Below are 121,896 nucleotides of genomic sequence, written 5' to 3'. Positions count from 1 at the left end.
TGATGACTTTTGGGCCAGTTCATTGGTCCTTGAAATCAGGGCTGAATCCACACACCTGTGGAGCGTCCTGGCATTGCGCTAAATGTTTGCTAAACACCCAGAAGTGTAGCATCTTTCTAGTGTGATTCAGAGCCAAAACACACGAGAAGAAATACCTAGGTTCAGCACGTGTTCTCTTACCTCAAGGTTTGCTGGGATCTGTAGGCGTCCTGGAAGCTTAAAGTTTAGCATTTACAGAGCAGCAGGGAGGGAAATACAGGCGCCTGTATTTCCCTTCCCCTTCCTGCTGCTCTGTAAATGTTAAACTTGTTCTCTTACCTCAAGGTTTGTTGGGAAGTGTAGGTGTCTTGGCAGCTTAAAGTTTAGCATTTACAGAGCAGCAGGAAGGGGAAGGGAAATACAGGCCCTTCCTGCTGCTCTGTAAATGCTAAACTTTAAGCTTCCAGGACGCCTACAGATCCCGGCAAACCTTGAGGTAAGAGAACACGTGCTGAACCTAGGTATTTCTTCTTGTGTGTTTTGGCTCTCAGAAATAGCGCTAGAAAGACACTATACTTCTGGGTGTTTAGCAAACATTTAGCGCAATGCCGGAATGCTCCGAGGGTGTATGGATTCAGCCCAGACATCCTCACACCAAGCAATCAATTCCCTAGGCAATGGAGGGGACATCTGCAGACCTTCTCTGGCTGTCAGAGAGCTCCAGTTCTTCTCTATGAGAACAGGAGTAAATTCCCCCCCCCCCCCACACCTCTCAGGCAATTGGTTTCAGTTTCCAGCAGGCAGTAAGACCAGGAGAAACTGCAGGGTAGATTTTTCAGTCACAGAGGGAGGTATTTGAAGGTTTTGCTTGAGATTCTGGCTGCTTCTGTTCCACAGCCCAGGGGCTAAGCCTGTGAGGACTCACAGAATACTTTTATATATTATATGTCACGGGCTGGGCCAGCCCAAGCAGGGTGGTTCAAGTCCAAACCCCAACACCAAATCCAGGGGGAGTTTCAGGAGCCAAAAGCCAAGTCAAAGCAGTGGTCAGAGCACGAGCTAATGCAAGCAGTGAGTCCAGAGTCCAAGAGCAAGGTCAAGCACAGTCCAAGGTCAGTTACCGATAGTGTCAGGTCCACAAGCAGGCACAGGCAAGGTCCACAGAACACAGAGTGGTTGCAGGCAGTAGACACATTGCTTCCATGCCTGGCTGTTGCTCCTGACTGGCTTTTATAGCCAGGCGTGGTTTTCAGCCAGCCTCTGGGGCTCCATCCTTATGCTACTCATTGTCGCTCTCCAGCTGCTGGCGTCGGCTCAGGAGATGAGCAGTGCACCATCTCTCCTGCAGTTCCAGCCTCAGCCTTTGTCTCCAGCGTTCTTTATGCGTGGGCGAACCTGGGGGGGGGGGAAGCCCCTGGCTGGGCTTCCCCTGTGGTGCTGGCAGTCCCTGACTAAGCTTCCCCTGTGGAAGTCCCTGGCTGAGGTTCCCCTGTGGTGCTGGCAATCCCTGACTGAGCTTCCCCTGTGGAAGTTCTTGGCTGAGCTTCTCCTGTGGTGCTGGGGCTGGAGAGTACTGATGGCTCTGTTTCAGCTGCTGGCTGCAGGCTCCGATTAGCCAGCAGCTGTGGCTCCTGATTACCAGCCTCTGCTGAGTCAGGGCTGGCAACATGGAGCTCCTCTTCTCCTGAGGAGTCCGGGCTGGCTACACAAAGCCCCTCTCCTCCTGAAGAGGAGTCCTCGCTCTCACTGAGCCAAGACTGGGCCATGACATTATACTTATTAACAGTATTATTATTATTTAGAGCACTTGTCCCTACTGGGAAGGGCCGTGGACACTGCTTTCAGTGAAGTTAACAGCCACTACTACTATATCGTGGCATTGCTGCTATTATTGCCGTGGACACTGCTTTCAGTGAAGTTAACAGCCACTACTACTATATCGTGGCATTGCCGCTATTATTGACCATTTATGGACGTTGGGTGTATATATATCCCGCATGAGCGGTGTACATCGAATTTGTACTAATGAAGGTTAACTTGAACCGGAAAAACATTTGATGTTGTATTTCACCAGTCTGTATATTGGGCGTTGTGTTGTAGTGAATTTGGGACTGTATGAGAATCACTATTACAATTACACCATATTTATTGTGTGTGCTTTGGAACTTCCTTGAGCCTGCGTGCTCTTTCGGTTTTGCCTACTGGGAAGGTGCCTGGGTGGGTCAGGGCTCTGGATCACCCCATCCTTGCGAAATGCAAATGAATTCCCCCCCACAAGGGGAATTTTAACTTCCTTCCACATGGCTCCTCCCATCTCCTAGTCCACCAGTGCCCGCCGTCCTCTGGCTGCATCCCAGCAGAGGGATTCGTTGTCCATAGCTGGGTTTGTTTCAGGAGGATTTGAACCCTCCCCCCTTTTGGGGAATTCCTTGCCACTGGACCATGAGGATCCGTGTTTTTGAAACATGCTTTTGTACTATGGTGGTACAACCAAGCGGTGAGTGCATGGTTTTTTGGGTGCAATCTGTGGCAATAGACATGATATGGGATTATGTGGTGGATTTTGGGTGGCCTCATGTAAAAATCAAGAGGATCCATGAAGATCTGTGCCTTTGAAGCATGTTTTTGTGTGATTGTTTCGGTGCTGACTGTAGACTAGGAGATGATCTATAATACAACCGCCTTTTTGTTTTGTTTCAATATAAGAATCATATGAATTCATGAGGATCTGTTTAAAATAATCTGGATCCAACTTTTACCCACTCCCTTTGATCTGTTACCAGAAACCGTCATTCCACTCTGGAGGGCCTTCATTCTAGGCCCATATTGGGTTGCCAGCTCCAGGTTGGGAAATTCCCTTCAGAGGAAGGGACTGAGATATGCAGGAAATGCTGTGGTAGAACTAAGGTTACACAAGAATATAAACTCTAGCCACACTGGACCATACCAGTGGCCCATCTAGTTCAAAATCCAGTTCCCAACACTGGCTGGTCAGATGACACAGGGAAGCCCGTAAGCAGATCCCACAGACCTACCTGCTGCCTCCTAGCATCTCACAATCAACAGGAATTCTGCCTCTGAATGCACAAAACTCCATTCAGCTACAATGAGCAATAGCCAACAATAGATCCTGCCCAACCTCCTTTTAAATACATATGAGTCAATTGCCATCCTATATTTTGGCAGTGACTTCTAGAAGCCGACTCCCCTTTGTGTGAAGCAACACTTTTGGCTGTCTTGAATCAGTTTCATAGAGTGACCCCCATTTCTAGAATCATGGAAGAGGGAGAAAAGTCTCTATACACTTTCTTTACCCCATGAATGATTTTTAAAATCTCTAGTAAGCCATCCCTCACTCTTCTTTTATGCCTAAAAGCCCCAGATATTTTAGTTTTGTCCCATAAGGTGAGTGTTCCACCCTTCTGATTGTTTTGCCTTTTTTTGCACTTCCAATTTTTCACATGCTTTTGGAGAGGTGGCAATAAAAAACCTAAGCATACAGCCTAAACCTTGCTTATTTAGAGTATTTACAAGGCCACCTTTCCACACATATGGTTCTTCATATTTCTTGCCATTGTCATCATCCATCCCCTGCTCCCCAAAAATGTTCAGCTGTAACTGCCACTTGTTTCTGCAGTAGTGGGAACTATGAGCAGCAGAATTGTGTCATGCTCTGCCTGCATGAATTGCTTCCACCTCATGTGTGTACATATAAGTTATTTGATTCATGGTGCTCTCCGTGCCCCACCTCAATCAAAAATAACAGAAAATGCTTGGAGAAAGTACTGGGCAACAAGACCATTATTTTGTGAAACATTTACAGCCTTCATTTAGACCCAGTCAGTTTCCTGCAATTGAAATTTGGTGTTTATGTATTCTTGACAAAAATTAAAGACTGCCAAGACTTATGGTATACCATAAAATATGCATTACATTGTGTGGGTTTTCTGAGGTCTACAAATTCCTTAGATCAGTTGAGAAAGATTTAAAAACCCCTCATTTTAAATCTTAAGAGAAACCATTTCTATTTGGTTCACAATAGGCTGATTGCTTAAATTATCTGAAGCTGAGAATGAAAAGGGTATAATGAAGGATGACTTAACCAAATTATAGCTCAACTTCATTACTGCAAAACAAAGCACTCTGAGGCAAATTCCACTGTTGTATTTGATTGCATGAATGTATGTGTGCAGCTTTCTCAGGTGGTAAATTAGGAAAAGGTCAACATGCCTATAATATTGCTTAGGAGAACAACCCCCATAGTGATAACCGTGAAGAGATTGTTCAGGTTGACATCTCCCAGACCTGCTCTCCATTTCTTGGAACAGTGCTATATCTTGAGGAAAGTAACTCAGTTCATGGAGGTGAAAATCAGCACAAGTGATGAAATTATTGGCAGCTAGCTATTGAAAAGCATTCACATACTCTACAATTCCATGGAATACTCCTTTTCTTAGTCACAGGGCCTGCAAACCTTATACAATGTTTGGAACAATTATGGTTTATAAAAGAATTCTACTATAATACATATTTGGGAAAGGTAATTCTAACTTTTTGAAATTAACTAGAGGCCATTAAGCCTGCTGGTTATAATAGGAAAACTATATGCAAGACATCTCCTGTTGAAGCTGGAGGTATGGGTAATTGAAAATAGCACTAGAGAAAATTGGATTTAGACAAGGGACATGTGACCTTGGACCACTACCTTATATTACAACTTCTTGTTAATAAATATTCAAAGGGACCATCTAGGCAACCATATATGGTATTTATAGATCTAAAACTGACATTTGATTCCATCTCAAGATATCATTTGTGGAAAAAAATAATTAATATAATGATTAACAGGTTGCTAGAGCATATATAAGGCCTTTTACATGGACACCAGCTTAAAGATCAGATTTGGTGTCCATGGCCAACTGTCTAGCTCAGTTAAAACCTCGAAGGGAGTACATCAAAATTGCATTTAGGCCCCACTACTTTTTAATTTATACATAATTGATATGGTGGAATATCTGATCCCAATTTTTTCCAGTAAAAGCGAAAAGGCTATTTCAATTTTGCTTTATGCAGAAGATAAACCACTGACATTCCATACTCAAATTGGTCTCAGAAGCTTGCTGAGACAGCTCAGCTTCTACTGTAAAACAAACCTACTTAATGTAAATTATGATAAAACCAAGATTATGGTTTTTAGTAAAAACTCATTATTATAAATGGATAATGGATGAGAAACCACTAGGTGTCTAGCTGGATGAGGTTTCATCAGTCGGATGCTTGGACAGCCCATTTTGACTATGCTAAGCATAATTCTGAAAAACCTAACCTTGGTATCTTTAGATTTTATAGTAAAAGAGGAGGTTGCCTAATTTCTCCAACTTTGGAAATTTATAAAATGAAATTACTGTGTTAGTGTCTATACAGAGCAGCAATTTGCAGCTCTGGAAATCTCCAGTCTTTAGATGTTGCTCAGAACAAATTTGCCTGCCTGCTGTTAGCTGTTCCTCCTTCAGTATCTTTAGCTATGGTTAGAGCAGAACTATCTCTATTCTTAATAATAACCTTAGTCTATAAAGCAGCCATTAACTATTGGCTTCTCAGAATACTTGAGGACCCTTGGTCTCTATGCTGGCAAACTTTTAGTAAAACAAAGATGGTTAGACCAGAGTACTCAAACTGATGCTGGACTTGTAGGCACCTTGAGAACAACTCTACTTTATAGACAGTTACTTTCTTCTCCTCTGACTTTTCCAGGGTACTTTACTGATATAATGAATTATACAGAAAGGCCTTTACTACAGCATGCCTTGATATTCCATTGCTCACAGTCTTGGAAGGCCACTTCAGTGGGATTCCATATAGCAAAGGAATATGCTCCTGTGATTGTAGGCCCATTGAGGATTTGTCCCACGTCACACTCCAGTGTCCAAGATTTAATGCTGAGCACAGCAGATTTTTGAGGACCATTGTATCTCGTCTCCCAGAAAGGAAGGTGAGACCAGGAGAAATTGGTTTTATTATTGGCAGATAGGAACATATCCATTACTCTCCAAATGAAAAGGTTTGCTGCTGCCATCATAAACAAATAAATGGGCGGTGTGGGGGGAGATGATGATGTGTGCTGACCCAGGAATGGTTGACCTGTACACTAACCACTTTACTCTGGGTCAATAACCTTTTAAACGAAGTAGCAGAATTTAATTTGGAGACCAATGTTCAGTACCTTTTATGAGAAAAAAAACCCGCTAGTTTATTTTTCTCCACTTTAGCTATTTAAAGCTTTTACCATTAAACTTTACATCTTCCTTTTTTCATTCCTCCATTACAAAGATTTCTCTTAAAAATTTTTTAAAATTTATATCTATGCTGCCTTTTGACCCAACTCAGGGTCCCCAAAGTGGCAAACATTAAAACGTTTTATATGCTAAAAACAGTATTTAAAATATAAATATATAAAAATATTTTCAAATGATTAAACAAAACACAAACCCCTATAAACACACATCCAGGGAGGATGGCTAATAATCTTTAGTGATGGAATGCCAAACAAAACATCTTCATCCGCTAACAGATTACAGTGATAAAGGAAAAAGGCTAATCTCTCTAGGGAGGGAGTCCCAAAATTTCAATGCCATGACTGAGAAGGCTGTTTCCTTGGTTGCCATCCACCTAGCCTCAGATGGCAGAAGGTGGCACCTGAAACAGAGGCTCCACAGATGACTGGAAAGGTCAGGTAGGTTCATATGGGAGTAACCAGTCCTTAAAGTATTCTGCTCCCAGCCAATACAGGGCTTTAAAGGTCAATACCAGCACCTTGAAATGTTCCCAGAAGCAAACTGGGAGTGAGTATAGATGGAACAAGACCGGAGTGTTATTGTCCTGACAACCCACTCCAGTCAAAATTCTGGCCACAGCATTCGGTACCAACTGAAGCTTCTAGGCTGTATGTATAGGCAGTTGTGCATGAAGTGCATTGTTGTAATCTAATCTAGATTTCACCAGGGCTTGCGCCACAGAAGCAAGATTTCCCCCTGGCTAGGAAGGGCTGCATCTGGCTCACTAGACAAAGCTTATGCACCACTGGCCACATCATTCCCAGTGCAACAAGGAAGTCCTCTGGAGTGTGCACGTGAGAGGTAAGTTACCCTTGCGCATGCCCCTCCACGACTCCCCACCCCGTTTCCCGGTTCAGGCCCTGGGGGACTTGGCAACCCTATGTCATACTACCATCTATCAATAAGCCTTCATATAATACCAATTAAATGGAAGAGAACTAAGGTGAAAGCCTTTGTTGGCAACAACAACCTTTTGAGAGGCAGCGATATATACTTTACATAAAGCGGGCAAAAAGTCACTAGTGGTGTTAGCAGAGGGATTCAAGCCCCAAAAGGAAAGTGTTCTTAAGGTAAAAGTCAGGGTAAAATAGAGAACACCTGAAGCTCTGTGTGAGTAAAAAGGAGTGTTGGTTGTGACCAGGGTCTTATTGAGATAAAAGTTTAAGGTTGCAAGACATTAAAGATCACAAAACTAGTTTAAACAAAGACAAAATCATTACAGAGCCTCTGTATTTTTTCCTTGAGGTTTCCCTTCATAGGCCAATGGTCTCTTAAAAAGGTAAATGTATTGCTGACCTGCAGTATGATCAAAGCACATGGAAAATGACTGCACTGTAAAAACACATCTAAAAAGAACCAATGTGAGAAGAGCAATTGTGTCAAATTTCACTTTATTTGTATTGAGAAAACTGGCAACAGAAATAACACAGTGCTCTGAAATACAAATGCACCATTATTTGCTAGGAACAAGGGCACTCTTGTCAATCCTGTCCAATCTTCATGTCTGTGATGATAAAATAAAATTGGTAACTTTCCCAACTGTTAAAAATGTTCATCAGATGCAAAAGCAGCATTTGATTAAAAGGAGAATTTTGCTTTCACACTCATGAATAGTAAACAAAATTCAATTTGATACATCATAAAAAGACAAATGTACAAATTATCTGAAGGATCATTAAATAATTGTTAGCAGCATAGGCAATAAAATACATCTTGTACAAAGAACATTGCACTTTGACATAGCACAAGCATCTTTTGTTACCATTATTTACACATTTTATATATAGAATAGCAAGACTGAAATATATATATATTTACAAAAAAACACAGTGGAAACGTAACAGCCCTAAGTGAAAGTTTGTTTATGTTGACTCCTTTTTTCCATACAGTTGCCTGGGATGCTTAATTAATAATCCTGAATATACACAGTTACATAAAAATAGAGTTTTAAAAAATCCAGTTTAAATTCTTAGCTGATTATGTTATACGACGATTAAAAACTCTTCACTCCACAAGGAACTATAATGGTGATACACATGCAAGCATCAATGCCACATTATTTTTCTGTGAAGAGAATACCAATCCCTGCTTAATTCAATACTGTGCTTTAATTCATAATCTTCCAACCAATATCTTAGCTCTGCAATATCTAAAATATATATTTTAAAATAAACTTTTAAATAAAACTACCCAGTGAGCTCCAATGGCAGCTCTCGGCCACATAAGATCTCCCACTGTCTAGCAAGAAGTGAGATTAGTTTCTCACGACTTTCTGCACTTGGGATAAAAACACACCACAGGATCTCTCGACTGCTGCTGATCTCCTGTGTAGTCTGCCCTTTCGGAAAACTGAGAACATTGCTAAAGTGATCAAGGGTCAGGTTCTGCATGAGATCTAGATTCTGAACATCATCAAAAACAAACGTGAGAGCCTGAGGGTATGTCTGATAGCCCATGAGTACTCGATCTAAATCACGAATCCTTCTTCCATCTGTAAGATGATACTTATCTTTCTTTGGTGGTTCCTTAGCAAATTTAGGTAGCGGGTAACTGATATAATCCTCATCAAAAAGAAACAAATCTGAACTGGTTAAGATCAGAGTTTTAGGTTGAAGTGAGCTGTTGGATTGAGCAGATCCTTCTGCAGCATTCACTTGAAATGCCAACACATAGAGAAGTATGTTCAGAGACTGAAGGTTAACCACGCTGTTCATTTTCTCTGCTACCAAAAAGGCAAGGTCTCCAATTTCTTCTTCATTGGGATATATAAACTTCACTCTGCTAGAGTGAATCAGTTCGTAATTTTCCATTTTTCCTGCAAGCAAAAATTATAGATGACTTGTATTTTGCATTAACCTTTGACTGGAATCTAATCTCTGCCATGAACTCACGAGATGACCTTTTATAAAATTAACCTTTTCCAGTCTCAACTCCTCTCCCACTCCACATTTGGGGAGACTACTAGCCTTGCCAGACTGTTTCAAGATCTATGGAGGCACTTGGAACACTAGAAAGGGCTATGTAAATGCTAAGTAGTGATGTGTTGCAAATTGGTTGATTTTCTGAAAGAAACTGTGCAGAGAACATCAAAACACATGCAACAGAAATAATCAATTCGTATCCAATGAAAACATCTCTTTACTTTCCCTGCTGATTTCTGCTTCACTGACTCGGTATTATTCTCCTCAGCTGACTGCAGAATCTTTTTAATAATGTAGCGAGAATATACTTGGCAACGCTTGTGGTAGTAAATCACACACAGATTCTTATAAACATTTTCAAGAAGTGAGTAACTTTTTTTAAATTTTAAAAAATTGCTCATATTTTGATTCTCAACATTAGATAATGGCAACATGCAAATCTAAATTTTTATAATCAGTTTATCAAATATCAAAATAAGGGCATATTAAAAGTATAAAAATTCTAGAGGGCTAACAGTGTTAATCTGTTGCAACAACAATAAGCAGGGGTTTAGCAGCACCTTAAAGGCTTTGTAAGATTTGATACAGTTTCCCCTGAAGGCTGAATAATGACTTGGGATTTCTTAGTCATTAAACTGCTTTAGCGAAACTAGAAAAATAGCCCTTTACCTGTTATTGTAAATGACCTCTGTACTTCCTTATTTTACACTTAATTTTACTGAGTTATATTTCACCTTATGTTTCCTACCTTCTATAGCCATTTTCCCTGCCATCAACGTTTTTTCATACTTCATAAATAAATTTCTGCCAATTAAGGATCCTCTACATTGCATTTACAGAAGTGGGCTCTAGTCCTTGAAAGCTTATCTTGAAATAGTCTTATTTACATTTTTAGATAATAACTTTTTTGTACTTAATAAACAGTGATATAACTGTCAAAAATACTGCCACATGGGTATGCTACCGCTATACCAGGAATGCCGCTACACAGCTAAGCAGTTCAGGCCAAGTAGAGACCCTCTTGTGCTTACCCAGAAGCAGCACGCTGCAGACTTAGAGAGCACAGATACTCTCAAGAAAAGCAGAAATAAAGCCACAAATGTTGGCCTGGCAAAGGATGAGATGCCAGATGATCCTAATTAATGAAAATAGGGGCTACTAACCGACATGAGATACTTGGCCATATCAGGATGAAGTCTACAGAATAAGAAAGAAAGAATTCTAGGTTCCTTACACTAATCCCAAACCATGATAAGAACAGTGAATCTCTCAGACCCTGTGATGGGGGAGGATTGCAAAAGAGGGACCTGACAAACTCCTGCTTCACAAGCTTTTCTCAGGATTCCCATACATTCTCTATTGCTTCTGCATGAAAAGGAAAAGGAAATCTTCCTAACGCTTGCTGAACCTCAGAGAAGACAGTAACATACAAAGTAGATTCTCTGTTTACCAACTTCTCTGCTTCTCAGCACAAGGTCCTATTGAAAACTTCTGAAAAATCTTGATCTTGGAAATGTGCTAAACAAGAAGGGACATTTTATTATATGTGATGGACCTGTAAGAAAACAAAGAGTTTCTGGTTGCAGATACAATCATCGATTCAGAAGATTTTGAAGATTAAAACCCAGTTGAAACCAAATACTTTTTTGTTGGGAATAATGGACAGCCAGTGGGAAAGAAGCTTTGGAACTTCATTTTTATATTTGATTATGGCAGCAAGAATACTCTATGCACAAAAGTGTAAAACTCCAACATTGCCTACAGAGGAAGAACGGTGGATAAAAGTACTGGAGTTTGCACCAATGGCAAAACTTACTTCACTGATTAGGGAAAAGACATTAGTTACATTTTTGACTGAGTGGAAACCGTTTACAGACTTTTACGTGAAATAATAAGGACTTGATGATATCTAGATTTATGGATTAAGAATCATGAACAATAGAAAAAATAGGGCTCTTATGTTTAACTTAGAATAAGTGAGACTCTAAGTATGATCCATATTTGTGGTGGAGAAAATTGGAACTCAAATCTGAAGTTTGGTTTTAGGGTTTTTTTTCTCTCTCTTCTTTTTTTCACTTGTGTATGTATTGTTAGTGTGTTTCCTTTTTAGAATGTTGTTTTTTATCTTCTATGTTTGTGGTCTATAGCTTTTGTGTTATTGTTTATAGTCTAAAAAAGAAAAATTCCGTGACAAAAAATCTTGATCCTTTTCACTCTTACTAAATCCCTGGACAGGAGCACTCCTAGTCGGCCAGGGATGGGATTACACTCAATATCACCATTTATTAAGACATAACCTTAACAGAAAAATATTGCATTTGTATCTGAAGATTCTCCTGAATGGTATAGTAAAAAAGTATCAATTGGTCCTATTATGACAATATTTGAAATAATTTTACCTGTATTTTTTTTCCCAAATTCAGAATAGAAGTCCTTATCTACTGGCTCTGGAGATGGTGTCCTTGCCAGTAATGAGAGCACTGCCATGAGGTGCTGGATAAAGGCATGAGTACTATAACTGTCTCTGGTTAGGCAAGTTAATATATGTTCTGCTGAATGTCCTAAAGAGGAGACAGAGATGAAAAATGTTGTAATTTTGTATTATACCTGAATAAAGCTATAATTTTCTATTAAACCGTTATTGTGAAATGCCCATTTCCTGCTATTACTTTGGAAATTTCTGTTTTACATAGTTTACTTGCTTCTGTCACCTGCACCTTCCTGTGCTTTTTCCTGCTGACAATCTCTATGAACATCACATTATTCATGAAGCTGAACCTTTTATTAGTGGCGTTTGCTCTTTTGTTCTCCTAAATACGCTGCTAAGCTATCTGCGCTGAAAATTAGAGAGTTATGAAACTGGACTTAATGGACCTCACAGTTCCTATTACATGACCTCTATCATACATCATGTTGTAGCTGGAAAAAGTTAAAGAAAGGAATTTGTAATTAAAAAGAGAATTTTTAAAAAAATATTCTTTTCCACTCTGGGATTCAAAGCTTGACATAAGCTGAAAGAAATCACAATAGGCATTCCCAATAACACCCCCAAAACATCAAAACAGGTTAAAAAACAATCATTTTAGCTGTTTAACTATAAATACCACTAAAATCAATAAAGCATAAATCAATAAAGCCTGTCATGATGACAGGCTGGGGAGTATCAGCATTGATGCTAAACTGTGACTAGCAAAAGTATTATTTATTGTTTATACAAAGCTATCAATGTACACAATAAAGTTTACATTTTACGTAAAAGAGAAAGAAGCTTGCAATCTAAATTTTGATGGCGGAGAGAACGAAGGAAAGGAAACGAAAAAGCAAGGATAATACATATTTACTTACCAGTAAGTCGAAAATACTGATCAAAAAGTCCAATGTTTACAGAGTGTAGATCATTTAATTTTAAAACTAAGCAACAGGAAAGATGGAAAGAGCTGAATTTATGGTCCAATGGACCCTTGTTCCATAAATCTATCAAACAGAGAACACAGTGATTTAAAATTAGTAATTTTATGTAAACCAATTACTCTAAGGACTCATGAGAATCACTATTACATTCCTTATCTTTACTTGAAACATGCATCTTCTAAGAACACAATTACTTTAGAAGATGTGTATTTTGAAAGCTATACTCGCTAAAGGCTAAGCTGTGTGGGTGGATCTCCAAATATTCTTTTAAAAACTGATGGGAAAGAAGAAATCTGGACTATGGTGTCAGGAAAACAGATTTAACTTCCTTTGCACTGCTTCCCTGAAATAAATTGCTATGCTTCATGCAAGAGTTAATTGGCCTCAGTAGGGTGAAAGATTGGTATAATAGGGTATCTGTGTTTTTCCTTATTTCTGATTATAACAACTCTCAACTTTGGAAGGCCACTTCTCTCAGGGAAGTGACATGTGCTATATATGTCTTAAACTCCCTCTGTGATCACAATTCTTGTCCCCAATGGCTGCTTTTAAATGGTAAAGAAAAAAGCCAATCAAACAGCCACTGGTAATTTGACTCTTAAACTACACATGTGCATACAAACATATGCGAGTGGGATGTGGGGAGAGACAAAAGCATTTGCAGGGGAGAATCAGTGGACATAAAGGGTGTTTTCCCCACCTACTGATTCACCCCTATGAGAACTATCCTTACAACCACCACCCTTTTCAGTCTTGGAGCCTGGCAGGCAAAAAAAGGTACAAAAAACAGCACTGGAGGGGTTACAATGGAGAACTGGTGAGGAAAGGGTTAAGAAAGTCATACCTGTCTGTTTTCTCCCCTACAAATGCCTCCTGCACCTTCACATTAATATTATGGAAAAAAAATCTGAGAACCCTCTGAATTCCTTGTATAGTTCTGCTTCAAGGTCTTAACTCCGAAAAGGGTAAACCCCCAATGTCTCTTCATCTTCTATCTTTTGCACTCAGTACTGTTTTCTAAGCTGTTTCTGCAGAATTACAGCTAACACAGATTCGTGAATATGAGTTCCCATCAAAAGATACCATTAAATCTACCCCATCATACAATGAAAGTAGGAATTGCAGATGCTAAAACTGGGAAAGTTGGCCACTCTGTTCTAATCCCAGATGTCTTCACCAATCCTCAGAGACACTGTCGGAAACCAGGAATTGTCCAGTTTTCTTACCTAAATGATGCTCATTGGAATGAATCACAGAATCATCCAACAGAAAGTAAATAGCTTTAGTCGAAAGTAGCATACAAGCTGTGACTTCCATGTCAGGAACTTTGTAAAGCAAAACAGATGACCACATGAGATGCCTCAGCTCTTCATTCCCCACCTGTAATATTGGAATTGCAATTAATCAACTGTTCAAGTACAACTTCACATGCAGATTTGTTAAAGTGTGTCTCTGGAAACACGCCTAAGCACCTGCTTTCCTTATGTCTATGGCCTGGATTGTGTTGATCACAATTACGAGGTAATTTCCTCAGCCTAATTTTGACTATTTTAAAAGTCTCATTATCAGGGCATTTTGGGCAATATGCATATTAATTATGATGCTTCTGTAATTTGGTTAGTCTTAAGTATGTTTATAACAGTTAATCAGTTGCTAGTAGCTCTTATAGGATGAAGCTGCTTCTGAATACAACTTGAAAATATGAAAAAGTGGTGATACTTATTATATAACAGTGATTCTTTTCCTGTTGCCTTAATTTGTATTTTTCCAATGCCAATAAAATCTATACAACCTATACAATCTGTCAACAAAATCTACAAATATCAGCACTCTCTCTCACAAACAGACTTCATGCCACAACAAATATTGCCAAAGGAGTTTTTATAGAGTTTGGTTGTTGTGGATTTTCCGGGCTGTATAGCCGTGGTCTTGGCATTGTAGTTCCTGATGTTTCGCCAGCAGCTGTGGCTGGCATCTTCAGAGGTGTAGCACCAAAAGACAGAGATCTCTCAGTGTCACAGTGTGGAAAAGATGTTGGTGGGTCATTTATATCTACTCAGGAGGGGTGGAGTTGAGCTGAGTCATCCTGTAAGAGTTTCCCAGGGTGTGGAATGCTAATGGAGGGAGGCTTCACTGTATCCTGAGGAGGTTTTATAGAGTTTGTTCAGCAGACTAACAGGGTTACTGTTCTGGAATCTCCACCATGAAGAATTTTTCTTTGTGTACAATACCTCAAGATGGGTAGCTGTGTGAATCTGTCTGTAGCAGTAGAAAAAAGCAAGAGTCTAGTAACACCTATGAAACTAACAATACCTCAGCAATGCTGCTGTGGAAAAATTCCATAATGACTTTTCCCTTTAGCCCAGCCACATACTGAAGAGATGAAGACACTGGAAGATGCACAGGAATCTGGTTTTCTTCAGTAATTTTATGCATCAGAAATTCAGATGGATAGAGAGATGAAAATGGCAAATGAGGCTTGGAAAAGCTAAAACAGAAGAGATGAACAAAATGTCAGAATGAAAACCAAATGTATGACACAAAAGAAGCATTTAATACTTACATATCATTCAGCCTTTGCAACACAGCCCAACTATATATGAATGATGCAGTTTTAATATCCTCTGAATCTTACTTTGCTTGTAAGAACTTCTGGTAGGAATTTTAACAATAAGTTATAACAAGTTGTAAGCAACAGCAATCAAAGCTTCTACATTGGCAGTTTACACCAACTAGATTACTTGTGAAAAGGCTTCACCATCGTTTTAACATGTTAATTTCAAGCACATATCTTCTTTCCCGGTTTATAATATGTACTTTAAAACTGGTTATCACCTTGCAGTTTGTCCAGGCCTCTTGGAGTCAGAGAGAGGTTTTCTTACTGATTCTATAGTGCTGGAAGCTTTGAATATAATTATAGTTTTGATGTCTTGCAGAAGTGTCCTCAGAAGACTATAGACTCTTAGAAAATGGAATTTCTCATGAGGTAGGACAAATACTGCTGTGATGAATTTGTAGCCAATAAGTAATTCCAGCACATGCCCATCTGAAAATGAACCCTCTTCCCGCATAGAATGACTGGTGGGATGCAAGAGAACAGAAGCCAGTGGAATCCTGCTCAGGTTGAATATGCTCCGTGCATCTTTCGTCTCTCTGTATTCATCTAGCAATACATTAAAATCAACTTGCACTATATGCAGGTGCTGAGGTGTCAGAAATATCCAACAGGGATGGAACATACAGTGTCTCTCTTCAGCAGATTTAGGAAGCACTGAATAAAGTGCAGAAGCACCAATATATTTAGGACAAGCTTTGTCATCACTGGCTAATTCCGGCTGATGCAACGCTTTCTGAGCACCAGCCTTTTCATGACAGAAAAGATACACAGGGAAACAGCCTTTTATTTCTGTGTTTTCAGATGAAATGTGATAAAATCCCATCAGCTGGTAGACAAATTCTTGCAGACTTGCTTTGCCACAGTACAGTACAGAACTTCCTGAAGTGGGCATGCAGCACTGAGCACACCACCTATATAAACAGGAATAGAAATCTTGCAGATTCTGAGAATCTGAAACAACAAACAAGCAGGTGTCACTGTTTTTTAACTTGAGCATCAGACATATTTCTGGTATTAAAAAGCCAAATTCTGTAAGTTCAGAATATGAAAAACACAGTGCTAGTTTCAAGGCAGAAAAAATATGCTGGCAGTTTCCTTTGGAGTCTTGAGGAATCTCAAATACAGCTACCACACTATGGGTCAGAACCAAGCAGGAAGCAAACTGCCTGAGTTCTTTATGAACCTGAATAGAAAAACTCCAGAGGACTTTGAGTATGTGATCCTGTTCTAGTTTTGTGCTATCAGAAGTTGTTGACACAATCTCGGAAGAAGTGGTGAACTCTAATACATTATCTCCTTCATGAAGTCCCATTTCAAAGTAGCCATCTTCAGAATCTGTAATTCTGGAATCACTCAGAAGGCTCCCTGTATCTTGAACTTCCACCAAGACAGGGTCTGTACTTTCCACAGCCTCTGCTATCAAGGCAGAGAGATGTTGCACAAAATCCTGATTTGTGGCAGTGTATGACATACAAGTAAAAGGTAGAGTAACAATATTAAAAGGGTCAGGCAAAGCATCAGGTTCTTCCTCAGATTGATCCAAGCTTCAAACAGAAAAAAATAGAAGAAACCACATTAGTCCAATTTAAAAATAATCATCCTTATTTCTAAGTCTCATACTGATGCCACATTGCTTATCTAATATTATGACTACACAGTATGTTTTAAAAAGTGACGGCCGATGCAACAGAAACAAACATATCCATAGATTCACACATTCAGCACATTTGGAGAGTCTGTGGCCATCATCCTATATCGCTGCTTTCCCAATCTCCTTTTTCAAGAACCAATTATAGTACATCCTGTTATGCTTTTATAGGTATTACTGTGGAAATGTGACACTTTTGTTTTTCCTCTTTTTTAAAAAAATGTTTATGGCTGTTACAAATACATGACAGTTCAATAAGTTAACTGGGTACAAAAATGAAACCTCTCTCTCACCGCATGTGATGGGCAATCTCATTTTCTTTAGAAATGTCCAATTCTGAAGCAGGTACCTTAGACAGAACAAATAACAGAACAAAAAGCAATCATAACACCACAGAAGAAAACATATTTTGGTCCTCAAATCAGGGATATCTTAATTATTCTATAGGTTTACTGTGATCATCATCAAGTATATATGAGCTTAATCACAAAACAATGTTAATGTGGGATTTTAAATTATATGTTAGCTTGTTGGAGAGCCTTTCTGCTATACTGTAGAACTTTAGATGTTAAATGTCTTTTATCTGCAAGCATAAGCATTCTTAGGAAGTATCACAAACCGAAACACAATTTATACTGCAATCCTAAACAGAGTTGTACCTTTCTCAGTCCATTTAAATCAACGGGCTTAAAAGATATAACTCTTTATGATCACACTGACAGAATATAAGTGAATTGATGATGTAAATGTTGAGAAATTCAGTTCACAAAAAAAAGGTTCACAACTGTATTTACTTGAAGAAAAACACCATTACCTGACTTCTGCTTCCTGATTCTGGTGTTTCAGAGCATCTTTGGGTAACTGTATGGCTTTTAGGAGTCAAAAAACTTGATGAGAAACTGCTGGCTAGGGTTGTTTTCCTGCAAGTTATTCCTACAACGACAGAAGCAGTTCTTCACTATCAGTGGTTTGAAACCAAACAAAATTGAGTACAAATATGCTACATATTCCTGTGATTAGATTAACATTTTATGTTTAAATTTATATCCTGCTTTACCCTATGCTGGAGACAGTTCACATGTAGTTTAGACATGAAGTGGGTGAATGGAGTGTGCCACATCAGACTGCAGATCAAGGAGTCATTTTTAATAATCTGTGCAAATAAAATATTGGCATATTTGGGAGAAGGGTTCTGGCCTATCCTTCCTTTGCATGCTGTACTGGTATTCCACTTACAAGGAATTATTAACGTATGGGCACTTTTGAAAAAAATACAATTCCTTACCTGCTGAATCTATTCTACTTCCTTAGCTCTCTGTCATCTCACCATCATCTCCCTCAGCTGCATGTCCCAAATCTCGAGAGTAGACATGGGCATGAACCAAAAAAAATTAACGAACCTGTGGTTCGTGGTTTGGTAACGCTGCTGAACCTGAACGAACCGTAATGAACATTTCCCGTTACCGAACCGGTTCATGGGTGTTGGAACGGCCCCCGTTGCACTTAGAGAGCCCATATTCACAGGGAGTGTTTAGCAGTCTCTCCTCCAGCCAGCAACCAAGTTTGGTCAAGATTGCAATAGGGATCTTGGAGTTATACCCCCTCCAATCTGAGGCCCCCAGGAAACTCCCACTCAATACAATTAGAACCACCAGTTGACATCGGCCCAGTCTACAAGGGGTTGGCCGTCAGAACAGCCAATCAGGGTTTGCAGGGATGAGATTGGAGTGCCCATAGCTACAGAACACCCCCCTTCCCCCTCCCTCCCCCCGGGTGTCTTCTCCCATGTAACCAATTGTAACCAATTTGTAGCTCCATGGTTGGAAGGAAGACCTGCCGATAAAGGTAAGCTGGGCTTCCATTCGGGTTTCCAGAGCGACAGAAGGAGTGCAGAAAGAGTTCAGGCATTCCCCCAGCTCCGTTTCCAAGGGAACTGATTGATGGTGCCTGACTGTCTGGCTTCACGAACCGTGGGCGAAAGCAAAGAACTGGGCTTCCAACGAACGCTGGTTCATTGGCCATGGACCGTCACGAACTGCTGGATCACGAACAGACGATCAGGTGGTTCGTGGGTTTTTTTTTGGTTCGTAATGCGGTTCGTGCCCATGTCTACTCAAGAGTAATTAATATGCAGCAAATCTTATAGGTTCAGTAATGAACATTATCTATTGGACATATTAACACCCTGATTACTTAGGGTCCCCAGAACTCTGATGTCCATTTTACTTAGGCTGCATGTTCAATGGAAGCAAATGATCTGAATGTAGAAGTAAATCTCCAGATTCCAGTGAAACAAATGAGACAGCTCATGGAAGTGCATTCTAAGTGCACTGGAGTGTGTGAAGGATCTGGATGGGGAGAGATGAAGACATTTCCAAATAGCATTCTTAACCAGCTGAGGAATTCTGTGGTATTCCAGTCCTCTTCTTTCTGGGCAGCCCTCCTGCAAGTGGAAAGCTGCATGTGCAGGAGTAAGCCATGTGTCCAATGACATGTATAAAGAACCAGTAGGAATGGCCTCCTTATCTTTAAAAATGCATGTCTTTTCATTTGCAGTTCTCTCATACTCTATAAACTGAAACCCCCTAAATTCTAACTCCTTAAAACACAAATAAAAATCAAACCTAAGCATTTTAAACTACCAAAGCATACAATTAAAGTAAAAGTTGCTATATGTATATATATGAAGTAGTCCTTGATAACAACATTGAATTAGTTAACTCAATCCTAATCATGTTTACTTAGAAGTCAGTCTAACCGATTTCAATAGCACTTGGTACTTGAGCGTCACAGCATAAAGGTATTATATATTTCTGCAAATACAGTTCTGTTTCACAACTTCTTTAATACTCCCAATTAATACGTGCCAAGTCAAGTCTAATTGTTTTGAAGCATGCATCAGCAGTGTTTGTAACACCATCGATGGATCATTTCTTCAACAGAAACGAAAAATAACCCACTTTAACTGTAGCAGAAAAAAGTTTCGAGGAAGCTGAGGCATTATTTGTACTTTTCCGTTCCCTATAAAAATATTTAAACCTGGCCTTTCACATCAAAACAATTTTACCAGTGACATGTGACATGGCTAATAATTAATGGAAACAGATGTTATCATTAAAAACACCTTCTGCTGTCATCTCTTGTGACAATAAAATGACATAATGCATATTCATTCTTGGAAGTTTCTGGCTCTAAAAAAACTGGTAAAAAGATGCAAGCACAACAAGGCTTTACATAATTAAGTAAGATTCTAAAGTAACGATGTATGATCAAATCCCTTCTAATAATTTTTAAAATTATCACTTTCTCATGTTCTTTCTTACTTGGTCTTCCTATATAAAAATCCTATAGAACTGTTCCTATAAATATCTTGCCTACTATCAAAACACATATTCACACAATCAGCTATAACCTGATATTATTATTATAATCTTATAATACAAAAATCCATATTGATGCTTGGCAAGAAATTTGCAAAAAAAATAATCATATTAAAACAACAACAATGGATAATTTGGAATAAATTCTCATCTTTATTGGTAGATTGCAATTTAGCAATCAGCCTCTTCTTTTCCTAAATTAGCCTTGCACAAATAATCAGTAATGTAATGTACTATCACAACAGCCCTTACTTTCTAAGACAAAGTATTGTTGAAACAGTCTTGAGATTTACAGCGCAATCTTATGCAGAGTTACTCCAGTCTAAGCCCACTGTTAGCAAAGTAAACTGCTAAATCTGGTACATTCCCAGATAAAGAGCACATATTCTAGAATGGTCTATCTTCCTACTACAATCTTTTCAGCATTAGATGAAAAACATGTGGGAGACCTGCAAGGACTTCCAGGGGGCATCTCAACCACCCCCAACATCTTCTTCCCCTTCCCTACACCCATTTCCCTGCTTCCTTCTCTCCTTTCCATCCATCTTTGTTTCCTGTCTTCACCTCTCCTCTAGTGGCAATTTGCATGGTGCCAGCTGAGCTGGACCCAGATGCATAGTGGAGAACTTGCAAGGTCTTGTGTAGACTACTTCACTTTTCCCTGTATCCCCTTTCCCCACAGTATTTCCTCTTCCCCTCTTCCTGGGAGCCTTCATACGCTCACCTTTCCTTACATCCTTCTCCCCAAATCCACTAAAAAACTTACCTTTTATCTGCCCCCATCTTCATCTATATTTATTTACTTCATTTATACAGGCTTTCTCCACTGTCCAATGGGGACCCAAAGCAGCTTACATCATTCTCCTTGCCTCTAATTATCCTCACAACAACCTTGAGAGGTAGGTTAGGCTGAGAATGTGTGACTGGATCAAAGTCACCCAGTAAGCTTCCACAGCAGAGTGGAGATTTGAACCTGGGTCTCCCACATCCTGCTCTGAAACTCTAATCACTACACTACACTAGCTTTAGTGGGGGGAGAGGGCTGCTGTGGAACAGTAGCAAGCAGCCAAGCCTGGGTGAGTGATGTACGTCATGTGGTATCAAGTCGCCCAGTGGTTGTTTCTGGACCTGGCCCCAATGAGTCCTCCATCTAAAGCCAAAACAGCCCTAGAAAGAGCCCTGCGCCTCTCCCTGCCTTTTACTGACAGAAACCAAGCCTGGAATCTTGCCTAGCAACAGCTACTGAGGGCAAAAGGTTAAAGCTACAGTTGATCCTTTTATCATTTTGGGGCGTTTTAAACACCCCAATGTATTTTTTCTTAGATTTCAGATTTTTCTGCAAACCTGGGATATTTTTCAGGTGTGTAGGAAGATATGTCTTGTCCATTCATGGCACCAGTCTCTGGATTTAAGTATCCATAAATCAGGGTCACTTGGCTATTAGTATATAAGATAGTTCATCAGCTAAATGTTTTTACCTCAAACTATTTTTATCTATTGTAGAAACTGTTCTACAATTACAGCAATCCACAGACCAATGCTCATTTTTTTGATGCCACACTGGCAGCTTGTCGATTTTTAAAACAAGTCATCACATCAACAAAGCAATGCTGTTAGTTAAGGCCTTGCAATACTGTGCTGCACTATTTTAACCCTATCAGCTCTTTAGCTCACTTAAGAAGTTTCCTTCAACTACTACTGCAATCTCTTTTGATGTATCAATTTCTAGTTTTAAGACTAAAAGCCAAGAATGTTCAGTTTAAGTAATATACTTTTTAGCAGGAATGAAGTGCTAAGCATTCCTACAGATGATGTTTTCATAATAAAAGACAGACCTTTACTCGAGCATCATTATTGTACAGGGACCATTTTAACCCTAAAAAGTATAAACTCACATGATATTCTCTGAGTATCAGGGGAGGGGCTATGGCTCAATGGTAAAACATCTGCTTGGCAAGCAGAAGGTTCTAGGTTCGATCCCAGGTATCTCCATTTAAAAGATTTGGGTGATGTGAAAGACCTCTGCCCAAGACCTTAGATGTGAAAGGCCTGAGACTCTAGAAAGCTACTGCCAGTCCGAGCAAGCAATACTGACCCTGATGGACCAATGGTCTGATTATCTAAGGCAGCTTCATGGAACTGTACAAAGAAGCTGAACCTTTCATTTACTGTTTGTACAGGTATTACCATCATCAGCAAAGAGCTGTGGGGTGAAGACAAAGTATTTGATCATTTGTCTTAATGCTTCCATTGATAGTACCAAACCCCTTTTCTATCTACAGAAATTCATGTATATCAATGCAGCCTACAAAGGCAGAACCAGGAGGCCCAGCCCAGCAGCATGATACATACATGATTACCTTGACTGGAGCTGACAGGATGAGGCAGAGAAGGAGAAGAAGAATGTACAGTAAGAGAAGAACAGTTTGATTTTGAACTGGCAGCAGAAAGCTTGGAATCTTCAGTGATCTAAGAAATAAAAAAAGGAAGGGCTAGGAACAAAAGTTACAAAGCATCCATTATGCAGAACAAAAAGGACAGGTTTACCAGCAAAAATAATTCTTTTGTGTACTCTTTTGTGTCAGGTTTTTCTGACACTATCTAGTACCTTATTCCATAGTTTTTGGAATTGGTACTAGATAATGTATGGAATATCCAAAATATTGGATCTCAGTAAAACTGAATTATCAACATTTTTAAGAAGTCAAACATATGAATACAAAGAGATCATTCATGGTGTTTTTCAGCAGATAACTCTACTCCGGTAGCAAATAGCACACAGAGACATTTCCAAAGAGTATCCAAAATATTATTTTCCAAGGATTAACCAATGCACAACCATTTCTTTACATATTTCTAAGTCTGATTTCTCTTCAGAAAGTGCCTGACAACAGACAGCATAAACATCAGGATTATGTAGCTGGAAGGATGTGCTGAGTGACCACCTTCAGGTAGGTTTTATGATAAATGTTTTATGATAAAATACTTCTAAATGTTTAGAAACAGTATCATTAGTAAGATAGCTGAACATGAAAAAAGAATGTTTGTATACACTCAAAGAAATTTACAGTTTTTGAACATTCTCAAGATAGAAGATTTAGTGCCCATCATTCAATAGAAGTTACAAATGTGATCAATCATTTCCTCCCTCCCCAAATTAATTCTTCTTTCCCTATCCCTGGCAGTCCCTGTAACCTCTCCCCTTTCCCTGCTTCCTTCTCTCCCATCCACCCATATCTGCTTCCTCCATTCTTCAGTTTTACCTCTTTCTCTCCCTCCAGCAGTCTCTGCCCTTTGCTTCTCTCCCACCTATGTTTTCCCATTCTCATTCCCCTTCAGCTTCTCCATATTCTCCACTCTTTTGTTTCATTTCCTCCCTTTCATTTTTTAAAACCTTTTTCAGCCCCTGCCCCCACCGATTACAGAAACCAAAGCTTGCAAGGGTTGGCAAAATGGTTGTGGTTGTCTAGCAACCCCTCGTAATGATGTACTGCAAGATATCAGTGGACATTTATCTCTTAAAGCTACAGACATTGCTTCTGTTATTCTGGGGATTTTAACACCTCCCCCAGAAGTGTGTATGTAAGATCTCAGATTTTTCTGCAAACCTGGAATTTTCCTCAGGCTTGCAGAAAAATCTCCCATTTGTCCCTGGCCCCGTTGCATGGATTTACATTCTATGGCCTAGTTCAAAATAAGTGGGGGGCTGATAAAGCAATGCGGGGAGCATCTAATTTCCCCCTTTTTTCTCTTCCATGAAAGCCCCCCCCCTGGTCTCTCCTTTCCTGCTTCCTTCTTTCCTTCCCACATTTACCTGCTCCCGTCTTCAATTTTCCCTTCCACCATCCCCTTGGCTGCCTCTACTCAGGAAAACTATGGCCAAGTTGTGTGGTGCTGCTGCCAGATTTGGCCCAGTAGCATGGTACAGGCCTCTGGGTTTGGCCCAGGTGCAGTGTCAAGACTTACAAGGGACACCTTACTTTCCCCTGTATCCCCCTCCCCACATTATGTCCTCTTTCCCTCCTCCTGGCAAACCCTATACTCTCACTGTTCCCTGCTTGCTTTCCTTCCCCCCCACCAACCAACCTACCTTTTATTTACCTGATTATTTCATTTATATCCTGCCTTTCTTCACAATGGGATCACAAGGCAGCTTACAGCATTCTCCTTTCCTCCATTTTATACTAACTACGCAGTGAGGTAGATTAAGCTGAGAGGAGTGACTGGTCCAAAGTTACCCAACAAGCTTCCATAGCAAAACAGGGATCTGAACCTGGGTTTCCGATATCCTAGTCTGAAACTCTAACCACTGCACAACAGTGGCTTTGTGGTGGGTCTGCTGTCAAACAGTAGCAAGCAGCTGCTTCTGGGTGAGCCAAGCAAGTTACATGACTGCACATTAGGAAGGGAATCCTCCTTCAAAGGCCAAAGCAGACCTGGAAAACATTCCCTCCTCCTCTAGTGACAGAAATCAAGGCTTGTAGGCTTGCAATTCTGTGTAGTTTTCTAGGAGCAGCCACATAAGGCAATCATAGGTGCTCATTCTATTACTATGGGGGATTTTACCCCTCCTTTCAGATTTTTCTGCTAATCTAGGTTATTTTTCAGGTTTGTAGAAAGATCTGCTCCCGGCTCCAGTCTCTGGATTAAAGTATCCATAGATCTGGCCATATTGATAATTATATATACTGATTATGTTTTTGAATGTATCTCATATTCCTCCAGCTATACACTGATTTTCACTAAACATCAATATATAGTTATAATCCAGAAAGAAATCACCTTCAGATGGGCCATATTCATCATGTATTAATTTGCCTACTGAACTGGTTCTTAATCATCAAGCTGTTTTTAAAAAATTAAGTCACTTTGAATCCTGTTGATCAGGAGAAAAATAGGTTATAAATGCTTTAAATCAACAAACAGATATAAATTCTCACCTTTTTATCAGAGTTATTCATTCTGTACTTAACATCTTTTGCTTTCTGGATTGCCTTCAACACTTCTACTGTGTCAAGTTCCTTTTCAGTGGTTATAATATTATCCAAACAGACCTAAAGAATGTAAAGGAATCAGTCATAACTGTTCCTTATCAGATAATGTGGATCTGAAGAACAAACTGACCCAAACACTAGCTATATTAGAGGTTTTTTTTATTTACTTATTTATTTATGTCATTTATAGTCCACCTTTCTCACTGAGACTCAAAGTGGATTTAAATCGAATGCAAGTCAGAAATATTTTAAATAAACAAACAGGACTAAATAAACCAAACCAAAATCAATGCAGAAGTTGAAGCAATGCAACATGAAAATAAAGATTAAACAAGTCTTCAGAAATACTCCATGTTTTCGTCCTTTCACCTATTTGCATACTGGAATTTTGTCCTTAACACTGTTTATTTGTAGGTATACAAACTTTCTCCCCCGTTCTTTTCCCCATCTATTAAAAAAAAAATCAACACTGGACTACATGCCACTTTTCTAACAACTTAGCATGACCAAGTTGCTTACTAAAAATAAGTTGCATTAATGGAGAAAAAGCAGGTGTTAATTTTTTTAATTTTGTTTTTAATTTATTGTTCCACATAGTCATCTGTCAAGGGGTTCTCTTAGACTCCCCACTCCATCAGACACGGTTGTATGAGTTAAAGGTCTTTATTAGAGATTTGCTCCCTTCAAGTACACTGTACATAGTAATTGCCTGGAATGCCAAAGCAAAGTCCTCCCAGAAAAGTTATACCCTCAGTATAAATAGTCTATTTCCTTAGACACCAGCCATGTTGTCAGAGGCACTGTCAAGCCTATCTGCTCTAATTACCAGATTTCCTTACCCTTTGTATTCCTAGACTGGAAGAATTATAATTTTTTTTTCTATAGGGGGAGTTGCAAGAACAAGATTTCCCAAGATTTCGCCAAACTACAGAAATGAAAAGACCACATCAATAGCATAGAGCATGCATTTTGTCTGTGGGCCTGGTGAGTAATCTCTATAATTTCATTGTGTTGAATCCTCCTGGCAACAACTTTAGTGCATAAGTTTTGAACATGTGACAGTGTCTGTTACAGAATCAGTTCATCAGTGTGTCTAGTCAGTTGTGTCAGTTCTGACTGGCAACAACTCTTTGTTTCCTGTTTCCTAGGTCTATAGCTGTAAATCTTTTAAGTGGAAATGCTAGGGTCTGAACCTGATACTCCTGGATGCACCTGATTTGAAGATGTTAATTATTTGTTGTTTCATTGCTGTTTAATTCTTTGGGTATTTTTAACAATTCTGATTGTCTTAAGTAACTGTTAGAGACATCTCCTTGGGGTCCAATTTGCCCAACAACAGGATATAAATACTCTTAATTAATAATTTATTAAAAATAAGGAAGCTAGCTATGTCCCCTTCCCAACTTTTTATGAATAACTGCCATCCTGTATTGCTGCTCAGTGAAGCTGACCATTTTAACCTTGTCATTACATGAAAGTGAAACACTCAGATAAACGATTAAATAAAAGTCTATGAAGAATTACCTCTGAGGCTCTGTCACCAAACTGAGCTAGTACTTTGGTCCTGTAATCAGGAATAATACTCAAAGGATTGTTGCATAAGACCACTTTTTCTAAGCATGGAAGACCTCCTAGATTCCTTATTTCATTGATCTGAAAAATACAGGTACACACAAAACTTTAAAACATCAGTTACCTTTTAAAATTACTGTTGAAAGTTATATGTGAATAATGTTACTTCAACTAAGAAATGTATTGCACTCTTTGTCAGCTATATTTGGTATACACAAATTATAGACTGGATCTTATGATTCTCTTCTGTTAAGCTGGATTCCTTCCACCACGTCTTCCTCTACCAGAGAAAGACTTCCCGCAACTGTTCTATATAAAAAGGAAGGCTTTCTCCATTGGAGAAACTTTTTCTCCCTTGATGGAAGACTGGTCAGAAGATTATCATATGATTTAATTTAGTGGAAGGATTAATAGGTGCTATTTCTATATATTTAATTACACACAGAGAAAAAAGCACAAAAGAAGGAGAACCGAGGGCTTACTTCAAAAGGGGTCTAGAATACACCCTATTCAAAAGCAGAGTCATATTATATCACACTACAAAACATACATAAAACCAGATCCAATCAAAAGATTAAAGAATCCCATCAAAGTGGGTGTAGATTATTTATAACTGCTGGAGCAAACCAACAATTATTTTAATATTTTATGTTATTTAACCACTACTTTCTTTAGGTCTTCCTCTTTTCCTACTGCCTGCCACAATGCTGGGAAAAGTAGAAGGCAGAAGTAAAAGAGGAAGACCTAAAATGAGATGGCTTTACTCAATAAAGGCATATCCTCCAGTTTGCAAGATCTGAGCAAGTCTGTTAACGATAGGACATTTGGGGGAGAGGTCTTTTGTTCATAGGGTTGCTATAGGTCAGAGGTGACTTGAGTGATTAGCTACAGATGATGGCAGTAAAGTACTATATTAAAAACTATTTTGCAGACAGACAAACTAAACATCGTGTCAAGAACAGAATAATCAGAAATTTGCTTATTTTCCATGTTGTATTCTACATTGCATTTAATCCTCCACTCCCAACGAGTATAGATTTATTGTTGTCAACAGTTAGATGAAATAGTGCTGTTGAAGGTTGGGGGTAGATGGGTTTAAGTTGTACTTATCCCTCCTCTGAGACCAGCTGACCACAGTTGTCTTTCTTTGCATTTTTTCCACTCTACAATGTGAGAACTTTGTTCATTTAAAAAGAGAAGCTAAAGTAGTTAGGATTCTGACGGAATTAGCAGGAACCAGATTATATTATTAGCATCATAAAATAATGCAGTTTTGGAGATTCCTGGTTTACACCTATTTACAAAAAGTTGGTTTCTACTTATCAACACAAAAATACCTGTTCTATTTTGTTGTTGCTAAGATCCAGGTTGACTAATGAGTACAATTTGTTAAGGCCACAAAGCCTTTCTAGAAGATTCCCTGCCAAATTCAAAGTTTTGATGTTCCCAAGTTTTGTATGAATGCCTTCTAATGTCACAACTTTATTGTATGATAGATCCAGATGAATGAGATTGTAGAGATGCTAGAAAAGAATATAAAAATAGATTACACACTCATTAAGGAGAATTCATACTGTGTGTCTTACTAACTGACCAAGGGCTAGTAATGTAACACTTGTTACCCACTAATTCTCTTAAACACTGGTAAAAAAAGTATCAAATGTAATTCTAAAAGGGGACTGAAGATTGGCTTCTTGTGTTTCTGTAACAATCTATCACAAAATGCTAGACATTCATGTAGTAACTTATTGACATAAGACATCTTAGAACTAGGTTATAACATTCCTGACAGAACAGGATTTAACAAATGAGTTGTACTCTTACCAAACATATATTTAAGAATGCTAATTTCAAATACTGTCTACTGCCGTCATGCTGTAAGAGAGATAAGATCCTATTGCACAATAGGCAGCATTTTTAAAAAGACAAGACATTTGATCTTCCTCTTTTGCTGGACGGATATAAATGAAAAACTTGCTTAATTTAACTGGCCAATATTGTTCAATGAACTCTTGGCAAGGGAAGTAAATTATAATGAATTAGATTCAGACTTCATTTTGCACGCACGCAGTGGAATTCCCACCAGCACAAAGGATGGTTTTCACCAGTTCTTCTCTCCATCATGCTCTAACACAATTCCCAAAGGTCCTATGTTCCCAAAGGGCACAAAAATTCCATTTGCTCTTGGTACTTTGAATCCAATCTGAAGTCTACATGTTTTATATATAAACCTACAATCTTAAATGAACTCACAGGGGAAGGAGAACCAAAAAGAATGCAACCAATGAAAAGATTCCATAATAAATTACATACAGCAAACATCTCTGCAATTAATCTTTATTATTACAGCTTTGGTAATCATGGCAGCAAAGAAGATACCCAAATTAGCATCAATCTCAAATAACGAGAATATTAAAAAATCTCCATAGAATTAAAACCAACCTGCAAGTTCTCCACTAGTGATACGTCATTGTGGCTCAAATCCAAGAACTCTAACTTGGGCATTAGTTTCTAGAAAGAAAAGATTGTCTTTATACCAAAATACTGGCTTCAATACAAATAACCATGGGAATGGTTCCATGTATACCCATACATTTATTATTCTGCTATTGGGTCTCTCAGGCAGCAAACCTCTTTTGAAATTCACAGGAAGTTTCCAAAGCAGTTTGTCATAGAGACAATTCATTAAGCATACCCTGGGCTGGGATCAAAAAGGCTCCTTGAAGTAAGACAATGTTCAAAACCCTCAATCTCTTCACAGAGAAAGGATCTGCAAGTGACAATCATACCCCCTTTGATTACCCAAACTCTTTGAAGATGTTTATCATAAGATTTTACTTACCACAGAATCATCAATTTGAGATATGCTATTGTGACTCATATCTAAGGTTGTTAATGTTTTCCATGTTGGAATAACTGCTGTCACAGGACAACTTGTAGATGCACCCTCTGGCTCCCATTGGTCAAATTCATAGGCCTCAGGCACCAGGATCTCCTATTCAGAACACATATACAAAAATGTTCAATGGACCTTTGTTCCCTACAATAGCTCATAATTTTCTTTTATTTCTTTCTACTTAGAAGTTTTAGCTCATGAAATAATTTCTAATTATTAGAAGCAGAAACAGGTATAAAAGATCAAGGGGGGGTATATAATAGACTTACTTGGTAATAAACCTCATTGACTTCAGCAGGATGTACATGTCAAGAAAAATGTTTACAATTGAACTGTAAAATTATTATTATGACATCTCTGTAAAACTGTTTATGGGGCACAATCACTTTTGGATGGTTGGCTGAACAATGTTAAAAACTACATGTAATCAAATTAGGATATGTAGTGAACTGTGACACAGTCTTCTCAGTAACTTGAACACTAGACCAAAATGTTTCTGATGCTGGTATATAAAATGACAACCCCTCTTAAGTACTATACGCCTATTATTAAGATATGTAAAATAATCATGTGGATTTTGAAGATCCATTTAAATAATTATTTATATTTTTCTTTCTATTGCTTGAAGAAAAAAATCTAACGAAAGAAAAATTGGAGAACAGAATGTGGAGTATTTTTAATATAATTTTATAAAGCATGAATATTTTTATAAAACTTTTCAGACTTGGCTTTTTAACATACACATTTTAACTAATTCCTCATAAGTTGTATTCCTAACTGTATGTTTCTAACCCCAACTTCCTTGCCCTAGACCAAAAATATAGCTCACATCACCCCTTTCCCGTACGTGCCACATCTCACATTCTGTCTGCCATTACTATATTGGTCAAGATCCAAGCATCTGTGAAACTATAACCATAAAGCAAAGAAAGAGATTTAGACTTGGATCATCTTCCTCCCCCCACCCCCAAACTGCATTCCAAACTGTTTTTTAAACGGAGGGGTTTTGAAAAGAATTGATGGCATTGTGAGTGTAGGTAATAGGTATTGCTATTTTCATTTTTAAGAGTGAAATCTCACTGGGCCAACAGAAGCACCATCCATGATCTTAAGTATCTCTTGGATTTTGGCCACTGCTTTTAAAAAGAGGAAATTTGGGGAGTTGCTTGCCTGCTTGCTTGCATGTGCACTCTCTCTCTCTCTCTCTCTCTCTCTCTCTCTCTCTCTCTCTCTCTCTCGGGATCCATGGCTGACAGGCGTAAAGACTGCATGATCTTCCACACCTCCATCTACCTAAAGCCTTTTCCAACCCAGGAAAGTTTATTCCTAGGGTCAAGAGGCCTGCATGTACACAAGCCACACAAGTCAGGCACCTACACTGGTGTGGGTGCGAAATTGTTCCATTCCTCCTTGCTCATGAGTGGAGCTCCACTCGTGCAAGAGACAAAAAAGGCTCCCTCATTCCTCTCTTCCTCCTCACTGCAACACGTTGCTATTAGTCCACATGGGTCCCTCAACCCTGGGAAGAAACAGAGGCCAGGGTGGGGGGGAGAGATGCAAGGAAGATGCTGGACCCTCAGTGCCTTCCACTAGCAGTTTTCAGAATACAATCTTAACATGCATAGGGTTAAAATTTCATCTTACCATCATAGAAGTTGCTGAAAATTGAACACTCAGTGTCGCCAAAGTATGCTTTGAAGTTGTCAGCCCTTTAATAAGTTTTGCTCCACAGTGAGTTACCTGTTGATTTTTGATTTTAAAAAACAACATGAAAGAAAAATAAAATAGCAGTATTGGGAAACAAAACTCCTATTTGATATAGTATGATGTGACAGTAACAGGTAGGATCCAGTTGCATGAACAATGAACAATGTCTTTCCAATATTGCCTAAAATCAACTTTCTGTACATATTAGAAATAGAATGACCAAGCAACAGACTTTATTAGTCACCAAGATTTGTTCATACGAAAGGAAGAAAGAAAAAAACCCCTGAACAATATGTAATTCCTGGGTAAGAAAAAAAAGCATAAACATGTACGTGGATTATTGAAAGATGGCACTTCCCCACTTGGAAATTAATTCACTGGTGTACACAGGCCTGATGCACACTGGGACTGCAATATACTGGAAGCACTGCTGCTGCTAGAGAAACAAGTTAATACAGTTGCAAAAAAATGCCTTCCACCAACTCAGTATAGCCCCAAAGATGGCCCCCTACCTTGGTACATAGCGAATCTGGCCACCTGGATCCAAGGCATGGCAACACTGAGGCTAGACTACTCTAATGCAATCTACACAGATCTCCCCTTGAAATCAACTCATAGACTCCAGATGACACAGAACACTGCAGCTTGTTTACTATCCAGACCTAGGTAGAGCATTCATATTACTCGCATTCTGCAGTCACTCTGCTGGCTGCCCATCAGTTACGGGGCTCAATTCAAGGTTTTGATTACACAAAGTCCCGTCATGGCCTTGGCCCCTCATATCTGTGGGATCATCTTTCTCCCTATGCTCTGCCATGGCAGCTTCATCAATCTGAACAGGGCCTTCTGCAGGTGGCAAAATCAACAGCTGCCTGTACATGCATATTATCTGTAGTGGCCCCCACCTTATGGAACAGCTTGCTGGAAGTAGTCAGGAAAGCTCCCACCCGACTGCCTTTCTGCAAACTGCAAAACCGAATGATTCAGGAGGGCTTTCTTACACAGGTAACAGAGCTGTGCTGTAAAGTAATGGTTCAAAGAGAGCTTTGATAAAAGGACAGGGACTGTAGACCTGTACTATTTTGCACAGTGTTATTGTTGCGTATTCTGTCATGTCAAATTGCTTATCTTTTGTTTCAATATTGTTTTGGCTCAGATTTCTACATGTTTCCAAATTTTCAGTCTGTGCCCTATTGTATTGCTTACTGAATTTCACAGCTGTTGATCATATTGAATTACACTGCATAATTGACCTTGAGTCTCAGTGAGAAAAGCAGACTATAAACAAACTACAAAACAAACAAGCAAGAAAAAGGAGCTTAATCTTTCTGACCCCAACCTAAACATTCTTCCAACCTGAAACAGCCCCAAGGAGCCACCATTTGTCTGTTGCAGAAACTTGCATGTACCAATGGCTACATGTTATTTTCCCCAATAGGACAAACAGCAGCTTCCTCAGGGCCATTTCAGGAGGAGAAAATTATGTGTTTGGTGGTGGGGTGTGTGTGTGTGGGGGGGGGCGGGATTTCAAGCCCCTTCTCCCTGCATGCAGCAGCAGTCTCAATCCAAACTGGGTGCCCATGTGTCTGGGAATTCAGTTCCCAGTACACATCTGATCAAATTCCTCATCACAGCTATGAGCACTTCGTAATACGTGAATCAACCTTGAGGTTTTGACAGGCGTTGACCATAAGAGTAGGCAATACTGGGATAGAGGGGCCAATTGCCTGATTCAGTAAACAACAAATGTAAATAATACAGATAAAAACAGTACAACACACTAATCACCAAGTAAGTCATCTAAAGAACCTGCATTTGAATAATTTCTAGAAAAATGTATACCAATCTCTTTCTCAACCATACCTGTATCTGATGAAGAGATTTAAATATTGATAGATCAAAAGGCAGAAGATGTTCCTGAATGTTACTAGTTCCAAAAGGTCCACCTGCACCAGTTATCTAGAAACAGAAATTAAGATATTAAATGCACAGAAATATGCATGCTTACCAAACTGAGTGTCTGTGAAATTCTAATCCACAAAAGTTTACAGTCACGTCAGATTAAAAAAACCCCAGAAACTGCTAGTTACCACATCAGTACACAATATAATACCAAGAGCTTATCAGCACATCTCTAAAAATGCAACACAAACACAAAGGATGCCACCTTGTGCTTGCATGTTGTATTATATGGGGCCAAAAGGACTTACATTAATTTCTGATCAAAATTGGGCACTTTCCATTTTACAAATAAAGTGGTTATTCTTAAAAGATTTTTTAAAATAAAATCCCAGATCTGAACCATGCTGTGACCTACAGTCAGTAGTGAACTGTTATTCTCTAAATATTGCTTTCCTGAATAAGAAATACTGTTCAGGTTTTAGTCTGAAAGGGTTATGAAAATCTAGGCACTCCATACAGAAGTTCTTATTAAAAGTACCCAAGTATCAGGATATCCTCCTCTCCTCAAATGAGAATGTAACACTCAACACAGGCCACTTCTCTGTGATGATGAGAGATCTCCTCTTATGAATGCCATAAACACCTCATATGGAAAATGTGAATTGGCTCTTACATGCATCCTTCACTGAAGGATACAGGTTTCTTTGAAATACTGAAAATCAATTGTATGTATTTTGTTCATAATAACAGCCCTATTCAAATTTCAGATGTACATATTGTCCCTCATCCCTACTGCTGGACAAACAAACTACAACCACTGTCACTCCAGTTAACACAATGGAACTTAAAAATTCTGGAAATTCCCCCAAAATCCAAATCTGAGTACTAAAATGGTATTGGGAGACCCAAATAATCTGGAATACTGGTATCTATGGCTTCTCCAAAATCTGAATACCGATTTTTTTTCCTTGAGCATGTCCTTAATCTGTATGTTATCTAGGGGTGTGCAGGGTCAGCCTGATTCGGTATTCCGAATCGGTAAACCGATTCGGAGAAAAGGAAAACCCAAATCAGTAAATCAATTTGGGATTCCCGAATCTGAATGATTCGGGTTTGATTCCGAAAGATTCGGCCGTTATTTTCAATGGGGAACTTGCTCCAAGCTTTCTGGGAGCCTGGGGGGGGGCATTTTCCTTCCGAATGGGAATGGGAAGATCCAGATTCCCACAACAGGAACCCACGGAATGTGGCATCTATGGACACAGGCACAATCCCCCTTTTAAATCCACCCCCCACAGCCCCACACAGACCCAAAGACACCCTCCCCAACATTCCCACACTGGCCACTACTCCAAGAGCAGGATGGCCAGCCGTCCCCCATTGTTCCCTATGATGGGAACTTTTAAACTCTCTTTCCCGGGGCAATTATGCACAGGCCAGGGGTGCCATAATAGAGGACACACTCCTGAGTGCGAGCTTGTCCTTGTGAAAGCACACCTGAACCACAGACACCATCCACAAAATCCCCCACACACACCTTCAGAGATGGCTGGCCAGCCAGCCCCATTGTTCCCTATGATGGGAACTTACTTCATACCAAAGAAGAAAACACAAACACACACTCAATAAAGTCTTTAAAAATTTTCTAACTTTCAAAGTACAACTAGGCAAAGTATTGTGACACATTACACCAGCAGTCTCCCACACAAAAAAAATTACACAACTCAGTTAACATCAGAGAATCACAAAAACACAATTGCTGTCAAAAACACTATTTCTTTAACTGCTTTAGGTTACACAGTGAAGTGAGTTGTGTTATTTTTGTGTAGTAGACTGCTTTCATGCCCTGTTGTGCCCTCCTACTGTGTAATGTAAAGCTGTGGGGGTAGATTTAAAAGGGGAACTGTGCCTGTGGCCACAGATGCCACATTCCGTGGGTTCCTGCTGTGGGAGTCTGGATTTTCCCATAACAGGAATCAATAGAGAGAGAGGGTGGCTGGCCACAGGGGAGGTTAGGTTTTGGGGAGGGGATGTACTGTCTTTGGAAATTTGGGTGCAAGTGGGCTGTGGCTGTGGCCATTGGCAGCCCCAATCCCATGTGTTTCTGCTGTGTGGAAGTCTTCCCCACAGTAGAAAGACATTGTGGTGTGGCAGGAGAACAACCATTGGGGGGGCATAAAATGCCCCCCAAAGTGGGATCTGCTTGAGCCTTGGTAGAGGGTGGGAGGACAGGTGGGAGCAGAGCCCATGAAAGTTGGGTGCATTTTGCTTACAAAATGCCACCCCAAGCCACCTAGAAAGATGACTTGTTTTCCCCATAGAGAATAATGGAGAGTGTAGGAGGATGGGGGCACCTTCTTTGGAGGGACATAACATGGCCCCCCAAAGTCCAATCTTTCTGAAACTTGGAGGGTAGTTAGAGGAGAGTTAGGAGAAGGTCCCTACCAAGTTTGGTTTGATTTGGAAAGAAAATGCCCCCCCAGGCTCCCAGAAAGCCAGGAGCAAATGCAAACGGCTAGCAAAATGGCGATTCTTTGATTGCTGAATCGACCTGAATAATCCCGAATCCATTCAGCAATCTCCGATTTGGTATTGCCGAAATTGATTCGGCATGCTGAAAAAGTTTCGGCAATGCTGAAACAAGCCGAATCGGGCCTGATTCGGGTATTTTACCCGAATCAGAATCCCAAATTGCACAATCCTAATGTTATCTTGGAAACACAAGGTATGAAAAATATGGCTTTTTCCAGCTTTAGTTGTTAAGACAACTTTTTAAATCATGTGAGTTGAGTCAGCTTGTTCTAAAAGCAAGCGAGATACTTATAACAAAAATATTTTTACCTTTAAATATTTGAGTCTACATGTGAAATCCAGAATGTGACCTAAATCTGTTTTGGCATCTCCATTTGCACATGTAGGTTTTCCCTGACGCAGCTGTTGAGTAACAGCATATAACTGCAAAGGGCTAATGGTAAAGACTTCTCCAGCCATAAGCAACTGCTCTCCTGAAAAGCAAAAGTACAGCTTTGGCAAGCATTTATCTACATTACTGAGAACTATAGCTTGGATCCAGCAATCCATCAGCAGAAGGCACTGTTGGTTGGATTTTCATAGCAGTCCCTTCCAATCTTGGAAGGGTGACTGTTGGACTTGTGAGACATGCACAGAAAAAGTCACATGGTTGGAGGAGGGGCTCCAGTAAAGAGGTGGCAAAATCATCCCTCTACCACATGGGCAGTTCTGTTAATAGAAGAGGGAGAATGGACAATTTCAACCTCTTTCCCATTTCCACATGGCTGCTCTTCCATGAGGGTTCTGCGCCACCAGGAATAATTTTTCTGGGGGTGAAAGGGACTGCTGGATCGAAGGAGCATGGCAAAAATGAACATGCCTTTTTTGATGGATTGCTGAATTCAAATCAACAAAACAGAAATTATATGACTGACTGAACAGCTGATAAAGCAAAAATACTATGGGCATTTCTCACCAGTATTTCCATATTTTTTGCTATTACTGAATTCTCCAAAAGCTGAGAGTGGCATACATGGATCCCTTGTCCTATTTTGTCCACACTCCTATTTTGTACGCACAACTCTGTGATGTATGTTAGGCTGAGTAAATGGCCCAACATCACTCACTGAGATTCATAAAATGTGGGGATTTAAACCTGGATCTTCCAGTTGCCGTCTGATACTCTAATCACACTGGCTCTCAGAATGTTAGTATGTGCATTTACTTGATAACACAATGCAAATTCACTGCAAAATGTGACCACAATGAAATCAAAAGGCAAAGGAGATGAGATTTTGGACAATGACTTCACAAACATCTCCCTAAAATGAATTTTGAATATTTACATCTCTTGATTCCATCTCATAGTAGAGGTACTTGCACTGAGCCATCTTACACCATCCCATATAATTTATAAAGGAGAAATTATAAACCACTGAAGTACAAGTATTATTAAATACATTAGAGAAAAAGTCTGCTTTGATTGTTCAGCAATATATCCAAAATGATTATAGACAGTGAAAAATAGCTACAGACCCTATGAAATTAGAGAAATTTAGAAGTTTAAAATACCTTTATGAAAAAGTTCTTCAGCCAGTGCAGCTGTGATCCCAATGACTTCCTGTAAAGAACAAATCATTGAACTAAAACTTGTGCACTGATTAAAAATCTGCCAGCAGTTAATATAACAATCCTTTCAATGACATAAAAGATTTAACATCTCATCTTAAACATGAATTCCACAGTAACCTATTACACACAGTTATGATGAAGAATCTAAAACAGGGACAGACAACATTTCTGGCCAAATGCAACCCTCTACCTGTGAAAATGCTGGTCTTCTAGAAAACCAAAGAGAGGAGGAAGGAGAAAAGCATTGTACTCGCCTAGATTTCAGAGAGCAAGCTGAGTTCTAGCAGTACTGCCAGCACCTCAGGAACTAGCCTCTAACTTGGCTGGTGGATCTGGAGGTCCATGAAATAACAATGAGCACTAAACTATGCTCATCACCACTTTCTACACTGCCAGCCCCAGCAGCACTGCCAGCTCCTCAGAATCTCACAGTTGCCTGGGTGGAGAACCAAGCAGTGCTGTGTGCCCACACAAGCTAAATGGACTGGCATGCTAAATGGACTAATCTAAAATATTACTGAACAGGAAGCTACAAGACAAAGTGAACAGAAATGGTAAAGAGGAAACCCATAGACTGGGAGCTTACTTCCATCCAAATGGAGGGTACAATTTAACATGTTTCAAAGGTTTCCATTAGCTCACCAGGCCAGATTTCTGAGCTCTAGAGTATATATATATGTACTGCTGCCTAGAAGCCTTTGTACAGTTTGTGACCTGCATGGTTCAGACTGGGCCCATTATGCCAACAGGCTCTAAATTGGGAACGGCACAATACTATGCAGATAGTACAAGGTTCAGAGGCCTTGGGATGCTTTTGTCTTGATTTAATGTGCTGCCATACCCACAAGGCATTTGCAGGTTGCCCAGGATGCAACTTTGTCAGAGTATGAACTTAAGTGGATTGACAGTACATCATGTAAACTACATAAAAGACTTGTAGGATCCAACTTACATATAAATGAAAGTGTAAGAACTGTGACAATACTTTGGGTGCAGCTAAGGGCAATCTGACAAGGAGGGTTTGCAGATAGACTTCCAATTCCTTCTGTCGTTTTTCCACCAAGCTTTTGGAATTTTTGCCAATAATCTTTTTAGGAGGCAGTAGATTCTTATCTATCTTCTTCTCTGAAACAAGCTGGAAAAAAACCCACACTTAATCCTTGAGTTTCAGTCAGAACTTTGAGAAAAATCATGTTTAAATGTTTATACTTAAGCACTAACAGGACCACCTTGAAATATAATTTTTTTTTTATTTTGGCAGTTTTGGCTAGTTTTAACTGCAGTCTTAGTATTATGGAAGATGAATTTGTAACGAACTAGATCAGATGCCCTTTCAATTGTCAAAAATAGCTGTTTATAGTATGCTTCACAGGCTGAATAAGCACCTCTATTTTATTAGGAGAGGTAGAATTTACTAAACCTTAAGGGGGAGTTTACCTCTTGAGCCTTATTTTTCCCTCTCCTACAAGAGCGTAAGAATTTTTAACCATTACCACCAACAGAAAAATATTGATGGTTTTTAGTCTTCCAAAGAACAAATAATCATTTCCTACCAACAAAAAAATCAGACAGCCAGTGTGGTGTTGTGGTAAGAGTGTTGGTCTAGGCTTTGGGAGATCCAGGTTCAAATACCCACTCGACCTTGGAAGCTTGCTGGGTGACCTTGAGCCAGTCACACACGTTCAGCCTAACCTACCTCACAGGGTTGTTGTGAGGATAAAATGGAGGACAGGAGAAGGATGTAATCTATTCTGGGCCCCCACCAGGGAGAAACACAGGGTATAAATGAATACATGAATAAAATTTCATTAATTTAGTTATCACAGGCAGCTCCCTACCACCTACTACAATACACCCTGATCATACTGTGAGTCTTAGGAATCTAGCTTGTTTTAGTGATTTCCCCATCTTCTCCTAGTATCCTGGTAATCACATACACAGCTTAGGCTTTTTCTGTAGGGAAGAATGGGGTACTAGTTTCATAAAAAGAAAAAAAATGTAATTTTAATTGTAACTAAAGACTAGAGATGGGCATGAACCTGAATACGAACCAAAAAAACCCCCATGAATCAGCCTAGTTCGCTGTTCGCAAACCAGTGGTTCATGGAAGTTCTTTTCCACGAACTGGTCTACTGGTTCGTTTGGTTCATATTAAAGGGCAGTTTAAATGGCCATTTCCCCAGGGAAATGGCCATTTAAACTTTTCCTGCCACTTGCAAGCAGCAGGTCCCTTTAAACTATCAGCTGGCAGGCAGCAGGGGGGGGATTCCCCCTTGCCGCCTGCCAGCTGATAGTTTAAAGGAACCTGCAGCTTGCAAGCAGCAGGGCCCTTTAAATGCCCAAATCCCAGCCCCAGCCCCCCACCCACCCCAGCACCTCACATCCCCACACTTACCTTGTCTTCTCCGCGGTCTCCTCCAGACCTGCAGAGTGGCAGGGGGGGGCGTTCTCACCCCTCAAATGGCTGCCACAACAGCCATTTGAGGGGCGAGAAGGCTGTTTTCGGCCTCCTTCGCCACCCTGTGGGCTTGCGCGATGGCAAAGGAGGCCAAAAATGGCCTTCCTGCCCCTCAAATGGCTGCTACAGCTGCCATTTGAGGGGCGAGAAGGCCATTTTCAGCCTCCTTCATTGCTCTGCAGGCCCACAGGGTGGCGAAGGAGGCCAAAAACGGCCTTCCTGGCTGTCAAATGGCTGCTGCAGCTGCCATTTGAGGGGCGGGAAGGCTGTTTTTGGCCTCCTCTGTCGCTCTGTGGGCCCATGCAGCGCCGAAGGCCGAAAACTGACTTCCCGTCCCTCGAAGGGGGAGGGAGAGGAGGCCACAGGCTTGCAGGGCAGCTGGAGCCATGAGACAAGGTAAGAGTGACGCTGGCACTGTGGGAGGGGCGGGGAGCTGGGGCTGGGGTTTGTGCAGTTTAAATGGCCCTGCTGCTTGCAAGCGGCAGGAAAGGGCCCTTTAAACGATCAAATGCCCCTTTCCCTGCTGCTAGGCAGCCGGAAAGGGGCATTTAAACCCCACAAACCGCAAACTGGTTTGGGAACTTGCACCAGTTCGTGGTTCCTGGTTCGTGGAAACCCATGAACCGCATGGTTCATTTTTTGTGTGGTTCGTACACATGTCTGCTAAAGACTGCTTTCCCCTCAAACCAGAAGCCACTTCTGATCCCGGGAAAATTTATTGCTGGAGTTGAGGGACACGTGTGGAATAATAGCCATGTGGATCAGATTGCTTCAATGGGGAGGCAGGAAGTGGCAAAATCATCCTTCCTGCCTCTTCCATCAGCAGACCCTATCAAGAATAGAAGTTGCTAGTCTTTTTATGGTCCTACTGGTTTTCTTACTAAGTTTGTACTAAAGTAATCATTTCTCTTCCTAAACTATTGATTTCCCTACAGGCAACTTGTGTACAATGTATCATTTCACTATATGGTTCCAACAATTTTTTGACCTCTAAGCTAACAAGCATAGAGCCCCGTGGCGCAGAGTGGTAAGCTGCAGTACTGCAGCCCAAGCTATGCTCATGACCCAAGTTCAATCCTGGCGGAAGCTGGATTCAGGTAGCCAAATCAAGGTTGACTCAGCCTTTCATCCTTCCAAGTTTGGTAAAATGAGTACCCAGTTTCCTGGGGGGTAAACTGTAGATGACTGAGGAAGGCAATAGCAAACCACCCTATAAAAAGTCTGCCAAGAAAACATTGTGATGCAACGTCCCTCCATGGGTCAGTAATGATTCAGTGCTTTTACCTAAGCTAAGCAAGCGATCCATCAAGATGGGTAGCAGTAGAAAACAGCAAGAGTCCAGTAGCACCTATAAGACTAACAACATTTGTGGTAGGGTATGAGTTTAGTGAACCACAGCTCACTTCTTCAGATATCACTGAAGTGAGCTGTGGCTCACGAAAGCTCATACACTACCACAAAGCAAGTGATCCTGTATCTGATAATTATAAATGAGTTCAAATTGAAACTTCCAGATCTTATTGGATAATGAAGTTTTATTGCTTTTGAGAGTTTGGAACATATGTTTAGGTACCAGAAATTATTAGGCCAGAAGTTCCCAAAATGGTACCCGTAGGCACATGGAGCCCAACAGCTTTCCTGGCATCACCCAAATGTTTTTAAAAAGAGGGCAGGGCTCGGTGGGCTTTTGCCCAGCAGAGCTTCTGTTTGGCTGTGCAGATCTTTGTAGTTGCTTCAGCAACAGCTGCCTCCATAGCAGAAGGATCTTCTCTGCATTTGTATATGTACATTTTAAATGGCATCCTGTTAATCAGAGCTTTGACCTGAAATGTTGAAGAGTTACTACCAGGGTTATACATAACCTCACATCTAGAAATATTGTGGTTGGCTCCACCTCCTGAGACAGCCATTTTGCAGTTGCACCCACCACACTGTGTCAGAATTCCAAAGATGCTTGCTGGCTCAAAAAGAATGGGAGACTCTTGTACTAGGCAATGCTTATTCCAACCACATAAATGATATATCTGGTTTTTTATAAGCAGAGCAGCTTTCTTCCATGGAGAATATATTAGTAAAAATAAAACAAAACAAAAAAATTGAGAGAACAGATTTCTCCTCCAGTAAAAGCAGTCATCTTAAACAGGACTGCATGTGCTTGCTACACTAACACCTTTACACTGTTCAGTCTCAGAGTATTCTTTACTTAATAGCAAAATAAAAAAGAGTCCAGTAGCACCTTTAAGACTAACCAACTTGGACTCTTTTTGATTTTGCTACTACAGACTAACATGGCTAACTCCGCTGCATCTTTACTTAATAGGTTCCCATTCCTTATCATGCAGTTATATGAAGCATACCAGCATATCAGGAAAGGTATTCACTGTAACATAACTATGATAAAACAGTTAACATGTTAAGATTACAATATCTACCTTTTCATGTAAATCATGGAAGTCACTGTATCGATGTTTGACTATCCACTGGTGGTTCCCAACACTCACTTGAATTATATATACCTAAATGAAACAGAGATCTTTAACTGACAAAGAAAATCAAGATATCTAATACATATATATCCATAAAATCCCTCCAATATGTGCATGTTACTTAACTGTATATAAGTTAAATCAAGACTACTATACTACAACAATGCACGGGTATACTTTTCAAACTCATACAGGCAGTGTAACCAAGTTTGACATTGTGTCAGATACCCAAAGCGGCCTGTTTCCAAATACTCAGCTATTTTTCCATGGGATCATTTGAAGATAAGCCAAAGACTGCCTTGACAAAGTTAGGAGGGGCTCCAAAGAACATTCCATGGAACAGAACACAGTGTGAAGTCCAAAGTCAATCCCACTTTAATGTGCCTGCCAATGTGAAAACTAGTGCACAAGCAGTTATGAAGTTGTATATTTACTTAACAGTCTTACAGTGCCATTCTAAGCTTGGGATAGTACTATAAGAATGCAATCCTAATGGCACTGTCCTGACAGTGATGATGAATAAAATGACCATTACTTTTTAAGATTGCTCCCTTAAAGATCTAAACTAAAGAGATAGCAGAAACAAACAAGAAAATGAGCTACACACAAAGAAAAACAAAATAGTTTGTCACATAATCTGTACACTTCAGTAGCTGCATTTACTGTACATTTTGGATAATCATTGTTTACTTGTAACATCAAGAATTGGAGACAGTGAGGCCACAAACATGTAAATAGTGTTTTCATGGGATATGATCCTGTATGCCAGAAATAACTTCTTGCACAGAAGAGTAGGCCTCTATCTCTACTAAATCACTGCCTTTAAGCCCTTTTTCCTACCTAGCCTGGTGAAAGTTTGGTATTGTGTCATAGCAGAGGAGGTGTATCAGTAGAAGGATCATAGTACGTCAACTTGGTCCTTGAGAAAGGAATGAGTCTGATGTTCAGTGCAGTACACCTTAACCCACTGGCTTCAACACACCAGTGATTTTTGCCCACAAAGTACAACTTCTTTGCTTCCTCCTACCCCTGCAGCCTAAAATGCACCCTTAAATGCTGCTTCTGGAGGAGGGAGGACACCAAGAACAGCATAAAGGAGGAATCAATGAGAATCACTTCTCCTCCTATTCACAGAAATCTTCTGCTGGGTTCAACTCACTGTATCTTAATGGAAAAACCTCTTTCATCCTATCTAGAATCTGATCTGAAACAAATTTAAGCATTTTACTTATTAGCCATCTTTGACAGACTGCACTTGAAAGCAGGTTTCTTAACTGCAGCAGTCAGAGAGCTGGAAGGGAAAGAGTTAACTCTCGCTTAGAATGGAGAGCTTGAGTGACAGGCTGCTTCCTCTTCTGACTGGTCCGTTAGAACCCAGCTGAAGGGCTGACACTTGGTTTCTGACAGGATTGTTCAGAGAGTTTGTGAGTGAATAAAAGGGAAGGTCAGACAAGTTCCCCTCTGGAGAGAGGGAAGAGGAATCTTTTGCCTTAATTGTAACATCACTGTCGTGAAGAATTCTAATTAAGAATTCTTAGTATAAGTGTCAGCATAAGCTGAAGCATGCTTGACACAGACACCATAGAACTGTGAGTGTGTTTTTAGCAAGAGCGATTAGGTAGTAGGTGGAGATTCCTTTTTAAGCCAAAAGAAGGGTTATATCTTCTTACAAGAAGATTAATTCCTGCCCAGTTTCTAAAGGGGGTTTGGCTCTGAGTAGGACCCTGGGTCTGTGGTTAAGGGAAAACAGTTTTAAACTAACTCTAGGAAACCTAAGGGTCATAGGAAACTCTGTGAAAAAACTTGGTTGCTATAACTAAAGTATTAAGTGAAACACCTCTCACTGCTAAGAACCAAGAATATAAGAAACTAAGCTCCAAGGCAACTATTTTGCCTGTTATTCAAACTGTATTCTGTACTACCAAGTACTTTCATTCCCTGACTACAAGATTTTACCTCAGCACTTTCATTCCCTGACAGCACTTTCAATCCCTGCCTGTTGAATAAAATTATTTTCTTTTTGAATGTTATACAGTCTCCTGTGCCATTTCCCACAAAAAGGAAGAGGGCTCCTGCTTCTCCCCATGAAGTTGCTGGGCTGGACTAAAAAGTCAAAAGTATAGCTATAACTGTTAGGGTAGGACAAACAGACTTTCAAACCACAAAGATTAATACACTACTTTGGGCTGCTCAGCCAAAGCAGGCAAATTGAATTTGGGTGGGAAAATCTGCCTCACAGTGGAGGAATGAATCCTTCCCATTCACAGAAATCTTCTGCTGGGTTCAACCCACTGTATCAAGGGAAAAACCTCTCATCTTATTTGGAATCAGATCTGAAACAAATTTGAGAGATTACTTATTAGCCATCTTTAAACATCAGAACAACAAAACAATGGCACTTCCCGTACTGTAACAGTAAAACTAAAGAGAACCCTCACGGGAAGGAACAAGAATTACAAATTAATAAACAACTCTATTATAAGTGCCCAAAGGGCCATATGTATTTCTTATATGAATCAATCAGTGAGATGACCAAATACAATTTATACAATGATTCTTCCTTAAACTTGAAAAATACAAAGGTCCAAACAAAATGTGTCCTGTGTCTTCTTTAAATAAAGTAGCATTCATGCACAGCTATGTCCACACATGGTAAGGGAATCCACGGCTGCACACCCAATCTGGGGCCGGCTGAAAAGCTCAGATTTCGTATAGAATCTTCCTCAGGGGCGTGGCCAAACACTGTGTGGTAGACCCTTAAACACTGTAACAATTATTCACTCCCGGACCTGAGCAGCTGTATCTTCTTTTAGCAGGGCGGCTGTATCTTCTAAAGCCCTAAGGGTCTACCACACAGTGTTTGGCCACGCCCCTGAGGAAGATTCTATACGAAATCTGAGCTTTTCAGCCGGCCCCAGATTGGGTGTGCAGCCGTGGATTCCCTTACCATGTGTGGACATAGCTGTGCATGAATGCTACTTTATTTAAAGAAGACACAGGACACATTTTGTTTGGACCTTTGTATTTTTCAAGTTTAAGGAAGAATCATTGTATAAATTGTATTTGGTCATCTCACTGATTGATTCATATAAGAAATACATATGGCCCTTTGGGCACTTATAATAGAGTTGTTTATTAATTTGTAATTCTTGTTCCTTCCCGTGAGGGTTCTCTTTAGTTTTATCTTTAAACATCATGCTAAATTCAGCAATTGGGAACAGTCAAAATCAGTTCTCTTACAGAATTTGGGAGAGGACATAATGACACTGGATAACAGTACTGACTATAAATGATAGTGAAAGAAATCCTTCAGCTAAGAAATTAAACTTTCACAAGTTATGCACTGAAAAATTACCAACACATCTGTCATATCTGAATATCATACAAGATCAAAAAGCTTCTTTAAAAAAATAGAAGTCATTCGGCATTGAAGAAACTGTAGAAATACTTTTGGACATATAGCCCTATATGGTAAAATAACGTGGGTTGGATCCAACCAGCTTTTCTACTGAGGGAGGGAGGGAATCCTCCGGCCATCAAAAAAGGCTATGTTGGGGATCTTTTGACCTCCATTGCCAAAAGCAGTGTGGGTTGGAGCAGTGCAGTAACAAGGTGAATTGGGTGAGACAGAGCAAAAAAGCTGGCTTGATCCAAGCCTGTATCCAATCATATTACTGTTACAGTAAAGTAAAAATATTTCTTAAGCATCCCACAGAACAGAAAACACTGAGCAATTGAGACAAGCTTTAATTTGTAATTGCTAAGGCTCAAAATGGTAGAGTCAATCTTTTGAATCATAAAAAGATTCTTCCTCACAATAACTCATAAACGTTCCATCAAAATATTTATTCCAGTATTTTAAACACTACTAGATTTTGTACCTTATTACAGTTAGGCAAGAGATTAGATTATAAAAGAAAAAGCAGTATCAGAATACTACTATAACTAAATCCAATATAGTTTTATAAAAGAATGCATGCACACTAGGACACATGCATGCTACTCATTTAGAGTGAATATCGGGCATATTCACTCATAGAAGCAGGATGGACATATACACACACATATATACACATACAATTACTCAGTTGTGAGTCATTAATCCTTAAAGAATGAGGAAATCTATGTCTACCAGTCCTTCCACATTATGTAGTTTTCACAATACCAAGACTGTGACTTTTTAAAAACCACAAAAACCAAGATACTCTTGTCATGGGTTCAGAAAGGCTGCCTTACTTTTAAACACTGTGCAAGATTTAGCACATCTGAGTTAATTACATTTATAAGAAAGGCCTATTTATTTTACACTCCCCCCCAAATATCATATTGGAATAGGTTAATATATCATAGTACTGCATTGTTAATTATTGTAGGATCAAAAACCTGTGTATGGAACACTCAAGATTTGCTTTAATATTTATGTACCAATTGTGAGATCACTACATTAGTGTTTTTCTCATAAGCCATCAACTTTGTAGATGTTTTAATTGTATGAGATTATTCCAACAGTTAACAGGTTTACTTGCACTCGTCAAAGCATTACAGATGTAGAAAGATGAGGATATTTCTTGAAAATCATATTAGTAATAAGAATCATCCTAATGTCCTTACAGTACTTACCTCATCAATCTCAAGATTGTTTGCTTGCCCTGCTTTTTTTTCCAATCTATATCTAAATGATTTGCTATTGCACCTTTCACCTCTAGTGTCATGCCCCTCAGACTGGCATTGAATGAAACACCATTGTTGCTCTAGGCTGATGAGTCGGTCCTTATATCCTGAACTAAGATAGGCCTGAAGAGACTATTGAGATGCTTCTCAAATTATTGCCTAGATGGGGACTTGGAAATAAATACAACAAATCTAAAATCTTGGTTTTCTCCAAAAACAGCAACTTAAGCATCTCCAAATGGCCTGTTGCAAATTGTGATATTGATCAAATTAAGAGGTTTTGTTATTTGGGAATTGTTTTCTTGTCAAATTGGTCTTGGCTCCTCCTTGTAAGTTTGCATTGAATAACATTAATCCTATGGTTGGGACTATATATTGTATATTTTTAAGAAGGCAGGGAAGATATGTTTCAGATGCAATTCAGGCGTTTAATTCTAAAATAATTCTACATCTACTCTATCATGTCATTTGGATTTCAGTGATTACAGAATCTTTTGATAATTATCTCTGCCAGTTTATATGTAGGAAAATAGGCATTCATCAATGTATCTCAAATTTCTTGGGTCTGAGTTAGGCCAATGGTCACTGGAAGCTAGAGCATGGTCCAGTGCTTTTAATTTAAGAACAAAGACCATTTTTGCCACAGAAATGGAAGTTTACTGTTTTTTCTTAAACAAATCATTTACTATTCTGCTTGGATGAAGACTACTGATGCTAGGTTGTAACAGTTGGGGCTTACAGCCAAAGACATTCTAGTGCTGGGTAAGGCAGTGACCCTATCAGAGACCCTATCATATTGTTCAGCACACCACCACCTTCTAGCAGTTCCAATTCCTGCGTTATTCCAGTCCCTTCAAGTATACAATGACTGTCCATTCACGGACTTTTGGGATATCTGTTTTTATGCTATAGAACAGTCTTCCAGAGGACATTTAGAAGACTTACATCTCCTTCTGCCGTTTTGGAGGGAATGAGAGACTGAACTCTTAGACAGACTTTTGGTCCATAGGTAGTTTTTTAACACTCTGGAATTGAAAGAGGACTGTCGAGATGTTTTAAAAAACGGCAGGCTCTTCTGCTTTTTTAATGTTTTCATGATGCACTGATTTTACTATTGTTAGCTGCCATGGGACCCAGTTTCCAAGGAGAAACACAGCTTTTCAAAAGTATTAAAGAAATAAATATCAGGAAATAGAATTTAAGAATTTCCTTACTCGGGAGAGCGTGCTTGCTGTACTGTTGCCCACTCTTCATCACAAGCCCTGTTCATAACCCACTGCAATAAAGACTGGCATCTAAAGTGTTTTCAAAATGGTTTCTGAGTAGCAAAAATATTTTTAAAACTTACATTGATTTCCAATTCATTTTCAAAACAATCTATATAAGATCCAAGTGAAAACAGGGAATTCCCTACACAGAGAAGCACTAAATGCAGCTTGGAGTCAGAGGAAATAATGCTTTTTCATATAAGACAAAGTAGAAATATGAATACTAAAACAATCATAAGAAGTCCATGGGCTTGGATACTCTACCTCCCCTCCCACCTTCTGGAGCAGCAGTGTTAAGTTAACTGCACTTAGGGCTTATCAAGAATCAAGCTTCAAAATACGGTTTCCAGTTCTAGGTGAAACAGGAATTTCAAAGACGGGTTGTTACACAGCAAATAGAGCTGCTTTTTATTATTATTATTTATGTCATTTATAGGCCGCCTTTCTCACTGAGACTCAAGGCGGATTATTTCAAGGACATTTTGTTGCCAAGTAGGCCCCCTCTCCTGCTTTAAGGCCTGCTATGAACTGTGTTAAAGTTTCCTGCATTACTGTTTCACTGCTGCTACACAAAGACTGCTTTGCACGTGTGTGTTCTGATACACGTGTCAGTTTCCTGTCTGCTATTTAATTACCCTGCTGCTGCAATAGGCTGTGTAGTTTACTGACTCCATGTTTGGATAACTGCACAAAGGACTCTTTTTCTGGGCAGCCCTGCCCTGACCTGTATCTCGATTTCCCAGTGTGTGTTTGGACTTTATTACAAGTGTGCCCTGTGCCTGCATTGCCATCTGCCACGGACCGTGCCTGTTCCCTGCCTTGGACTGTGTTTTAAAGTGCTGTTCCCCCTGCCTCCATGGAAGCCTGCCTCATATGGGCCCAAGCCGCTGCTAGCAGCCGGGCGCCTGCCGGGGAAACCTCCAGCGAGCCTGGCTAGGCGCTCCCTGGTCAGTTCCCGCCTGGAGCCTCCCGCGGGCTGGTTGCCGAGCTTGCCCTCGCTACCGGGCAGCCTGCTATCCAGCCCCAGCTATGCCCAGCCGGCATCCATGTTCTCAGGCAGCCAGAAGACCCAGAGGAAAAGACTGCTTTGGGAAGCCATTTCGGCGAAGCGGGCACACCACGTCCGCAGCGAGAGCACCTCGCCCCGCTCTGCATATCTAAGGAGCCGCCCAGGAGAAGGAACTAAGTGCCGACCATCCCAAGCACTTAGAGAATGCATCTCAAAGAAACCTCCGCATTCCAGAGCTGATGACATCAGGACAAGCCCTGTCCGCTGGAACATCCTTTCAGCCCACTTGGATTTCCCCCTCCCTCTTTTGTCCCCTCTTCCTGAGGTGTCACTTATCGCAATCAGATTACCAAAGTGGCCCATCCAAGCCATTCAGTAGCCCATTAGAACCTTTGTTTTAAACTGTGAGAACCACCAAGTACAGCACCAGCCCCAGGGTACGTTTTGGGGTATTTAAGCTGGTCTCTCAGACCACTCAGTGCTTAGGCCATTCCTATCCAGACCCCCCCCCCTTGCTGTCCGTGGCCTCGGCCATTCCCTATCCAGACCTCCTTGCTGTCCGTCTGTGGTTCCAGTGCTGGCATTGGGCCACCCTCGCTGCTGTGTCTCTGCTTCGCTCCAGGATAAGTGAGTATTCCCCCTATCATCGTTGGGAACCAGCTAATGCGAACGTCTCTACATTTCCTACTCTATATTTCTTAGCTCTTGTGCGTTCTTTGTATGTTTGTGCAAGTTTAGGCTTACGCCACACTAAATACACGTGTTTGGAACTTATTTGTAGTCTGCCTCTTTTTCACTAGAGTGTCTGGGATCGGGACCTCCGTAGACATAGGTTAAGATCCGCGCTAATTTTAAGTTACAGACTGCTACAGCTAATTCCCCATTATAATAAAGAGCAGTTCTGGTAACAGTTTACTGGTGGAGAATATGCGGGCATAACCCGGTTCGTGTGAATACACGTGAGTCGACACGCGTGTCTTGAGCGAACTGACTTAGAGGAAAATTTTCCAGACCTCTGTGTAAAGAGCGCAATTTAGCTCAGGGAATTAAAAGTGTGAGTGTGTGTGGCTCTAGCGAGCATTTCTATCTTGTGGGTTGGCTTCTCCCCATTTCCTCCTTCAGCCAGCTTTGGACTACTTGCCTTTTGTGGTGCACCGCGAGGCCCTCCAGTCGTTATAACCGGTGTACTGTGGGTGAGGACCTCTGAACTGGTGAAGTTCCTGGCCACCTTCCGGGCCGCCTAAACGCGTCTATGTGGGTGGGATCCCAGAAGTAGGCTCTAGATATATACGCATATATACATCCTGAAGCAGCACATATAAAATTCTTTTCTGCCCTCCCCCGTCTCTCCTAAGTCCGTCCAAACCCCGTTCCTGCCAGCACTTAGGCTTCAATCCCCGCTCCGGAGGAAACGTGAAGGGATCAATAGTCCGTTTGTTCAGTCAGTTAGCTTTGGGAATCTAAAGCCAGGTTCCTGAAGCCCCGCGGCAGCCGGCCGCACCGTGCTTAAGAGTTTTTAAGGTAGACTCTTGAGCGCTTTTCGCTTGAGAGTTTTAAGGAAGACTCTTGGGCGCACCTCGCTTGAGAGTTAGTAAGACTCTTGGGCACTTTTGCTTGGGAGTTAGTAGAACTCTTGAGCGCTTTCTGCTTGGGAGTACCGTAGTTTTACTCCTGGGCACTTTTGCTTGGGGATTTGCAGAGGCAGTCCTTGAGCGCTTTCAGTCTTTTGGTCTTGGCTTGGAGACAGTTTAACCGTTTGTCTCTGAGCACGAGGCCTGGGGACTTTTGAGTACAGTTCTTGGGCAGAGAGCTTGAGAGCATTTGTAGCTTCTAAGCAGAGGCTTGGGAGCATTTCTGGTTGCCTGAGCAGAGGCTTGGGAGACCCCTTAATTGCAGTTTCTGAGCAGAGGCTTGGGAACACTTTCTGGTTTTCTGAGCGCATAGGCTTGGGAGACCCCTGAGCTTTGGCTTCTGAGCAGAGGCTTGGAAGCACTGAGCATTTTTGGTTCTTGGGCTTAGAGAGCTTGGGAGCACCCTCTGAGCCAGTAAGCTTTCCTGGTCCCGTGGCTTGTAGGCAAGCTTGAAACGGGAATAGGAATTTCTCCTTCTCCCCCGGTGGAGAAGAACCGAGTATAGAACCCTTAAAAATACCCTTATAAACCTAAAAGTAGGACCTTAAAAACCCCTGGTAAAAACCTGTGCCGTACCCCGTTTAAAAATCCTTGAGAACCAGAGGGAAGGATAAACCTCCCAAAGGAACATAGAGAGGAAAAGTTGTTAAAACCCCTGAGTAACTTTAATCGCCTCATCCGTGGTATCGCTGATCCACTCTTTAACCTCCCCCGAGATCAGCCCTAAACTAAAAGGAAAAATGTACCGGGCAAACCCCACCGTGCCCCGCCTGGAGAAGTGGCTAGTTAAGAAGGGAGATTGCCCTTGGGAAGCCGGTTCCTTCAAGGGACCCGACCCGCTCCAGATAGTTAGAAGCGCCTTCCAGGATTTCTGTGACAAGGAGAAACCTAGATCGAGCAAAAAGGACAGATATGGAGCTTGGGCACTTTTCACTGCCCTCCAGGACAGCGTGTCCCTAATCAATAAATTGCAGATAGCGCAGGAAGATAGTGAGCAGGAAATAGAGAGGCTTAGAATAGCCCAGGACAAAGAAAGGAAGGAGCTAGAGGAAAAAGCAAAGCGAGAACAGGACGCCCTGCATCTAGAAATCCAGAGTCTCAGGGCCAAACTAGTCGAACAGGAAAGAGACCACGAGGAAAAGACCGTTGAGTGGCGCGCTGAACGCGTCAATTTCATATTAGAAAAACAAGGACTAACCACTGCCCTCCAGGACGCTCAGCACAAGGCTGAAGCGGCCACCGCTCGTGCCGACATGGCTGAGCACGCAGCAATTGAGGGACAGGAAAGAATCGTTAAGCTAACCCATGCCGCCCAGTTCATGGCGGAGCACAATCACTCCAAAATAGCTTCTGCGGACCACTCTGCTTGTAAGAGGGAGCTAGAGGCCCTAAAGCAGCACCTGGGGATGCAGCAGGCCGTAATCTCCGCCGTGCATCCCGCAGCCCTCTTGGCCCTCCCTGAAGGTAGTACCGACAGTTGGTCACCCCCTTCATCCCAGCCCGAGGAAGCTCCACAGCCCCTCCGCCCGATAGCTACCAAGGAGATCGTTTCCACAGACGAGGATGGCAGAAAGACAGACCGAATAGTTAAAGAAACACGCAATTGGAGGCCCGATGAGCTCCAGGCCATAGCGGACCGCATGGGACCCCTGAACCGAGACACGGCTATCCAATGGTTCGCCCACGTGACCATGTCCCAGCCCTCCGCCAGTGGCTCCGACGTAGCTCAGCTGGCACGCCACTGCGCCAGCCCTGAAATAGTCACCTCTCTTAACGCATATATTTCCAACCGGAGACTAGCCACTCGCAGTCAGTATGGTGCCATGAAGGAATTGTGCGCCTTCCTCTGGCCTACCAAGAGCTTGAAAGCCTTATACATAGCAGAATCTCAAAAACCCGGAGAGGACCCAGAGGCATATTTGGCCAGAAAGCAGCTCCTAGCCGAACTAGCAGACGAGGTAGATTTAGACTTGAGCGACATGCCTGACTTCGATGACTTAGAATTTAGGAGAGCAGTCATAGATGGTCTCAACAGTACTACCCGACTAGCCCTAGCAGGAATAGAACCCGGGAGCATCTCATGGGGAGACCTGGAAGCTCGCATCAGGAGCATTGCTGGCCTGTTGCGAGAGACCGGAGCGATCCGCCATGTGAAGTCCCCGGCCTCTCGTAGGAAGGAGAGCGAGCCGATAAGTGCAGTCACTTATGCCAACCATGGCCCCCACTCTCAGTACCGACCGCAGGGACGCAACTCGTACTCGGAGGCAAGGGGAGGAATCCTGAGGGGAAGGAGCAGCAGTTTTAACCGGGGAAGAGGGCCAAGGAACTACCGCCCGGGAGTTTCCTTCGCACCCACCCCGAGTTACGGTTCCTCCTCCCAGCAGGGACCCCACGAGCCCCGATCACAGGATGCGCCCCTAGCCCCTTCCCATTCTCGAGCATCGCACCCGTACAACCATCAGGTCTACCCACCTCCAGATCAGTCTAACGCTTGGGGAGCACAGCAAGGCGACCACGAGGGCTATAAGGACCGTGGCAACACGCCCCAGTCCAGGGACCCCCTCCGTTGGGAACTTTGGATGCGACTCAAAAACATTGGAGCGAACATGGAGCTTTTCGATGGGAAGCCCACGTCCGTTCTAATGAAGGCGATCATGGACTGGGAAGACCAGCAGCAGCCCCCAGTGCCACCGACAGCGCCCCCCTTACCGCCCAACCTTCCCTTTCCAGGTCCCCCGATAGCTGCGGTCCGGGAACGCCCGAGCCCCAACAACCCCTTTAGAGGAAGCGCCGCTTCCACCGACCAGGGTGCAGGATCAGAATAGGGTCGCCCCGAGTCCCAGTCTCCTTCCGTGGGCATAGTTGCCAAACTAAAGCCGGACACATGGGGGAGACCGACAGTGAAGGCAGGGATCGGGACTCCCGGGGAAAAGAAGAAGCCTGCCACCCTCCTCATAGATACCGGAGCTTTGCTTAATATACTCCGGCCCACCTTAGTTACAAAGGGAACTCAGACCTCTACTACCATGCAGCTCGCCGGTTTTGGAGGCGGCATGCAAGAATCCCCGGTCTGGCAGGATATCCCCCTCTCCGTTGGGAACCTGGCCACCCGGATTTCAGCATGCGCAAACCGGGGGGAAGATGATGGACTTTTAGGTATGCCGTTTTTCCGAGCCGAGGGACTGAACATTGACTTAGCGAACGGGCTCCTGTGGCGCATCCCGGGAGGCCCAGACTTTGTCAATGCAGTCCATCGATGTGCAGCCCTTAAAGCCCCTTTGCCTCTCGCCCCCATCACAGGAGACCCCTGGGTTCAGGACTTTCCTGAAGTTTGGGTGACAGACAAAGCTGAGTGTGGGATAGTGAAGGGCGCCTGCGTCCTGATTGAAGGAAAGGACCCCCCTCCCCAGAGACAGTACAAGTACCCAGCCGAAGCCGAGGCAGGGATAGCCAAGACCATTGAAGGACTCCTTGAGTGGGACGTCATACTCCCGATGCAGTCCATCTGCAACGCCCCATTGTGGCCAGTTCTGAAAGCAGATGGAGTAACCTGGAGAATGACGGTCGACTTCCGTGCCCTGAATGCCACCACCCCTCCAGTTGCCCCGGTTGTGGCTAAGTACAACGAGATCCTGATGGCCATTGCCGCTGGGTCCCGGTTCTACTTGGTCATAGACCTGGCCAACGCTTTCCACTCCATCTGGTTGCATGAGTCTTGCTGGTACAAGTTCGCGTTCACTTTCCGCGGCCAGCAATACGCATTCAAGCGGACACCCCAGGGATTCCACTCTAGCCCCAGCATTTGCCATACCCATGTAGTTCAGATGTGGGAACGCCTCCAACCCTCCTCGAGGCCCCATGTTCTGAGTTACGTGGATGATATTCTGGTCCACGCCCCCACAGAAGAATTAGCTCGCCAAGTCACGAGGGAAGTCCTAGAACTCCTCCGCGAGACTGGGTTCAAGGCAAGCAGGGAGAAGGCCCAATTGGTTCAGACCAGCGTCAAGTACCTGGGTCTGACCCTGGGACCCGAGGGTCGTACCCCGGACGCCCAGCGAATGGAGGTCATTTCCAAGCTGCCTGCACCCACCGACGTCCCCTCCCTTAGAGCACTTCTAGGAACCTTTAACTTCTCCCGAGACTTTATCGAGTCCTTTGCAGATAAGGCTCGCCCTCTCTATGCCCTACTTAAAAAGAACACTCCCTGGGAATGGGGACCAGATCAGCAGATAGCCTTGGCCGAACTGAAACGCAGTCTGGCCGCAGCCCCGGCCCTAGCCCATCCAGATGTTACACAGCCATTCTTTATTCAGTTAGCCGTGTCAGACAAAAGCATCGGAGCCACGCTCACCCAGCAGCAAGCGGGAGCCGCTAGAGTAGTAGCCTATGCCTCCCGTAACCTAACTTCAGTAGAGACCAAGTTCAGCCCATGCGAAAAGACTTGCCTTGCGCTAGTTTGGAGTCTGACCCATTGGGAATTTATCATAGGTGGCTCGCGCACGATAGTCCAGACCACCCATACGCCCCTCAAGTACATCCTATCTGGAAAAATACAGGACGGGCAGGTATCTAACGCCCGCATAGCACAATGGACCTTAGCCTTGGTCAATCGTGGAGTAGAATTTAAAAAGGAAGCCACTGAGCCACCGGCCCCCTATGGCCTGTTAGTAACCGGGACTGAGCATGAGTGCCCCCTGGACCCGCCACCGCAGGTTGTATGGCCAGTCACTTGGGGAGTCCCGCTAGAAGAAGCCCGACTGAACGGCTTCACATGCTGGTTCTGCGACGGCTCCTCCTTTCACGTTGGTGGCTCCCCTCGGACAGGCTATGGCGCTGTGCGAGTGAGCGACGCCCATACCCTCAAAGGTCCAGCCCGCCCCCATTCCAGCCAAGCGGCTGAGGTGCAAGCGCTTCTGGCAGTGCTTGAGTTTGAGCCCCCAGAAAGCCCACTTGCCATTTACACAGACTCGGATTGGACGGCCAAAGCTGCCACCGTCTGGCTCCCGGTATGGCAAAATCAAGGGTGGAGAGCTAGCGATGGGAAACCCGTAGCCCACCTACAGCTATGGCAGCAGGTAGCCGCGCTCCTTCAGTCCCGCACAGGCCCAACGCAGGTTACACACGTTAAAGGACACCAAAAGACGAATTCAGAGACCGCCTATTGGAATGACCAGGCAGACCTCGCAGCCAAGGCAGCCGCCACAGAAAATGCTCCCTTACCGGAACCAGCCCCAGACTGTCCCCTCCACCCGGTCACCACCCGGGCACAAGCTCGCAGCCAGGCTCAGGGAACCGCAGGTACACTAGACCTAGCCCAACTGCAGATATCTGACCCAGAAGTAACTGACCTCCTAGCCGCAGGAAGAGACCAGACAGGAAGATTAGTGATCCGAGAAGAGGAAGGCATAGTTTGGGCAGTAGATGCAGCCGGTGAACGCCACTGGGTAGTGCCATTGGAAGTCAGGGCCGACCTGATTCAGTTTGTCCACGAGCAGGGACACCGAGGCAAGGACCTGACTCTGGAGAGGGTAAAAGAGGTTGGTTGGTGGCCTAGCATGCGTACCGAAGTTGCACAATGGGTGGACAACTGTCTGTCTTGTGCGATGGTCAATGCAGACCCAACTGGACCTAGAGCTCCCCTCCAGCATCAGAGAATTGATGGACCCTGGGCTCGCATACAGATTGACTTTATCGGTCCCCTTCCTCCCACTCCCCGCGGCAATCGCTACTGTCTCACTGTCATAGATCCCTTTAGTAAATGGGTCGAGGCATTCCCGTGTAAGCATAACACTGCAGCCACCACGGCCAAACTACTGTTCAATAATGTGTTCTCGAGATGGGGCACTGTACGAGTCATGGATTCCGATTTAGGTTCACATTTTATTGGAGAGGTCACCCAGGAACTTTGCAAGGCATTAGGCATCCAACAACGCTTTCACATAGCCGGCCATCCCCAGGCTTCCGGCGCCACAGAAAGAACCAACCGGACCCTCAAGGAGGCTCTCCGCAAGATGGTTCGCTCCTCCGGGAGAGACTGGGATGAAAAACTCCCCATAATTCTAATGGCCATCAGAGGCACCACCGCAGTTCACGGACTCACGCCCCACATGGTCATGACGGGACGGAAAATGCAGCTCCCAGAAGCCTTCTGGCTAGACACGCAGCTCCCTTCTGATATGCAAGCCGTAGTAATTAATGACGCCTGGGTTCAGGACCTCATCTCATCCATACACGCCGTCCACATGCAAGTGGCCCAGAAGTTAGGCACAGCTCATAAGGATATGGACCGCAAACTAGGATGGGTCAGGAACCCGAGGCAGTGGGAAGAAGGACAGCTCGTTTTATATAGGAAGTTCTCACAGAAGGCACACTCGTTAGCCGCCAAATGGCAAGGCCCCGTCCCAATCACGAAAAGAGTCTCTCCAGCCGTCTATCAGGTAGCCATCCAGAGGAAGACAGGAGGCACTTGGTTAAAATACTTCCACGCCTCGCAATTAAAGGAATGGAAAGGGAAGCCGCTCCAAACCGCCCCGCCTGTGTATGACCCTGGGGGAACAGCCGCCAGCCCAGCCCCCCTCTGCCCAGTGATTCGCCAGATGTCCCTTCACCCTGGGCCAGAGATACCCTGTGTCCCCTTAGACCAGACCTTTGTAGCCTTAGTATAAAAGAAACAGCAGAATATGTAGATGTAGGTGTGAATGTCAAAAGTTTTTCCAGTTCTATTCTTTAACTTCATTAGGCGGGCCCCACAGTTGGGACCCTAGGGGGAAACACGGCAACCAAAGCCAAATAGGACCACCACCGAGAGTGATTCTTAATTGGATTTTAAGCCGCGTGTTCGGAAAAAAAATTGCACAGGCAAAAGAGATTTGCTGTGTGTGAAGGTGTTTGGAGAGGCTTTAGCCCAGAGGTGAATACATTCTTTCGAACATAGTGGAACCACCAAAAAAGGTGATCCCTGTATTCGAAAATATATCACCTGCCGTGCTGGTGAAGATCCCGCATCTACGTAGATTCGGGGTCTCACCTGCCAGACCCACGCTTTCGCATGATGGTCGGCTTTGGCTTTGAGGGCCGTGCCTCCCCTGGAAAAGGATCCCCAGGAGGCCCAACATCCCTCTTTTACTAATGCTCATACTCGTCATGGTGAGTTGCTATACGGAGCCACCAGCTAGTACGCTTTAGTGCAAACGTAAAAGACCCGCCAGTATTTTGTAAATATGTGCCCTCTGGAATATGTTATTGAGGTGCGTTCGCTACGCACAAGGGGCAACGTGCCTCATTTACATAGCCAGGATCCCCCGCGCCAAGATGACCCCCGAATAACCCAGACCCAGTGGTGCCGGCAGATCTCGGCCGCATCCGCCACTTTTCGATAAACGCTGCCGAACACCTTCGGCTCCACTTCGGCCCTTTCCGCCAGCAGCCGCCCGCCCCATCTAATGTAATCTTTTCCCTTGCCCGTACCGTATAAGGGAAAAGAAGGGGGGGAGACATGTTGAAGTTATAATGAAGCCCTGCCAGGCACCCCAAGTAAGGGCAACCTAAAAGTACCCCAGACCCGTATGCTTCTTGCTCCGTGTGTTTTTCTTTTTGCTCAGTGCATTTTTCTTTTGCTCAGTATATTTTTCTTTTTCCCGGTGTACCTTCTTTTTTTAAACCAGAAAATGGGGCCTCCCGAGGGAGCCCCTCCAAAAATTACTTGTCCTGCAAACATATGACGAAAGCCCATTTTTAGGAAGTTAAGCGAAGGTCCCCGTTTGCAGCAACCCTTATAGTTGCTGGATACCGCTCTCTAGTTTTTTCCCTTTTAAAGCGGCAAGGCCAGGCCGAGCCGGACCGATAGCTCTCAGCCTGCAAAATAAAAGCAGCCCGCCACCGAGCAAGGGGCACCTGAAGGCCACATAGTCTAGGCACCCAGGGACCCCCGGGGCGAGTTTGCATAATCCCGCCTAACGTACAGCCGACCCTCGCTCGACGTAAAGACGTTACCCTCTGAAATATACATGCTTTAGGAAGAAGCCCCCGCACAGGAGTTCCCCAGAGCAACAAGCTGGAAGGCTCGCTTAGTGCCCCTGGGACTTCTCGTTCGAACCCCGCTTAATATACAGTGCTGGCAGAAAAACACCCTCCTTTTTCCCCCCGCTTCACTTCATTCATTTTGCTGCAACAAATTCAGGGAACCTGTACTTATATCCGCAGGTCTCCCCAGGATATTTTCACTACAGAAAGGAAAAGAAGGCCAGGAGATGAGGCACCTGGCTACTCTGTGTTTGCTCGTGCTGGCAGGCACCCTAATAGAAGGACGCCCGTCCAAATTAATGCCCTACCCCCACTGGAGATGTATCAATACCCTAGCAGGAAATGAAATGATGGTCTGCAAAGTTGTGCAGCAGAGCAATATGACCACCCCTACGGATCGCACAAACTTCCGCAGTTGTGAAGAGCAGTGGATCCGACCCCCAGAGCTTGTTGTTTTATGTGTGGGAGTAAAAACCCTGTCCCAAGAATTAGTGTGCTATTCACCTACTGACACAGTGTCACCACTTGCTCCGATCCCTTGTATGTTCCTTCCCCGTATCAGGCCAGCCCCCACTGCAGTCCCGGTGGTAGACAAATATACCACCCCTGCCAATGTCGAAACCTCGCCTGTTGTCACTGAAGCTTTCGGACCATACTGTGAAGTTATTTTAGTGTCGGCCGCAGTATGGAAGGCAGGAGACCCCTTCAGAATGACCATCCTACTAGGCACTACTACCACTGAATCTGCAGCAATCACTATCACGCCCCCTTCAGGCACGGCTCTCTCCTTCGCTATAGAACGCTGGGAGAACCTGACCTGGATTGTAAAAGAGGAAGACCTAGCCAAACATGGCCCACCCGATTGGATACTGGTTCAGCAGACGCCCGAATGCCAAACCAAGCCCCTAGTAGAGAAATTTCACCGGCTTGGGCTGCTCTTTGTAAATTTGACTCACGAACCAGGCAGTTATTCCCTGCTGATCTGGACCCAGGAGACCCACACCATCCAAATTGACCCTTTGATTGCCAGCAATGAACAATTAAGCCAAGGCGGCACGCATATAGTGGGCTCCCATGTTTTGAAAACTGACATTCGAGAGAGAGTTCTAGTCCGCCCGCAAATGTCTTTAAAAGAGATCCGCATAGACTTAGCTGAGCTAAATGTAACCCAGAGGCTGCCGCAGTGCGCTCCCTATCTGGAGGCCGGTAGCAAGGGTTGGAATGCATGGCTACAACTGTGGATCGATCCCTCCCCCTCTCTCTCGCGTGCCAGACGAAGCATTGCCGACTGGACTGCTCCTGCAGCCGGAGGCTTAGCAATCATGGATTCGGTCAACATTGAGACTCTCGCTAATAAGTTTGCCCATGTCACGACTAGCATCTCCGACTTAGGTAAACCGGTGGTGCAGTCCCTAAATTCCATTTCAAATGGGCAACACGAGATCAGCTCCATTTTAGTTAACTGGGAGAGTCAAATTGAAAGAGATTTTTCTCTGCTGCTCAAAGGAACACAGTCTTTTGAACGCAACGTGTCAATAGCCATGGCATGTATGCAAGCCCAACAATTAAATCAGGCTGTGGCCATGGGGCTAATTCGGCAAGCCACAGACGGGCACTTGCCCCTGGAAATTAAAAGATTATGCCCAAATTGTCACCCATAGAACTGGAGCTTGAATCCTGGTGGTCTCTTGTAAATTCCTCATTCTCACCGACCACCCAGGAGCTTAAATTATTTTTATTAACGGCCAGTGCGCACGAGTCATTCCATGTGTATCCAGTCGTGCCTCTGGGACTCCAAGTCAGCGACACCGAAGTCCTCTACGCCAGACACCCCGACCATTGGGCCCGCTTCACCCCGACGGGATGGCAACTTGTCAGCCTCCAAGGATGCCAGCATCGAGACCAGACCGGCTTCATTTGCCAAGACCAAGCCTTTGCACCACACCACCCGTGTAGCCCCGCAAGTCGACGCCCTCAACGAGTGCTCTTTCGAGGTCGTCCGGGAGAACAGCTCCGCTGTGGTCTACCTTGGGAAAGGATGTGCCTGTGTGCGAACGGCCTGCGATTTTGTGATCCTGAACTCGTTCCAGCTCAAGCCCGTGATCCCGGGAGTCAACCGCTGCTTCTGCAACCTGTCTTCGGTGGCAGCCTGCGACTTCACCTACACGGTACCGGTCTGGACCCAAGAAGAGATCCTGGTGGCACCCTCCATCTATCGATATGTGAAGCCCATTTCCCTCGGCATCGGTCTGGAGCTAATCCACGAGCTCCTGACCCACCCGCAGCTCCACCGCACCCTCCAGAGCATCCAGAGGGACGGGGATACTACTGCTTTGGTTGTGTCCCACAACGGCAAGGAAATCTTGGACCTTGCCCAGCGAATCAAGACCACTGGGAAGCACTCGTGGTGGGAAACCCTCTTTGGCTGGAGCCCCACTGCCACTGGAATTTACAATTTGGCTTTGCACCCAATCATTGTTATTTTGGCCTTCCAAGTTTTGTTGTGTGCCTCACTACTTTATTTGGGCTGTTGGAGCCGCCGACAGCTCCAGCAACTCCAGCTGTCTTACCGCCTGGATCACTACAATCCAGACCTCCTCTTGCCTTAATGGGTGTACTTGGCGTCCCGTTTAACCCTTGCTTGTTTTGCTACTTACATTGTTTTGAGATACGCTTATGTGTGTGCTTAATATGTGTGAACTCTGCACCAGCCCCATGGACGCTTTGCTGCCGGACACCGCTCCAAGGCCCTCTTGTGGACTGGGGGGGACATATTTCTCCGCCTCCCGGCCCACGGCCAGCCTTCGAACCGCCAGCCACCTCCATGAGGACTAGAACTGTGTGCCTGAAGCCCTTCTCACCGCCAGCCGACCCTGCTCTGCGGATTGACGCAGACAGCAAGGGGGGGTGGAAGTGTGTTTTGGGACACATGGACTAAGTTTGCTTGTTCCTGTATATATGCAACCCAGTCCAGCAGCTGTACTGCGGACTGAGCCGTCTGTGATCTTTGTTGCTCTATTGTTTTATGAATTTCTTTCCATTGCTTTCATGAATTTCACCCCCATGAATTTAGCCCCGAATTAACCCCTCACTCTACCCATTGCAAGTGCGCCCATGATCCTCCCATGAACTGAGATCTTTTAATCACCCCCTATCAATTTTACTCCTATGAATTTGCTTTTAACTCTATGAATTACCTTTTAACCTGACTCCCTCCGCCGAAGTGATTTTAGCCTATTTATCCTCCTCTGAATCTGGTTTTAACCGGGACCCCTTCTGAACGGTCTCTTTTATTGGGTATTTAAACATTGGTTTTAGATTTTATGAATTTGGTTTTAATCTGGCTGCATGAGTTAGCCTTTTAATTGCGAAGTTTATTTTTCTGACCCCCTATGAGCCCTTCCGCCGCTTACCCTCATGAATTATTTCCTCACACTTGCTTTTACTATTGCTGCTTTTATCTATGAAATTGGTTTTAACTTCCTGAATTATTGTTTTAATCCTATATATATATGTATTTATGGTTTTAATCACCCATGAATTGTTCCACTCTCGATGAATTGGTCTATGCCTTGCTTGCACACTTCACTTTTACCCTGTATGAATTATCACCCATCTATGAATTGCTTGTGCTTTTACCTGTATATGAATTGGCCCGCTTTTAATCCGGCATTCATGAATTGGCTCATGAACTGCCTCTGCTGTCAACCTTATGAATTGCTTCTGGTTTTTATCCGCTATGAATTACTCATGAATTACTTCCATTTTATGAATTTATATCACTATGAATTGCTATTGCTTATGAATTATTACTATTTATTCTGACGGTTGCACTTAGCACACCCCCTGGTGTGAACCCAGAGACCTGCAGCCCATTGGCTGATCTAAATTGCACTTATTCGGTTAGGTGGTTCTCTAAACTAAATTTTTGAGTGACGCCTCCCCCTCCTTCCCTTCCCACTCCTTCTTCGCTCGAAGCTCGACCACCGGACATTGCCGACCACCTCGCCTTGAAGTCAAGTTCGGAGACCCACGCGCCTGACGTCACGTGGTCTCCGAGGGGGGGAATTGTTGCCAAGTAGGCCCCCTCTCCTGCTTTAAGGCCTGCTATGAACTGTGTTAAAGTTTCCTGCATTACTGTTTCACTGCTGCTACACAAAGACTGCTTTGCACATGTGTGTTCTGATACACGTGTCAGTTTCCTGTCTGCTATTTAATTACCCTGCTGCTGCAATAGGCTGTGTAGTTTACTGACTCCATGTTTGGATAACTGCACAAAGGACTCTCTTTCTGGGCAGCCCTGCCCTGACCTGTATCTGGATTTCCCAGTGTGTGTTTGGACTTTATTACAAGTGTGCCCCGTGCCTGCATTGCCATCTGCCACGGACCGTGCCTGTTCCCTGCCTTGGACTGTGTTTTAAAGTGCTGTTCCCCCTGCCTCCATGGAAGCCTGCCTCATATGGGCCCAAGCCGCTGCTAGCAGCCGGGCGCCTGCCGGGGAAACCTCCAGCGAGCCTGGCTAGGCGCTCCCTGGTCAGTTCCCGCCTGGAGCCTCCCGCGGGCCGGTTGCCGAGCTTGCCCTCGCTACTGGGCAGCCTGCTATCCAGCCCCAGCTATGCCCAGCCGGCATCCATGTTCTCAGGCAGCCAGAAGACCCAGAGGAAAAGACTGCTTTGGGAAGCCATTTCGGCGAAGCGGGCACACCACGTCCGCAGCGAGAGCACCTCGCCCCGCTCTGCATATCTTAGGAGCCGCCCAGGAGAAGGAACTAAGTGCCGACCATCCCAAGCACTTAGAGAATGCATCTCAAAGAAACCTCCGCATTCCAGAGCTGATGACATCAGGACAAGCCCTGTCCGCTGGAACATCCTTTCAGCCCACTTGGATTTCCCCCTCCCTCTTTTGTCCCCTCTTCCTGAGGTGTCACTTATCGCAATCAGATTACCAAAGTGGCCCATCCAAGCCATTCAGTAGCCCATTAGAACCTTTGTTTTAAACTGTGAGAACCACCAAGTACAGCACCAGCCCCAGGGTACGTTTTGGGGTATTTAAGCTGGTCTCTCAGACCACTCAGTGCTTAGGCCATTCCTATCCAGACCCCCCCCCCTTGCTGTCCGTGGCCTCGGCCATTCCCTATCCAGACCTCCTTGCTGTCCGTCTGTGGTTCCAGTGCTGGCATTGGGCCACCCTCGCTGCTGTGTCTCTGCTTCGCTCCAGGATAAGTGAGTATTCCCCCTATCATCGTTGGGAACCAGCTAATGCGAACGTCTCTACATTTCCTACTCTATATTTCTTAGCTCTTGTGCGTTCTTTGTATGTTTGTGCAAGTTTAGGCTTACGCCACACTAAATACACGTGTTTGGAACTTATTTGTAGTCTGCCTCTTTTTCACTAGAGTGTCTGGGATCAGGACCTCCGTAGACATAGGTTAAGATCCGCGCTAATTTTAAGTTACAGACTGCTACAGCTAATTCCCCATTATAATAAAGAGCAGTTCTGGTAACAATTTTCATAAACAATGCCATAGGTTAAATAAACACAATTTTACAAAGACATAACATTAGTAAGAATCCAATACAGAGCTGAAGAAATGCTGAAACAGAACATAAGCAGTTCTAGGGCTGACATCAGACCACATGAAGCACTAGTAGCTCATAGGAGCACGTATTTAAGACAACAGGTAGTATGTAAGGCAACATAGTGGTGAAGTCTATGGTCCTTAGCTCATTAGCGAAGCATCTGAGAGCCCCTCCGTACAATACAAAAGCCAATTCAAAATTGCAGTGTTCATGGTGATATCTGATAAACAGTGGTTGCTGTCTGGCTATGAATACTGGCTATAATCTATAGAAGTTACATGCATTCATGGAGGAGGACTGTGCCCACGGCTGGAGGCATCTTTGAAGTTTTCACCACAGCAGCTCTAATTGTCAGAGCAGCAAGCTGTTTTGCAAACTGAATGATGGCAGCAAAAGCTGCTGCAGGAAAGACTTCAAAGAATCCTCAGGTTGTGTACTCTGTTCTTCTGCAAACATATGCAGAATTGTGATTCTGGAATACAGTAACAATGTATATAGGTTTACATATACAGAAAGAAGATTTTTAAAAACATTTTATTTCACTCAAATCTTTTGCAACTTTGAAGTTTCTAAGCAAGTGCAGTTTCATCACTAGAGTAGTCCTATCATCCTTCTACTTTGTACTTATTGACGGATTACAATGGGCAAATCTGCAACTACAAAAAGACAACTTTATTACCTGAACTGACAGAAAAGTCGTATGTTGAGATTTTGCAACAGTTATTGAGAGGGTTTAGTCCAAAGAGGCATTAAATGCACCAAAGTACATATGATTTAAAAGGCGTATTTCATAAAATAAATGTCCATACTGTTACATGGAAATTACTTTTAAAGATATACATATGCCATCTTTCCATCGCTACAATCCAGCCAAAATTAGTACTTCGGATTAATTTAAACGTCTTGTACCTCTCCCCCAGAAATAAATGAAACTTTAAAGCAAATTTGGTATGTTCAGACCCTCTTGTCTGTTTTCCACAATTGTTCTGTATATAACTATACTGCAACATAAAATTAGAAATGTATCTTGAATGACAACACCTGAACTTTTAGGGAAGATACTGTCAGGTGGTTGGATCTTTACATAACATGAATAAGACTTTAGCTATTGCTGGTTGTTTACAAGTCTGGAGAATGAGATGCACTCTTACTCATTTGTTTGACCTAGTTGCATTGATTTTTCCTCTCATCCACAGTATCTATATTTATTGTAGACTTTTTTCTTCCTGCTTTGTTTAGGCTGGTAGACTTTGTCCCCTTTCATGAAGTTGATCGGTCGGCTAGCAAGGTTGCAAACAGATCCAAAATAAGCATGACAATGTAAAAAATGTATATAATAAAAAACAATTATTTCTTTCTTAAGTGGTGTAATTCCTTTATAATTCCCTGGAAAAGGGTATTGAGGGAGATATTCTCTCCCAGATGAAAGACTAGAAGATCCTCACAGCATATCATCTTCCCTTCAATTACACTTTTCTTGAAGAACTTATCCCACATGCACTAGAACCTCAGTTCAGAGAAGAATGCATACAGATTAGTATAAGTGTAGGGCATTATATGCATCAGTGATTATCTTCCAAGGTAATTACTGGGATACCATACATCTAATTGCCAACACGCATTTTATTATTTACTCTTGATGTTTTGTTTCTTATTTATATGAGTTTGCTATAGTTGCTTTATTGGGGCACTTCTTTAAGACAACAGATATGGTGCCAGTCTACAGCTAGGCAGACCAAGATCCCACTCAGCTGTTACTCTTCCTCAGCCCAACTTACTTTACGAGGCTGTTTGAGGGTGAAGTTGAAGGGCAACGTATGCTCACCCCTCTGAGCAAAGGAAGTATAGGATAAACTACTGGGTAACAAGTCAAGGACATAAGCCAATAAATATTTTGACACCACTGATTTCAATGGGAGGAGCTTTAAGCACATGCTTAACTATTTCACTGAATGTCAGCGTGCAATCCTATGCAATTACTCTAGTCTTAGCCCATTTAAATATCACTTTGAACTGGAATAACTCTGCATAGGATTCCACTGTTTGAATAGTAAAAGAATCCAAATCAAGCTAGATCATGCCCTGTAATTTCATTATGTACTATGAACATGAATGTGGCTGTAGCACTTTTAGTATTTTTTCCTACTCTGTCTTGGATCCTTGCTAATGCTATGTTTTTCCAAACTTGTATCTGTTTATCTTATGGTATTGTATTGAAATCTACTTGATACTGATTGTATTAACCTCATACTGTGTAATCCGCCTTGAGTCTCAGTGAGAAAGGTGGCCTGTAAATGATGTAAATAAATAAAATAAATACATAAAAGTGAAGCTATCGTACTTTCGTCACATCATGAGAAGACAAGATTCTCTGCAAAAGTCAATAATGCTAGGAAAAGTAGAAGGCAGCAGGAAAAGAGGAAGACCGAAAATGAGATGGCTTGACTCAATAATAGAAGCCACGTCCTCCAGTTTGCAGGATGTGAGCAAGTCTGTTAACGATAGAAAATTTTGGAGGTCTTTCATTCATAGGGTTGCCTTCAGTCAGAGGCGACTTGATGGCACATAACACACACACACGGAAAAAAATCACCTTTTCAAAATCTTCGCTATGCATACCTACATCTCCAAGAATTCCATCCATGGGTATGCTTCAGTTTCATGTAAAGAATTTGAAGAAATAAGATTGATTCAATGAGGCCTTTGTAGGCAGAGTTTTAAGGACTAAATAAGTACTAATTCTAAAGCAATGCAGTGCCAATTTTCATTATATATTACTGTAAAAAATTCAAATAGGAATAGGATTGGAAAAGGGTATTTCCTACCCAGAATAAGTGCAACCATTTAGAAATAGTGCAACCATTTTAAGTTATGCAACAGTTGATATTGATAGTATTTACACAGGAAAATTCTGAATATGCATGCTTCTATCACGTTACCATTTAAATACAATATATAGCTCTACACAAATGGTGGAAGGTAGCAACAACAGTATTATTGCTTCAAACGCTGCTAAGCAAACCCAAATCTTTTCCTCCAACCACCACAGTTCAAAAGAGACTAGGCATTTGAGGCGTTTCAACAGATATGCAAGTCACATACATTTTAATTTGAGCCAGGAACTGACACACACAAGAACAAAGCAGGAACCAAAACATTTCAAGCGCTTCTATTTTCGGTCCAATCCCAAACGCTGTTTTGCGAATGAACCGATTTATTAGGGAGAATGAGGACAGAATAAACAGACATTAAGTCAGTCAACGGCAACAGACCTCTAGCTTAGGGGCTGTGAAATTCCCAATTCATAGGCGTGGATTTCGACAGCATCCTGCTCCCACCGAAACCTCTATTTCCGCCCTTTGGCGTACTGGCACTTGGCCGTTTATGTGCAATTGGAGGAAAAGTCCGCGTAACTCGGCCCTAGGAAGAAGCAGTATCTGATCTGGTTCTTGTCAGGGCCGGTACTAGACCTGAATCACTTACGCCGATAACCTGGCAGCGAATCCTAAAACAACGCGTAAAAGAAGCCAAAGCCTATGCAGGACGTGGGAGGCTCTCCCTCCCCAGAGGCCAGCTCGCTCACCGTGTAGGTCTCCACCAGCTCCGAACCCAGAATCCGGACCTCTTTGGGAGGCTCCTCGCTCTCCTCCCCGGCCTCCATCTCGGCCACTGCAGGACAGGCCGGGGCTAAGGGAGAGAAGATGCTGCAGGGCGCGCCGCTCACTCGGACGCACTCATCAGGCCAGCTCCGGCAGTGGTTGCTCCTGCGCCGCCTCCCTCAGTGTCGGCCGCTGCCAGCGCAAGCACCCCTGTCACTGCCGCCATGTTCGCTTTCAGTTCATCAGCCCACCCAAGCAGCCTTCGGCGCGCTGGCTGAGCAGCATCAGCGACTGAAGGGGCGGCGCAGGAAGAGAAGGGAGGGCCTAGCAAATCACAATATTTATCCCCGGCCTATGAAAGAAGGCAAAGAGACGCGAGGGCGGGGCTAAAACCCAAGCTCAGAGCGGCCTGGTCTCTGAGGGGAGGAGGAGAAGTCGATGTTGCTAAGCCAGAGAGTCAGCAAGAGGGACGCTGAGACGAGGGAGGTGGGGAATGAGAAACCAATGGTTTCGTTTTGAGAGGATAAGTTGTTCACATGCCTGTTCATCCAACAGAAAAACAATCTCGGCATTTTTAGAGCGTATAAACATAGAGAAGAAGCATCTATAGGAAACACTGCTAAATCTATGAGACAAGTAAGGGAAATGCTGCCTTTGGCCAGAATAGTAGTTAAAAGTTGGGACAGGGTAAAAGCCGGAACTGGAGGGAACAGGCCAGAACGGGCACTAAAGAAATGCCAGCGCCACAAAAAAGAGGGGGATGTGTTAGAGACACTCCAGAACAATATTTTAGAAATGAAAACTCTGGACTGGCACCCTTTTATTAACCCATTCCATGCCAAAAAGCTCTCGGAACAGCACAAAACAGCCCGGAACGGACACTAAATAAAGGCCAGTGCCACAAAAAACAGTGGGATGTGTTAGAGACACTCCAGAACAATATTTTAGAAATGAAAACTCTGGACTGCCCCGCTTTTATTAACCCATTCCATGCCAAAAAGCTCCCGGAACAGCACAAAACAGCCCGGAACGGGCATTAAGAAAGGCCAGTGCCACCAAAAAGAGGGAGATGTGTTAGAGACACTCCAGAACAATATTTTAGAAACGAAAACTCTGGACTGGCACCCTTTAATTAACCCATTCCATGCCAAAAAGCTCTCGGAACAGCACAAAACAGCCCGGAACGGACACTAAATAAAGGCCAGTGCCACAAAAAACAGTGGGATGTGTTAGAGACACTCCAGAACAATCTTTTAGAAATGAAAACTCTGGACTGCCCCGCTTTTATTAACCCATTCCATGCCAAAAAGCTCCCGGAACAGCACAAAACAGCCCGGAACGGGCATTAAGAAAGGCCAGTGCCACCAAAAAGAGGGAGATGTGTTAGAGACACTCCAGAACAATATTTTAGAAACGAAAACTCTGGACTGGCACCCTTTAATTAACCCATTCCATGCCAAAAAGCTCCTGGGACAGCACAAAACAGCCCGGAACGGGCACTAAAGATAGGCCAGTGCGACACAAAACAGTGTGATGTGTTAGAGACACTCCAGAACAATCTTTTAGAAATGAAAACTCTGGACTACCCCACTTTTATTACCCAGTTCCATGCCAAAAAGCTCCCGGAACAGCACATAACAGCCCAGAACGGGCACTAAAGAAAGGCCAGTGCCACAAAAAACAGTGAGATGTGTTAGAGACACTCCAGAACAACATTTTAGAAATGAAAACTCTGGACTGCCCCACTTTTATTAACCCGTTCCATGCCAAAAAGCTCCCAGAACAGCACAAAATGGCCCGGAACGGGCACTAAAGAAAGGCCAGTGCCACAAAAAACAGTGGGATGTGTTAGAGACACTCCAGAACAATATTTTAGATATGAAAACTCTGGACTGCCCCGCTTTTATTAACCCGTTCCATGCCAAAAAGCTCCCGGAACAGCACAAAACAGCCCTGAACGCGCACTAAAGAAAGGCCAGTGCGACACAAAACAGCGTGATGTGTTAGAGACACTCCAGCCGCGACCCCCGGGGGGCCCGGCTGTCTTTGTCTTTGTCTTTGTCTTTGTCTTTGTCTTTGTCTTTGTCTTTGTCTTTGTCTTTGTCTTTGTCTTTGTCTTTGTCTTTGTCTTTGTCTTTGTCTTTGTCTTTGTCTTTGTCTTTGTCTTTGTCTTTGTCTTTGTCTTTGTCTTTGTCTTTGTCTTTGTCTTTGTCTTTGTCTTTGTCTTTGTCTTTGTCTTTGTCTTTGTCTTTGTCTTTGTCTTTGTCTTTGTCTTTGTCTTTGTCTTTGTCTTTGTCTTTGTCTTTGTCTTTGTCTTTGTCTTTGTCTTTGTCTTTGTCTTTGTCTTTGTCTTTGTCTTTGTCTTTGTCTTTGTCTTTGTCTTTGTCTTTGTCTTTGTCTTTGTCTTTGTCTTTGTCTTTGTCTTTGTCTTTGTCTTTGTCTTTGTCTTTGTCTTTGTCTTTGTCTTTGTCTTTGTCTTTGTCTTTGTCTTTGTCTTTGTCTTTGTCTTTGTCTTTGTCTTTGTCTTTGTCTTTGTCTTTGTCTTTGTCTTTGTCTTTGTCTTTGTCTTTGTCTTTGTCTTTGTCTTTGTCTTTGTCTTTGTCTTTGTCTTTGTCTTTGTCTTTGTCTTTGTCTTTGTCTTTGTCTTTGTCTTTGTCTTTGTCTTTGTCTTTGTCTTTGTCTTTGTCTTTGTCTTTGTCTTTGTCTTTGTCTTTGTCTTTGTCTTTGTCTTTGTCTTTGTCTTTGTCTTTGTCTTTGTCTTTGTCTTTGTCTTTGTCTTTGTCTTTGTCTTTGTCTTTGTCTTTGTCTTTGTCTTTGTCTTTGTCTTTGTCTTTGTCTTTGTCTTTGTCTTTGTCTTTGTCTTTGTCTTTGTCTTTGTCTTTGTCTTTGTCTTTGTCTTTGTCTTTGTCTTTGTCTTTGTCTTTGTCTTTGTCTTTGTCTTTGTCTTTGTCTTTGTCTTTGTCTTTGTCTTTGTCTTTGTCTTTGTCTTTGTCTTTGTCTTTGTCTTTGTCTTTGTCTTTGTCTTTGTCTTTGTCTTTGTCTTTGTCTTTGTCTTTGTCTTTGTCTTTGTCTTTGTCTTTGTCTTTGTCTTTGTCTTTGTCTTTGTCTTTGTCTTTGTCTTTGTCTTTGTCTTTGTCTTTGTCTTTGTCTTTGTCTTTGTCTTTGTCTTTGTCTTTGTCTTTGTCTTTGTCTTTGTCTTTGTCTTTGTCTTTGTCTTTGTCTTTGTCTTTGTCTTTGTCTTTGTCTTTGTCTTTGTCTTTGTCTTTGTCTTTGTCTTTGTCTTTGTCTTTGTCTTTGTCTTTGTCTTTGTCTTTGTCTTTGTCTTTGTCTTTGTCTTTGTCTTTGTCTTTGTCTTTGTCTTTGTCTTTGTCTTTGTCTTTGTCTTTGTCTTTGTCTTTGTCTTTGTCTTTGTCTTTGTCTTTGTCTTTGTCTTTGTCTTTGTCTTTGTCTTTGTCTTTGTCTTTGTCTTTGTCTTCGTCTTCGTCTTCGTCTTCGTCTTCGTCTTCGTCTTCGTCTTCGTCTTCGTCTTCGTCTTCGTCTTCGTCTTCGTCTTCGTCTTCGTCTTCGTCTTCGTCTTCGTCTTCGTCTTCGTCTTCGTCTTCGTCTTCGTCTTCGTCTTCGTCTTCGTCTTCGTCTTCGTCTTCGTCTTCGTCTTCGTCTTCGTCTTCGTCTTCGTCTTCGTCTTCGTCTTCGTCTTCGTCTTCGTCTTCGTCTTCGTCTTCGTCTTCGTCTTCGTCTTCGTCTTCGTCTTCGTCTTCGTCTTCGTCTTCGTCTTCGTCTTCGTCTTCGTCTTCGTCTTCGTCTTCGTCTTCGTCTTCGTCTTCGTCTTCGTCTTCGTCTTCGTCTTCGTCTTCGTCTTCGTCTTCGTCTTCGTCTTCGTCTTCGTCTTCGTCTTCGTCTTCGTCTTCGTCTTCGTCTTCGTCTTCGTCTTCGTCTTCGTCTTCGTCTTCGTCTTCGTCTTCGTCTTCGTCTTCGTCTTCGTCTTCGTCTTCGTCTTCGTCTTCGTCTTCGTCTTCGTCTTCGTCTTCGTCCGTGTGTCCGTGTCCCCGTGTCCCCGTGTCCCCGTGTCCCCGTGTCCCCGTGTCCCCGTGTCCCCGTGTCCCCGTGTCTTCGTCTCCCCGTCTCCCCGTCTCCCCGTCTCCCCGTCTCCCCGTCTCCCCGTCTCCCCGCCGGGGATGGGGATGGGGATGGGGATGGGGATGGGGATGGGGATGGGGATGTTTATTTTTGGCAACCTCTTCATGCAAAACTTAAAACTTTTGTGGTACAATGTTGTAATGTTATAAAAAGATAAAAATTTCATAAAATTGTAATTTTACTTACAATCCAACTCAAATAAGTATATATATAATTCATACAGTATTGCTTCTATAATCATATTAGGCATAAATATTAAACATAACTTTTAATCATTAAATAAAAAGTATTAAATACTCGGTAGTTTTATCTTAAATCTTGAGCAGCTTGAAACCTTCAACTGAGAACTGAAAACACGTTTCTCTGTTTTAGAGAAACTATTTGTCAGTACAAAATAAACAGGATGGATGTTTTTGTTGCACTCTCCCAACCAGGAGACAGACTTCTCCTAAGAGTTTAATGGCTTCTTTCATTAACAAACGCTAGTCTTTTTCATTAAGTGAGGTATCAAAATATAAATGATTATTTAAGTAAAACAGAAAAATAGAACAGATGAACAGAAGAATTAAGTTTCCTAACATTTTTTAATGAGATCTAACTCAATCAGATTAACGATGAAATGCATTCAAGTTACCATAGCACATATTACAAGTATAAGTTTCCTGCCTAGATCTTCATGAGATTTCTTTTGGCCAAAACCCTGATCTGCTATTTGGATTACCATTTTTATATATTATCTTATGCGGAAATCTAAGATCTTTTCATATGATAACATAGATAAATATCAAACCAATCATAATTTAATTATTTTTTACTATTTCCAATCATGTGACATTCTACCTAGCCAAAAGTACCACTATGCCCAGCTGCAAGGTAAGAGATATGGATAGTAAAAATGACGGGAAAAGTTACATGACCAGGTCATCATTGGTCTCTGCTAACAATTACAGAACATTTATCTGATACTGTTCACTATTTTTAATTGGCTGTCAAAGATAAAGAAGCACCAGTTATACACCGTACTAGAAAAAGAACTACAGTGAAGTTCATACAGCGTTGTTTAGAATGCATATGTTTCACTAAGTATATGTTCTAAACCATAATCAGCAGTCTACTGGTTTGAATCCCACTACTGACATGAGCTCTACTGACATGAGTGGCCTTGGGTCAGCCACTCCTCTCAGCCCCAGCTCCATTGTGGGGATAAGAATAACACTAACTTGTTCACTGCTCTGGGTGAGGCACTAATATGTGTAGAAGAGTGGTATATAAGCACAGTTATTATTATTTATATTTCCATGACGCCATCCCTTGACCTGTGAAATTAAGTATTTTGATAAATATGAAAGTGATACAAAATATAAATGCATTGCATAATGTGTGAGTGTACATATACAAACTTTAAAAATTTTATTGGATAATACCGCAAAGCATAATTACTGAGAAAGCTGCTTTCACTGCTTTCAGTGTGGAGAGCTGCTTGTAGATCAAAACAACCTGGCGAGCTGTCTTCATGCAGAGTGCACGATTCTCTTGGCTTTCAGTTCTGCTTTCGTTCAGCACGGGTAAATCAATGTGTCAGCAGCAGTAAACATTTGTATCACTCCTCTCTGAATGAACTTTTAAATTTTACTTCCTATTGTGTCAAAACAATTAAAATTAACAATACAGTTACAAAGCTGCTAAGATCAATTAATGGCTCTTAGGCTTTATCTATTAATCTAGTGACATCTTCAAAACCCACTGGTAACAGACTATACATACTTCTCTTCTATCCACAATATATACACAAGGATTAATTACATATTCTTATCTTCTAAATTACATATTTAAATGACATATTCTTATCTCCTAAATTAATTAGTCAAACTCTTACATCAAGGATGGGTGACAAGTTGTGGACAGACTATGCTTGGACAGAATGTACACTGAGAATAAATGACATCAAACAAATTGAAAACTAAATAAATCACTTTTATTTAACAAATAAATTTCTTCTGAAGTTTCTTTAGAAATTAAACAATAGAAACAAACTATGTGGCATTCCTCAAATCCACGTGTAGGATGCTATGGAAGTGGTACTTAGAGGGAAATTAATCTCCATTGCCTCCTGTCATGAAGAGCAAAAAGAAAACATTAGAAATGAAATGATATCTAGAATAAGAAAACTAGAAGATGAACACAAAAAAGGCTAAATTTTCTCAACTAATACCCTTACTGAATCAAGACCAAAAGATCTTTACAAGCATATTTGCCAAAAGATTTTCTAAATTTAAATAACCAACTACATTCACCTTGACCAGACTGGCTTTATGCCAATAAGGAATCTTTTTGACAATACACGTAACACTTTAATTAATTTCTCTGAAGCATACAAAACCCCTGTATTACTTCTGGCCTTTGATATAGAGAAGGCATTTGATTAAGTGGAAATACCATATCTAAAACTTTTACTTCAAAAAATGGGTTTTGGTGACCAATTCTAAAATGCCATTAATGCTCTTTGTCTTTCTCCAAAAGCTACAGTTAGGACTAACAATGTACATTCGATAGATATCCATATAGCAAGGGGAACTAGACAAGGCTGTCCCTTTTCCCCATTTCTGTTTGCCATTACTATAGACAGGGCCAGTGCTACCATTGGACCAACTAGGCAGCCACCTTGGGGACAGTTGCCTGCCCTGTCGAAGATGAAAAAGGCAGACCTGGCAACAGTCATGACCTGGGCCTCCATTGAAAGTGTGGCATCCAAGGTCACACCCAGACTCCTCACCATCAGTGAAGGTTTCAATTGTACCCCATCGAGGGCTGGGAGCCGGTTCCCAGCTCGATTGCCCCATGATCCAGACACAGAACCTTCAGGGGATTCAATTTCAGGTGACTCTGATGTAACCATACCGTCACAGCCTCAAGACCCTTGACCAAGGAATCCAAAGCAAGATCGGACTGGCCATCTGTAATGATTCCAAGTAAATGTGTGCATGTATCTTTAAATGCTTGATGAGATAGGTGAAGAGTGGCGGGGGGCGGTGAAGGAGATGGATGAGTGAGTGGTATGATTGGTTGAGGACTGAGAGGGTGGGTGGAGTGAATGCAGTTTGAGACTGAGAGTAGAGAGAAAATTTTTAGTCAGAAGAAAGCAGGCTAGCTGTGTGCTGCCTGAATATGTTGAAGTGTTTACGAGAGAAATATAACCTGTGTGGAACCTGAACTGAGCATGTTTGTGAAAGGACACTCAGTCAGGGAAAGAGAGGCCAGCTGTGTGAATGAGAGTAAATGAAGTAACTTTAAGAACTGAGAACTACGTTTATGAAACCAATACGCTTCTTGACTAAATAAAAGTTTATTTTTGTTTTGTTATATCCCAGTGTAGCTGTCATTCCTATCTTCAGGGCCACATAGAACCACGAAGGAGCCTGACACTTAGGAACGTTACCAAAGGGAAAATTTAAATAAAATATCTTGGAATAAAATATTCCTGGTGGCAGCAGACTACCCAGAGGGTTAAGGGATAGATTAAAAGAAAAATCTACCCTAAAGAAAATAAAGGTCATAACGCCATCCATCAGCAGATAGAGCTGAGTGTCATCCGCATACCGGTGACAACCTAGCCCAAAGCTGCGGGCTAACGGGGCAAGGGGGCACATATAGATGTTAAATAGCATCGGGGAAAGAATCACCCCCTGAGGGATGCCACATACCAAAGAATGGTAAGCAGACATCTGTTCCCCGAGTGCCACCCTCTGTCCTACATTGTGAAGGAAGGAGTTCAGCCATTGCAGGGCTGTTCCACAAATCCCCACATTGGCAAGGCAGTGGGTCAGAAGATTATGATTGACCCTGTCAAATACTGCTGTAAGATCTAAAGTATCAGCAGTGCTGACCCACTCCGGTCTAGGTGTCGCCGCAGATCATCTGTGAGGGCAATCAGAGCCATCTCTGTACCATGGCCAGGCCTGAAGCTGGACTGGAATGGATCCAGGATAGAGGCATCACCCAGGTATACCTGCAGCTGTTCCGCTACCGCCCTCTCAATTACCTTACCCAGGAACGGAATATTCGAAACTGGGTGATAATTGGCTGTATCAGCAGGATCCGGTGATGGTTTCTTTAATAAGGACCGCACCACTGCCTCTTTCAGTGAGTCTGGAAAAAAAACAGAACTCAGAGAAAGATTAATGATGTCAGCTAATGGTGCCCAAATCCCATCACCACCACTTTTCACCAGCCATGATGGGCATGGGTCCAGTGGGCACATGGTAGGTTTCACAGCATGCAGGACCCTGCCCACCTCCTCCTGGGAGAGTGGCCTGAATTGATCTAATATCAACCCTGAGGACAACCAAGGGGCCTCCAGTACACATACTGGATCAACTGTGGTGGACAAATCCCGGCGGAGTGACAAGATCTGATCCGCAAAATAGTCTCCAAAAGCCTTACAGCTTATTACCGAATTTACATTTTTATTTGTCCCATGTGTGAGGGACGTTAAAGACCAAATCACTCTGGAAAGTTGTGCTGGGCGAGAACTAGTGGACGCAGTGGAAGCTGCATAGTAGTCTCTCTTTGCAGCTTTCAGTGCCATCTCATAGGCCTTCATAAACGTCCTATAAGATGTTCTTGTCACTTCATCATGGAGTCGCCGCCATACCCGCTCTAGCTGTCTCAGCTCCCATTTGATTTGTCGTAGCTCATCAGTATACCAAGGAGCGACTCTAGTTCGGGGGCGGAGAGAGCAATGGGGAGCGATCTCATCAATAGCTTCAGAGAAACGGGCATTCCAATCCTCCATCAGCTCATCCAATGAGCCACCAGGGGGCATCGGATCCTGCAGAGCGTTCTGCAATTCAATTGGATCCATTTGACTCCATGGGTGAGCATAAATCAGCTTGTCGCCCAAGCAGGAGGGGGTCATGGTGCCCAGACAAGCCCTCAGGATGAGGTGGTCTGACCATGGCACAACTATAGCTTCATCCAGATCCACCTTATCCCGAACCCAAAGATCAAATCCAGTGTGTGTCCTGCTCGATGTGTGGGCATTGATACAAACTGGGAGAGTCCTAATGCTGCCATGGAGGCTATCATGTCCATGGCCTGTGAGGAGGTAGCATCATCGGCATGGACATTGATGTCCCCTAAGACCAGAAGCCTGGGGTACTCCAAGGCCCAGCCAGCCACCGCCTCTAACAAGCCAGGCACAGCATCTGCTGGTGCGCTGGGCGATCGGTACACCAGACAGATGGCTATACTCTCCTCGGCATCCCACACCAAGCCCACACAATCAATGCCAGCAATCTTTGGCAAGGGGAGCAGCCTGATGGAGAAAGACTCTCGAATGAGCACCACTACCCCAACAAGACATTTACCAATATGTAAAACAAGTATGAGAAACCCGTACCATAAATGTGTTGGAATATATGTGCGTTGCAAGGTCTGAGATTCAGTCATTTTGGGGTTAATGTGTTTACCTACCATGCTATTGTTTAGATTGACCTGGAAGGGGAACCTGGCTCAAAGCCAATAATCTGCAAGCCCGGGAAACTTGAGAGTGTTTGTAAACTGTTATTGGTCAACAGGTCAGGTGATTTTCTTTCAGGGTCAAGAAGACAGAGGAAGAAGAAGATTCTCCATTCAGTTATCCCAGCTCTTTGTTTGTAACCAGTAGTGAGAACGTAGCTCCAGGCATTTGTTATTTTGTAGGCAATCCTGTTAACCATTTTTTCCTTTAGAAGTAAATGATTTTAAAAGCTAAACTCGTGTGCTGACTCTCTATTGATTCAAGATCCATTGCACCTCTGAAGAAAAGCTATTTTTTAACCTTTTCCCCCAACAAAGTGGACCAGTTGAAGTAATTATTAAGGTGAAAAAGATGCTAGCGATTCGTGTATATTGTTCTTTGAATAACAGCAGTATGGTATGGCTTTGGATAGGCAATATGAGATCATTAACTCTCGAAAAAGGCAAACCTTATGAGTTATATCATCCTGCTTTCAGATAATACTGCCAGTCATTGCTGCATCTCAAAAACGTCTAGGAGACTCAAAGTTATCTCAGAAGTCTCAGTCAACTTGAGAGGAACAATCCTTACTGAAACTACTCCTTTTTAGCTCTCCAGAGAGCCAGCTAAAAAGAAGAAAGCAAACAAACAAAGTAACTGCAGACGAAAGTATCTCCTTTTCAAGTACATAATTCTCTCTCTCATTGTTTCACAGCAAACATGAGAAGGGGGTGGGGGTAGAAGACACTCTGTTGTGCCAGCCAGGAAAAAGGTGGGGAAATAGCTTCCAATGCTACAAAAAGAAACTTTTCAGCAACTTGAGGAAGCCAAGCAAGAAGTGAGAAGGAAAACAAAAGGGAAAACGTGGGAAACTGCCTCCAGAGCTAAGAAAAAAACCACTTCATAGAGCAAACTGTATCCCAGCAACACCAAGAGAAGAGGCAGAGTGGAAAACACTAAAATCTTCACAGCTATTCTGCTGTGTCTGGAAAGAAATGGGCAGAAAGTCAGCTTCATGGCTGCAATAAAAGGGAGGAAAGTAGGGAAATTCTACTGTAGCAATGCACAGAGCATACTTGCTGCAGAGGAACAAGTGCAGGGGAAAATACCTCTCCACTAGAACCTACAACTATATAGTCAAGCTTTTAAGGTTTCCTCAAAATCTGAAAATCCTTTAAAGAGTTATGATGACCTCATCCAGTCCTTAAGGCCACTTTTGGTAGGTGCTCGAGAGGGGAAACTGGTCAAGACCAATTTGTCATCTAAACCTTGGTTTGATCAAAGCTGTATTTGTGCTAAAAATGCTTTAATCTATGCCTATAAGCTAGCACTGAGCACTGAGGAAAAGACCAGACAGGATGCATATCGTTCTCTTTCATTTTTAAAAAAGAAGTATAAATCACTGGTTGCCCGCTGTAAGAAAGAACATACCAGAAAACTGGGCCAATATAATTGAAGCAGCTACGAGCAAAAACTCAGTGGTGTTCTGGAAACTAGTGTCAAATCGCGTCTCTACAGCCGCCTCCCCCTTGGCTTCCTGTATCCCCCCAGATAAATGGACTTCTTTTTTCCAAAAAATGTATGATGATCCTATTCAACTCCCTCCTGCCCTAACAATAGAAAATCTGGCCAAATGCCCCCCAGTTCATGCTGAAGAGGTAAAAGCTTATATTAGCCAGTTAAAGAATGCAAAAGCCCCTGGGCTTGATGGAATATCTCCAGAATTACTAAAAACAAATAAGGACTGGTGGGCAACTTTCCTAGCCTCCCTATTTACTTATATTGATGAAACCGGATACATCCCCAATGATTGGGGAATGGCTATAGTAGTCCCCTTCCATAAGAAGGGAAAGAAGGAGGATCCATCCAATTATAAACCAATCAGCTTACTAAGCATTGTAAGCAAGTTGTCTACAAAACATCTGATGGAGAAATTTTTAGACTGGCTAGAACAGGAGGATATAATTGCTGATGAGCAAGCTGGGTTTAGAGCTGGCAGGTCAACAACAGATCACTGCCTAGTAATGCAACACCTTGTAGAGAAATACGCTACAGGAGACCAAGCATCACTTTACCGGGCATTTGTTGATTTAAAAGCAGCTTTTAACACAGTTTCTAGAAATAGACTTTGGAGGAAACTGCAGGCCTCCTCTATTGATAGGCGACTGCTGTCCCTTTTGGGGGCTATGCACAAGCAAACTGCCCTGAGTAAGGTGCAGCCAAATTGGGCATTTGACTGACCCCATTCAAACTTACAGGCAGGTGCGCCTTCTAGCCCCCTTATCTTCTACATCAACAATTTGGTAAACCTTTTGAATGACCCTGGATTGCACCCTCCCAAATTAGCAAATAGGCACATTCACGTACTGCTCTATGCAGATGATGCTGTATTACTTTCTAGGGCCCCCATAGGGCTGAAACGAGCCCTCAAAAAATTCTCCCAATTCTGTGATATTGAACACCTTCTAACTAATTACCAAAAAACTAAGATCCTGGCTTTTGGTAAAAATCCAAAGATCAGACAATGGGAGCTTCAGGGGCATCAGTTAGAACAAGTTACCAGCTTCAAATATTTGGGTGTAGTTTTGCAAGCCTCAGGTACCAAAACAACACATAGCAGCTTCATTGCTGATGTGGGAGAAAAAACAGCACACGGTATATTGAAATTCTATGGATCACAAGGGGGGCAGTATGTACCGGCTGCACTCAGATTGTTTAAAGCCAAACCATTGGCCCAATTAGTATACAGATCATTCTTGGGGCTGCCATCCTCCTCTTTCTCTCAACTTGAGAGTGTGCAGTCCAAATTCCTTAGAGCCCTATTACAAGTGCCCAAATGCATGCCTAACTCATGGGTTAGACTGGAAACAGGAATGTTAAGGGTAGAGGCCAGAATCACCATCCTTTCCATTTTCAAATGGCTGTCAGTGTTGGGGGGAAAAAAAGGTTAAAAATAGCTTTAAATCATAGGTGCAATGGATCTTGAATCAATAGAGTCAGCACACAAGTTTAGCTTTTTAAAAAAACATTTACTTCTAAAGGGAAAAGGGTCACAGGTTGCCTACAAAACAACAAACACCTGGAGCTACATTTTTCCTTACTGTTTACAACAAAGAGCTGGGGTAACAGAATGGAGAATCTTCTTCTTCCTCCTTCTTCTTGACCCTGAAAGGACAGTCACCTGACCTGTTGACCAATAACAGTTTACAAACACTCTCAAGTTTCCCGGGCTTGCAGATTATTGGCTTTGAGCCAGGTTCCTTTTCCAGGTCAATCTAAACAATAGCATGGTAAGTAATCACATTAACCCCATAATGACTGAATCTCAGACCTTGCAACACACATATATTCCAACACCCCTTCTCAAGGTCTACCATGAAAGTCATTATGCATTCATATTTAACAAACATCATTCAACTTTTTTTTCAGCATTAGGATCAAACATATTCAACATTTCATGAAGATACTCAAACTTAGTTTTAGACAATGGTTTAGTCAGAATATCAGCCACCATTTCTTCAGTACGACAATGTTCAATTTCTATTAGTCCCTTCTGGTACATATCTTTCACAAGTTCACATTTAAGTCCAATAGATCTGCTTCTTGCTTTAGTACTTTCTCCTTGGCATATAGTAATACACGCTTGATTGTCCTCAAACATAACTACAGGTATAGGTTCATTTATTCCAAAGTCTTTTAGCAGGTTGAAGATCCACTCTAGTTCACTGCAGGCACTCGCCGCTGACACACATTCAGCTTCTGCTGTAGATTGTGCTACAATGGTTTGTTTCCTACTAGTCCAGTCTATCAGTCCATTTCCATAAAAGAATAGATATCCGCTGGTTGATCTGTAGTCACTTGATTCTTCTCCCCAATTAGCGTCCATATATCCAACCAGTCTTGGTTTCTCAGATGGCGAGATTCTCAGCTTTAGGTCTGCTGTTCCTTTCAGGTATCTTGCTATTTTCTTTATCACGTTCCAGTCATGATGATTAGGAGAACTTACTTTTCTGCATAAGATGCTAATAGCTACGGCTATATCAGGTCTTGTGGTTTTGCTCAAGTACAGAAGTTTTCCAATTGCTTCTCTGTATTCTCCAATATTCCTAAGTGGTTTTCCATCTCTTTCTCTCAAGTAATCAGGTTCAAGTGGTATACTTGTTGCATTGCAGTTTTTCATGCCAATAGATTCTATAAAGTCCAATGTTTTTCTTTTCTGACTTAGAAGAAAGGTTCCATCTTCAAGTCTTTCTAGCTGTATTCCGAGGTAATGTTGTGCATCTCCAAGTTGCTTCACCTCTACCTCTTTGTTCAGTCCATCAACTATTTCTTTGATGTCTTGTCTGTCTTGGCAAGATATTATCAAGTCATCAACATAAATAAGAATGTACTGGTATTGTCCATTTTTAACTCTGGTGTACAGACATGGTTCAGCTTTTCCTTGCTTGAATCCTTGCTTTTGTAGTAGCCCTGATATTTTGTCATACCAGGCTTTTGCTGCTTGCTTTAAGCCATATAGACCTTTGTTGAGCTTGTACACATGATCTTCCATTCCCTTGATCTGGAATCAGGTTGCTCCATATAGATTTCCTCAGATAATTCTCCATTGAGAAAGGCTGTCTTTATATCCAGATGCTCTACTATCATGTTTCTTGATGCTGCAACACTGAGTAGTGTCCTGAATGTTGCATGGTTGATAACTGGTGCAAAAGTCTCAAAGTAGTCAGTTCCATATTCCTGGGAGAATCCTTTAGCTACTAAACGTGCTTTGTATTTCTCAACAGTCCCATCAGCATTGTGCTTGATTTTGAACACCCATTTGCATCCAACAGGTCTTCTGTCTGGGGGTAAATTTGTGAGAGTCCATACTTGTTTTGTATTTATGGATTGCAGTTCTTCTTCCATTGCTTCAATCCATTTGTCTCTTTCATCTGCAGGTAGTTTGCATATATCTTTCCAGTTCTTAGGTTCTTGGATAAGTTGCACAGTTTCACAGAATCCATACTTCTTTGGTGGGTTTCCTTTGTTGCTTCTTTCCGATTGTCTCACAGTGGTTGCTGCTGCTGTCTCCTCTGGTCCAGTCCCTGCTTCCCCTTCTGTTTGGGTAATCTCTTGAGAAGGTGGACTTGCCGGTTTCCCGGGTGTCACTGCAGGTAACCAATCGACCAATTCTACAGGAGCAGTTTCTGTATCACTTGGATCAGTTGTCACTGTGGATTCAGTTGTATTAGAAGCATATAATAAATGGCTCTCATCCACATACACCACGTTCTGTTCTTTAACTTTGTGCTCTTGAGGATTGTAAATTCTGTATCCTCTTCCACCAGTGGCATACCCTACAATTAGTCCAACTTCAGCTCAAGGATCAAGCTTCCCACTCCTTTCCTTTGGTATAAAAGCATAGGCCTTGGAACCAAATGCTTTGATGTGCTTCAGAGCAGGCTTCTTGCCAAACCAGGCTTCAAATGGAGTAATGCCTGTCACCTTTGAAGGTACTCTGTTGTGTAGATAAACTGCTGTGTTCACAGCTTCAGCCCATAATGCATTGGGTAATCCAGAATGTATAAGCATACATCTGCACATTTCCTGTATAGTCCTATTCAGTCTCTCAGAACATCCATTTTGTTGTGGAGAGTGAGGTATAGTGACTTTATGTTCAATGCCTTCAAATTGCAAAAACTTCTTAAATTCTGCATTGCAATATTCTCCACCACCATCAGTACGTAGGCTTTGAGGAGCTTTTCCAAACTTATTCTTAACTGTGGCAACAAAAGATTTAAATTTCTCAAGCGTTTCATCTTTGCTCTTCATCAGATATACAATGCTATACCTCATTTTACTTTCAGTAAAAGTTGCAAAATATCTGTTGCCGCCAAGAGATGGCGCTAGTGGACCAACAAGATCAGAGTATACAGTCTCTAGAAGTTCCTCATTATGAGTAGTGGACTTTCCTGTGTAGCTTGGGCTAGTTCCTTTTGCTTTAAGACAGGTTTCACATTTCTCTCTTGCTTTATCACAAACAGGAACAAAAATTCCACAGTCCTTTAACAACTTTTCAACACTTTGTATGCCTCTATGGCCTGTTCTTACATGCCATGAATGTAAACATCTCCTATGATCACAAGCACCTTGGCTAGTTTGATAAATCTGTCCTTCACCAGCATCAGCAACTTCTGGTCTTTCACTAACAAAATAACGCAGTCCATTTCTCTCTTCAACAGCAAACTTAACTCCAGATTTCCTTTCAACAATTACACTTCTACTACCCATTCTCTTCTGAAGAACCACCACACAGTCCTTTTCCACAAGTTTCTTAGTTGAGATTAAATTCTCTGCTGCTTCAGGAACAAATGCCACATCTTGAAGGGTAACATTTACTATTTCCCCTCTTGTTGTGCATAGCTTAATTGGCACCTTTCCAGTTCCTAGCACATTAAGTGATTGTTTATTTACTTGGAACAGTCTGGGTTTATCATCAGTATCAAGTTCAGAAAACAATTCACGATATTTGCAGATATGCCAGCAGCTTCCTGAATCGATGAGGAATAATTTCTTATCCTGAATATCTTCATCATCAAAAACTCTTAGTGAAAAATTACTCCTGCCATTTCTCTGAAATCTGCCTCTAGACACACTCCCTCTGCTTCTGGATCTAAAATTCCCTTTTCGGCTATAATCTCTTCTGCCACGAGAAGGTGCTCTTTCAACATGAGTCTCTGTACTAGGGTAACGTGCATTTGATTGGCTAGCAATGGCCGCTCCATTATTCATTCGGTTTAATGCACAGTCTCTGGCCATGTGGCTCCTTCCACCACAAGAAAAGCAGTTAGTCTGTCTGCCTCTATATCCATTTCCCAAATTCAAAACAGTCATTCCATCAGACACAGCCTGTAAATTCCTTCCCTCTCTTGAATCCAGTTCCTCTCTTAAACTTGTCAGCAATTGCTCCAGTGTTAAATTCTCTTTATGTCTCAAGAGAAGTGCTAAATTATCATAGCTACTTGGTAAACTTTTCAGCAAGGCAACAACAACATCCCACTCTTTTGGGGCCTCTCTGAGTTCATCCAACTCTCTATGCAATCTCATAAATCTTTGCAATTGAGCAGGTATAGAATCCCCTTCTTTAATTTTAAAATCAAACAATTCTATTTTAAGATAGATTATTTTGGTGCATGTCTGTTTTTCAAAACGCTTCTTTAAAGCTTCAAGCATCTCTTTTGCAGTATCAAAGGTATGCAAGTCCTGCACTTCATAATGAGATACTGAGGTCATAATTAATGTTTTGGCTAGAGCATTTTTCCTGGTAAATTCAAGCTTTATTTGAGGATCAGCTGGGATGTCTGCAGTTAGAATGTCCTCAGCATTATGCATTTCAAGTTGGGTTTTTAATAATGCCAGCCACCAAGTAAAGTTGCTTTTATTTAAATGAGGCATATTAAAACTTCCTTGGCTGACTTGAAAGGGCTTTGGATTACTCACGACTCCCTGGTCAGAGGAACTCATTTTTCAGCTGTGAAGATTCAGGCACACATGGAGTTAACGATCTCCTTTGTTCTCTGCTGCCGTCTGCCGGCTCAGTTTCAGGCTCCGCTCTGAGGGTAAAAGGAAAAAAAACTTCAAATAGTTGTCAGCTGCAGTTTTCTCAGTGCAGACCAGTTTTAAGAAACTTTTAAAGACAGCGAGATCTTTAAAATAGTCTCCTTTTCCCAGTTACAACTGAATGCAGCAAAAAGGTTTGGTAGAAAAAAAAATCTGAGCCTTTGTGCCTATCTAACTTAGTTTCTCTCTTTAAAGATCCATTTCAAAAATTATTTGCTTGTTTGGCAAAACAAACCACCATAACAAAATCACCAACCAAAACCAACCATCCTCTGCTACCACTTTGTTGGGGGGAAAAAAAGGTTAAAATAGCTTTAAATCATAGGTGCAATGGATCTTGACTCAATAGAGAGTCAGCACACAAGTTTAGCTTTTAAAAAAAACATTTACTTCTAAAGGGAAAAGGGTCACAGGTTGCCTACAAAACAACAAACACCTGGAGCTACATTTTTCCTTACTGTTTACAACAAAGAGCTGGGGTAACAGAATGGAGAATCTTCTTCTTCCTCCTTCTTCTTGACCCTGAAAGGACAGTCACCTGACCTGTTGACCAATAACAGTTTACAAACACTCTCAAGTTTCCCGGGCTTGCAGATTATTGGCTTTGAGCCAGGTTCCTTTTCCAGGTCAATCTAAACAATAGCATGGTAGGTAAACACATTAACCCCATAATGGCTGAATCTCAGACCTTGCAACACACATATATTCCAACAGTCAGGACGTCTAAACCCGCAAGGTCTGCTCCTTCTGTTATTCCAAGACAAATTTCAATCTAATTGGCAAAAGGCGACTCTGAAATCCCTGGGAAAATTGGGTCTTTCCCCTCAAAGTTTGCTAGTCATGGGGTTAGACCGAGCAAAATCACTCATTAAGCAGAGAGTGACAGACATTGAAAGACAAACAGATTTACTTAGAGCACCAGGTTTTATTTCTTCAGATACTACTAAATATATTGCCGCTGCTGCAGCCTATTTTTACTTTCTTGAATCCAGTAACTCCAGAAGGGCATTTACTTTAGCTAGGAGTTCAACTCCACCCTCTGCCATTCTGGAAGGAAAGTTTAAAGCTGTCCCTTACTCTCTTAGGCTTTGCTCCTATCCCCTAAGAGAAACTGACTCAATGGAGCACATCTTCTTTAACTGCCCAAGTCACAGTAAAATTAGAGCGGAAACCATCAGTCCATTAGTAGAAAGATTCCCTGGAAGTTCAAATAAAATCAAACTTGATTATCTTTTGTCTGATCGGAATCACCAGACAACACATCAAGTAGCAAGATTCTGTGGCCAGGTCTACAAGCAACGTAAATCGCATAAGGCAGACTGAATGTATTTTAACCTTTTAAACAACTAATTTATGGTGATCTTATTTTTTTACTCATATTTATTCATCGTTTTTCCCCTGTATCCAATCTCATTTTTTTTTAAAAAAAATTTTTATTGGTGAGTACATAAATATTACACACATTCCCCATCTTACCTAAATTATATCGACCCCCACCCTTCCCCCCCTCCTTATAGACTTCCAACAGCTTTCCAACCCTTAACCCCTCTATTATTTAACTTGTTTTCAACTATATTCTTCTAAATCATATTTATATTATATCTCTTACTCTAAGCATATTCAAATTCTTTTATATTTCAAATCCGCTAATATATCCAATCTCTACATCCCTATTTAACCTATATATTTTAATAAAGTCTTCTTAATAGTAATACTAGCTTAGATTAATTAATAGCTAAATTTTCCCATTAATGGTAAAGTTACTTCTCCCTCCCATTTATAAGGTCACAAATTAATAGTTCTCAAACTGCCACAGTCCTCCTTTCACATCCCATTTTTTTTCTAAGTATTGTTTCAACTTCCCCCAATCTGCAATATATTCTCCTGGATCACCCTGTATCCAATCTTGACTGTTTTTAAACTGATTTGCAAATGGTTTTATATGTACTGGTTGCAGACTAATAATAAACGTGACTTGACTACCTCTGCACTAAGAATAGCAGAAATACCTGAACCTACTTCATGGGATGAATTATCCTAGCTACCACCAGAAGAAGCTGAGAAATGGAGAAAAGCGGAGGGTGTGGTGTCGGCGTTGAAGAGAATAATAGCACATTGAAAGAGCTCCGTCTCTCCCATGCCTGAAATTTAAAATTTATGTTGGAAGGGTAAAGTAAAAATATTTACCCTTCCAACATAAAGATACACTAAGAGATCTGAAAGGCAGATTCATATTTATTAAAGGCACTATAGAAAACCAAACTTACACATTTGGCTCAATTTATGCCCCAAACCAAGACAGCCTAATGAAATTCTAAAACAAAGTTCATCAGAATACACATGTATCACTTAGTATAATGTGCTCTAAACCATATTTTCATGACAAACCCACAGAAACAGCAGCAACATAATCTACGAGTATAATGAAGAGCAACAAATAAAAACAGAAGGATTAAAAATATCGTGCTCACTAGGTTGGAGGCAAGTTCTGACGACAACAGGGCCAACAACAAAGATTCTCAGGTCAAACTCCATGGTCAAGTAACAGATTCCAAAATCAAAGACTGTGACCCACCAAGGCTCAGGCAGCCAGAGCCTAAGAGCTCACCAACAGCCAAATCCAGAATACCACAATTGTGATTAGCTAATCCCATGCTAGCTGCGGCCTTATAAAGGGAGTTTCTCCTACAGGTGAGGCTGGGTTCATTAAGCTTCTTTCTCCAAGCTGGCTCATCTCTGCTACTCAGGAGGAGTAGATCAGATCCTGTACTGGCTCTCCTGACATTTCCTCAGCAGGGGGAAGGCCGTGGGCTGCCAGGCATGCGCTCCTGTGCTTGGTCCATGCCTCTGCCCTTACCCTCAGCCTTCGCTGCTCCTGGAGTTCTTTGGGAGACGGTGGCAGGTCTGGCAGCAGGCAGGTCCATGCTAAGGCCACCTGGCTTGATGACACTGTGGTTGCCAACCCTCCTGGAGATCCCCACAAATTACAACTGTTCTCCAAATGACAGATTTTAACATTCTCCAAGACATGGAGGCTTCTTAGGCTGGCCTATGTGGAATTATACCCCACATAGGTACTACCTGACAATTGATGCCAACCCACCTAGAGAACTCCGAGAGTTACAAATGACTTTAAAATGACAAGTTTTAATTATCTCAAACAGAATGGTGGCTTTGGAGTGTGGCTTCTGTGGAATTATACCCCACTGAGGACCCTCCATATTATGATTGCCATACCTGGAGATCTCCTTCCATTTCAGCTGAACTCCATATGTCCTATTTTACCTAAATTGGAGACAATGGTGGTATTGGCACCAGCACATGTGCTTGGTGTCAGGCCACAATCTTTGGCTGCGAATGTGGCCTGTCTCCAAGCACCCAGTATTAGACATGGCTTTGAATAAGGAAGTGGTGAAAATATAAGCCCCCTGAAACCCCAAGTTGGCAACTACTGTAAGGAGGTGCTTCAGACACCCAGTTGCCAATACCCAATACCACCATTGTCTCCAATGTGCTGGTGCTGGTGCTGATCCAGTCTCTGGTTCTGGACCTAAGGCCTCGAATGTGGCCTCCCTCCAAGCACCCTATATTAGACTTGGCTTTGAATAAGGAAGTGGTGAAAATATAAGCCCCCTGAAACCCCAAGTTGGCAACTACTGTAAGGAGGTGCTTCAGACACCCAGTTGCCAATACCCAATACCACCATTGCCTCCAATTTAGGTAAAATAGGACATATGGAGTTCAGCTGAAATGGAAGGAGATCTCCAGGTACGGCAATCATAATATGGAGGGTCCTCAGTGGGGTATAATTTGTAACTCTCGGAGTTGTCTAGGTGGGTTGGCATCAATTGTCAGGTAGTACCTATGTGGGGTATAATTCCACATAGGCCAGCCTAAGAAGCCCCCATGTCTCGGAGAATGTTAAAACCTGTCATTTGGAGATCAGTTGTAATTTGTGGGGATCTCCAGGAGGGTAGACAACCACAGTGTCATCAAGCCAGGCGGCCTTAGCATGGACCTGCCTGCTGCTAGAACTGCCACTGTCTCCCAAAGAACTCCAGGAGCAGCGAAGGCTGAGGGTAAGGGCAGAGGCATGGACCAAGCACAGGAGCGCATGCCTGGCAGCCCACGGCCTTCCCCCTGCTGAGGAAATGTCAGGAGAGCCAGTACAGGATCTGATCAACTCCTCCTGAGTAGCAGAGATGAGCCAGCTTGGAGAAAGAAGCTTAATGAAACATTTATATTTTGATACCTCACGTAATGAAAACGACTAGCATTTGTTAATGAAAGAAGCCATTAAACTCTTAGGAGGAGTCTGTCTCCTGGTTGGGAGAGTGCAACAAAAACATACATCCCGTTTATTTTGTACTGAAAAGCAGTTTCTCTAAAAGAGAGAAACGTGTTTTCAGTTCTCACTTGAAGTTTTCAAGCTGCTCAGGATTTAAGATAAAACCTTCAACACATCTCTACCGAGTATTTAATACTTTTTACCAGCTTTGCCAGCTTCAAGAGGGGACTGGACAAATATATGGAGCAGAGGTCCATCAGTGGCTATTAGCCACAGGAGATAGATGGTATTCTCTTTGTGGGGAGGTGGTGCTCTGTTGTCTTGGTGCTGGAAGGAAGGCAGTGGGAGGGCTTCTGGTGTCCTGGCCCCACTGACAGTCCTTTAGATGGCACTGGATTTCTAGCCACTGTGTGTAACAGAATGTTGGACTGGATGGGCCACTGGCCTGATCCAACATGGCTTTGCTTATGTTTACTTAATGTTTAAAAGTTATGTCTAATATTTATGCGTAATATGATTATAGAAGCAATACTGTTTGAATTATCTATAAACTTATTTGAGTTAGATTGTTAGTAAAATTACAATTTTATGAAATTTTTACCATTTTATAACATTACAACTTTGTACCAAAAAAGTTTTGTATGTAGAAGAGGTTGCCAAAAATAAAATTCCCCATCCCCATCCCCATCCCCATCCCCATCCAAAGACAAAGAAAAAACAGCCGGAAGCTTTTTGGCATGGCATGGGTTAATAAAAGCGGGGCAGTCCAGAGTTTTCATTTCTAAAATATTGTTCTGGAGTGTCTCTAACACATCCCACTGTTTTTTGTGGCACTGGCCTTTCTTTAGTGCCCGTTCCGGGCTCTTTTGTGTTGTTCCGGGAGCTTTTTGGCATGGAACGGGTTAATAAAAGTGGGGCCGTCCAGAGTTTTCATTTCTAAAATATTGTTCTGGAGTGTCTCTAACAAATCTCACTTTTTTTTGTGGCACTGGCCTTTCTTTAGTGCCCGTTCCAGGCTGTTTTGTGCTGTTCCGGGAGCTTTTTGGCATGGAACGGGTTAATAAAAGTGGGGCAGTCCAGAGTTTTCATTTCTAAAATATTGTTCTGGAGTGTCTCTAACACATCCCCCTCTTTTTTGTGGCACTGGCCTTTTTTTTAAATTTTTTTTTTATTTTTACCAATGGCCTTTTTTAGTGCCCGTTTCGGGCTGTTTTGTGCTGTTCCGGGAGCTTTTTGGCATGGAACGGGTTAATAAAAGTGGGGCAGTCCAGAGTTTTCATTTCTAAAATATTGTTCTGGAGTGTCTCTAACACATCCCACTGTTTTTTGTGGCACTGGCCTTTCTTTAGTGCCCATTCTGGGCTGTTTTGTGCTTTACTGGGAGCTTTTTGGCATGGAACGGGTTAATAAAAGTGGGGCAGTCCAGAGTTTTCATTTCTAAAATATTGTTCTGGAGTGTCTCTAACACATCTCACTGTTTTTTGTGGCACTGGCATTTCTTTAGTGCCTGTTCCGGGCTGTTTTGTGATATTCCGGGAGCTTTTTGGCATGGAATGGGTTAATTAAAGGGTGCCAGTCCAGAGTTTTCATTTCTAAAATATTGTTCTGGAGTGTCTCTAACACATCCCCCTCTTTTTTGTGGCACTGGCCTTTTTTTAGTGCCCGTTCCGGGCTGTTTTGTGCTGTTCTGGGAGCTTTTTGGCATGGAATGGGTTAATAAAAGTGGGGCAGTCCAGAGTTTTCATTTCTAAAATATTGTTCTGGAGTGTCTCTAACACATCTCACTGTTTTTTGTGGCACTGGCCTTTCTTTAGTTCCCGTTCCGGGCTGTTTTGTGCTGTTCCAAGAGCTTTTTGGCATGGAATGGGTTAATTAAAGGGTGCCTGTCCAGCGTTTTCATTTCTAAAATATTGTTCTGGAGTGTCTCTAACACATCCCACTGATTTTTGTGGCACTGGCCTTTCTTTAGTGCCCGTTCCGGGCTCTTTTGTGTTGTTCCGGGAGCTTTTTGGCATGGAACGGGTTAATAAAAGTGGGGCTGTCCAGAGTTTTCATTTCTAAAATATTGTTCTGGAGTGTCTCTCACACATCTCACTGTTTTTTGTGGCACTGGCCTTTCTTTAGTTCCCGTTCCGGGCTGTTTTGTGCTGTTCCAAGAGCTTTTTGGCATGGAATGGGTTAATTAAAGGGGGGCAGTCCAGAGTTTTCATTTCTAAAATATTGTTCTGGAGTGTCTCTAACACATCCCACTGTTTTTTGTGGCACTGGCCTTTCTTTAGTGCCCGTTCCGGGCTCTTTTGTGTTGTTCTGGGAGCTTTTTGGCATGGAACGGGTTAATAAAAGTGGCGCTGTCCAGAGTTTTCATTTCTAAAATATTGTTCTGGAGTGTCTCTAACACATTCCCCTCTTTTTTGTGGCACTGGCCTTTTTTAAAAAATTTTTTATTTTTACCACTGGCATTTCTTTAGTGCCCGTTCCGGGCCATTTTGTGCTGTTCCGGGAGCTTTTTGGCATGGAACGGGTTAATAAAAGTCGGGCAGTCCAGAGTTTTCATTTCTAAAATATTGTTCTGGAGTGTCTCTAACACATCCCACTGTTTTTTGTGGCACTGGCCTTTCTTTAGTGCCCGTTCTGGGCTGTTTTGTGCTTTACTGGGAGCTTTTTGGCATGGAATGGGTTAATAAAAGTGGGGCAGTCCAGAGTTTTCATTTCTAAAATATTGTTCTGGAGTGTCTCTAACACATCCCACTGTTTTTTGTGGCACTGGCATTTCTTTAGTGCCCGTTCCGGGCTGTTTTGTGCTATTCCGGGAGCTTTTTGGCATGGAATGGGTTAATTAAAGGGTGCCACTCCAGAGTTTTCATTTCTAAAATATTGTTCTGGAGTGTCTCTAACACATGCCCCTCTTTTTTGTGGCACTGGCCTTTTTTTTAAATTTTTTTTTATTTTTACCAATGGCCTTTCTTTAGTGCCCGTTTCGGGCTGTTTTGTGCTGTTCCGGGAGCTTTTTGGAATGGAACGGGTTAATAAAAGTGGGGCAGTCCAGAGTTTTCATTTCTAAAATATTGTTCTGGAGTGTCTCTAACACATCCCACTGTTTTTTGTGGCACAGGCCTTTCTTTAGTGCCCGTTCTGGGCTGTTTTGTGCTTTACTGGGAGCTTTTTGGCATGGAACGGGTTAATAAAAGTGGGGCAGTCCAGAGTTTTCATTTCTAAAATATTGTTCTGGAGTGTCTCTAACACATCCCACTTTTCTTTGTGGCACTGGCTTTTCTTTAGTGCCCGTTCTGGGCTGTTTTGTGCTTTACTGGGAGCTTTTTGGCATGGAACGGGTTAATAAAAGTGGGGCAGTCCAGAGTTTTCATTTCTAAAATATTGTTCTGGAGTGTCTCTAACACATCCCCCTCTTTTTTGTGGCACTGGCCTTTCTTTAGTGCCCGTTCCGGGCTCTTTTGTGTTGTTCCGGGAGCTTTTTGGCATGGAACGGTTTAATAAAAGTGGGGCAGTCCAGAGTTTTCATTTCTAAAATATTGTTCTGGAGTGTCTCTAACACATCTCACTTTTTTTTGTGGCACTGGCCTTTCTTTAGTGCCCGTTCTAGGCTGTTTTGTGCTGTTCCGGGAGCTTTTTGGCATGGAACGGGTTAATAAAAGTGGGGCAGTCCAGAGTTTTCATTTCTAAAATATTGTTCTGGAGTGTCTCTAACACATCCCCCTCTTTTTTGTGGCACTGGCCTTTTTTTTAAATTTTTTTTTATTTTTACTAATGGCCTTTCTTTAGTGCCCGTTTCCGGCTGTTTTGTGCTGTTCCGGGAGCTTTTTGGAATGGAACGGGTTAATAAAAGTGGGGCAGTCCAGAGTTTTCATTTCTAAAATATTGTTCTGGAGTGTCTCTAACACATCCCACTGTTTTTTGTGGCACAGGCCTTTCTTTAGTGCCCGTTCTGGGCTGTTTTGTGCTTTACTGGGAGCTTTTTGGCATGGAACGGGTTAATAAAAGTGGGGCAGTCCAGAGTTTTCATTTCTAAAATATTGTTCTGGAGTGTCTCTAACACATCTCACTGTTTTTTGTGGCACTGGCATTTCTTTAGTGCCTGTTCCGGGCTGTTTTGTGATATTCCGGGAGCTTTTTGGCATGGAATGGGTTAATAATAGCGGGGCAGTCCAGAGTTTTCATTTCTAAAATATTGTTCTGGAGTGTCTCTAACACATCCCCCTCTTTTTTGTGGCACTGGCCTTTCTTTAGTGCCCGTTCCGGGCTGTTTTGTGCTGTTCTGGGAGCTTTTTGGCATGGAATGGGTTAATAAAAGTGGGGCAGTCCAGAGTTTTCATTTCTAAAATATTGTTCTGGAGTGTCTCTAACACATCTCACTGTTTTTTGTGGCACTGGCATTTCTTTAGTGCCTGTTCCGGGCTGTTTTGTGATATTCCGGGAGCTTTTTGGCATGGAATGGGTTAATAATAGCGGGGCAGTCCAGAGTTTTCATTTCTAAAATATTGTTCTGGAGTGTCTCTAACACATCTCACTTTTTTTTGTGGCACTGGCCTTTCTTTAGTGCCCGTTCCGGGCTCTTTTGTGTTGTTCCGGGAGCTTTTTGGCATGGAACGGTTTAATAAAAGTGGGGCTGTCCAGAGTTTTCATTTCTAAAATATTGTTCTGGAGTGTCTCTCACACATCTCACTGTTTTTTGTGGCACTGGCCTTTCTTTAGTTCCCGTTCCGGGCTGTTTTGTGCTGTTCCAAGAGCTTTTTGGCATGGAATGGGTTAATTAAAGGGTGCCAGTCCAGAGTTTTCATTTCTAAAATATTGTTCTGGAGTGTCTCTAACACATCCCACTGTTTTTTGTGGCACTGGCCTTTCTTTAGTGCCCGTTCCGGGCTCTTTTGTGTTGTTCCGGGAGCTTTTTGGCATGGAACGGGTTAATAAAAGTGGCGCTGTCCAGAGTTTTCATTTCTAAAATATTGTTCTGGAGTGTCTCTAACACATTCCCCTCTTTTTTGTGGCACTGGCCTTTTTTTTAATTTTTTTATTTTTACCACTGGCATTTATTTAGTGCCCGTTCCGGGCCATTTTGTGCTGTTCCGGGAGCCTTTTGGCATGGAACGGGTTAATAAAAGTCGGGCAGTCCAGAGTTTTCATTTCTAAAATATTGTTCTGGAGTGTCTCTAACACATCCCACTGTTTTTTGTGGCACTGGCCTTTCTTTAGTGCCCGTTCTGGGCTGTTTTGTGCTTTACTGGGAGCTTTTTGGCATGGAATGGGTTAATAAAAGTGGGGCAGTCCAGAGTTTTCATTTCTAAAATATTGTTCTGGAGTGTCTCTAACACATCCCACTGTTTTTTGTGGCACTGGCCTTTCTTTAGTGCCCGTTCCGGGCTGTTTTGTGATATTCCGGGAGCTTTTTGGCATGGAATGGGTTAATTAAAGGGTGCCACTCCAGAGTTTTCATTTCTAAAATATTGTTCTGGAGTGTCTCCAACACATCCCCCTCTTTTTTTGGCACTGGCCTTTCTTTAGTGCCCGTTCCGGGCTGTTTTGTGCTGTTCTGGGAGCTTTTTGGCATGGAATGGGTTAATAAAAGTGGGGCAGTCGAGTTTTCATTTCTAAAATATTGTTCTGGAGTGTCTCTAACACATCTCACTGTTTTTTGTGGCACTGGACTTTCTTTAGTTCCCATTCTGGGCTGTTTTGTGCTGTTCCAAGAGCTTTTTGGCATGGAATGGGTTAATTAAAGGGTGACAGTTCAGAGTTTTCATTTCTAAAATATTGTTCTGGAGTGTCTCTAACACATCCCCCTCTTTTTTGTGGCACTGGCCTTTCTTTAGTGCCCGTTCCGGGCTCTTTTGTGTTGTTCCGGGAGCTTTTTGACATGGAACGGTTTAATAAAACTGGGGCCATCCAGAGTTTTCATTTCTAAAATATTGTTCTGGAGTGTCTCTAACACATCTCACTATTTTTTGTGGCACTGGCCTTTCTTTAGTTCCCGTTCCGGGCTGTTTTGTGTTGTTCCGGGAGCTTTTTGGCATGGAACGGGTTAATAAAAGTGGGGCTGTCCAGAGTTTTCATTTCTAAAATATTGTTCTGGAGTGTCTCTAACACATCCCACTGTTTTTTGTGGCACTGGCCTTTCTTTAGTGCCCGATCCGGGCTCTTTTGTGTTGTTCCGGGAGCTTTTTGGCATGGAACGGGTTAATAAAAGTGGGGCCGTCCAGAGTTTTCATTTCTAAAATATTGTTCTGGAGTGTCTCTAACACATCTCACTTTTTTTTGTGGCACTGGCCTTTCTTTAGTGCCCGTTCCAGGCTGTTTTGTGCTGTTCCGGGAGCTTTTTGGCATGGAACGGGTTAATAAAAGTGGGGCAGTCCAGAGTTTTCATTTCTAAAATATTGTTCTGGAGTGTCTCTAACACATCCCCCTCTTTTTTGTGGCACTGGCCTTTTTTTAAATTTTTTTTTAATTTTTACCAATGGCCTTTCTTTAGTGCCCGTTTCCGGCTGTTTTGTGCTGTTCCGGGAGCTTTTTGGAATGGAACGGGTTAATAAAAGTGGGGCAGTCCAGAGTTTTCATTTCTAAAATATTGTTCTGGAGTGTCTCTAACACATCACACTGTTTTTTGTGGCACAGGCCTTTCTTTAGTGCCCGTTCTGGGCTGTTTTGTGCTTTACTGGGAGCTTTTTGGCATGGAACGGGTTAATGAAAGTGGGGCAGTCCAGAGTTTTCATTTCTAAAATATTGTTCTGGAGTGTCTCTAACACATCTCACTGTTTTTTGTGGCACTGGCATTTCTTTAGTGCCTGTTCCGGGCTGTTTTGTGATATTCCGGGAGCTTTTTGGCATGGAATGGGTTAATAATAGCGGGGCAGTCCAGAGTTTTCATTTCTAAAATATTGTTCTGGAGTGTCTCTAACACATCCCCCTCTTTTTTGTGGCACTGGCCTTTCTTTAGTGCCCGTTCCGGGCTGTTTTGTGCTTTACTGGGAGCTTTTTGGCATGGAATGGGTTAATAAAAGTGGGGCAGTCCAGAGTTTTCATTTCTAAAATATTGTTCTGGAGTGTCTCTAACACATCCCACTGTTTTTTGTGGCACTGGCCTTTCTTTAGTGCCCGTTCCGGGCTGTTTTGTGCTATTCCGGGAGCTTTTTGGCATGGAATGGGTTAATTAAAGGGTGCCACTCCAGAGTTTTCATTTCTAAAATATTGTTCTGGAGTGTCTCTAACACATCCCCCTCTTTTTTTGGCACTGGCCTTTCTTTAGTGCCCGTTCCGGGCTGTTTTGTGCTGTTCTGGGAGCTTTTTGGCATGGAATGGGTTAATAAAAGTGGGGCAGTCGAGTTTTCATTTCTAAAATATTGTTCTGGAGTGTCTCTAACACATCTCACTGTTTTTTGTGGCACTGGACTTTCTTTAGTTCCCATTCTGGGCTGTTTTGTGCTGTTCCAAGAGCTTTTTGGCATGGAATGGGTTAATTAAAGGGTGACAGTTCAGAGTTTTCATTTCTAAAATATTGTTCTGGAGTGTCTCTAACACATCCCCCTCTTTTTTGTGGCACTGGCCTTTCTTTAGTGCCCGTTCCGGGCTCTTTTGTGTTGTTCCGGGAGCTTTTTGACATGGAACGGTTTAATAAAACTGGGGCCATCCAGAGTTTTCATTTCTAAAATATTGTTCTGGAGTGTCTCTAACACATCTCACTATTTTTTGTGGCACTGGCCTTTCTTTAGTTCCCGTTCCGGGCTGTTTTGTGTTGTTCCGGGAGCTTTTTGGCATGGAACGGGTTAATAAAAGTGGGGCTGTCCAGAGTTTTCATTTCTAAAATATTGTTCTGGAGTGTCTCTAACACATCCCACTGTTTTTTGTGGCACTGGCCTTTCTTTAGTGCCCGTTCCGGGCTCTTTTGTGTTGTTCCGGGAGCTTTTTGGCATGGAACGGGTTAATAAAAGTGGGGCCGTCCAGAGTTTTCATTTCTAAAATATTGTTCTGGAGTGTCTCTAACACATCTCACTTTTTTTTGTGGCACTGGCCTTTCTTTAGTGCCCGTTCCAGGCTGTTTTGTGCTGTTCCGGGAGCTTTTTGGCATGGAACGGGTTAATAAAAGTGGGGCAGTCCAGAGTTTTCATTTCTAAAATATTGTTCTGGAGTGTCTCTAACACATCCCCCTCTTTTTTGTGGCACTGGCCTTTTTTTTTAATTTTTTTTTAATTTTTACCAATGGCCTTTCTTTAGTGCCCGTTTCCGGCTGTTTTGTGCTGTTCCGGGAGCTTTTTGGAATGGAACGGGTTAATAAAAGTGGGGCAGTCCAGAGTTTTCATTTCTAAAATATTGTTCTGGAGTGTCTCTAACACATCACACTGTTTTTTGTGGCACAGGCCTTTCTTTAGTGCCCGTTCTGGGCTGTTTTGTGCTTTACTGGGAGCTTTTTGGCATGGAACGGGTTAATGAAAGTGGGGCAGTCCAGAGTTTTCATTTCTAAAATATTGTTCTGGAGTGTCTCTAACACATCTCACTGTTTTTTGTGGCACTGGCATTTCTTTAGTGCCTGTTCCGGGCTGTTTTGTGATATTCCGGGAGCTTTTTGGCATGGAATGGGTTAATAATAGCGGGGCAGTCCAGAGTTTTCATTTCTAAAATATTGTTCTGGAGTGTCTCTAACACATCCCCCTCTTTTTTGTGGCACTGGCCTTTCTTTAGTGCCCGTTCCGGGCTGTTTTGTGCTGTTCTGGGAGCATTTTGGCATGGAATGGGTTAATAAAAGTGGGGCAGTCCAGAGTTTTCATTTCTAAAATATTGTTCTGGAGTGTCTCTAACACATCTCACTGTTTTTTGTGGCACTGGCCTTTCTTTAGTTCCCGTTCCGGGCTGTTTTGTGTTGTTCCGGGAGCTTTTTGGCGTGGAACGGGTTAATAAAAGTGGGGCTGTCCAGAGTTTTCATTTCTAAAATATTGTTCTCGAGTGTCTCTAACATATCCCACTGTTTTTTGTGGCACTGGCCTTTCTTTAGTGCCCGTTCCGGGCTCTTTTCTGTTGTTCCGGGAGCTTTTTGGCATGGAACGGGTTAATAAAAGTGGGGCAGTCCAGAGTTTTCATTTCTAAAATATTGTTCTGGAGTGTCTCTAACACATCCCCCTCTTTTTTGTGGCACTGGCCTTTTTTAAAAATTTTTTTTTTATTTTTACCAATGGCCTTTCTTTAGTGCCCGTTTCGGGCTGTTTTGTGTTGTTCCGGGAGCGTTTTGGAATGGAACGGGTTAATAAAAGTGGGGCAGTCCAGAGTTTTCATTTCTAAAATATTGTTCTGGAGTGTCTCTAACACATCCCACTGTTTTTTGTGGCACAGGCCTTTCTTTAGTGCCCGTTCTGGGCTGTTTTGTGCTTTACTGGGAGCTTTTTGGCATGGAACGGGTTAATAAAAGTGGGGCAGTCCAGAGTTTTCATTTCTAAAATATTGTTCTGGAGTGTCTCTAACACATCTCACTGTTTTTTGTGGCACTGGCATTTCTTTAGTGCCTGTTCCGGGCTGTTATGTGATATTCCGGGAGCTTTTTGGCATGGAATGGGTTAATAATAGCGGGGCAGTCCAGAGTTTTCATTTCTAAAATATTGTTCTGGAGTGTCTCTAACACATCCCCCTCTTTTTTGTGGCACTGGCCTTTCTTTAGTGCCCGTTCCGGGCTGTTTTGTGCTGTTCTGGGAGCTTTTTGGCATGGAATGGGTTAATAAAAGTGGGGCAGTCCAGAGTTTTCATTTCTAAAATATTGTTCTGGAGTGTCTCTAACACATCTCACTGTTTTTTGTGGCACTGGCCTTTCTTTAGTTCCCGTTCCGGGCTGTTTTGTGCGGTTCCAAGAGCTTTTTGGCATGGAATGGGTTAATTAAAGGGTGCCAGTCCAGCGTTTTCATTTCTAAAATATTGTTCTGGAGTGTCTCTAACACATCCCACTGTTTTTTGTGGCACTGGCCTTTCTTTAGTTCCCGTTCCGGGCTCTTTTGTGTTGTTCCGGGAGCTTTTTGGCATGGAACGGGTTAATAAAAGTGGGGCTGTCCGGAGTTTTCATTTCTAAAATATTGTTCTGGAGTGTCTCTAACACATCTCACTGTTTTTTGTGGCACTGGCCTTTCTTTAGTTCCCGTTCCGGGCTGTTTTGTGCTGTTCCAAGAGCTTTTTGGCATGGAATGGGTTAATTAAAGGGTGCCAGTTCAGAGTTTTCATTTCTAAAATATTGTTCTGGAGTGTCTCTAACACATCCCACTGTTTTTTGTGGCACTGGCCTTTCTTTAGTGCCCGTTCCGGGCTGTTTTGTGCTGTTCCAAGAGTTTTTGGCATGGAATGGGTTAATTAAAGGGTGACAGTTCAGAGTTTTCATTTCTAAAATATTGTTCTGGAGTGTCTCTAACACATCCCACTGTTTTTTGTGGCACTGGCCTTTCTTTAGTGCCCGTTCCAGGCTGTTTTGTGCTGTTCCGGGAGCTTTTTGGCATGGAACGGGTTAATAAAAGTGGGGCAGTCCAGAGTTTTCATTTCTAAAATATTGTTCTGGGTTTGTCTCTAACACATCCCCCTCTTTTTTGTGGAACTGGCCTTTCTTTAGTGCCCATTCCTGGCTGTTTTGTGCTGTTCCGGGAGCTTTTTGGCATGGAACGGGTTAATAAAAGTCGGGCAGTCCAGAGTTTTCATTTCTAAAATATTGTTCTGGAGTGTCTCTAACACATCCCACTGTTTTTTGTGGCACTGGCCTTTCTTTAGTCCCCGTTCTGGGCTGTTTTGTGCTTTACTGGGAGTTTTTTGGCATGGAACAGGTTAATAAAAGTGGGGCAGTCCAGAGTTTTCATTTCTAAAATATTTTTCTGGAGTGTCTCTAACACATCTCACTGTTTTTTGTGGCACTGGCCTTTCTTTAGTGCCAGTTCCAGGCTGTTTTGTGCTGTTCCGGGAGCTTTTTGGCATGGAACGGGTTAATAAAAGCGGGGCAGTCCAGAGTTTTCATTTCTAAAATATTGTTCTGGAGTGTCTCAAACACATCCCACTGTTTTTTGTGGCACTGGCCTTTCTTTAGTGCCCGTTCCGGGCCATTTTGTGCTGTTCTGGGAGCTTTTTGGTATGGAACGGGTTAATAAAAGTGGGGCAGTCCAGAGTTTTCATTTCTAAAATATTGTTCTGGAGTGTCTCTAACACATCTCACTTTTTTGTGTGGCACTGGCCTTTCTTTAGTGCCCGTTCCGGGCTGTTTTGTGGTGTTCCGGGAGCTTTTTGGCATGGAATGGGTTAATAAAAGTGGGGCAGTCCAGAGTTTTCATTTCTAAAATATTGTTCTGGAGTGTCTCTAACACATCCCACTTTTTTTTGTGGCACTGGCTTTTCTTTAGTGCCCGTTCTGGGCTGTTTTGTGCTTTACTGGGAGCTTTTTGGCATGGAACGGGTTAATAAAAGTGGGGCAGTCCAGAGTTTTCATTTCTAAAATATTGTTCTGGAGTGTCTCTAACACATCCCCCTCTTTTTTGTGGCACTGGCATTTCTTTAGTGCCCGTTCCGGGCTGTTTTGTGCTGTTCTGGGAGTTTTTTGGCATGGAATGGGTTAATAAAAGTGGGGCAGTCCAGAGTTTTCATTTCTAAAATATTGTTCTGGAGTGTCTCTAACACATCTCACTGTTTTTTGTGGCACTGGCCTTTCTTTAGTTCCCGTTCCGGGCTGTTTTGTGCTGTTCCAAGAGCTTTTTGGCATGGAATGGGTTAATTAAAGGGTGCCAGTCCAGAGTTTTCATTTCTAAAATATTGTTCTGGAGTGTCTCTAACACATCCCACTGTTTTTTGTGGCACTGGCCTTTCTTTAGTGCCCGTTCCGGGCTCTTTTGTGTTGTTCCGGGAGCTTTTTGGCATGGAACGGGTTAATAAAAGTGGGGCTGTCCAGAGTTTTCATTTCTAAAATATTGTTCTGGAGTGTCTCTAACACATCTCACTGTTTTTTGTGGCACTGGCCTTTCTTTAGTTCCCGTTCCGGGCTGTTTTGTGCTCTTCAAAGAGCTTTTTGGCATGGAATGGGTTAATTAAAGGGTGCCAGTCCAGAGTTTTCATTTCTAAAATATTGTTCTGGAGTGTCTCTAACACATCCCACTGTTTTTTGTGGCACTGGACTTTTTTTAGTGCCCGTTCCGGGCTGTTTTGTGCTGTTCCAAGAGCTTTTTGGCATGGAACGGGTTAATAAAAGTGGGCTGTCCAGAGTTTTCATTTCTAAAATATTGTTCTGGAGTGTCTCTAACACATCTCACTTTTTTGTAGTACTGGCCTTTCCTTAGTGCCCGTTCCAGGCTGTTTTGTGCTGTTCCGGGAGCTTTTTGGCATGAGACGGGTTAAGAAAAGTGGGGCAGTCTAGAGTTTACATTTCTAAAATATTGTTCTGGAGTGTCTCTAACACATTCCCCTCTTTGTTGTGGCACTGGCCTTTTCTTTTTAATTTTTTTATTTTTACCACTGGCCTTTGTTTAGTGCCCGTTCCGGGCCATTTTGTGCTGTTCCGGGAGCTTTTTGGCATGGAACGGGTTAATAAAAGTCGGGCAGTCCAGAGTTTTCATTTCTAAAATATTGTTCTGGAGTGTCTCTAATACATCCCACTGTTTTTTGTGGCACTGGCCTTTCTTTAGTGCCCGTTCTGGGCGGTTTTGTGCTTTACTGGGAGCTTTTTGGCATGGAATGGGTTAATAAAAGTGGGGCAGTCCAGAGTTTTCATTTCTAAAATATTGTTCTGGAGTGTCTCTAACACATCTCACTGTTTTTTGTGGCACTGGCCTTTCTTTAGTGCCCGTTCTGGGCTGTTTTGTGGTCTTCCAAGAGCTTTTTGGCATGGAATGGGTTAATTAAAGGGTGCCAGTCCAGAGTTTTCATTTCTAAAATATTGTTCTGGAGTGTCTCTAACACATCCCCCTCTTTTTTGTGGCACTGGCCTTTTTTTAGTGCCCGTTCCGGGCTGTTTTGTGCTGTTCCAAGAGCTTTTTGGCATGGAACGGGTTAATAAAAGTGGGGCTGTCCAGAGTTTTCATTTCTAAAATATTGTTCTGGAGTGTCCCTAACAAATCTCACTTTTTTTGTAGCACTGGCCTTTCCTTAGTTCCTGTTCCAGGCTGTTTTGTGCTGTTCCGGGAGCTTTTTGGCATGGAACGGGTTAATAAAAGTGGGGCAGTCCAGAGTTTTCATTTCTAAAATATTGTTCTGGAGTGTCTCTAACACATTCCCCTCTTTTTTGTAGCACTGGCCTTTTTTTTTTTAATTTTTTTATTTTTACCACTGGCCTTTCTTTAGTGCTCGTTCCGGGCCATTTTGTGCTGTTCCGGGAGCCTTTTGGCATGGAATGGGTTAATAAAAGTGGGGCAGTCCAGAGTTTTCATTTCTAAAATATTGTTCAGGAGTGTCTCTAACACATCTCACTGTTTTTTGTGGCACTGGCATTTCTTTAGTGCCCGTTCCGGGCTGTTTTGTGCTATTCCGGGAGCTTTTTGGCATGGAATGGGTTAATTAAAGGGTACCAGTCCAGAGTTTTCATTTCTAAAATATTGTTATGGAGTGTCTCTAAAACATACCCCTCTTTTTTGTGGCACTGGCCTTTTTTTAGTGCCCGTTCCGGGCTCTTTTGTGTTGTTCCGGGAGCTTTTTGGCATGGAACGGGTTAATAAAAGTGGGGCTGTCCAGAGTTTTCATTTCTAAAATATTGTTCTGGAGTGTCTCTAACACATCTCACTGTTTTTTGTGGCACTGGCCTTTCTTTAGTTCCCGTTCCGGGCTGTTTTGTGCTGTTCCAAGAGCTTTTTGGCATGGAATGGGTTAATTAAAGGATGCCAGTCCAGAGTTTTCATTTCTAAAATATTGTTCTGGAGTGTCTCTAACACATCCCCCTCTTTTTTGTGGCACTGGCATTTCTTTAGTGCCCGTTCCGGGCTGTTTTGTGCTGTTCTGGGAGTTTTTTGGCATGGAATGGGTTAATAAAAGTGGGGCAGTCCAGAGTTTTCATTTCTAAAATATTGTTCTGGAGTGTCTCTAACACATCTCACTGTTTTTTGTGGCACTGGCCTTTCTTTAGTTCCCGTTCCGGGCTGTTTTGTGCTGTTCCAAGAGCTTTTTGGCATGGAATGGGTTAATTAAAGGGTGCCAGTCCAGAGTTTTCATTTCTAAAATATTGTTCTGGAGTGTCTCTAACACATCCCACTGTTTTTTGTGGCACTGGCCTTTCTTTAGTGCCCGTTCCGGGCTCTTTTGTGTTGTTCCGGGAGCTTTTTGGCATGGAACGGGTTAATAAAAGTGGGGCTGTCCAGAGTTTTCATTTCTAAAATATTGTTCTGGAGTGTCTCTAACACATCTCACTGTTTTTTGTGGCACTGGCCTTTCTTTAGTTCCCGTTCCGGGCTGTTTTGTGCTCTTCAAAGAGCTTTTTGGCATGGAATGGGTTAATTAAAGGGTGCCAGTCCAGAGTTTTCATTTCTAAAATATTGTTCTGGAGTGTCTCTAACACATCCCACTGTTTTTTGTGGCACTGGACTTTTTTTAGTGCCCGTTCCGGGCTGTTTTGTGCTGTTCCAAGAGCTTTTTGGCATGGAACGGGTTAATAAAAGTGGGCTGTCCAGAGTTTTCATTTCTAAAATATTGTTCTGGAGTGTCTCTAACACATCTCACTTTTTTGTAGTACTGGCCTTTCCTTAGTGCCCGTTCCAGGCTGTTTTGTGCTGTTCCGGGAGCTTTTTGGCATGAGACGGGTTAAGAAAAGTGGGGCAGTCTAGAGTTTACATTTCTAAAATATTGTTCTGGAGTGTCTCTAACACATTCCCCTCTTTGTTGTGGCACTGGCCTTTTCTTTTTAATTTTTTTATTTTTACCACTGGCCTTTGTTTAGTGCCCGTTCCGGGCCATTTTGTGCTGTTCCGGGAGCTTTTTGGCATGGAACGGGTTAATAAAAGTCGGGCAGTCCAGAGTTTTCATTTCTAAAATATTGTTCTGGAGTGTCTCTAATACATCCCACTGTTTTTTGTGGCACTGGCCTTTCTTTAGTGCCCGTTCTGGGCGGTTTTGTGCTTTACTGGGAGCTTTTTGGCATGGAATGGGTTAATAAAAGTGGGGCAGTCCAGAGTTTTCATTTCTAAAATATTGTTCTGGAGTGTCTCTAACACATCTCACTGTTTTTTGTGGCACTGGCCTTTCTTTAGTGCCCGTTCTGGGCTGTTTTGTGGTCTTCCAAGAGCTTTTTGGCATGGAATGGGTTAATTAAAGGGTGCCAGTCCAGAGTTTTCATTTCTAAAATATTGTTCTGGAGTGTCTCTAACACATCCCCCTCTTTTTTGTGGCACTGGCCTTTTTTTAGTGCCCGTTCCGGGCTGTTTTGTGCTGTTCCAAGAGCTTTTTGGCATGGAACGGGTTAATAAAAGTGGGGCTGTCCAGAGTTTTCATTTCTAAAATATTGTTCTGGAGTGTCCCTAACAAATCTCACTTTTTTTGTAGCACTGGCCTTTCCTTAGTTCCTGTTCCAGGCTGTTTTGTGCTGTTCCGGGAGCTTTTTGGCATGGAACGGGTTAATAAAAGTGGGGCAGTCCAGAGTTTTCATTTCTAAAATATTGTTCTGGAGTGTCTCTAACACATTCCCCTCTTTTTTGTAGCACTGGCCTTTTTTTTTTTAATTTTTTTATTTTTACCACTGGCCTTTCTTTAGTGCTCGTTCCGGGCCATTTTGTGCTGTTCCGGGAGCCTTTTGGCATGGAATGGGTTAATAAAAGTGGGGCAGTCCAGAGTTTTCATTTCTAAAATATTGTTCAGGAGTGTCTCTAACACATCTCACTGTTTTTTGTGGCACTGGCATTTCTTTAGTGCCCGTTCCGGGCTGTTTTGTGCTATTCCGGGAGCTTTTTGGCATGGAATGGGTTAATTAAAGGGTACCAGTCCAGAGTTTTCATTTCTAAAATATTGTTATGGAGTGTCTCTAAAACATACCCCTCTTTTTTGTGGCACTGGCCTTTTTTTAGTGCCCGTTCCGGGCTCTTTTGTGTTGTTCCGGGAGCTTTTTGGCATGGAACGGGTTAATAAAAGTGGGGCTGTCCAGAGTTTTCATTTCTAAAATATTGTTCTGGAGTGTCTCTAACACATCTCACTGTTTTTTGTGGCACTGGCCTTTCTTTAGTTCCCGTTCCGGGCTGTTTTGTGCTGTTCCAAGAGCTTTTTGGCATGGAATGGGTTAATTAAAGGATGCCAGTCCAGAGTTTTCATTTCTAAAATATTGTTCTGGAGTGTCTCTAACACATCCCACTGTTTTTTGTGGTACTGGCCTTTCTTTAGTGCCCGTTCCGGGCTCTTTTGTGTTGTTCCGGGAGCTTTTTGGCATGGAACGGGTTAATAAAAGTGGGGCTGTCCAGAGTTTTCATTTCTAAAATATTGTTCTGGAGTGCCTCTAACACATCTCACTTTTTTTGTAGCACTGGCCTTTCTTTAGTGCCCGTTCCAGGATGTTTTGTGCTGTTCCGGGAGCTTTTTGGCATGGAACGGGTTAATAAAAGTGGGGCAGTCCAGAGTTTTCATTTCTAAAATATTGTTCTGGAGTGTCTCTAACACATTTCCCTCTTTTTTGTGGCACTGGCCTTTTTTTTTTTTAATTTCTTTATTTTTACCACTGGCTTTTCTTTAGTGCCCGTTCCGGGCCATTTTGTGCTGTTCCGGGAGCTTTTTGGCATGGAACGGGTTAATAAAAGCGGGGCAGTCCAGAGTTTTCATTTCTAAAATATTGTTCTGGAGTGTCTCTAACACATCCCACTGTTTTTTGTGGCACTGGCCTTTCTTTAGTGCCCGTTCTGGGCTGTTTTGTGCTTTACTGGGAGCTTTTTGGCATGGAATGGGTTAATAAAAGTGGGGCAGTCCAGAGTTTTCATTTCTAAAATATTGTTCTGGAGTGTCTCTAACACATCTCACTGTTTTTTGTGGCACTGGCCTTTCTTTAGTGCCCGTTCCGGGCTCTTTTGTGTTGTTCCGGGAGCTTTTTGGCATAGAACGGTTTCATAAAACTGGGGCCGTCCTGAGTTTTCATTTCTAAAATATTGTTCTGGAGTGTCTCTAACACATCTCACTTTTTTTGTGGCACTGGCCTTTCTTTAGTGCCCGTTCAGGGCTGTTTTGTGCTGTTCCGGGAGCTTTTTGGCATGGAATGGGTTAATTAAAGGGTGCCAGTCCACAGTTTTCATTTCTAAAATATTGTTCTGGAGTGTCTCTAACACATCCCACTGTTTTTTGTGGCACCGGCCTTTCTTTCTTTTTAAAATTTTTTTATTTTTACCACTGGCCTTTTTTTAGTGCCCGTTCCGGGCTCTTTTGTGTTGTTCCGGGAGCTTTTTGGCATGGAACGGGTTAATAAAAGTGGGGCTGTCCAGAGTTTTCATTTCTAAAATATTGTTCTGGAGTGTCTCTAACACATCTCACTGTTTTTTGTGGCACTGGCCTTTCTTTAGTTCCCGTTCCGGGCTGTTTTGTGCTGTTCCAAGAGCTTTTTGGCATGGAATGGGTTAATTAAAGGATGCCAGTCCAGAGTTTTCATTTCTAAAATATTGTTCTGGAGTGTCTCTAACACATCCCACTGTTTTTTGTGGTACTGGCCTTTCTTTAGTGCCCGTTCCGGGCTCTTTTGTGTTGTTCCGGGAGCTTTTTGGCATGGAACGGGTTAATAAAAGTGGGGCTGTCCAGAGTTTTCATTTCTAAAATATTCTTCTGGAGTGCCTCTAACACATCTCACTTTTTTTGTAGCACTGGCCTTTCTTTAGTGCCCGTTCCAGGATGTTTTGTGCTGTTCCGGGAGCTTTTTGGCATGGAACGGGTTAATAAAAGTGGGGCAGTCCAGAGTTTTCATTTCTAAAATATTGTTCTGGAGTGTCTCTAACACATTTCCCTCTTTTTTGTGGCACTGGCCTTTTTTTTTTTTAATTTCTTTATTTTTACCACTGGCTTTTCTTTAGTGCCCGTTCCGGGCCATTTTGTGCTGTTCCGGGAGCTTTTTGGCATGGAACGGGTTAATAAAAGCGGGGCAGTCCAGAGTTTTCATTTCTAAAATATTGTTCTGGAGTGTCTCTAACACATCCCACTGTTTTTTGTGGCACTGGCCTTTCTTTAGTGCCCGTTCTGGGCTGTTTTGTGCTTTACTGGGAGCTTTTTGGCATGGAATGGGTTAATAAAAGTGGGGGCAGTCCAGAGTTTTCATTTCTAAAATATTGTTCTGGAGTGTCTCTAACACATCTCACTGTTTTTTGTGGCACTGGCCTTTCTTTAGTGCCCGTTCCGGGCTCTTTTGTGTTGTTCCGGGAGCTTTTTGGCATAGAACGGTTTCATAAAACTGGGGCCGTCCTGAGTTTTCATTTCTAAAATATTGTTCTGGAGTGTCTCTAACACATCTCACTTTTTTTGTGGCACTGGCCTTTCTTTAGTGCCCGTTCAGGGCTGTTTTGTGCTGTTCCGGGAGCTTTTTGGCATGGAATGGGTTAATTAAAGGGTGCCAGTCCACAGTTTTCATTTCTAAAATATTGTTCTGGAGTGTCTCTAACACATCCCACTGTTTTTTGTGGCACCGGCCTTTCTTTCTTTTTAAAATTTTTTTATTTTTACCACTGGCCTTTCTTTAGTGCCCGTTCCGGGCTGTTTTGTGCTGTTCTTGGAGCTTTTTGGCATGGAACGGGTTAATAAAAGTGGGGCAGTCCAGAGTTTTCATTTCTAAAATATTGTTCTGGAGTGTCTCTAACACATCCCACTGTTTTTTGTGGCACTGGCCTTTCTTTAGTGCCAGTTCCAGGCTGTTTTGTGCTGTTCCGGGAGCTTTTTGGCATGGAACGGGTTAATAAAAGCGGGGCAGTCCAGAGTTTTCATTTCTAAAATATTGTTCTGGAGTGTCTCTAACACATCCCACTGTTTTTTGTGGCACTGGCCTTTCTTTAGTGCCCGTTCCGGGCCATTTTGTGCTGTTCTGGGAGCTTTTTGGTATGGAACGGGTTAATAAAAGCGGGGCAGTCCAGAGTTTTCATTTCTAAAATATTGTTCTGGAGTGTCTCTAACACATCTCACTGTTTTTTGTGGCACTGGCCTTTCTTTAGTTCCCGTTCCGGACTGTTTTGTCCTATTCCGGGAGCTTTTTGGCATGGAATGGGTTAATTAAAGGGTGCCAGTCCAGAGTTTTCATTTCTAAAATATTGTTCTGGAGTGTCTCCAACACATCCCACTGTTTTTTGTGGCACCGGCCTTTCTTTCTTTTTAAAATTTTTTTATTTTTACCACTGGCCTTTCTTTAGTGCCCGTTCCGGGCTGTTTTGTGCTGTTCTGGGAGATTTTTGGCATGGAATGGGTTAATAAAAGTGGGGCACTCCAGAGTTTTCATTTCTAAAATATTGTTCTGGAGTGTCTCTAACACATCCCACTGTTTTTTGTGGCACTGGCCTTTCTTTAGTTCCCGTTCCGGGCTGTTTTGTGCTGTTCCAAGAGCTTTTTGGCATGGAATGGGTTAATTAAAGGGTGCCAGTCCAGAGTTTTCATTTCTAAAATATTGTTCTGGAGTGTCTCTAACACATCCCACTGTTTTTTGTGGCACTGTCCTTTCTTTAGTGCCCGTTCCGGGCTGTTTTGTGCTGTTCCAAGAGCTTTTTGGCATGGAACGGGTTAATAAAAGTGGGGCTGTCCAGAGTTTTCATTTCTAAAATATTGTTCTGGAGTGTCTCTAACAAATCTCACTTTTTTTGTAGCACTGGCCTTTCCTTAGTGCCCGTTCCAGGCTGTTTTGTGCTGTTCCGGGAGCTTTTTGGCATGGAACGGGTTAATAAAAGTGGGGCAGTCCAGAGTTTTCATTTCTAAAATATTGTTCTGGAGTGTCTCTAACACATTCCCCTCTTTTTTGTGGCACTGGCCTTTTTTTAAAAATTTTTTTATTTTTACTACTGTCCTTTCTTTAGTGCCCTTTCCGGGCCATTTTGTGCTGTTCCGGGAGCTTTTTGGCATGGAACGGGTTAATAAAAGCGGGGCAGTCCAGAGTTTTCATTTCTAAAATATCGTTCTGGAGTGTCTCTAACACATCCCCCTCTTTTTTGTGGCACTGGCCTTTCTTTAGTGCCCGTTCCGGGCTGTTTTGTGCTGTTCCGGGAGCTTTTTGGCATGGAATGGGTTAATAATAGCGGGGCAGTCCAGATTTTTCATTTCTAAAATATCGTTCTGGAGTGTCTCTAACACATCCCCCTCTTTTTTGTGGCACTGGCCTTTCTTTAGTGCCCGTTCCGGGCTGTTTTGTGCTGTTCTGGGAGCTTTTTGGCATGGAACGGGTTAATAAAAGTGGGGCAGTCCAGAGTTTTCATTTCTAAAATATTGTTCTGGAGCGTCTCTAACACATCCCACTGTTTTTTGTGGCACTGGCTTTTCTTTAGTGCCCGTTCTCGGCTGTTTTGTGCTCTACTGGGAGCTTTTTGGCATGGAACGGGTTAATAAAAGTGGGGCAGTCCAGAGTTTTCATTTCTAAAATATTGTTCTGGAGTGTCTCTAACACATCTCACTGTTTTTTGTGGCACTGGCATTACTTTACTGCCCGTTCCGGGCTGTTTTGTGCTATTCTGGGAGCTTTTTGGCATGGAATGGGTTAATTAAAGGGTGCCAGTCCAGAGTTTTCATTTCTAAAATATTGTTATGGAGTGTCTCTAACACATCCCCCTCTTTTTTGTGGCACTGGCATTTCTTTAGTGCCCGTTCCGGGCTGTTTTGTGCTGTTCTGGGAGCTTTTTGGCATGGAATGGGTTAATAAAAGTGGGGCAGTCCAGAGTTTTCATTTCTAAAATATTGTTCTGGAGGGTCTCTAACACATCTCACTGTTTTTTGTGGCACTGGCCTTTCTTTAGTTCCCGTTCCGGGCTGTTTTGTGCTGTTCCAAGAGCTTTTTGGCATGGAATGGGTTAATTAAAGGGTGCCAGTCCAGAGTTTTCATTTCTAAAATATTGTTCTGGAGTGTCTCTAACACATCCCACTGTTTTTTGTGGCACCGGCCTTTCTTTCTTTTTAAAATTTTTTTATTTTTACCACTGGCCTTTCTTTAGTGCCCGTTCCGGGCTGTTTTGTGCTGTTCTGGGAGCTTTTTGGCATGGAATGGGTTAATAAAAGTGGGGCACTCCAGAGTTTTCATTTCTAAAATATTGTTCTGGAGTGTCTCTAACACATCCCACTGTTTTTTGTGGCACTGGCCTTTCTTTAGTTCCCGTTCCGGGCTGTTTTGTGCTGTTCCAAGAGCTTTTTGGCATGGAATGGGTTAATTAAAGGGTGCCAGTCCAGAGTTTTCATTTCTAAAATATTGTTATGGAGTGTCTCTAACACATCCCCCTCTTTTTTGTGGCACTGGCCTTTCTTTAGTGCCCGTTCCGGGCTGTTTTGTTTTGTTCCGGGAGCTTTTTGGCATGGAACGGGTTAATTAAAGGGTGCCAGTCCAGAGTTTTCATTTCTAAAATATTGTTCTCGAGTGTCTGTAACACATCCCCCTCTTTTTTGTGGCACTGGCCTTTCTTTAGTGCCCGTTCCGGGCTGTTTTGTGCTGTTCCGGGAGCTTTTTGGCATGGAATGGGTTAATAATAGCGGGGCAGTCCAGATTTTTCATTTCTAAAATATCGTTCTGGAGTGTCTCTAACACATCCCCCCTCTTTTTTGTGGCACTGGCCTTTCTTTAGTGCCCGTTCCGGGCTGTTTTGTGCTGTTCTGGGAGCTTTTTGGCATGGAACGGGTTAATAAAAGTGGGGCAGTCCAGAGTTTTCATTTCTAAAATATTGTTCTGGAGCGTCTCTAACACATCCCACTGTTTTTTTGTGGCACTGGCTTTTCTTTAGTGCCCGTTCTCGGCTGTTTTGTGCTTTACTGGGAGCTTTTTGGCATGGAACGGGTTAATAAAAGTGGGGCAGTCCAGAGTTTTCATTTCTAAAATATTGTTCTGGAGTGTCTCTAACACATCTCACTGTTTTTTGTGGCACTGGCATTACTTTACTGCCCGTTCCGGGCTGTTTTGTGCTATTCCGGGAGCTTTTTGGCATGGAATGGGTTAATTAAAGGGTGCCAGTCCAGAGTTTTCATTTCTAAAATATTGTTATGGAGTGTCTCTAACACATCCCCCTCTTTTTTGTGGCACTGGCATTTCTTTAGTGCCCGTTCCGGGCTGTTTTGTGCTGTTCTGGGAGCTTTTTGGCATGGAATGGGTTAATAAAAGTGGGGCAGTCCAGAGTTTTCATTTCTAAAATATTGTTCTGGAGGGTCTCTAACACATCTCACTGTTTTTTGTGGCACTGGCCTTTCTTTAGTTCCCGTTCCGGGCTGTTTTGTGCTGTTCCAAGAGCTTTTTGGCATGGAATGGGTTAATTAAAGGGTGCCAGTCCAGAGTTTTCATTTCTAAAATATTGTTCTGGAGTGTCTCTAACACATCCCACTGTTTTTTGTGGCACTGGCCTTTCTTTAGTGCCCGTTCCGGGCTCTTTTGTGTTGTTCCGGGAGCTTTTTGGCATGGAACGGGTTAATAAAAGTGGGGCTGTCCAGAGTTTTCATTTCTAAAATATTGTTCTGGAGTGTCTCTAACACATCTCACTGTTTTTTGTGGCACTGGCCTTTCTTTAGTTCCCGTTCCGGGCTGTTTTGTGCTGTTCCAAGAGCTTTTTGGCATGGAATGGGTTAATTAAAGGGTGCCAGTCCAGAGTTTTCATTTCTAAAATATTGTTCTGGAGTGTCTCTAACACATCCCACTGTTTTTTGTGGCACTGGCCTTTCTTTAGTGCCCTGTTCCGGGCTGTTTTGTGCTGTTCCAAGAGCTTTTTGGCATGGAACGGGTTAATAAAAGTGGGGCTGTCCAGAGTTTTCATTTCTAAAATATTGTTCTGGAGTGTCTCTAACAAATCTCACTTTTTTTGTAGCACTGGCCTTTCCTTAGTGCCCGTTCCAGGCTGTTTTGTGCTGTTCCGGGAGCTTTTTGTCATGGAACGGGTTAATAAAAGTGGGGCAGTCCAGAGTTTTCATTTCTAAAATATTGTTCTGGAGTGTCTCTAACACATTCCCCTCTTTTTTGTGGCACTGGCCTTTTTTTTAAAATTTTTTTATTTTTACCACTGTCCTTTCTTTAGTGCCCTTTCCGGGCCATTTTGTGCTGTTCCGGGAGCTTTTTGGCATGGAACGGGTTAATAAAACCGGGGCAGTCCAGAGTTTTCATTTCTAAAATATTGTTCTGGAGTGTCTCTAACACATCCCACTGTTTTTTGTGGCACTGGCCTTTCTTTAGTGCCCGTTCTGGGCTGTTTTGTGCTTTACTGGGAGCTTTTTGGCATGGAATGGGTTAATAAAAGTGGGGCAGTCCAGAGTTTTCATTTCTAAAATATTGTTCTGGAGTATCTCTAACACATCTCACTGTTTTTTATGGCACTGGCATTTCTTTAGTGCCCGTTCCGGCTGTTTTGTGCTATTCCGGGAGCTTTTTGGCATGGAATGGGTTAATTAAAGGGTGCCAGTCCAGAGTTTTCATTTCTAAAATATTGTTATGGAGTGTCTCTAACACATCCCCCTCTTTTTTGTGGCACTGGCCTTTCTTTAGTGCCCTTTCCGGGCTCTTTTGTGTTGTTCCGGGAGCTTTTTGGCATGGAACGGGTTAATAAAAGTGGGGCTGTCCAGAGTTTTCATTTCTAAAATATTGTTCTGGAGTGTCTCTAACACATCTCACTGTTTTTTGTGCCACTGGCCTTTCTTTAGTTCCCGTTCCGAGCTGTTTTGTGTTGTTCCAAGAGCTTTTTGGCATGGAATGGGTTAATTAAAGGGTGCCAGTCCAGAGTTTTCATTTCTAAAATATTGTTCTGGAGTGTCTCTAACACATCCCACTGTTTTTTGTGGCACTGGCCTTTCTTTAGTGCCCGTTCCGGGCTCTTTTGTGTTGTTCCGGGAGCTTTTTGGCATGGAACGGGTTAATAAAAGTGGGGCTGTCCAGAGTTTTCATTTCTAAAATATTGTTCTGGAGTGTCTCTAACACATCTCACTGTTTTTTGTGGCACTGGCCTTTCTTTAGTTCCCGTTCCGGGCTGTTTTGTGCTGTTCCAAGAGCTTTTTGGCATGGAATGGGTTAATTAAAGGGTGCCAGTCCAGAGTTTTCATTTCTAAAATATTGTTCTGGAGTGTCTCTAACACATCCCACTGTTTTTTGTGGCACTGGCCTTTCTTTAGTGCCCGTTCCGGGCTGTTTTGTGCTGTTCCAAGAGCTTTTTGGCATGGAACGGGTTAATAAAAGTGGGGCTGTCCAGAGTTTTCATTTCTAAAATATTGTTCTGGAGTGTCTCTAACAAATCTCACTTTTTTTGTAGCACTGGCCTTTCCTTAGTGCCCGTTCCAGGCTGTTTTGTGCTGTTCCGGGAGATTTTTGGCATGGAACGGGTTAATAAAAGTGGGGCAGTCCAGAGTTTTCATTTCTAAAATATTGTTCTGGAGTGTCTCTAACACATTCCCCTCTTTTTTGTGGCACTGGCCTTTTTTTAAATTTTTTTTTTATTTTTACCACTGTCCTTTCTTTAGTGCCCTTTCCGGGCCATTTTGTGCTGTTCCGGGAGCTTTTTGGCATGGAACGGGTTAATAAAAGCGGGGGCAGTCCAGAGTTTTCATTTCTAAAATATTGTTCTGGAGTGTCTCTAACACATCCCACTGTTTTTTTGTGGCACTGGCCTTTCTTTAGTGCCCGTTCTGGGCTGTTTTGTGCTTTACTGGGAGCTTTTTGGCATGGAATGGGTTAATAAAAGTGGGGGCAGTCCAGAGTTTTCATTTCTAAAATATTGTTCTGGAGTGTCTCTAACACATCTCACTGTTTTTTATGGCACTGGCATTTCTTTAGTGCCCGTTCCGGGCTGTTTTGTGCTATTCCGGGAGCTTTTTGGCATGGAATGGGTTAATTAAAGGGTGCCAGTCCAGAGTTTTCATTTCTAAAATATTGTTATGGAGTGTCTCTAACACATCCCCCTCTTTTTTGTGGCACTGGCCTTTCTTTAGTGCCCGTTCCGGGCTCTTTTGTGTTGTTCCGGGAGCTTTTTGGCATGGAACGGGTTAATAAAAGTGGGGCTGTCCAGAGTTTTCATTTCTAAAATATTGTTCTGGAGTGTCTCTAACACATCCCACTGTTTTTTGTGGCACTGGCCTTTCTTTAGTGCCCGTTCCGGGCTCTTTTGTGTTGTTCCGGGAGCTTTTTGGCATGGAACGGGTTAATAAAAGTGGGGCTGTCCAGAGTTTTCATTTCTAAAATATTGTTCTGGAGTGTCTCTAACACATCTCACTGTTTTTTGTGGCACTGGCCTTTCTTTAGTTCCCGTTCCGGGCTGTTTTGTGCTGTTCCAAGAGCTTTTTGGCATGGAATGGGTTAATTAAAGGGTGCCAGTCCAGAGTTTTCATTTCAAAAATATTGTTCTGGAGTGTCTCTAACACATCCCACTGTTTTTTGTGGCACTGGCCTTTCTTTAGTGCCCGTTCCGGGCTGTTTTGTGCTGTTCCAAGAGCTTTTTGGCATGGAACGGCTTAATAAAAGTGGGGCTGTCCAGAGTTTTCATTTCTAAAATATTGTTCTGGAGTGTCTCTAACAAATCTCACTTTTTTTGTAGCACTGGCCTTTCCTTAGTGCCCGTTCCAGGCTGTTTTGTGCTGTTCCGGGAGATTTTTGGCATGGAACGGGTTAATAAAAGCGGGGCAGTCCAGAGTTTTCATTTCTAAAATATTGTTCTGGAGTGTCTCTAACACATCCCACTGTTTTTTGTGGCACTGGCCTTTCTTTAGTGCCCGTTCTGGGCTGTTTTGTGCTTTACTGGGAGCTTTTTGGCATGGAATGGGTTAATAAAAGTGGGGCAGTCCAGAGTTTTCATTTCTAAAATATTGTTCTGGAGTGTCTCTAACACATCTCACTGTTTTTTATGGCACTGGCATTTCTTTAGTGCCCGTTCCGGGCTGTTTTGTGCTATTCCGGGAGCTTTTTGGCATGGAATGGGTTAATTAAAGGGTGCCAGTCCAGAGTTTTCATTTCTAAAATATTGTTATGGAGTGTCTCTAACACATCCCCCTCTTTTTTGTGGCACTGGCCTTTCTTTAGTGCCTGTTCCGGGCTCTTTTGTGTTGTTCCGGGAGCTTTTTGGCATGGAACGGGTTAATAAAAGTGGGGCTGTCCAGAGTTTTCATTTCTAAAATATTGTTCTGGAGTGTCTCTAACACATCTCACTGTTTTTTGTGGCACTGGCCTTTCTTTAGTTCCCGTTCCGGACTGTTTTGTCCTATTCCGGGAGCTTTTTGGCATGGAATGGGTTAATTAAAGGGTGCCAGTCCAGAGTTTTCATTTCTAAAATATTGTTCTGGAGTGTCTCTAACACATCCCACTGTTTTTTGTGGCACCGGCCTTTCTTTCTTTTTAAAATTTTTTTATTTTTACCACTGGCCTTTCTTTAGTGCCCGTTCCGGGCTGTTTTGTGCTGTTCTGGGAGATTTTTGGCATGGAATGGGTTAATAAAAGTGGGGCACTCCAGAGTTTTCATTTCTAAAATATTGTTCTGGAGTGTCTCTAACACATCCCACTGTTTTTTGTGGCACTGGCCTTTCTTTAGTTCCCGTTCCGGGCTGTTTTGTGCTGTTCCAAGAGCTTTTTGGCATGGAATGGGTTAATTAAAGGGTGCCAGTCCAGAGTTTTCATTTCTAAAATATTGTTCTGGAGTGTCTCTAACACATCCCACTGTTTTTTGTGGCACTGGCCTTTCTTTAGTGCCCGTTCCGGGCTGTTTTGTGCTGTTCCAAGAGCTTTTTGGCATGGAACGGGTTAATAAAAGTGGGGCTGTCCAGAGTTTTCATTTCTAAAATATTGTTCTGGAGTGTCTCTAACAAATCTCACTTTTTTTGTAGCACTGGCCTTTCCTTAGTGCCCGTTCCAGGCTGTTTTGTGCTGTTCCGGGAGCTTTTTGGCATGGAACGGGTTAATAAAAGTGGGGCAGTCCAGAGTTTTCATTTCTAAAATATTGTTCTGGAGTGTCTCTAACACATTCCCCTCTTTTTTGTGGCACTGGCCTTTTTTTTAAAAAAATTTTTATTTTTACCACTGTCCTTTTTTTAGTGCCCTTTCCGGGCCATTTTGTGCTGTTCCGGGAGCTTTTTGGCATGGAACGGGTTAATAAAAGCGGGGCAGTCCAGAGTTTTCATTTCTAAAATATCGTTCTGGAGTGTCTCTAACACATCCCCCTCTTTTTTGTGGCACTGGCCTTTCTTTAGTGCCCGTTCCGGGCTGTTTTGTGCTGTTCTGGGAGCTTTTTGGCATGGAACGGGTTAATAAAAGTGGGGCAGTCCAGAGTTTTCATTTCTAAAATATTGTTCTGGAGCGTCTCTAACACATCCCACTGTTTTTTGTGGCACTGGCTTTTCTTTAGTGCCCGTTCTCGGCTGTTTTGTGCTTTACTGGGAGCTTTTTGGCATGGAACGGGTTAATAAAAGTGGGGCAGTCCAGAGTTTTCATTTCTAAAATATTGTTCTGGAGTGTCTCTAACACATCTCACTGTTTTTTGTGGCACTGGCATTACTTTACTGCCCGTTCCGGGCTGTTTTGTGCTATTCCGGGAGCTTTTTGGCATGGAATGGGTTAATTAAAGGGTGCCAGTCCAGAGTTTTCATTTCTAAAATATTGTTATGGAGTGTCTCTAACACATCCCCCTCTTTTTTGTGGCACTGGCATTTCTTTAGTGCCCGTTCCGGGCTGTTTTGTGCTGTTCTGGGAGCTTTTTGGCATGGAATGGGTTAATAAAAGTGGGGGCAGTCCAGAGTTTTCATTTCTAAAATATTGTTCTGGAGGGTCTCTAACACATCTCACTGTTTTTTGTGGCACTGGCCTTTCTTTAGTTCCCGTTCCGGGCTGTTTTGTGCTGTTCCAAGAGCTTTTTGGCATGGAATGGGTTAATTAAAGGGTGCCAGTCCAGAGTTTTCATTTCTAAAATATTGTTCTGGAGTGTCTCTAACACATCCCACTGTTTTTTGTGGCACTGGCCTTTCTTTAGTGCCCGTTCCGGGCTCTTTTGTGTTGTTCCGGGAGCTTTTTGGCATGGAACGGGTTAATAAAAGTGGGGCTGTCCAGAGTTTTCATTTCTAAAATATTGTTCTGGAGTGTCTCTAACACATCTCACTGTTTTTTGTGGCACTGGCCTTTCTTTAGTTCCCGTTCCGGGCTGTTTTGTGCTGTTCCAAGAGCTTTTTGGCATGGAATGGGTTAATTAAAGGGTGCCAGTCCAGAGTTTTCATTTCTAAAATATTGTTCTGGAGTGTCTCTAACACATCCCACTGTTTTTTGTGGCACTGGCCTTTCTTTAGTGCCCGTTCCGGGCTGTTTTGTGCTGTTCCAAGAGCTTTTTGGCATGGAACGGGTTAATAAAAGTGGGGCTGTCCAGAGTTTTCATTTCTAAAATATTGTTCTGGAGTGTCTCTAACAAATCTCACTTTTTTTGTAGCACTGGCCTTTCCTTAGTGCCCGTTCCAGGCTGTTTTGTGCTGTTCCGGGAGCTTTTTGTCATGGAACGGGTTAATAAAAGTGGGGCAGTCCAGAGTTTTCATTTCTAAAATATTGTTCTGGAGTGTCTCTAACACATTCCCCTCTTTTTTGTGGCACTGGCCTTTTTTTAAAAAATTTTTTATTTTTACCACTGTCCTTTCTTTAGTGCCCTTTCCGGGCCATTTTGTGCTGTTCCGGGAGCTTTTTGGCATGGAACGGGTTAATAAAAGCGGGGCAGTCCATTGTTTTCATTTCTAAAATATTGTTCTGGAGTGTCTCTAACACATCCCACTGTTTTTTGTGGCACTGGCCTTTCTTTAGTGCCCGTTCTGGGCTGTTTTGTGCTTTACTGGGAGCTTTTTGGCATGGAATGGGTTAATAAAAGTGGGGCAGTCCAGAGTTTTCATTTCTAAAATATTGTTCTGGAGTGTCTCTAACACATCTCACTGTTTTTTATGGCACTGGCATTTCTTTAGTGCCCGTTCCGGGCTGTTTTGTGCTATTCCGGGAGCTTTTTGGCATGGAATGGGTTAATTAAAGGGTGCCAGTCCAGAGTTTTCATTTCTAAAATATTGTTATGGAGTGTCTCTAACACATCCCCCTCTTTTTTGTGGCACTGGCCTTTCTTTAGTGCCCGTTCCGGGCTCTTTTGTGTTGTTCCGGGAGCTTTTTGGCATGGAACGGGTTAATAAAAGTGGGGCTGTCCAGAGTTTTCATTTCTAAAATATTGTTCTGGAGTGTCTCTAACACATCCCACTGTTTTTTGTGGCACTGGCCTTTCTTTAGTGCCCGTTCCGGGCTCTTTTGTGTTGTTCCGGGAGCTTTTTGGCATGGAACGGGTTAATAAAAGTGGGGCTGTCCAGAGTTTTCATTTCTAAAATATTGTTCTGGAGTGTCTCTAACACATCTCACTGTTTTTTGTGGCACTGGCCTTTCTTTAGTTCCCGTTCCGGGCTGTTTTGTGCTGTTCCAAGAGCTTTTTGGCATGGAATGGGTTAATTAAAGGGTGCCAGTCCAGAGTTTTCATTTCAAAAATATTGTTCTGGAGTGTCTCTAACACATCCCACTGTTTTTTGTGGCACTGGCCTTTCTTTAGTGCCCGTTCCGGGCTGTTTTGTGCTGTTCCAAGAGCTTTTTGGCATGGAACGGGTTAATAAAAGTGGGGCTGTCCAGAGTTTTCATTTCTAAAATATTGTTCTGGAGTGTCTCTAACAAATCTCACTTTTTTTGTAGCACTGGCCTTTCCTTAGTGCCCGTTCCAGGCTGTTTTGTGCTGTTCCGGGAGATTTTTGGCATGGAACGGGTTAATAAAAGCGGGGCAGTCCAGAGTTTTCATTTCTAAAATATTGTTCTGGAGTGTCTCTAACACATCCCACTGTTTTTTGTGGCACTGGCCTTTCTTTAGTGCCCGTTCTGGGCTGTTTTGTGCTTTACTGGGAGCTTTTTGGCATGGAATGGGTTAATAAAAGTGGGGCAGTCCAGAGTTTTCATTTCTAAAATATTGTTCTGGAGTGTCTCTAACACATCTCACTGTTTTTTATGGCACTGGCATTTCTTTAGTGCCCGTTCCGGGCTGTTTTGTGCTATTCCGGGAGCTTTTTGGCATGGAATGGGTTAATTAAAGGGTGCCAGTCCAGAGTTTTCATTTCTAAAATATTGTTATGGAGTGTCTCTAACACATCCCCCTCTTTTTTGTGGCACTGGCCTTTCTTTAGTGCCTGTTCCGGGCTCTTTTGTGTTGTTCCGGGAGCTTTTTGGCATGGAACGGGTTAATAAAAGTGGGGCTGTCCAGAGTTTTCATTTCTAAAATATTGTTCTGGAGTGTCTCTAACACATCTCACTGTTTTTTGTGGCACTGGCCTTTCTTTAGTTCCCGTTCCGGGCTGTTTTGTGCTGTTCTAATAGCTTTTTGGCATGGAATGGGTTAATTAAAGGGTGCCAGTCCAGAGTTTTCATTTCTAAAATATTATTCTGGAGTGTTTCTAACACATCCCACTGTTTTTTGTGGCACTGGCCTTTATTTAGTGCCCGTTCCGGGCTCTTTTGTGTTGTTCCGGGAGCTTTTTGGCATGGAACGGGTTAATAAAAGTGGGGCTGTCCAGAGTTTTCATTTCTAAAATATTGTTCTGGAGTGTCTCTAACACATCTCCCTTTTTTTGTAGCACTGGCCTTTCTTTAGTGCCCGTTCCAGGCTGTTTTGTGCTGGTCCGGGAGCTTTTTGGCATGGAACGGGTTAATAAAAGTGGGGCAGTCCAGAGTTTTCATTTCTAAAATATTGTTCTGGAGTCTCTCTAACACATTCCCCTCTTTTTTGTGGCACTGGCCTTTTTTTTAAATTTTTTTATTTTTACCACTGGCCTTTCTTTAGTGCCCGTTCCGGGCCGTTTTGTGCTGTTCCGGGAGCTTTTTGGCATGGAACGGGTTAATAAAAGCGGGGCAGTCCAGAGTTTTCATTTCTAAAATATTGTTCTGGAGTGTCTCTAACACATCCCACTGTTTTTTGTGGCACTGGCCTTTCTTTAGTGCCCGTTCTGGGCTGTTTTGTGCTTTACTGGGAGCTTTTTGGCATGGAATGGGTTAATAAAAGTGGGGCAGTCCAGAGTTTTCATTTCTAAAATATTGTTCTGGAGTGTCTCTAACACATCTCACTGTTTTTTGTGGCACTGGCATTTCTTTAGTGCCTGTTCTGGGCTGTTTTGTGCTATTCCGGGAGCTTTTTGGCATGGAATGGGTTAATTAAAGGGTGCCAGTCCAGAGTTTTCATTTCTAAAATATTGTTCTGGAGTGTCTCTAACACATCCTTCTCTTTTTTGTGGCACTGGCCTTTCTTTAGTGCCCGTTCCGGGATGTTTTGTGCTGTTCTGGGAGCTTTTTGGCATGGAATGGGTTAATAAAAGTGGGGCAGTCGAGTTTTCATTTCTAAAATATTGTTCTGGAGTGTCTCTAACACATCTCACTGTTTTTTGTGGCACTGGCCTTTCTTTAGTGCCTGTTCTGGGCTGTTTTGTGCTGTTCTAGGAGCTTTTTGGCATGGAACGGGTTAATAAAAGTGGGACAGTCCCAGAGTTTTCATTTCTAAAATATTGTTCTGGAGTGTCTCTAACACATCCCACTGTTTTTTGTGGCACTGGCCTTTCTTTAGTGCCTGTTCTGGGTTGTTTTGTGCTGTTCTAGGAGCTTTTTGGCATGGAACGGGTTAATAAAAGTGGGACAGTCCAGAGTTTTCATTTCTAAAATATTGTTTTGGAGTATCTTTAACACATCTCAATGTTTTTTGTGGCACTGGCCTTTCTTTAGTGCCAGTTCCAGGCTGTTTTGTGCTGTTCCGGGAGCTTTTTGGCATGGAACGGGTTAATAAAAGTGGGGTAGTCCAGAGTTTTCATTTCTAAAATATTGTTCTGGAGTGTCTCTAACACATCCCACTGTTTTTTGTGGCACTGGCCTTTCTTTAGTGCCCGTTCCGGGCTATTTTGTGCTGTTCTGGGAGCTTTTTGGTATGGAACGGGTTAATAAAAGCGGGGCAGTCCAGAGTTTTCATTTCTAAAATATTGTTCTGGAGTGTCTCTAACACATCCCCCTCTTTTTTGTGGCACTGGCCTTTCTTTAGTGCCCGTTCCGGGCTGTTTTGTTTTGT

General features: G+C 42.6%; 1 protein-coding gene across 2 annotated transcripts; it reads right to left on the bottom strand.

The window, feature by feature from the left end:
* Nucleotides 1-7,688: 7,688 nt before the first annotated feature.
* Nucleotides 7,689-68,497, bottom strand: NISCH (nischarin). Of its 2 annotated transcripts, XM_054976250.1 has the most exons (21): nt 68,213-68,497; nt 42,396-42,479; nt 38,458-38,640; nt 37,446-37,494; nt 36,204-36,367; nt 33,324-33,419; nt 31,398-31,493; nt 29,700-29,852; nt 29,300-29,368; nt 28,195-28,380; nt 26,810-26,938; nt 25,232-25,345; nt 22,652-22,760; nt 17,726-17,844; nt 17,205-17,260; nt 15,482-16,807; nt 14,960-15,134; nt 13,873-14,026; nt 12,581-12,709; nt 11,635-11,796; nt 7,689-9,129 (listed from the first exon to the last, which is right to left on the bottom strand). In XM_054976250.1, the coding sequence occupies exons 1-21, from the start codon at nt 68,288-68,290 to the stop codon at nt 8,501-8,503; spliced, it is 4,260 nt and encodes a 1,419-aa protein (XP_054832225.1). In that variant the 5' UTR covers nt 68,291-68,497; the 3' UTR covers nt 7,689-8,500. The 2 variants fall into 2 exon arrangements, with proteins under 2 accessions (XP_054832225.1, XP_054832226.1); XM_054976251.1 differs by lacking the exons at nt 7,689-9,129; nt 11,635-11,796; nt 12,581-12,709; ... (2 more) ...; nt 15,482-16,807; nt 17,205-17,260 and having other exon boundaries at nt 17,767-17,844; nt 22,644-22,760.
* Between the last annotated feature and the right edge of the window lie 53,399 nt (nt 68,498-121,896).

The sequence above is a fragment of the Eublepharis macularius genome, chromosome 4, assembly GCF_028583425.1.
Source record: "Eublepharis macularius isolate TG4126 chromosome 4, MPM_Emac_v1.0, whole genome shotgun sequence".
Lineage (NCBI taxonomy): Eukaryota > Metazoa > Chordata > Lepidosauria > Squamata > Eublepharidae > Eublepharis > Eublepharis macularius.
Note: the sequence above shows the minus strand (reverse complement) of the source record. Positions and strands in the feature narration are given on the sequence as shown.

Coding starts and splice junctions, on each gene's coding strand:
- NISCH (XM_054976250.1), bottom strand. CDS start 68,290: ATGGAGGCCGGGGAGGAGAGCGAGGAGCCTCCCAAAGAGGTCCGGATT. Junction 42,480..68,212: donor AGCTGGTGGAGACCTACACG/GTGAGCGAGCTG, acceptor TGTTTCATTTAG/GTATATATAATTCAAGTGAG. Junction 29,853..31,397: donor TTTCAGCAACTTCTATGATG/GTAAGATGAAAT, acceptor TGTTCTGAATAG/GAGATCCTGGTGCCTGAGGC.